The 132,218-nt window shown below is 44.8% G+C and overlaps 3 protein-coding genes and 2 pseudogenes across 13 annotated transcripts; 2 read left to right on the top strand and 3 right to left on the bottom strand.

Annotated features, from left to right (window-relative positions):
* Nucleotides 1–22,887: 22,887 nt before the first annotated feature.
* URB2 (URB2 ribosome biogenesis homolog) lies at nt 22,888–49,594 on the bottom strand. Of its 3 annotated transcripts, none has more exons than XM_055425860.2 (10): nt 49,394–49,594; nt 47,492–47,630; nt 44,979–45,155; nt 39,702–43,023; nt 36,919–37,079; nt 34,832–34,942; nt 34,114–34,356; nt 30,796–30,883; nt 27,980–28,119; nt 22,891–24,682 (listed from the first exon to the last, which is right to left on the bottom strand). In XM_055425860.2, exons 2-10 carry the CDS (start codon nt 47,615–47,617, stop codon nt 24,485–24,487), a joined length of 4,566 nt encoding a protein of 1,521 aa, XP_055281835.2. In that variant the 5' UTR covers nt 47,618–47,630; nt 49,394–49,594; the 3' UTR covers nt 22,891–24,484. The 3 variants fall into 3 exon arrangements, with proteins under 3 accessions (XP_088697940.1, XP_055281835.2, XP_055281834.2); XM_055425859.2 differs by having other exon boundaries at nt 49,114–49,594; XM_088841814.1 differs by lacking the exon at nt 27,980–28,119 and having other exon boundaries at nt 22,888–24,682; nt 49,114–49,594.
* A 144-nt stretch (nt 49,595–49,738) lies between these two features.
* TAF5L (TATA-box binding protein associated factor 5 like) lies at nt 49,739–82,564 on the top strand. Of its 9 annotated transcripts, none has more exons than XM_055425855.2 (7): nt 49,739–49,928; nt 51,114–51,305; nt 59,242–59,409; nt 61,940–62,084; nt 65,221–65,325; nt 72,455–73,179; nt 80,699–82,564. In XM_055425855.2, the coding sequence occupies exons 4-7, from the start codon at nt 61,943–61,945 to the stop codon at nt 81,494–81,496; spliced, it is 1,770 nt and encodes a 589-aa protein (XP_055281830.2). In that variant the 5' UTR covers nt 49,739–49,928; nt 51,114–51,305; nt 59,242–59,409; nt 61,940–61,942; the 3' UTR covers nt 81,497–82,564. The 9 variants fall into 9 exon arrangements, with proteins under 9 accessions (XP_055281830.2, XP_088697943.1, XP_055281828.2 ...); XM_088841817.1 differs by having other exon boundaries at nt 51,114–51,267; nt 59,242–59,413; XM_055425853.2 differs by having other exon boundaries at nt 51,114–51,267.
* A 19,181-nt stretch (nt 82,565–101,745) lies between these two features.
* LOC148775910 (uncharacterized) lies at nt 101,746–105,710 on the bottom strand. Its single transcript, XM_088841819.1, has one exon. It carries the CDS (start codon nt 104,027–104,029, stop codon nt 102,419–102,421), a length of 1,611 nt encoding a protein of 536 aa, XP_088697945.1. The 5' UTR covers nt 104,030–105,710; the 3' UTR covers nt 101,746–102,418.
* Nucleotides 105,711–118,836: 13,126 nt separating this feature from the next.
* Nucleotides 118,837–118,928, top strand: LOC129556023 (U6 spliceosomal RNA; annotated as a pseudogene).
* A 10,731-nt stretch (nt 118,929–129,659) lies between these two features.
* On the bottom strand, nt 129,660–132,125 carry LOC148775911 (protein lin-52 homolog pseudogene; annotated as a pseudogene).
* Nucleotides 132,126–132,218: the final 93 nt, after the last annotated feature.

Genomic DNA, 132,218 nt, shown 5'->3' on the forward strand with positions numbered 1-132,218 from the left:
GAGTGCATCAGCCTGGGCTAGACAGCCAGGTGGGAGCTCAGGAGCAAGTTGGGACTGTCAGCATTTGAAGCTCAGAGGAATGATGTGAAGACCCAAGTGAAGGACCTTGCAGATCCCTTTACACAAGCATCACCCACAAAGGATGAGAACAAGCTTCCCCAGGACCCTGAAACTGGGTAGGGCTTGGCACATTCAGTAAGATTCACCATCAACAGATCTGTCCCCTGTAAACCTCTTCCAAGTTTGGGGATTATAGCACTGTGAGTTAACTCAGAAACTAGCTGACACTGGACTCACTGATACAGTGAAAGTCCCAAACTAGCATGAATGTATGTTACCAGATCACAGGGGAACCCTGGGTTAGGGGTCCGACCCATGGCAAGCCCTGCCCATATGGGTGGCCTGCTTGTACCACCTCAACATTTCTATCACTGGCATGACTCATAGCAACAGAATTAGCCTAACACCAAGCATGTGACCTCATGGCTTAAACATGTGTGTTTATACCAGGATGACTGTTTACCAATTAGAACATGCAACAGAATGGGCACACCTGTCCGTACAGCCATCCATGTGGGACACAGGTGCGACTCTGGTCACCAAGAATCACAGAAACTCTCAGGGCAAATAAACACAGAAAATCCCCAAATACATTTTCCCCAGCACTAAAAAATTAGACTGTTCCAAATATTTCTGATTTAACATGGCTGATTTGAGATTCACATCTCAGGAGAGGAAAAAGTGACAGATCTCTTGCCAACAGCTACAATGGAAATAAAATAACAAAACTTTACAAAAATATCCAAATCAGAAATACACTGTAAATATAATCAAAGGTACATAGTGCCCTGCCTATCCATTTGCTTAAGTAATCTTTTCATTTTCAGTGAAAATTATAGACATAGCTATTCTCAACAAATGTGTAATTTGGATGGAGAAAAGCCCAGAGCTAGCGTAAAATTCATCTCCATCAGTTGGTGTTTAGCTATTTCTAAAATGAAATAGAGCAGAAACAATTTCAAAACTCCCAGAAAGTGACTGAATTCAAAGAAGCAGCAAATAAAAAGGAAACACGTGCAAAACCCCCAGCATCCAGCCACCTCAGAGGACGTTCTGATTCCGGTTGATTGTGTCCACTTTAGGAACCCAAATGTCTTTCTATCTACACATTAAAATATTTTGTGTTGCCTGGAGTGAAGACTATCAGTTCAAGTCTATGACCTAAGGGCAAAGACCACAAAGATAATAATGGCTACGAAGATCAAGGCTTTTCATAAATTTTGCATTTTCTTTTGCTGGTTCTGTTGAGTGAGTGAGTGAGTGAATGAAGTCGCTCAATCGTGTCCAACCCTTTGCGACCCCATAGACTGTAGCCTACCAGGCTCCTCTGTCCATGGGATTTTCCAGACAATAGTACTGGAGTGGATTGCCATTTCCTCTGGTTCTGTTACTAAATCCCAATTTCTGATACTTCCAAGAGCAACTTCAGTGTCCAAAAGGAAAACCCACCAAACCCCAACTTGATGCAAGGGGATCCCTCAACATAAACATCCTTTCCCTGTGTGTCTCTGGCCCAGGCATCTTGTCTGGTCAACTCTAGGTGACCAAACCTCAATATATTAAAATGTTAGCATCCCAGTGTCCAGTGGAAATTTTCAAAAGAGCCACAACTAATAACAAGCCCCTCTTAAACTCCCTATGTTGTCCTCACCAAATACAGAGCATGCCCTTCACTACCCAGTTCTTGTTTATCTTTATTTATTTTAGTTGGAGGCTAGTTACTTTACAATATTGTGGTGGTTTTTGCCATACATTGATATGAATCAGCCACGGGTGTTCATGTGTTTCCTATCCTGAACCCCCCTCCCACCTCCCTCCCCATCCCATCCCTCAGGGTCATCCCAGTGCGCCAGCAATTAGCACCATGTCTCATGCATTGAACCTGGACTGGTGATCCATTTCACATTTGATAATATACATGTTTCAATGCTGTTCTCTCAGATCTTCCCACCCTCGCCTTCTCGCAGAGTCCAGAAGACTGTTCTATACATCTCTGTCTCTTTTACTGTCTCGCATACGGGGTTATCGTTACCATCTTTCTAAATTCCATATATATGCGTTAGTATACTGTATTGGTGTTTTTCTTTCTGACTTACTTCACTCTGTATAATAGGCTCCAGTTTCATCCACCTCATTAGAACTGATTCAAATGTATTCCTTTTAATGGCTGAGTAGGTGGCTCAGAGGTTAAAGCGTCTGCCTCCAATGCGGGAGACCCGGGTTCAATCCCTGGGTCGGGAAGATCCCCTGGAGACGGAAATGGTAACCCACTCCAGTATTCTTGCCTGGAGAATCCCATGGACGGAGAAGCCTGGTAGGCTACAGTCCACGGGGTCGCAAAGAGTCGGACACGACTGAGCGACTAAACGAAAGAAAAGAACGAATATTCCATTGCATATATGTACCTGTTTATCTTTAATAATAACGTTTTCTAAGAATGTTTCTTGTGACTTTCTGTTTGGTTATAGGAGCACAGAGCTGTTTGGTTGCTTTTGTCGTGGGACCTAATCCAGATTCAAGGATCGCTTGTTTTATTTCAGTAATTTCTTAATCTAGACTATCCTCTCACTTTTTCTTTTTTCAGGACATTCACTTTTTGATGAGCTTCCTATAATGTCCTAAATTCTTGTTTTGCCAGACTGCTTTCTTGCAGTGTCACTTAAGTTGTTCCTCTAATTCTCAACTTTCTGAAAGTTAGATCTAAAACAGTGCTAACCAATAGAAGTGCGATGTGTATCACACATGATTCTAAAGTTGCCTGTTTCCCCACGAAAACATTTTCAAAAACAGGTGACGTTAATGCTAATAACATACTGAAGTCCCATAACTAAACTCTTTTCATAACTAAACATCATTTTAACACAGTATTTTTTAGATTAATAATGAAATATTTTACATTATTTCTTCATACTAAATCTTCAAAACATGAAACATTTTTTAATTTATTTATTTATTTTAATTGGAGGCTAATTACTTTACAATATTGTAGTGGTTTTTGCAGTACATTGAATGAATCGGCCATGGGTGTACATTACATGTGTTTTTTTTATACTTAGAGCACATCTCAAGCACATATGACTGGCTGGTGGCTACCATATTAAATAGTACAGGTCTGGAGACTTGATTGGATTCTGGCAGCGATATTTCTCAGGAGATAATGCGTCAGCAGGTCACTACTTAGTGGCTGTATGTTAACATGGCCAGATCTCTCTTTCACCAAAGACTTTTTTACCAGATCTCTTTACCAAAGATTCCTTCCTCCCTCCCTTCTGTACTCAGCAAGTAGTCCTTGGGATGATACTGCATGTAATTCTTGGGACAACAGGAAAAATTTCAATATAGACTGCCATTAAATGACTTTATAGAATTATTTTAGTTTTTCTTAGGTGTGATAAAGGGATTGTGGCTATGGAGAAGAATCTCATTATTAGACATCTTGGAATGTGGAGTCAAGTGGGCCTTAGAGAGCATCACGACAAACAAAGCTAGTGGAGGTGATGGAATTCCAATTGAGCTATTTCAAATCCTGAAAGATGATGCTGTGAAAGTGCTGCACTCAATATGCCAGCAAATTTGGAAAACTCAGCAGTGGCCACAGGACTGGAAAAGGTCAGTCTTCATTCCAATCCCAAAGAAAGGCAATGCCAAAGAATGCTCAAACTACCGCAAAATTGCACTCATCTCACACACTAGTAAAGTCATGCTCCAAATTCTCCAAGCTAAGCTTCAGCAATATGTGAATCGTGAACTTCCAGATGTTCAAGTAGGTTTTAGAAAAGGCAAAGGAACCAGAGATCAAATTGCCAACATCTACTGGATCATGGAGAAAGCAAGAGAGTTCCAGAAAAACATCTATTTCTGCTTCATTGACTATGCCAAAGCCTTTGACTGTGTGGATCACAATAAACTGTGGAAAATTCTGAAAGAGATGGGAATACCAGACAACCTGACCCGCCTCGTGAGAGACCTGTATGCAGGTCAGGAAGCAACAGTTAGAACTGTACATGGAACAACAGACTGGTTCCAAATAGGAAAAGGAGTACGTCAAGGTTGTATATTGTCACCCTGTTTATTTAACTTATATGCAGAGTACATCATGAGGAATGCTGGGCTGGAAGAAGCACAAGCTGGAATCAAGATTGCCGGGAGAAATATCAATAACCTCAGATATGCAGATAACACCACCCTTATGGCAGAAAGTGAAGAGGAACTCAAAAGCCTCTTGATGAAAGTGAAAGAGGAGAGTGAAAATGTTGGCTTGAAGCTCAACATTCAGAAAACAAAGATCATGGCATCTGGTCCCATCACTTCATGGGAAATAGATGGGGAAACAGTGGAAACAGTGTCAGACTTTATTTTTGGGGGCTCCAAAATCACTGCGGATGCTGATTGCAGCCAGGAAATTAAAAGATGCTTACTCCTTGGAAAGAAAGTTATGACCAAACTAGATAGCATATTAAAAAGCAGAGACATTACTTTGCCGACCAAGGTCCATCTAGTCAAGGCTATGGTTTTTCCCGTGGTCATGTATGGATGTGAGAGTTGGACTGTGAAGAAAGCTGATCGCCGAAGAATTGATGCTTTTGAACTGTGGTGTTGGAGAAGACTCTTGAGAATCCCTTGGACTGCAAGGAGATCCAACCAGTCTATTCTAAAGGAGATCAATCCTGGGTGTTCATTGGAAGGACTTATGCTAAAGCTGAAACTGCAATACTTTGGCCACCTCATGCGACAAGTTGACTCACTTGCAAAGAGTCTGATGCTGGGAGGGATTGGGGGTAGGAGGAGACGGGGACAACAGAGAATGAGATGGCTAGATGGCATCACCGACTCGATGGACATGAGTTTGAGTGAACTCCGGGAGTTGGTGATGGACAGGAAAGCCTGGTGTGCTGTGGTTCATGGGGTCGCAGAGTCAGACACGACTGAGCGACTGAACTGACTGACTGAACTGATAAAGTTTTTAGGAGTGAAACATGATGATGTTGGAAACTCCCTTTTACACTATATTAGCAAAAGTTTTATATATGTAGATACAGATAAATTTGACACATTTACAGAGAGATAAAGCAAATATGTCTAAATATTTACATTTTTCAATCCAGGTGCAGAGCATATGAGTGCTTATTGTACTATACTTAGATCTTTCTATAATTCTGGAAATTTTTACAAGAAAAATTTGAGGGCAAGTTTTTTGAAATAATGACAATAGCACTTATTCTCTTCCGGGGACTATGCTAAAATGTACTAAAAGTCCATTATCACATTTACTCCCTGAAACAACTAGACAAGGTAGGTGCTATTATTATTCCACTTTTCCTGACAGGAGAACCAGGGAACAGAGAAGTTAGGTGATTTGCATAAACTCACTCAGTTTAATAAATGACAAGGAAGATTCAAATTAAATATGTCTAACTTGGACTCTGTGTTCTGAACTAGAAAAATGTATTGTCTCCTCAGCATTCACAACAAAGAATCAACATTCAGAAAAGGCATTTTCCTATGTATTCTGAGGATCCAGCAGCGGTGGGATATCAAACCTTAATTCAGAATCCTGATGTTGACAGCAGCCAAGGGCAGACCTGCTCACAGCACCAGAGCTACCTTGTCCCCTGACATCAACAGGGCTTTGCATTTGCTTGGTCTTTTGTCTCCAAGAACTATGATGATCTCCATCCTAGAGCCGACACAAGTTAATTCAAGTACTACTGGTTCTAAAGCTAAATTGGATTTCAGCTCATTTCTCTCTCATTGGTAATAGAATAGTGATAATACTGAGAACAGTTGCTGTTTACTGAACACTTGCTGGGTGTCGCTCTTGTGAACACTCTCACATACCGCCTAACTCAATCCTCCAACCACACTGTGAGCTGTGTTCTGGGAGGAAAACGCGGCACCAAAGCCACAGGCAGTAAGCAAAGCCTTGGAGCATAGTTCCAGAACACGCTTTTCACCATTGCAGGGCAGGGCAGGAGGTGCTGTCCCCAGAGATCTTGTCACACGGGAACAGGGTAAAGGCAGGGCTGGCTGTGAGTATCCTGGCAGTGGCCATGGCATCATACTACTCTCTGAGGAGGAGACAGGGGATTGGAAGGGGAAAATACCAACACTTGTTGAACTCCTTCCATGGCTGATAGCGGGTGTAGTCCTTTAATACCCATTGTCCTGCTTAAGATGCAGGACCCCTCTGGGGTAAATAATTATTACCTCCATGTCACAGGGAAGAAAATGAAACGGGAAATTAAGTCACTTCCCCAGAATCTCACCACTAAAATGGTTCTTGCTACACAAAGTTAACAAGTGTTTGCTGAATGAAAGTACAAATATATAGTTTTATAATTTAAAAATAAAAACACAGAAGTTGTCCGATTCCATAAGCTAGATGTATTGACAGCCCTACCACGGGCACACTGGGAGGGTATGGTCGATGAAGTGAAAGAACCCAGGGCCAGATTCTCACATCTAAACAGTCATAGAAAACCCAAGGCAACAGCAGCAGACTCTGAGAAGCAGGCTCTGGAACCAAACTTGGAGCGGTTGGTGCACACCCATGAGCAGTGAGTGCAGGGTCCTCTCACGAGGAGGTGTCTGAGCTGAAGCACAAGGCACAGTGGTTTGGGTGGCCCCACTGGTCACTCTGGAAAAGCAGGTGAGCAGGGTCCCCTCAGAGCTGAGAGAAAAAGGCTTTTAGCTGTGGGCAGGCACAGGTCCCTGGACACAGGCTCAGCAAACAGAACTCAGGTCAGGAAATCTGGGGCAGTGTACCAACTGCACACCTGTACACGGTAGCCCTGAAGGTAGGCAGACAGTTGGAGAATCTCTTTCAGAGCCTCTGGACCCCTGACACTACCTGTCTCCTGGTCCAGCTCTGTGTGGACTGTGACCTCCTGCTGATACAAGCCAGCCTCACTGAGCATCCTCACCCTGAGCTTCTCTGGACGGAGGCCTCCTCCCCATCTCACACCTGAAGCCTAACAAAGCAGGTGCAGCCCAAGGGACAGGAGCAGAACACAACTTCCTTTCTAATATCTCTCTCTGCTTCATGGTGCTGCCCTCGCTCCTGCTCCCTGGATCATAGTCCAGAAATAAAGTAAGATCACACATGTCCTCTGTCTCACACTCTGCTTTCTAGTGAGCCCAGGCTAAGAGAGAATCAACAGAAGCCCCGTTCCCCGGAAAAATGCACATGCAAGCAAACTGAGGCAAGGTGTCTCCGTAGGTTCATGGCTCCCCTGCAGGCCAGGTTAAGACCTTCCATCTTAGGCGGGTAGGTAGTAGTTTCAGTTTTTAAGTAGACACATACTTTGCTTCTCTTATTCATGAAGACACTCCAGGACTTCTGACACCAGAAAGCTCAGGAATTGGTCATGGGGAGGGGAGCTCAACAAAGCACAGAGAAGCCTCAAAACAGCACAAGAAGCAGAAAGCAGATGGGAGTGAGGCAGCTTTCAGAGGCTCCCAAAGAGCTGGAAGGATGTCTTAAATGAATCTGAGATGGGAAAGTGTGTTCCTGTCCCACTGCTCAGCCCTTGACCAAGTGAGCCCTCAGCTCACATGGTCTTTTCCCAAAAGGCACTTTGTATCAGCAAGAAGCATCAACATTGTTCAATAGGATGAAATTTTCATTACAAAACTTTTCATGGTCCAGAAGCCCACCAACGGGAAGGGCTACTCGCCCAGATCACAGCTCCTCCAGCCATCCCACATGACCAGACACCTAAACCACTGTACCCCTCCCTCAACACCCTGTATCCATGCCCTACCACCCGGGATTTGGGTGGGTTTTGTTATCAGATGTGGCTCTTTTGGAGATTTCCACTGGAAACTGGGATGCTGACATTTTAAGATATTGAGGTTTGGTCACCTAGAGTTGACCAGAGACATTGAAAGACCTGAAGGTTCTCCCTCATCTCTTCTAAGGAGGGAAGCAGCCCCATGGCCAGGCGCCCGCCTCTATGAGGATGTACTTGGAAAGAGCTGGAGGAAATCGTCATCAATCGCTAGACACACAGCTAATGGGCTAATGGACATGCAGACTAATCATTTTGAGAGCCTGTCGACTGCCAACCAGCAGAGACATTCAAAAGCTACCCAGAGAACCTCCAAGGGGCAAGTAAGCACTCAGATCTGCCCAGTGCGCCTACTTTGTGCAAAGTTGCTACAGACAGACAGGCTGGCTGCTTTTAACCCACTTCAGGTCCTCTGGATACTTTCTCCACTTTTCACATCCCCATTGCAAAGCAAGCCACGCCCATGCATTTCCAGCCCTGCGAGGCGATGAGCCAGCAGCAGGACCTGTGGCCAGGAGCCTCACCGGAATTCAAATTCAGCACAGCTGTCTCTGCCTGGTCTCAAATCTAAATAACAGCAAAATCTAGGCACCTGGCAAACAGGTTCAGAAAACCTCAGCCTCTGCAGCTGAAAGCACCCTCCTGACATGTGCCAGATTATGGATGATGGATCTGGAAATTCCGACAATTAAGAAGCTAAAAAGTACAATGCTGGCATTACACTTCCAGATGTGACTAAATGTAAGCTGTGGTGGGCTTTAAGTGGAAGGAGGTTGAAGTAAAGCTTCTCTGTGGTAAATAGCAACCTCAGAGGTTCAGGCCATACAGCATCAGCCCACTCGCTCATTCTCTCAAATATTTATTCTACAAAGACACTTTCATTGACATTTGTGGAAGCAGGAAGGGGGAGAGCAGGACTTTAAACTGCTTTGCTAAAAGCCCAGAATATCCAAGGGGCTTTCATTAGCAAACATGAACCAAGCACCTACTATGTGCTGGCGCTGTCCTGGTGCTGAAACAGCAGCAACCCGCACAGTCCCTGTTCAAGTGGAGTTCAGCTTCTGCTGGGAGAGGGGATGCCAGGCAGAAATCGCCTGTAAAATACATGTAAATTGGGAGTAATAAATACTGAGGAAGAAGGGGTAGTGCAGTGAAGGGAACAGGACATTCAAAGTGGGAAGTCTGGAGCTCTGGTTTGGGTTTCTGGAGAAGGCTTCCCAGAGAAAGACTTTCGAGTAAGGCTCTGAAAGAAAAGGAGATCCTGGTGGTCCAACAAGGGTAGTAGGGGGAGAAGGAGGCACAGCCAGGAAGACTATGGGGTAGATGAAGGTCAGAGGAGGAAGAGGGAGGGGAGGAAAGAACTGGAAAGGAAGGGCAGAGCCTGGTAAGGGGAAGGGAGGCTGAACCAGAAGAAGCAGGGAACTAGGAAGGGAAGAGAGGGCAAAGCAATCTGTGCCAGACACACAGGCACTTCACTGTGGTAGCCCTATTTCATCTGTTAAAATTAGTGATGATTTTGCATTGGAAAATCATTCACTGTTAAAGAAAGGGAGGAACAGTTTGAAAACACCTTTCAGCCATGTGGTATGAAAGCCTTTGGAATAAGATGATGCTGGGTTCAATTCCCAGGTCTGTCATTTGTGTCCTGAGTGCCCTGGAGCTCTGACTTACATCTGACCCTCCCTTTCTGCCCACCCAGTCGAGGGGGCTTGTAGAAAGAGCACCTGGCAGAGAGTTTGCAACTTACCAGAGCTCAGAGGACTGTTTCACTGATCCTTCTCTACCATGGTCAGGCTGGGCTTGAGAGATGCACAAACTGGGACCTGCCTTCAAGGAACCACAGCCGGGAAGAGAGGTGAGGGAGCTCACATGGGACATGGTAAAAGGCAGCATCAGGCTGCTGCTGAGCTAGAGATCTAACCTACAGAAGCCTGTTTTCAGCTACAAGGACCTGAGGAGGCAATGAGTTAGGGAGGACACTGGGATGGAGGGAACAAGGAACATGTTTAATAAGTAGGGTGTGTTGGAGGACAGCAGACACCTTGCTGGAGGTCTGTCCTTGACAGCTAGAAAAGCTGTCGATGGACTGTAGTCAGATCACAGAGAACCTCTGGTGCCAGGATAAGACAGTGATTTTTAGAAGAAAAAGTGTTCTTAAAGGTTTTTAAGGTCTGAACCATTTAGACACAATGTATGGAATGGATACAAGAGGAGGCAAGAATACACAGAAGAACTGTACAAAAAAGATCTTCACGACCAAGATAATCACGGTGGTTTGATCACTCACCTAGAGCCAGATATCCTGGAATGTGGACTCAAGTGGGCCTTAGAGAGCATCACTATTAACAAAGCTAGTGGAGGTGATGGAATTCCAGTTGAGCTATTTCAAATCCTGAAAGATGATGCTGTGAAAGAGCTGCACTCAATATGCCAGCAAATTTGTAAAACTCAGCAGTGGCCACAGGACTGGAAAAGGTCAGTTTTCATTCCAATCCCAAAGAAAGGCAATGCCAAAGAATGCTCAAACTACCACACAGCACTCATCTCACATGCTAGTAAAGTCATGCTCAAAATTCTCCAAGCCAGACTTCAGCAATACATGAACCGTGAACTTCCAAATGTTCAAGCTGGTTTTAGAAAAGGCAGAGGAACCAGAGATCAAATTGCCAACATCTGCTGGATCATCAATAAAGCAAGAGAGTTCCAGAAAAATATCTATTTCTGCTTTATTGACTATGCCAAAGCCTAAGTCTGTGTGGATCACAACAAACTGTGGAAAATTTTGAAGGATATGGGAATACCAGACCACCTGACCTGCCTCTTGAGAAACCTGTATGCAGGTCAGGAAGCAACAGTTAGAACTGAACATGGAACAACAGACTGGTTCCAAATAGGAAAAGGAGTACATCAAGGCTGTATATTGTCACCTTGCTTATTTAACTTCTATGCAGAGTACATCATGAGAAACGCTGGGCTGGAGGAAGCACAAGCTGAAATCAAGATTGCTGGGAGAAATATTAATAACCTTAGACATGCAGATGACACCACCCTTATGGCAGAAAGTGAAGACGAACTAAAGAGCCTCTTGATGAAAGTGAAAGAGGAGAGTGGAAAAGTTGGCTTGAAGCTCAATATTCAGAAAACGAAGATCATGGCATCTGGTCCCATCACTTCATGGCAAATAGATGGGGAAACAGTGGCTGAATTTATTTTGGGGGGCTCCAAAATCACTGCAGATGGTGACTGCAGCCATGAAATTAAAAGACACTTACTCCTTGAAAGGAAATTTATGACCAACCTAGTTCAGTTCAGTTTAGTTGCTCCATTGTGTCTGACTCTTTGTGACCAACCTAGACAGCATATTAAAAAGCAGAGACATTACTTTGCAAACTAAGGTCCATATAGTCAAGGGTATGGTTTTTCCAGTGGTCATGTATGGATGTGAGAGTTGGACTATAAAGAATGCTGAGTGCCAAAGAATTGATGCTTTTGAACTGTGGTGTTGGAGAAGACTCTTGAGAGTCCCTTGGACTGCAAGGAGATCCAACCAGTCCATCCTAAAGGAGATCAGTCCTGGGTGTTCATTGGAAGGACCGATGAAGCTGAAACTCCAATACTTTGGCCACCTGATGCGAAGAGCTGACTCATTGGAAAAGACTCTGATGCTAGAAAGGATTGGGGCAGGAGGAGAAGGTGACGACAGAGGATGAGATGGTTGGACGGCATCTCCGACTCAGTGGACATGGGTTTGGGTGGACTCCGGGAGTTGATGATGGACAAGGAGGCCTGGCGTGCTGTAGTTCAGGGGGGTCACAAAGAGTCAGACATGACTGAGCAACTGAACTGAACTAATGGGATGGATGACCAGAGGGAGCATGAGACAGGGGGAAGACAGGGGCTGACGTGTAGTGTGGATGCTGGTAGTGGGTGCTCAGGACCCGGCAGGGTTAGCTAACAGTCCAGGCAACCGACCCAACAGCCACCTTGTCCTCTACGGTCATCAACTCCAGAGAAAAGACAACTCAAAGAGTAGAAACTGGAAAGTTTGAGAGGAACTTTGCTCAGAGAAAATTGGTGATAGACGAGGGATGGAAAGGAAGCAGCTGAGCCTGGGAGTGACCCTGGGGACATGGGGTCTGAGGGAGAGTGAACACCTGGGGCCCTGGAGCTGAAGGAGGCAGCAACGCCAAAGGTGCCTGGAGATGAGGCAGAGAGGCCAACCAGGGAGCCCCAGGACCTTCTCAAGAGCAGCTTCAGCAGGAAGGATGTCAAGGTAAACAGGAAGCACAAGCGTGGACTCCTCCTTATATCTGCCTGGTGGTCAAGAGAAGAGGCTGGGGTGATTTGGGTGATTATACGGGATCAATAATCAAGTTTATTAAATTAAGGGTATTCTGGGTTGGTAAACAGAAAGGAAAGTGGTGAGAAGAGAGACAGAGGATGTGGTAAGAAGACTGGGAGAGGATTGTCTGGCTTATGTCTGTGCATGTGTGCTCAGTCATTCAGTCCTGTACGACTTGCTGCAACACTGGACTGCAGCCCACCAGGCTCCTCTGTCTGTGGGATTTTTCAGGCAGGAATACTGGAGCAGGTTGTCATTTCCTCCCCCAGGGGACATTTCTGATTCAAGGATCAAATCCATGTTTCCTGCACTGCAGGTCAATTCTTTACCACTGAGTCATTGGAGAAGCCTGTTTGACTAATTTAACCTGTGATAAAAGCTCAGCATACAGAAGATAGAGACGATACCAGACAGAGACCCAAGACACTGCATGCTGTGGGCACCCACATCTGAACACATAGGGCGGTCACCTCAGTCCTGAAAGTGGCCTCAGTGGCCAGTACAGTGTGGCCACGTCCTACACACTGACTGCCATGGCTGCCCTCGTGCCTGCTGTAGGGTTCATCACCACTGTGGCATCCACCAGGCATGCTGTGCTGGGAACTTCATGGTTTTGTTTTCCTGAGTATATTTCTCATCCCAAAGCCCGTGGAACCTGGCCCAGCCACTTACAGCACACCCAGCGCCCATCCTGATGAGTCGCACCCTTGGCGCTCCTTTGTAACAAGAACCCTGTCCCTCTCATCTCAGCTGCATTCAGGATGAACGTTTTTCAAACCTCATTCTCTCACCCATGACATTTACGTCCTACAATCAGCCACAACCTCATACAAAATCATTACCACGGTCCAGTCACCATAAATTCAGACCACTGCAAAGCTGTGCTGCCTCAGACGCACATCTCCCTCTGAGGAAGACAACATTCTCCTCCCAACAGGTGGGCCCAGATGAGGACTGAGAATAGGATTTTGTGGAGAACCACTGTGGTTGTTACTTCCTCCTGCCATAGTTTGCTGCCCCCTGGAGTGGCAGTGGGCACAGGACAACCAGATGTCTGTGAGAGTATGGTGGGCACACGGGTGGAAGGACGCCAGGCAGGCTGAGACAGCGTCATGTGGAGGGGAGGTGACACCGAGGACAAGCATGTGGAGGCTCCTGAGGGAGGGCTAACTGTTGGCGCCTGTTGGCCAGTGGGAACAGACATGGCGACCGCAGGAAGTGGGGCCAGCGGCTGGGGAGGATCCTCAGCTACAAAGAATGGTGGCAGGAAACAGGGGGGACGGGACCCAGAGCCACATCGCCAGCGAGTGGGAGGGGCTTGGAGGGAGTGGGAGTGGATGGGGGGCAGAGTCCACAACAACAGTCAACCAGGGTGCTCCAGCCCAGGGCCCAGGGTGACACAAGTGACACCTGTCAGAGAGAGAATTTTCCACACAGGGTAAGGAGGAGAGATACAGGGAGGCTTGAAATCCTCAGAAAGGAAAGTGAAATGAGAAAGAGAAAAAAGAGTGTTAGGAACACACAGAAGCGAACAGAGTCAGAAGTGATCTAGCCCTGGCCTCTCAGTAGACATAAAACTCAAAGCATAAAGCTCATTAGACAGAAGAGGCAGGGCTGCTGCTGAATTATTTTGAAGATAACACGAGAAACCAGGCAAATGAAACTTTCAACCCAAATCCCTCCCAGGAAAGCATGAGCCTTTCTTGACCTGATGCTGGAGAGCTGTGGAGGAAGAAGACAGGTCATGAAGGCCCAGCTGCTTTGGTCCATGGGGTATGGTACAGCCAGGGTTTTGCTCCCCAGGACAGCCAGAGCAGTCCCACAAAATCACATCCCAGGCAGAGCCCCCATGTTAATCCTTCTCTCTACCCAACTTCCAACACCTCTGTCTCACCCTTCAGGCACCTGTCTTTGGCCAAACCAGTGAGACAAGTGATGTCTGTGCAATCTCCTGAAGGCCCCTATTGGCTCCTAGTCATTCAGGCAGGTCTCAACTCAGACGTCACCTGCCCAGGGCAGCCTTGCCTCACCCAATGCCTGCACTCTTGCCCCCTGTGATGACCCTGCTTACCTGGTGGTAGGCTCAGTCAGCATCCCCAGAAGGCAGCCAGCTCCACAAAGAGCAGCACCACCTGGCACAGATGGACTGATGCCCGCTTGTTGGGGACACCTCTCTCCCCATGAGGTCTAGTCTTTTGCTGTTTAGTCGCTCAGTCATGTCTGACTCTTCTGCAACCCCATGGACTGTAGCCCACCAGGTTTCTCTGTCCATGGGATTTCCCAGGCAAGAATATTGGAGTGAGTTGCTATTTCCTACTCCAGGAAAGCTTACTGACCCCAAGATCAAACCTGAGTCTCCTGCATTGGCAGGTAGATTCTTTACCACTGAGCCACCAGTGAAGCCCAGAAGTCTAGTCTAATAAAGTAAAAATGAGCACTGCTGAGCTCCCATGATTATCACTAAGAATGCGGTTTCCTCTTCCCTGTTATAACCAAAACAGAGTGGAAAATTTTTCCTCCTCCAAGGAAGATTTAGAGTTCAAGCAGAGATGACTGATGAAATGATGGGGCGGGTGGGGGTGGGGTCATTCGCTGCAGGGACGCCTGGATCCACAGCCCTCTCATCCCCTCTCCCAGGCTGCAGGAACATCTGAGCCTGGAGTGTGGCCCTGCAGTGCCACCACCAGGACGCCCATGGAACTGCTCCAGGCCTGGGCCCTCAGACATCCTGGGCCCTGGATTCCCGAACTTCTGGCAGAGAAAAAACAGGCGCAAATCGGTGAGGGTCTTGGAGATGAGTGACTCTCCTGCCGGCGTATTTGACCAGAGGGTAAGCCAAAAATATGGTTTTAATTGCAGCTCGGTTTACAATCTGTGTCCTTGAAAGTTCCCCCACCGGCTCTAGCACACCATCTCCAGGTGTGAAGAGAAGTACCATCATCAGCCCCTCAGAGGATGATGCAGAGAACCAGAGACATGGACAGAACTCCAGCAACACAGAGCATGAAGCAAAAAATGTGAGCTCCCTGGATCCACCTCCACTAAAGCACTACACAGGCTCAGTCACCCAACACAAAAAATACAATCAAATCTGAGCCCTGAAAATGCGGTATTTCCATTAGGAAGCCAAAAATCCATTTTATATTGTCTGCTACAATTTTTTTAATTTATTTATTTTAATTGGAGGCTAATTACTTACATTATTGTATTGGTTTTGCCATACATTGACATGAATCCGCCCCAGATATACATGTGTTTCCCATCTTGAACCCCCCTCCCACCTCCCTCCCCATCCCATCCCTCTGATTCATCCCAGTGCACCAGCCCCAAGCATCCTGTATCATGCATCGAACCTGGACTGGTGATTCGTTTCACATATGATAATATACATGTTTCAATGCCATTCTCCAAAATCATCCCACCCTCGCCCTCTCCAACAGAGTCCAAAACACTGTTCTATACATCTGTGTCTCTTTTGCTGTCTCGCATACTGGGTTATCGTTATCATCATTCTAAACTCCATATATATGCATTAGTATACTGTATTGGTGTTTTTCTTTCTGATTTACTTCACTCTGTATAATAGGCTCCAGTTTCATCCACATCATTAGAACTGATTCAAATGCATTCTTTATAATGACTGAGTAATACTCCATTGTGTATATGTACCAAAGCTTTCTTATCCATTTGTCTGCAGATGAACATCTAGGTTGCTTCCATGTCCTGGCTATTATAAACAGTGCTGCAATGAACATTGGGGTATATGTGTCTCTTTCAATTCTGGTTTCCTCGGTGTGTATGCCCAGCAGTGGGATTGCTGGGTCGTATGGCAGTTCTATTTCCAGTTTTTTAAGGAATCTCCACACTGTTCTCCATAGTGGCTGTACTAGTTTGCATTCCCACCAAGTGTAAGAGGGTTCCCTTCTCTCCACACCCTCTCCAGCATTTATTGCATGTAGACTTTTGGATAGCAGCCATTCTGACTGGTGTGAAATGGTATCTCATTGTGGTTTTGATGTGCATTTCTCTGATTATGAGTGATGTTGAGCATCTTTTCATGTGTTAGTTAGCCATCTGTATGTCTTCTTTGGAGAAATGTCTGTTTAGTTCTTTGGCCCATTTTTTGATTGGGTCATTTATTTTTCAATATTTTATATTGAGCTGCAGGAGTTGCTTGTATATTTTGGAGATTAATTTTTTGTCAGTTGTTTCATTTGCTATTATTTTCTCCCATTCTGAAGGCTGTCTTTTCACCTTGCTTATAGTTTCCTTTGCTGTGCAGAAGCTTTTAATTTTTTATTAGCTCCCATTTGTTTATTTTTGCTTTTATTTCCAATATTCTGGGAGGTGGGTCATGGAGGATCCTGCTGTGATTTATGTCGGAGAGTGTTTTGCCAATGTTCTCCTCTAGGAGTTTTATAGTTTCTGGTCTTACATTTAGATCTTTAATCCATTTTGAGTTTATTTTTGTGTATGGTGTTAGGAAGTGTTCTAGTTTCATTCTTTTACAAGTGGTTGACCAGTTTTCCCAGCACCACTTGTTAAAGAGATTGTCTTTTCTCCATTGAATATTCTTCCCTCCTTTGTCAAAGATAACGTGTCCATAGGTGCGTGGATTTATCTCTGGGCTTTCTATTTTGTTCCATTGATCTATATTTCTGTCTTTATGCCAGTACCATACTGTCTTGATGACTGTGGCTTTGTAGTACAGCCTGAAGTCCGGCAGGTTGATTCTCCCAGTTCCATTCTTCTTTCTCAAGATTGCTTTGGCTATTTGAGGTTTTTTGTATTTCCATACAAATTGTGAAGTTATTTGTTCTAGCTCTGTGTAAAACACCGTTGGTAGTTTGATAGGGATTGCATTGAAACTATAAATTACTTTGGGTAATATATCCATTTTCACAATATTAATTCTTCCAATCCATGAACACGGTATATTTCTCCAACTATAAGTCTCCTCTCTGATTTCTTTCACCAGTGTTTTATAGTTTTCTATATATAGGTCTTTTGTTTCTTTAGGTAGATATATTCCTAAGTATTTTATTCTTTTCATTGCAACGATGATTAGAATTGTTTCCTTACTTTCTATTTTCTCATTATTAGTGTATAGGAATGCAAGAGATTTCTGTGTGTTGATTTATATCCTGCAAGTTTACTATATTCATTGATTAGCTCTAGTAATTTTCTGGTAGTCTTTAGGGTTTTCTGTGTAGAGGATCATGTCATCAGCGAACAGTGAGAGTTTTACTTCTTTTCCAATTAGGATTCCTTTTATGTCTTTTTCTGCTCTGATTGCTGTGGCCAAAACTTCCAAAACTATGTTGAATAGTAGTGGTGAGAGTGGGCACCCTTGTCTTGTTCCTGACTTTAGGGGAAATGCTTTCAGTTGTTCACCTTTGAGGATAATGTTTGATGTGGGTTGTCATATATAGCTTTTATTACGTTGAGGAATGTTCCTCTTATTCCCACCTCTGGAGGGTGTTTATCATAAACGGATATTGAATTTTGTCAAAGGCTTTCTCTGCATCTATTGAGATAATCATATGATTTTTATTTTTCAGTTTGTTAATGTGGTGTATTACATTGACTGATTTGTGGATATTGAAGAATTCCTGCATTCCTGGGATAAAGCCCACTTGGTCATGATGTATGATCTTCTTAATGTGTTGTTGGATTCTGATTGCTAGAATTTTGTTAAGGATTTTTGCATCTATGTTCATCAGTGATATTGGCCTGAAGCTCTCTTTTATTGTAGCATCTTTGTCAGGTTTTGGTATTAGGGTGATGGTGGCCTCATAGAATGAGTTTGGAATTTTACCTTCCTCTGCAATTTTCTGGAAGAGTTTGAGTAGGATAGGTGTTAGCTCTTCTCTAAATTTTTGGGAGAATTCAGCTGTGAAGACGTCTGGGCCTGGACTTTTGTTTTCTGGAAGATTTCTGGTTACAGTTTCAATTTCCGTCCTTGTGATGGGTCTGTTAAGATTTTCTATTTCTTCCTGGTTCAGTTTTGGAAAATTGTACTTTTCTAAGAATTTGTCCATTTCTTCCAAGTTGTCCATTTTATTGGCATATCATTGCTGATAGTAGTCTCTTATGATCCGTTGTATTTCTGTGCTGTCTGTTGTGATCTCTCCATTTTCATTTCTAATTTTATTCATTTGGCTTTTTTCCCTTTGTTTTTTGATAAGTCTGGCTAGTGGTTTCTCAGTTTTATTTACCCTGTCAAAGAACCAGCTTTTGGCTTTGTTGATTTTTGCTATGGTCTCTTTTGCTTCTTTTGCATTTATTTCTGCCCTAATTTTTAACATTTCTTTCCTTCTACTAACCCTGGGGTTCTTCATTTCTTCCTTTACTAGTTGCTTTAGGTGTAGAGTTAGGTTATTTAGTTAATTTTTTTCTTGTTTCTTGAGGTATGCCTGTATTGCTATGAACCTTCCCCTTAGCACTGCTTTTACAGTGTCCCACAGGTTTTGGGTTGTTGTGTTTTCATTTTCATTCGTTTCTATGCATATTTTGGCTTCTTTTTTGATTTCTTCTATGATTTGTTGGTTATTCAGCAGCGTGTTGTTCAGCCTCCATAGGCTGGAATTTTAAATAGTTTTTCTCCTGCAGTTGAGATCTAATCTTACTGCATTGTGGTCAGAAAAGATGCTTGGAATGACTTCAGTTTTTTTTTAATTTACCAAGGCTAGATTTATGGCCCAGGATGTGATATATCCTGCAGAAGTTTCTGTGTGCACTTGAGAAGAAGGTGAAATTCACTGTTTTGGGGTGAAATGTCCTATATATATCAATTAGGTCTAAGTGGTCTATTGTCTAGTCAAGGCTATGGTTTTTCCAGTGGTCATGTATGGATGTGAGAGTTGGACTGTGAAGAAAGCTGAGTGCCGAAGAATTGATGATTTTGAACTGTGGTGTTGGAGAAGACTCTTGAGAGTCCCTTCGACTGCAAGGAGATCCAACCAGTCCATTCTAAAGGAGATCAATCCTGGGTGTTCATTGGAAGGACGGATGCTAAAGCTGAAACTCCAATACTTTGGCCACCTGATGCGAAGAGTTGACTCACTGGAAAAGACTCGGATGCTGGGAGGGATTGGAGGCAGGAGAAGGAGACGACAGAGAATGAGAAGGCTGGATGGCATCACCGACTCAATGGACATGAGTTTGAGTGAACTCCGGGAGTTGGTGATGGACAGGGAGGCCTGGAGTGCTGTGATTCATGGGGTCGCAAAGAGTCAGACATGACTGAGCGACTGAACTGAACTGAACTGGCCTATTGTATCATTTAATGTTTGTGTTTCCTTGTAAATTTTCTGTTTAGTTGATCTATCCATAGGTGTGAGCGGGGTATTAAGTCTCCCACTATTATTGTTATTGTTAATTTCCCCTTTCACACTTGTTAGCATTTGTCTTAGATATCGCGGTGCTCCTATGTTGGGTGTATATATAATTGTTGTATCTTCTTCTTGGATTGACCCTTTGATCATTATGTAGTGTCCTTCTTTGTCTCTTTTCACAGTCTTTGTCTTAAAGTCTATTTTATCTGATATGAGTTTGCTACTCCTGCTTTCTTTTGGTCTCTATTTGCGCGGAATATCTTTTTCCAGCCCTTCACTTTCAATCTGTATGTGTCCCTCATTTTGAGGTGGGTCTCTTGCAGACAACATATATAGGGGTGTTGTTTTTGTATCCATTCAGCCAGTCTTTGTCTTTTGGTTGGGGCATTCAGCCCACTTACATTTAAAGTAAATATTGATAAGTATGATCCCGTTGCCATTTACTTTATTGTTTTGGTTCGAGTTTATACACTCTGTGTTTCCTGTCTAGAGAAGGTCCTTTAGCATTTGTTGGAGAGCTGGTTTGGTGATGCTGAATTCTCTCAGCTTTTGCTTGTCTCTCAGCTTTTGATTTCTCCTTCATATTTGAATGAGATCCTTGCTGGGTACAGTAATCTGGGCTGTATTTTATTTTCTTTCATCACTTTAAGTATGCCCTGCCATTCTCTCCTGACCTGAAGAGTTTCTATTGAAAGATCAGCTGTTATCCTTATGGGGATCCCCTTGTGTGCTATTTGTTGTTTTTCCCTTGCTGCTTTTAACATTTTTTCTTTGTATTTGATGTTTGTTAATTTGATTAATATGTGTCTTAGAGTATTTCACCTTGGGTTTATCCTGTTTGGGACTCTCTGGGTTTCTTGGACTTGGGTGATTACTTCCTTCCCCATTTTAGGGGAACTATTATCTCCTCAAGTATTTTCTCATGGTCTTTCTTTTTGTCTTCTTCTTGGACTCCTATGATTTGGATGTTGCAGGCTTTTAACATTGTCCCAGAGGTCATTGTCTCAGAGGAGATTGTCCTCATTTTTTTTAATTTGTTTTTCTTTTTTCCTCTGTTTCATTTCTACCATTCTATCTTCTATCTCACTTATTCTATCTTCTGCCTCCGTTCTACTGTTGGTTCCCTCCAGAGTGTTTTTTATCTCATCTATTGCATTATTCATTGTATACTGACTCTTTTTTATTTCCTCTAGATCCTTATTAAACCTTTCTTGCATCTTCTCAATCCTTGTCTCCAGGTTGTTTATCTGTAACTTCAATTTGTTTTCAAGATTTTGGATCATTTTCACTATCATTATTCGGAATTCTTTATCAAGTAGGTTCCCTATCTGTTCCTCTTTTGTTTGGGTTGGTGGGCATTTATCCTGTTCCTTTGGTTGCTGGGTATTTCTCTGCCTCTTCATCTTGCTTATATTGCTGTGTTTTGGGTGGCCTTTCCGTCTTCTGGCAGTTTGTGGAGTTTTCTTTATTGTGGAGTTTCCTCGATGTGGGTGAGGTTGGATGGGTGGCTTGTCAAGGTTCCCTGGCTAGGGAAGCTTGTGTTGGTTTTCTGGTGGATGGAGTTGGATTTCTTCTCTGGAGTGCAATGAATTGTCCAGTAAAGAGTTATGAGATGTCAGTGGGTTTTGAGTGACTTTGGGCAGCCTGTGTATTGAAGCTCAGGGCTATTTTCCTTTGTTGCTGGAGAATTTGCATGGTATGTCTTGCTCTGGAACTTGCTGGCCCTTGGGTGGTGCTTGGTTTCAGTGTAGGTATGGAGGCGTTTGATGAGCTCCTATCGATTAATGTTCCCTGGAGTCAGGAGTTCTCTGGTGTTCTCAGGATTTGGACTTAAGCCTCCTGCCTCTGGTTTTCAGTCTTATTCTTGCAGTAGTCTCAAGACTTTTCCATCTGTCACTTCCAAGGTGGTTCCCTCTGTTTTAGCTTCTTCTGTTTGCTGGTCTTCTGTGTCTAATTTCCGCCCTGACACTAGGGATGGTGGTGTACACTTTTTAAGGCTCACTTGTTCAGTCGTGCTGTGGGGAGGGAGGAGCGCTGCAGACAAATATCACTGGCTTCTGTGGGGAGTGCTCACAGTGTCTCGGCCACACTGGGTTTGCCCCCGCTCATGGCATGTGTGCTGTCCCAGTCTACACTGCACAGGCTCTAGGTTGCTCTGCTGGGAACTGTCTGAGGCTGGCGCTGGGTTGCATGCACATCCCAGGTCTAAGCTGCTCAGGTTCAGGTACTCAGGTACTCCACAAAGGCACAGAGTTGGTTGGGCCTGCGTTTTGTGCCCTTCCCCAGTCTGAGCAGCTCAGGTGGCCAGGTGTTTGGAGAGTGCAGTCGCTGTGACTTATCGCCTCCCCAGTCCCTGCCGTTTGGTTTTCTGGGTGTACAACCGGCACACCTTCTCAGGTGGATGTCTGGATATCGACTGGCCAGAAACCCAAGAAGTCTTGGTTAGCAACGAAGCCTGCTTGCAGTTTGGTAGATGATGCCCTTTTCCAGCTCTGGCTGCCCTCCCCTGCCTGTCTCGGCGGGGTATGGGAGATGGGCCATCCTCAGCCAGCTAGCTCTGCTCAGGTCTTTGTTCTGTGAGAGGGTCTGGCAGAGTTAGGGCTTTTCGCCTTTTCACGGGGTAGCTATTCCACAGTCTGCTTTGCTATCTCCAGTTAGCTCTCTCAGATTGCCCTCGTGGCATTCAGGCCCAGTCCTCACTCTAAGCAATGTGGCTGGCGCCTCCCTGCCCAGACCCACTTGCTAGTGGGGTATGCAGGCGTCTGTGCTGCTTTTCCACTGGGGGTTACCGTTGGGCACGTAATCGTGGGTTTTAATTATTTCTTTTTCCTCCTGGTTATGTTGACTTCTGAGGTTCCAAGGCTCGCCACAGACTCTCCAGTGAGAGTGTTTCCTGGTGTTTGGAAACTTCTCTTTTTTAAGCCTCCCTTCCTGGGACGGAGCTGCATCCCTACTTCTTTTGTCTCTCTTTTTATACGTTTTTTCCTACCTCCTTTTGAAGACAATGGGCTGCTTTTCTGGGTGCCTGATGTCCTCTGCCGGCATTCAGAAATTGTTTTGTGGAATTTACTCAGCGTTCCAATGTTCTTTTGATGAATTTGTGGAGGAGAAAGTGGTCTCCCCGTCCTATTCCTCCGCCATCTTCCTCCCTCCCCTCCGTCTGCTACAATTAAAAGCCTTTGTTTAGTGATGATCCTTCAAATAAGTCAAGTTTATATTTTGGCTGACTAAAAAAGGGGTATCAAGAGAATTCCAACATAAATTTCACAAAGATAATGTGTAAGAAAAAAAGCAAGTATCCCAATTGAGAAACAGGCTAATATTACATAAGAAACATAATTGCATAATTTATTTAAGAAATAAAACGGTAGATATAAAAAATGAAAAATCTCTTAGTAATTAAGAGAAATTCAAAACAAAACAACATTTCACCATCAAAGAGGCATTAAAACAAAGAAAATCAGTAATAAAGTTGATTCACTGGAGGGAAAATAAATTTGTACAATTTCTGGAGGGCAATTTGTCAATATTTATATAGATCCTTAAAAACCAACAGGATTTTCTGATAAACAATACAAATTATGGGAATTTATCTTATAGAAATAATTTAAGACAGAAGTAAAGATTTGGCTGCATGTATCATCTGTAAAAGAAAATTTGGAAAGAATCTGACATCTATCATGGGGGATTTATTAAATAAAACAGCTGCATCTGCTCAGCAGATTACTATGCAGCCTCTACAAAGTGTGTCTAGTATCTGTATAGTCCTCAAGATGTTACTAAAATATTAGCCAGGAAAAAAAGCCAGGTAACTATAACAAAAAAAAAAAAACATTTATGACCCAATTTGGCAACTATACATTTGCTTAAACACACATCTACATATATGTATGTATGTGTATATATATATATATATATATATGCGTGGGTGGAAAGATGATTGTGGTTGTCTGGGCAGCTAAGACAGGGGATATTTCTACATTTTTTCCTTTATTTCTATTTTCTGAGGTTGCTACAATGGAATATATTGCTTAGGCAATATGAGAAAAACAGGAGTATTTAATATTAAATTAAAATTTAAAAAAGAAGAAAATACAATTCCAAAATAAACTACTGTGTGCAGAAGCAGCAAGGACAAGGAACCCTAGGACTAAAATTTCACCAAGCATCCACTTGCACTGTAGGGGCCACTATCCCTGCCCGGAGCAGCCACCTGGCTGATGCCAACCACGTCTCAGCGCTCCAATTTGCCCAGCTCCATCCAAGGGTGCAGGAGGAGGGCATCTCCTTGGAAGGAGGGCAGGAAAGCCGTGTTTCAAGAACATGCCCCATGTTTCTTGAAGAACGTAAAAGGCAAAGAGATTTAAATTGGGCTTCATTATATAACCATGTACCTGAAGTGAAAAAAACAAGTTTTACATAATTCCTAGGGACTTCCCAGGTAGTACAGTAGTTAAGTATCGCCTGCCAATGAAAGAGACACAGGAGATGTGGGTTCAATCTCTGGGCTGGGAAGAGCCCCTGGAGTAGGAAATGACAACTCACTTGAGTATTCTTGCCTGGAAAAATCCATGGACAGAGGAGCCTACAGTCCATAGGGTTACAAAGAGTCTGACATGATTAAGCAACTGAGCACACAGTTCCTAGCAGGGAGAGGGGACCTTAAACCACTGGACTGAGACAAAGAACCACATTCAGAACAGCCATAAGGGAGATTTGGCAATTTTTATTCAACTCACCAGGATCTATTTTCAGGATGCCATTGTAATGTTTAATGCATTAAAAAAAATACATTAAAAAATATTCGGTGTGAAAAAATAACTGCAAAAGGCAATACATATTATATAAACCCCAAAGGATTTTGCACATATTTCAATGCTGTGAATTCACGCATCGGAAGCCCTACATCCTCTAGCTCGCCAGGCCCAGGCCACGGTGGCATGTCCTGGCGCAGCTTAGACAGCATATCTTTTCTCTCCTTCATGCTTGGCCTTGTGGTACTTCACATAGTCACTGTGTAGCTCCTTGAAGACGTCCCTCACCCCCAGCTGCAGCGAGGCCCGCAGGAACTGGATGTCAGACTCAATGCACAGGTCCAGGATGAGGTAGATACCCTCTTGCAGGAGGACTTTCACCGCCGGATACAAAGTGACCTGGGATGAAGGGATACACTTGTCTGTGAGAGCGAACAGGCAGATGCCAGGCCCTAGAATACCTGATGAGGGAGTCCAACTTTGGCCGCCAATTTGAGAAAAGATGCTCCTTTTAAAATGTCATTTTGCACGTATTAATTGAATCTTCATATCTTAAAAGTTTATATTTGGAGGAAATAGAGGTCAACTCAAGCCAACAAAAACCTGGAGTAAAACATCATGAAATCATAGAGGTAGCTTTGCTATTCAGTAAATGATGCTTCTGTGCTTACCAAGGGTGTTTAAAAACTGGAAGCTTTAGATTTAAAAATCATATACTAAGAGTCACCTTATGGGTCACATTCTTCCATGTGGCCAATCTTACTGGAAGCTATCCTACCTGTGGGATGAGGGCAGCAAAGTCACCACTTTCCCCCAGAGAAGGGCAGGCAGGTAGCATTCTTCAAGCAGATCCCTGATAGATCTCGTCACAGGGTCCAACGTCAGTTGTAATTTCTAATTATCATTTAATAGGTAATTTTAGTTCTCTCAACCAATAACACAATGGGCCCGAAATCCCTAAATGATCAGAATAATTTAATCGGTCCCTGTGTCCAAAGAGGCAATCCTTCCAAAGAATCTGGGTTAACCAAAATCTGGGCTACAGCAGGAGAAGTGGGAAGTCCAGCTCTGGAGTGACCACATCTGCTACTGGCACAAACTTTCAGATCAGAGATTCAGACTGGTATCTGGACAAAAAGGCCAAGACAGCAGGCACTGCTCACCCTGCCAGGGCCTCGCAGGCTTCAGCTGGACCTGGGCTGCACAGAGTGTGCACACTGCAGCAGCTGCAACCAGAAGCAGCAGGAAGGTTTGGGCCGACAAGCCTGGGGGGCAGCTGGTTCTTTATTAGTGTCCTGATGACCTAGCAGCTCATGCCTCTCTGCAAACAAGCAGCTTCTAGTGAGGATACAGTTTATTAACTAGAAGAAGTGTGATTCACCAAGGTAACCTATGGGAGGCAAAGTCCTAAAGAGACGATTTGTTTCTACTGCTAATGATGCTATTCTTCACAGTTATGGTTATTTTCACAATAGCTCAAAAAGCATTTGACAGATGATCACCTTAATTAAATTTTACTATTTTATAGATGATAAGAACATTCAAGGAGAGCAAGAGGTCTGTGATTCCATACTAAGGTATTAGGGGAAGAAAGGAAAAATGAAACAGACAAACTAAAAACAGAAGTCCTTAACTTCACTAGCTGGAGTGAGAACTTGCTCACTCATTCACTGAATCATCACTCACTAAACAAATAATCCCCCTTCCAAAGGCAAGAGAGGCACAGTAATTTCCCCAGGGGCAGAACAGATATCTGAACTGAGTGCTAGAGTTCAGAGGTCGCAATCCTTTTACCTGGCGTCTCCTGGTGAAGGCAAAGCCCAGAGCACGGGGTGGGATGGGGTGGGGGAACAGGAAGGCAGTAGGATCAGGACAACACAAGCACTACACAACTTTACCTTAGACAACTTATTTAGAAAACAAGGCAGGGAAGCCAGTTTCTACAACACTGGCCAATGAATGAAAACACTTCTAGGTAACTTTTAAAAGGACCCTAGGCCAGGTGAGTAGTGCAAACTATTTACCCAAAGCTATCAATAAAGAGGGAAAACTGTAAATCTGATCTATGGGTAAAAGAGAAGATAAAAGTGACCATAATTTCTGACACATACCCAGGGTAACACAACACTGCACGGAAGGAACAGGGTCTTCAGCAGTGGCTGCCTCTCCCTGACTGCAGCTGTCTCACTGTCATCAGCCCATCACTGACACACCTTCACCCATGGCACCTGCCTCCAAACGCGAGGGGAAGGTGAGCTACCCCTGCCATCCATCCTGTAATTAAAACAACACGTCTTCCTGGTCTCGAAAGATTTATGGTCCTCTCAGTAGAAGCTGCTAATGCACACGGAATACTTTCTTCACTACCAATTTTAAAAATAAATAAAAGGTAAAACATAGACTGTCCTGCCAATGGATTCTGGGACACAACTCCCTGAGATAATTCCCAAAGCCTTTGGTCTTCAAGATTCAAATCAAAAAATAACTGATAAATTAGATATGTATAATGAGGCTGGTATGCGAAAGACTTTTCATACAGTAGATCTCAGGATGATAATCAGTGACTTCATGCTTCAAATTACAGACTCCCATCTTGTCCTTAGGTAAGTGATACTATGGTCAGTTCTTCAGCTTGTGTTCCAACAAAAGCTCCCACGGTAAATGACTGCTTGGGAAATATCAAGAGTCTATAAAAATGCTAAATAACTGCAAGGAAACCAAACTCCAAGCCCACATCCCATTCAAAGGATAACTTGAAGGGGCTCTTGTGTGCAGCTCTGGCTCCAATACACCTGCCTCCCACCCACCCAACCACCTGCCCACATGATGGGCATCTCCACTGACTGAGGGAGCAGGGTTGGGGCTGTAGAAACGCCCTGAAACAGGGTCAGGACGGAAGCCAAGCCCACGCCAGGCTTTCTGAGGAATCCCATTCAGATGACCCTCCTTTGAGGAAATGCTGACTCCTCTAATGTAACACTTTACCAGCAGCTCACCACCATTCTTACAAGATTCACAACAGGATATTCTATTGAGAGCAAGATATACTACACAAATGAGAGATATACACCTGAACATACTATACTTTAAGCCTCTGACTTTCCATTTAAACAAATAAGACATGAAGTCTTACAATGAACTTACTATACAGGTCACAGGGTGTCTTGTGGAATTACAAAAATAGCACATTGACACATCAAAGTGAGATCACTGTTGAAGAATGAATGAATTATCCAGAAGCCTAAAGTCAGATGAACTGGGACTATAACCTTTAATCTGACTGAACAAGTCTACCAGAATCTTTCCCAGGTCACCTACTTGAGAGCAGCCAAGTCACATGCACAACGAACCCTTGAGCCCCTTGCTGCGAAGGGACCCTAGGACCTCTTTCTGTCTCCTGCTCTAGGACTTGGATAATATTTCATCTCCCTCATGACCCAAGAGACCAAGCAAAACAGGCCTAGGGTTTGTGCTGGAGCAAGAAAAGGCCTAATGGTGGCTGCAGGAGCCAGTAAGCCCCGTGCCACAAGTCTCTGCATCTTTGTATAGCCCTCTCAGTGACCCTGCGGGGCTGCTGCACTTGCGGGGCAGCTGCCACCAGGGAGGACCACCAGGCCCCATGGGTCACACTGCCAGAAGGCCTGTGATCGAGGGCTGTGAACAGAAGTGCCTGGGGAGGCAGGAGGCTCAGCCTACCTTCTGTGCCTCTACCACATACTGGGCCACCATGAAGGGGGAAAACACCCGGAACTCCTCAGCCCGCGCTGCCATGTGGCTGTACATCCTTTCCACCAGGCGGGCACACTCCAGCACCGTTGGCAGGTCCTCTGCACTTCCTGCGGAAGCAAAGTGTTTCCAAACCTATTAATTCAAAAACCGTGCATTTTAACTCTTCTAATTTTACACTTTCAACATAGCCCCAATTATTCAAACCTTCTGTTTTTGTCTTTTTTCCCTAGACTCTTTAATTGACTCAATTTGAAGACTGAATTAGGGGGAGACAATGCATCCAAATATTTATCTATATTACAAAGAGAAGAACACTTACAATACTCAAGAGTCCATGGTTATTTTTTTAAGAGATGAACTAGAATAACCAAGATTTTAGGATGAATCTAGGATTGCTATTGTATTTAAAAAGGAGATGGATATCTAAAAGAAAAATTTAAACGGGGGAAAAAAAAGAAAAATCATCTTAAAAAAAGGCTTTTGATATCAAATGGTTCTAAAGATAAGATGTGTCTTTGCCTCATTAAGCTTCAAAAGTTGTCTGCTAAGTCACTTCAGTCGTGTCCGACTCTGTGCGACCCCAGAGACAGCAGCCCACCAGGCTCCCCGATCCCTGGGATTCTCCAGGCAAGAACACTGGAGTGGGTTGCCATTTCCTTCTCCATCAAAAGTTGTCTAGGATTTTTTTTTCATAGCTGGATATATATATATATATATGACTCAGCTAACATTACTAGATTTACCCAGTTTCCCAGATTTATTTCAGACTCCTAGTTCTTCTCACCCTAGAGTGCCAGGATCACCCAGGCCTTAAGAAACTCCTCCTCGGAATTCTAACAGTCTGAAATGTACCACAACCCAGGATACACATGCCCCCTCAAATCTGTCACAGCAGGGTGGGCCAGGTACCCAGGCATAGCAGAGCAACCTCCGTGGTTTTCCCTCAGCATAGTAATATACTGTTTTTATTAAATTCTAGAAAATGCAAAAGCATATAATGACAGAAAACACATTGGTTGCTGCCAGGGGTTGGGGCTGGACCCCAAGAGGCCTCTTCTGGGGATGAAACAAATGCTGTTTTAACTGTCATGGTGCTTTCCTGAATGAATTTGTCCATCAAAACTCACTGAAGTATGGACTTCAAATGAATGCAGTTTCTCACACATATGCAACAATGAGCTTAATTTTTGGAATGCACAATGCCTTTTTTAAAACATTGAATATACATACAAATATCTTACACATGAGCAATTTTTGTAGGTGAATGCTATTTTATCAAAGTACATCAACTGTTAACATCACTCCACTGAACATTTCAATAAGTAATACTTATGAGTGAGCCTCTTTAGCTTCTAATCTATACCACATCTTCTCTCTTGAAACTCTGGAGACACATCCAGTTCACACAGGAATTCCTGGCACCTGTTATTTCAGTCCAAATTTAACATGTGGTCATTAAACAGTATAACCACCCCCCAAAAAAAATAACCAACTAAGATGCTCTGTGAATAAGCCATGAACACATCAGAGAGCCCAGTCTGGCCTGACGGGAGGTGACTAGGCCACACCAGCAACAACGAGGCAGAACCCAGAGCCCAAGATCAAACTTGAGGGCATGCTGATGACCACATGCTACACATACCCAATCCACCCTGACTAACAGCCCGGGACCAGGTCTTCTGCCACAGTGGATGGCACAGCCAGAACCAGGCTCTTGCTCTTGAGTTCAGAACTGATCTCAGCGGACTGAGCAGAGCTGGGGTCACACCCACGGCCAGCACAGGGGCAGGAACCTGTTTCTAAATCCTGTTGCCAGACAGACTCACAAAGTCACATGAGAATGCAAAATACCTAATTGTGCTACTAGCTGACTCCAAAATTAGGTAGAATAATTTGGGAATTATAGTCAGTAATAAAGCCACCTTTTCTCTTTCTGCAAAATATAATTGGTTAAGTAGCTTAAATCTCCAAGTCTAAACCCATTAACGTGATTCACAAGTAGGGATTACCACCATACACTTGGGTGATTACCACCCATATATTTCTAGTCCAGAACTACTGCCTTGGGGTTTCCCCCATGATGCCCTCCAAGCTGAGCTCTCAGGCCCTCCTTTGTAGTCCCGAGCACCCAGCACACCCACCCTTGTGCCAGGCACATCACACGGTATGTTCATGCTACACAAACTTGAAACAGCACAGTTTAGAGAGCCTCACTGTATATGCAAATTTCTAAATAATGAGAATCTCCTACAAATTAGAAGTTTAGCAAGAATCAACCGATTTCAAGGCTGGAAAATCAGCTGTACACATAATTTATGCGATTGCCATATGGCAGTTTGCTTCACTGTTAAACAAACACGACCTTGCCGAGATACAGTGGGAATGGTGAGCTGAAGAGACTCCACCCTTTTATAAGATGAGTGATGAGCTGGCTCGGCCACTGCCTGCTCCCCTTTAGTCTCCCCACTGACCTACAAGTCCAGAAATAGTTCTTGAATCCACACGCTTTTTTTCCTCCAGAAAAGAACTATTTCAGTTAGGGGATGTCAAATGCATTCACTGCTGTGGATAGAGTAAAAACTGTGACAGTTTTTTTATTTTTAATATGACATTTTATAAAACTGTTCTGAGTATTCCTTTAATGATCTGAATGAGTATCTTATTTAAACTTCACTGAGTTGTTTAAGTTGGGTGGTTTTTTACCTTTGGTAACATGTGTGGCCAGAGACACCTATAAAATAAACACATTTGAAATTGTGCATAATACCGTTTCTCTGAATTACCTTTATCTTTCTGCCGTCCTTCATGTATAATTGAACACACTAATCTATGAAAACAGTTCAGGAAAGAAGGGATGGTTTTCAGCATTACCTGCAATAAGAGACAAAAGAATATAAAAATATGTAGGCCGCTGTTTATTTCAAGTTTCACTTTAAAGGAAGTTGTATTTATTTCCTTCTTAACTTTACCCATCGGGATACCCAAAATAGTTGCAGCAACTCCTTCTAGCCAGGACTTTCTAGGGAAATGCTCACTCTACTTACTTAACTGCTTTACATCCTGTTTTCATGGTTGGAGTAGGGCTCCCACACTGCATAACTTTAGGAATCTAATGAAGCCATCCAGTTTAGAATTTGCTGAATCTGTCTTTTACTCTAAGTTGTTTCTAGTGCATTCTGGATATGGGTAGAAACAAATAACAAAAAGTACAGTAGCCAATGTATTCAAGTATAATGGGCACTAGAGACAAAGATTACATAAAGCAAACTCATTTAAAATGAGAAACAAAATTTCTCATTTTTTAGCAATGAAAATGTCTGGCTGGGACTTTATCTTGAAAAATGATATCTAAGTTACAAACAGGATTCTTTTATACTCAACCGTCCTGAGATCTCAAGATTGCCGGGAGAAATATCAATAACCTCAGATACGCAGGTGACACCACCCTTATGGCAGAAAGTGAAGAAGAACTAAAAAGCCTCTTGATGAAAGTGAAAGAGGAGAGTGCAAAAGTTGGCTTAAAGCTCAATATTCAGAAAATGAAGATCATGGCATCTAGTCCCATTACTTCATGGCAAACAGATGGGGAAACAATGGAAAGAGTGACAGACATTATATTTGGGGGCTTCAAAAATCACTGCAGATGGTGATTGCAGCCATGAAATTAAAAGACGCTTGCTCCTTGGAAGAAAAGCTATGACCAACCTAGACAGCATATTAAAAAGCAGAGACATTACTTTGCCAACAAAGGTCCATCTAGTCAAAGTTACGTTTTTCCAGTAGTCATGTATGAGAGTTGGATTATAAAGAAAGCTGAGCGCCAAAGAACTGATGCTTTTGAACTGTGGTGTTCAAGAAGACTCCTGAGAGTCCCTTGGACTGCAAGATCAAACCAGTCCATCCTAAAGGAAATCAGTCCTGAATATTCATTGGAAGGACTGATCTGAAGCTGAAACTCCAATTCTTTGGCCACCTGATGCAAATAACTGACTCATTGGAAAAGACCCTGATGCTGGGAAAGATTGAAGGCAGGAGGAGAAGGGGAGGGCAGAGGATGAGATGGTTAGATGCATCACTGACTCAACGGACATGAGTTTGAGCAAGCTCTGGGAGTTGGTGATGGACAGGGAAGCCTGGCATGCTGCAGTCCATGGGGTCACAAAGAGTCAGACACGACTGAGCAACTGAACTGAATTGAACTGATTCTGAGATCATAATCAAACCAAGACACTGTCAAACAAAGCAGCCACAAGCCACACGTGGCTACTGAAATTTAAATTAAAATTCAGTTCCTAGTCATACAATTTCTAGCCCACATTTCACATGGTCAAGACATGGCCAACAGTTCACGTGGGAGATACAAGTACAAACACCCCTAGCACAGGAGAAGTTCTACTGGACAGCACTGCTCTAAGGCTCAGGGTGAACAATGAGTGAATCAAGTGCTAGGACTCTTTTGTTTGATACAGCTTATTCAAGCAAGATCTGGAGAGCATAATATACCATTCTTTATGTCAGATCATCAACTTCTGCAGCATGTTCAGAGAGAGGTCATCTTGCCAATTCTTTCAGTGTGTCACCATGTTTCCTGAGGCCCTCACTTCATCCTCTGACATCGCAGTGATGAAAAGCACACAAATCCAAGGTCAGACCATCTGAGCTCCCTCCCTGCTTAACATGCAGTCCTAGACAGAGCACTGAGTCTTTCCGTGCCTATTTCCCCTTTTGCAAACTGAGGATAATAACAGGTATCAAAATCTCAGAATGGCACCAGTTGCTGTACTGCTGGGTACCCTGGCTGGGCTCACTTTGTGCTGTTCCCTTCAGATCTACCTGAGCAGATTCTAGCCTGGGGTTTGAATCAACTCTTTTGTATCACCTACTACACATATGCATATTAAAAAGCAGAGACATTACTTTGCCAACAAAGGTCCATCTAGTCAAGGCTATGGTTTTCCAGTCATGTATGAATGTAAGAGTTGGACTGTGAAGAAAGCTGATCGCCGAAGAATGGATGCTTTTGAACTGTGGTGCTGGAGAAGACTCTTGAGAGTCCCTTGGACTTCAAGGAGGTCCAACCAGTCCATTCTAAAGGAGATCGGTCCTGGGTGTTCATTGGAAGGACTGATGCTAAAGCTGAAACGCCAATACTTTGGCCACCTCATGCGACGAGTTGACTCACTGGAAAAGACTCTGATGCTGGGAGGGATTGGGGGCAGGAGGAGAAGGCGACAACAGAGAATGAGATGGCTGGATGGCATCACCAACTCGATGGACATGAGTTTGAGTGAACTCCGGGAGTTGGTGATGGACAGGGAGGCCTGGCGTGCTGTGATTCATGGGGTCGCAAAGAGTCAGACACAACTGATTGACTGAACTGAACTAAACTACACACAGGACTCAACGCGTGGGCCCTGCTCCCCGCAATGTGCCCACAGGCTATCACAGGTCACATCCTTCTTTATTGCAATGCCATGTTGTTATCCTTGCCAGGTCTCTCCTACTATTAAATGGTCTAATTCTGCTCAATGGCTATTCATCATTGGTTTTGCAGGAGATACACACAGCTTTCCAATGTTACTTTCAAAAACTGCATGAAATCCCACAGCTTTTGCAAGATCTGCAGTTCCAGTTTATAATTGATCGGTATTGACCTCTTCCCTGGTGGCTCAGACAGTAAAGCGTCTGCCTACAATGCGGGAGACCCAGATTCAGTCCCTGGGTTGGGAAGATCTCCTGGAGAAGGAAATGGCAATCTACTCCAGTATTCTTGTCTGAGAAACCCCATGGACAGAGAAGCCTGGTGGGCCACAATCCACGGGGTCACAAAGAGTCAGACACATCTTAGTGACTAAACAACAACTGTAAAAACAGAATAATTTCTAATGGGCTTCCAGAAATACCTACTACACAGATGTGTTTCAAGTGTCAGATTCAACATAGGCTGATGTGAAGGTCACACTCTCCTGTGCATGAGAAACCACTTGGGCCCTGGAAACCACTGGAAGCAAAAAGTCTGCCTTGCAAATCCTTACGCTCCTCCTGCCGCTGTTCTTCCGAAGGTTGCATTTCCCTGCCCACACACACCCTGCCCTCCTCACCTTCGGGTGACACTGCAGGATTGAAAAGAGCACGTTGTGTGCCCTCGAGAAGATACGCCCATAATCAAGGGGCTTCAGGTGGTCCAAGGGCACGGTCAGCAGGACACTGAAGGCCAGGCTGACATGGTGCGGGTTGCTGATGGTCCCTTCCCCCTGCCGCAGCAGCGCAGCCAGGACATCCAAGACAGGCCCCACCAGAGCCAGGGCTGATGGCTGCTCCTGACAAGCCTCTCGGGTCTGCAGCTACAGGGCAAGGAACAAGGGACAGAAAATGAAGGCAAATCTCCAGGGAAATAGCCCCAAACCCGAAGTGACAGAGGTAAGAAAGTCCAGACTCCAGCACTGACCAGGTCCCACCCTAATCCCTACCCACACCCCCACCCTCTTCCTCCCAATGCTCCCCCTACCCACAACTAAGTACAAATGGGCTGTGCCCACTAATGCAGATTCCCAGTGAAACAACAAAGCCACAAAACACGTCAGAGAGAAGGCTTAGACCCTATGCCCTGAGAATGTGCTAATCCAGGGCAATGCTCATGCAGCACAAGTTAGACTCAGAGCTGATGATGACATAAGCACAAGCTGTAAGCACAGTGCTTACAGCTGACTTCAGGACGCAGCCCCAGAAACACACTCTGCATAATAAAACCAGAGCATGACAGAAGCAGAAGCAACTGAAAGGCAGAGACAGGGGTATGCACAACCCAGAGGTACTCACCGTCAGAGCCGTGACCATCTGCGGGCACGCGCGCCAGAATAAACTGGCCTTCTCTTCACTGCATGGACAGTTCAGGAGTAACTTAACCAATGTCGCAGCTGACAACACAGCCTAGGGGACAAGGGAAAACACTAGCAGTGGAAGGAGCTGGCTCCGGAAGGAGGCCCATCTCAGGAAGCAGGCCAGTCACGGCACTGTGACAAAGCAGAGCCTGTTAGAGTCCCATGCTGGGGCGGGAGTTAGACTCGGCTCCGGTCAAGTCCTAAGAGTGACGCCCTTTACACCACCTGAGGGAATACAGGAACTAGGTGGGCAGAACTGTGGCAAAGAAGAGCCTTCTCCACAGCACCTCAGTAAACCAAATACATAAACATGCCAGGACAGTGAAACAGAAGAGGCTGCAGAGATGTAGATCAGAGGCCCAGTTCATCAAGGTGGCATCAAAAGAGGAGGCCACCGTACCTTACCCATGAGATCCATCTGTGCTTAGGGATAAAAAGCAGGGCCAGAAGGAAACATGGACAAAGTGTGACAATTAGAACAGGTGCCATGACAGGTGATGGTTTTAAACCATGAGAAGGGAAGGAAAGTGACTGGGACCCACGTGGGTGTCTCACACTGTTAGCTCGAGCCTCATGGTGGCCCCTTCCTCCTCTCCTAATGTTGTAGCCGCCCCCACCACGAAATCCTAGCTTCTGCGCTTTGCCCTTCCTCCCTCTGGCCAGACACCCCTACTCTCTCTACTGAGATCCACTCCCCTCTCCACCTCCCTGAAGGTTCTGTCTCCCCATCAAGGGTCTGCTCACTGCCCACCTCCTGCCATCCATCTCCCCACTCACTCACACCCATTCCACCTCTCCCTGTCTCCACAGCAACACCCCCAGTTCCATTCAAATCCTCTTTATCTTTCTTTTTAAAAAATAAATACTGCATGCAAGATCTGTTTCTTGACCAGGGATCAAACCCGAGCTCCCTGTAGTGGAAGCACAGGCTCTTAACCACTGAACTGCCAGGGCAGTACCTGACAGGTGTAAATGGAAGTTCGTGGGTTGTATTCGCTGGTTGGCTGAAGGGAAGCCCAGAGGCATTCTCAAAGCTAGGCTTTCGGAGCTGCAGGCACACAGTGAAAATTCCCAGAGAGGCAAGCACATGCTGTTGTGGGGGTGGGGCTCACATGGAGGAGAAGCAAGCTCCCCCTGTTGCCCCCAATCTGCCCCCCACCAGCTCTCCTCCCACTCACATCAAAACCCAGCTCTGGGTGCCAATTCTAACCAGGAGTCAAGAAAGCGCTCATGAAGCAGAGAGAGCCTGGGACCCATTGAGCCCCTAACTTTCCTCATCCTGTGCAAGCGACAGCCTCCAGTCTGGTGCTCAGGCTGGTCACGGGGCCAAACTCGAGCACTTTGGCTCTGCACAGAGGCTCCCTGGATACACTGACCTAGTGTGAAGTCAGGGCTTCGTTAGCAATGACCAAGCAGGCTGGGGGCAGAGGGCCGAAGGGCAGGTTACTACCCTGAGAGATTCTCAAATGGGAGCTGGGCTATGTGACCAAACCAAGTAACATTTTCAGAAGTATGATGTGAGTGATCTCAAACAATGCAGAGTACAACTTAACTTTTTAATATTATGAGTGTGTGCATGCTATGCATGCCAAGTCTCTTCATTCGAGTCTGACTCTATGCGACCCTATGAACCGTAGCTTGCCAGGCTCCTCTGTCCATGGGATTCTTCAGGCAACCGTCTGGAGTGGGTTGCCATTTCCTTCTCCAGGGGACTTTCCGACCCAGGGATCGAACCCACATCTCTTACATCATCTCCTGCACTGGCAGGCAGGTTCTTTACCACTAGGACTATCTGGGAAGCCCAATAGTATTCCATATAAGAACACAGTTGTAATTTGAAAGAGTTCCCCTTTGGAAAATACGGCCTCTGTGCATTGAGGACCTGGGCTCCCCTGAGTCCACAGCTCCGTCCCAAACTCCCGTGGTGCCTACAGTCTCTGTTGGGTTGATATTGCACGTTTGTGTCGTTTCAGCACTGACACAGGCATTTCTAACTTTTCCATTGAAGCAAAAGGAGCAACCCACCTGCAGATCTGCTCTCCACAGGTTACTGACATCCAGTCCCTGTAGGATATACTGCAGCCACATGCGGAAGTCCTCTGTCGTCCCAGCCTCTAACATTTGGGTGAACAAAGCTCCCAAGTGAGGCTCAATCTCCTCAACTACCTGAACTGGAATTGCAGGATCTGTGAGGGAAACAAGACTGCTAAGATATGGCAGACAAGATGAAATGGTGTGCACTCAGTAAAGGCCCGCATCTCAGAGACACGGAGATAGTCATGGTGCAATTGAAAGAGCAGGGCACACTCACAGCCCGACACCACCCTCTCACTCCCAGCCCGGTGCCCTGCCCACAGCACCTGTGCACCCAGCGTGAAGAGTCCAGGATGATGATGGCGATGTTTAGAATGGCTTACCTCTGGACCGTGGGAGACTGGTGACTGGCAATCACTTCCTGCTTTTTTCTACTTTTCTTATATTCTTTTATGAACTCAGTAGGAGCTCAGGGGTGGGGTGGTACTTTTACATAGACGGGGATGTTGAAGGGATGGAAAGAAGCCCAGGCTCATGGAGCCTGCCTGCTGCAGTCACCCCAGTACCCCTACTTAATGCAGGACAGTCTTACTAAGTACACCCAGGGTCCACAGGTTCATCAGAGAGCCCACAGTCAGCGGGCTCAAGGCCCTTTACGATCCGACCCCAGCATAACTGTTCCAGCCAGCAGATGAGCCCACCCTGAGCAAGTCCCTCCTGTGCCCCAATCTGTGTTTCCTACAGGCAGCACTGGGGGCGGGTGGCCAGGCCCAGGGCTCTGACAGACAGCATCCAGGTCCAGGTGTCCCACAGCTACAGGATTCTGGAGGCATGCCCTCCCTGAGCCTCAGCTCTCTCATCTGTGAAATGGGTGGGGCATCACCCACTCTTAAGAGTTGGTCAAACACTGGACGGCTGAACACCAGCATCGTGACTTCACTGCTCTCCCCTCACCCATCTCCCCCAGGAGGCCCTGCCTGCCAGAGTCCACTGTGCTGGTTGCTTCAAAGCCTTTCCTCACCCTGTGACTCAAGTAATTTGTGTGAATGTCTGTTTACTAAATTAGGTCAAAACCAACACCTCATTCATCTCCAGAGGAAGACACAGTTCCACACATATAGAAAAAATGTTTAAAAGTAGTGGTTTTTTATAACTGAATCGAGGTAGTCAATTCTCCTGTCAGACAGCATTTCTTACAAATGCTCATTTTTTCTGAGCTGAGACCTACTTGACTTGCGCCCGAGGACCAAGGTGGTCACCTGAACCCTCCCTCTTCCAGCCCAAAGCCCCGGGCCACCCTTCTCAGCCTTTGCTCCAGACCTCTTACCACCCTGGTCCCTTCTAGAGGCGAGTATAGCCTCTCAGGTGCATGAGGCCTGCCCCCATGACAACACTGGCAACACTCAGGCCTGTGATCTGGGGGTGCAGTGGGGTATGAGGCCTCACCCCCCGGCCCAGCTCTGTCTGGGGTAAAACATACCACAAGTCCAGGGACACATAATTAGGACTCAGAGGCCACCTCCAATCACAGGCGTCTCAGGGATAAAGGAGGACACTCCATTCTATTTAACAAAGGGGAAGGGGGCCAGAGCTTTAGACCACCAGGGGCCATTTCTTAAGACACTGGTTTTAAATGCTCTAACAGAACGTGTTAAATGAGTTAACAGAAGACTGAATTTTACCCATTAAGAAGGTGACACCATTCCCTGAGAGAGTCACTGCCAAAGTGAAACAGAACACAGAACATGTGACCAAGGCCCCCCAGTCAGTCCACACCCAGAGCAGATCACAAAGGCAGACAGCAGCCCTCTGCCCTGGCTGTGGCCCAGGAGGCCTCTCTTCCTACAAAGCCCAAGAACACCTGTGTGTGTGAGCATACCACAGCCCCAGCTCGCCACCACAGCCTCCCCACCAGGGAACAGAGAGGGCGGTGTGCACTGTGAGGGCTGGGCTAGGCTGGCGGGCCCCCCGCCCCACCTCAGAGGATCCTAACTAGCCTCCACCTCAGTAACAAGCAAATAAGAAGAAAGCAGGCCCACAGCAACTGGGAACACTGCTACCCCAATGAGATCAAGTCAGGGATGGACTCTGGTCTGCTAACCTCTGACCTGGGGACAGAAGGGAGTGAATTCTGCATGAAGACACTGGCTGGGGTTTTGGTCCTGATTAGTTGGCCTGCAAGGGTGACATCCAGCTAAAACACTGCAATGACATCACGGGCCGAGCCGCTGTCCAATCAGGACCCATGGCCCCACAAGGCCAGGACCACTGAGACCTGGGGGACGACATCCGCCCTCATGGAATTTTATGAGGTTCCCTATAAATTAAGTCACCTGCGATTTTAAAAGGTTGGCAGGTTTAATCTTTCTTAAGTCCACCGGTGGTGCTGAAGATCTGACACTGGAGGGCCTACAAACAGGGATGAAGCTGTCTACGTTGACTTCTGGGGCCAGGACAGAAAGACTCAATCAGAGAAGAGTGATTCAAAACTATAAACTAGAACAACCTCCAAAACAAGTGAAGAACTGAAGCGTGAAACAATATATCTAGGAGTCTGCTGTTTGTGTAAAAAGCAGGGAAACAACTGTGAGTAACTGCTCACGTGCACGAAGAAGGGAGACGCTGGAAATGAACACCAGGGAGGGCTACTACCAGCCCCCAGTGCAGTTCCTGCTTCAAACAAGGGGGTGCGCAGAAACTCACCTGGCTACCACTCAGCGACCTATCACCAAAAGCGCTACAGTAGGCAAGTAGCTCAAGAGAAAACGTCTCACCTGCAAGAACTTTTCTCAGAGAATGAAACACGGAGGTACACACAGAATCCTTCTGAGGATGTAGTTCTGGGACCAAAAAGAACAGAGTTAAAAACTGCACAGCTGCCTGGAAAGATGGGGGATCCCCCACTAGGGCTGGCAACTCCAACAGGATCTGAGCATAGATGGTCTGGTAGAGGGTGGTGTAGGCGGACAGCGCTTTGTCTGTCCCTTTGGAAACATCTGTCCAACTGTGCCTGGAGCGCAGGGCCACATCAGCCTCCAGGAGCGAGCCCACGGACGAGATGACAGCGGGTGGGAGGCGGCCCTGGGCCCCAGGGGACATGCAGTGCTGGAGCAGGGTCCCCGCCTGCAGCACCGCCTCCTTCAACAGCTTAGGCAGTACTTCTGGGGCCTCGTCCTGCTGTTTCTGCTCCTTGACTAAAGGCCCCAGCACCTGGCACACCTTGGTTAAGGACACCAGCACAAGCTGCTGGCCCAGAGGAATCTGATTTTCTGACCGTTTGCCTGAAGTCACTTCATTGTGCAGTTGGTGCCCTGAGAGGAAGGCAAGAATTTTCCCAAAATTGAGCCCCAGGCTGAGCTTTCTCTGGATGAGCATCTGCAGGAGCTGTTCTAAGAACGTTCCTAGCACCTGGAGGAATTCCAGCCAAGAAGGGTCATCCACACTCACAAGAAACCTCCGACTGGCTCTGAACAAGGAGGTCAGTGTGATCTCAAAGATGTCGCTAACATACATGACCCTGAGCATGGCCTGGGCACTCCTGCCTCTCTGCAGGCAACCGAGCAGCTGGTAGCACATCCTCAAAAACCTGAGAGTCAGGGAGGAGGAGCAAGAGCTGCCCGGCATGGTGACGGCCACAGACAGCAACAGAAGGAAACAACGCACATGATAGGGCGCCGGGAGGCTGTCCAGCTGTAGATCAGAAAGAACCCCCAAAAGCTGCAGGATGCTCTCCAACTGCTCCCCCTCCAGCCGAATGGGGGAGCCACCCCTAACCAACGAGAGTACGTTTTGGGCAATTTCTCCTCTTGGCTCTACACCTTCAGATCCAACTTTGGCAAATCTCCTTTCCCAGTGAGCCATGATCATGTAATCCTCTTCAAAGAGCCAGGGCAGCTGCTGGCGGAGAAGAGCCGGCTCCCTCTGGGCAGCGACACACAGGATGCTGCTGCAGCGCGCGGTCAAGGCCAGGAAGAACGCGAAGTGGAGGGACTGCATTTCGGGGAAAAGAGGGCTGTGAAGGACGGCCTGGGAGATCTTTCCGAGTGTGATACCTGGTTCCTCCTCCACTGAGCCTTCCTGGGCTTTGCTCACTGGCAAAGTTCTCAGCAGGCTGCTGGCCAGGTACTGAAGGTCATCTGGACCAAGATATGATGTTAAAATCATGAGATTGGACATGACCAAGTGCCAGTGGGCAATGGGATAGGTGAGCGCACTCACTGTCCCAACCTGGCCATCCCACGAAGCCAACGTCCCCTGGGTGACACTCGCTCTCCCAGAGCCCAGGATGTAGGTGGCATCATGCCTCAGAGCACAGAGGGCTTCTTCAGACTGGAAACTGGCTTGCAGTAAGGTGTTCTTCATTCTCTGCAGGTGGAGCTGCTCCAAGCAGTACCGACCGAGGGAGTTGGACTGAACTGTGAACTCCTCTATCTCCTCCCAATGCTTGGCCTCCACGCCCGGTAGCAGTGGAAGGGGGCCTGAGGGCTCTGGGGTGGCGCCCGCCAGGGCCCCGGGCTCAGAGCGGTACGGGCTGCAGCTCAAGCGCAGCATGGTGTCCACTTGGGCCCAGGTGTGTGCGAGCAGAAGCGCTGAGTCGCCAACCTTCTGCTGCCAGAGGTCAGGCGTTGAGGGCCAGGGCTTGCGAAGGAGATCCAGCAGGGGCTTCACGAGGCCCTGCAGCATCCCGTCCATGGCCTGACGCATGCGCCTGACCACGGGCAGGGGTGACCCAGCATCCAGGCTCCGCGCGTGGACCATGACACAGTACAGCAGTGAGCTCAGCGACAGGGACTTCAGGGCCATGTCCTCGTCACCCCGCAAGCCAGGCAAGACCAGAGACTGGAACCGCTCCTGCACACAGGCCCACGTGTCCAGGACCTGGCTCAGTGGCAGCTCCAGGAGGCACTCTTGGAGCACCGCGGCAGGTCCAGCAGTCAGCAATGGCAGCCTCAGCGCCTCGGCTGCGGGGCGGCAGAGCACCCCCAGCACCTCCTCGAACAGCCGGGGTACCTGCCGGAGCTTGGCATATGTCTGGAAGAGCGTGTGGATCAGTGCCTCCTGGGCTTTCTGGGTCCGCAACTCTGTGACTTCTGCATCGATCCACGCTGAAGACAACAGGTCATCCAGGTCTGGCTCCAGGATCAAATGATTCAGGGAGAGCAAAACCTTGAGGCAGCGGAACCAGGCCGGTAGGCAAGCCTGTGGATGGTTTAGCAGCAGCTCAGCCAGACGACGGTAAAAGTGGAACTGAGCCTCACCATGCCGGATTCGGTCAGCAGCGATGTTGTAGATAGTGTTACTGGCCACTGAGTTTAGAAGCTGTTCCACAACCAGGAGTTCTGTGGTCCAATCGGACACGGACAGGGCTTGCCTCTGCTCCTCCAGGTGGGAAATTCTTAAGCAGCCAAAAAGTCGAGGGAGCACCTTGAAGCAAAGCAGCTGGTTCCCCTCCTTGAGGTAAGACTCTACAAAGAGTTTGTACAGCAAGGCCACAGAGTTGGCCACCACTGAAGCTTGAAGGGACAGGTCACAGTAGCCGGCATCCACCAGTCTGGCAATCATAGTGCCCAGGGGAGCTAGAAGATTCTTCATGGCCCCCATCTTTGAGTCGCCTTGCTGCTGATCCAAGAGCTCTTCTTTGTATGAAGGGAGCAGCTCGGGCTGAAAAGCTCCACCTCGAAGCACAGCCTCAATCTGATTCCTAATGTCCCGGCCTAGCGCTGGCCGCAGCTGGCCCTGGCCAGCCTGAGTCCACGTGCCCCCCGAGAGAAAGTGTCTCAAGACCAGGCAGGGCTGGAGAAGGTGCCCAGTCATCTCCCCAAAGGCGCGTCTCGGGTTGACCTGCTGCTGCTGAAGTGAGAGGTAGTGGCCGAGGCTCAGGTGAATGACTTCAAACAACTGGGGTATTATGGCTCCTGGCTGCCGACAGGCCAACCAGCAGAGATGGCTCAGCAGGTCAACTATCAGCTCCTGCCTGGCCGTGTAGATGACAGCAAGGGCAGGTGTTGAGAGGATACCCTGGCAGCAGCTCAGCACAACACAGATGTTCCTCTGGGATCCCGTAAGAGAGAACTCGGCTATCCTCTCATTGATGATCTGAGTATTAAGAAAGAAAGGAAACTCGTCACTGACCCTAAACCCGCAGACACTCAAAAAACACAACACAATGAGCAAACTCACTTCTTGCCCTGATCTTAATGAGAAAGAAATGCCCAGATTAGCACATCTAAATGAACTTGACTTTTCTTTAGCACATCAAAGGAAGGCAGAGGACCTGTCTTAATTCCTATACACATCCATCTCCTACCAATATAAATTAAGAAAAGGGCTCCATGCCTTTATATATCTGCTGTCCCTTTTTAAATAGCAGAGTTTTATAAGGCTTTAAGTCCAAAGATTTCATGTTTTGTTAGAACCTACACCTATAATTCAACTTAGATGCTACAGGTAGCTGGGACAGTGGCCTTTGGTTATGATCCTGTGGTCCAAAACACACTTTTATAATCAGTAATACTGTTTGTATCTTAAAAAGCCAAAACAAAAGGCATTCTTAAAAGAAGAAAACAAACATTGCCAGTTACTACTTATGATAACAGCAAACCCAGTTTACAGCTTTCAAAATTCTGAAATTCACAAAAAACAGAAATCATGAGGGCCAGGCAGATTCTAAACTTCACTTATGGGCTATGCAACTTGCGTCCAGCCTTACAGCATCTGAGAATCAAATTTATCCCAGGTGCTAAGTTATGAGTAGCCCAATGACACAGGTGTGCTTATCTCCATCCATATAACTGCCGGATCCAGAAAAGCTGAACCAAAAATATTTCGTACTTAAATGCCAGCACACTACTACGGTAATCTCCAAATATTTCTGATTATATAACTTTTTCTACTTTTATGCCTGATAAGGTTATAAATTACACACATGCACCATAGTATGAGTATTTCATACAATTATAAAGCATACATAAAAATTAAGGTGACCTTTTAAAAATTATATAAAGAGGTAATATTTCCTTCTCACATCACCTAAGGACCATTCAGAATAGTCCAGTTTGGTGACCGCTGACCTATTATTCTAAAAAGTGACGCAATTCAGAGCATAATTTCAAGAACCACTAAAGCCTGTGAACCATCAGGCATCAACCATTTAATTCCTCTGTTCCCAGCCTCTACTGCCTTTCTCCTGACCACTGAGTCAAAAACCTTTGAGGAAATTCTCATCTAGATTTTGACCTCTGTTCTCCCTCTAGTCCAACAAAAAGGTGCGGGCGGGGGGAGTCATAAAGTAGCATCATTTGCTGGATACCTTTTCTAATTAAAAAGGTAATTAACCAGCTTATGAAAAAGTTCTAATCTTTCATTCAATATTAAATAATATAAAGTGGTTAGTTCAGTCAGTAATGAGAGCCATGGCAGATGAGGCCTGCCCACCGCTCACCTCCTGCTGTGCAGCCCAGCTCCTAACTCCCAGGGGTTAGGGACACCTGGTATAGAAAATGTGATATGCATTCAATAACTATCAATCACTATTATAACTCTAAACGTACTATTTTTTCTTCTCCCCTGCTGTTGTGCTGTGTGTGTACTCAGTCATTTCCGACTCTCTGCAACCCCACCAGGCTCCTCCATCCATGAAATTTTCCAGCAAGAATACTGAAGCGTGTTGCCATTTCCTACTCCAGGAGATCTTCTAGACACGAGGATCGAACCTGCATCTCATGCATCTCCTGCACTGGCAGGTGGATTCTTCACCACTAGCACCACCTGGCGGAGAAGGCAATGGCAAGCCACTCCAGTGTTCTTGCCTGGAGAATCCCAGGGACAGGGGAGCCTGGTGGGCTTCCGTCTATGGGGTCACACAGAGTCGGACACGACTGAAGTGACTTAGCAGCAGCAGCAGCACCACCTGGGAAGCTATCTCCCCTCCTACCTTGATATTTTCTGTATCTTGATATAATTAACCATAAGACAATTAAGCCTCTGGCATTAACAGAAAATCAAGAGATACATGTAACACATACAGGATAACACAGGAAACTGTTAATTACCTTGATGAGGGAAATCTGAAGGTTAATTGTCTTTCCATTCTTGAGGAGGTTCTGCAGTTTTCTGCTATGTAGAATGTTATCTACATAGATCCAAAGCCTTTCAACAATGTCTTCCGTCAGTTCAAGTTTTTTCTTATAAAATGCAACCAACGACTGCCTTGCCCAATCAAGCAATACCTGAATTTGGAAAAAATATACTTAAAAATAAATGAATTTATCAAGAAAAACTCTAGACATTTATAGGGACATCCCATGAATAACCAAATAAAACTGCCAGGGGGAAGAACTTTCTTTAAAACTTATCTTTGGTAATATTATGTTTTGGTACCGTAAAATATATTTATTAAACAATCAATTAAAAAAAAAAAAACTAACTTTGGGGACTTCCCTGGTGGTCCAGTGGCTACGACTCCATGCTCCCAATGTAGGGGGCATGGGTTCAATCTCTGGTCAGGGAACAGGATCCCATATGCCACAACTAAAAGATCTTGAATACCACAACAAAGATCTTGTGTGCCCCAACCAAGACCCAGCACAGCCAAATAAATAAATAAAAAAGAAAAAAAACTAATTTTGCCCTCACCTGGGGCCAATAAAAAGTTTCAAGTGAAACAGTTTCTTCTAACTAATCATTTCTAAATTTTTAAAGTTAAAAGCACAACAATTGCTCAGGATGACCACAAAAAGAATGACACACAAAAGCAAAGATGCAGAGTCAGGAGACCAGAGTTTGTGTCCTGGCTTCTTGAGTTACCTTCAGCTTCATCTCTAAACCTACTTACTGCATACATAAGACAGAGTCTTCCATGAATGATTCACAAATGCTGTATTAGGAGGGCTGAACATAGATAGTTTTCATTATTGTGACATGATTCCTTATTTATAAACACAAGGAAAGGTGGTGAGGCCTCAGCTCAAGACACCAGAACTGTCCATAACAGCATAAATAGTGAAAATGCTAAAAGAAAAAAACTCTCCCGAGAAGGAAAGTGGAAACCTTGATCAAACTGCCTGCCACAGCTGTCAGGTGACACTTAGGCAGCCAAACGATTCTAACAGACAGCCAGATTTAGAACCTACTAGTTCTTCTGGTGCTGTACAAAGTGGATCTCATCATTTCAACAGCGGTAATCCATCTTTGACGCATTGTAAACTGCTTTATCATTGTTGTTTAGTCACTAAGTTGTGTCTGATTCTTTTGCAACCCCACGTACTGTAGCCCACCAGGCTCTTCTGTCCATGGGATTTCCCAGGCAAGAATACTGGAGTGGCTTGCCATTTCCTTTTTCAGGGGATCTTCCCAACCCAGGGATAGAACCTGTGTCTCCTGCATTGGCAGGTGAATTCTTTACTACTGAGGCACCAAATGACTGTATGTTAATCCAATTTAATGAGTTCATCATCCTGGTGTCTCCATTATATTACCAGTTTTTCTTAGTCAGATAAGAATAAGAAATTGAGAAATGTTAACAAAAAACGATGTCTTTCTTGGTTCCTAATCTGTTTCTAATCTACCGCTTTATTTCCCCTTGGGTTATTACAAATGCTAAAGCTTTTCTACTTACCGACCTTTGATTCATCAAGTTCCAAAGATGCTTAAAAAGTCAGACTGCAAGGAGATCCAACCAGTCCATTCTAAAGGAGATCAACCCTGGGTGTTCATTGGAAGGACTGATGCTGGGGCTGAAACTCCAATACTTTGGCCACCTCATGCAAAGAGTTGACTCACTGGAAAAGAGTCTGATGCTGGGAGGGATTGGGGGTGGGAGGAGACGGGGACGACAGAATGAGATGGCTGGATGGCATCACCAACTCGATGGACATGAGTTTGAGTGAACTCCGGGAGTTGGTGATGGACAGGGAGGCCTGGTGTGCTGTGATTCATGGGGTTGCAAAGAGTCAGACACGACTGAGCGACTGAACTGAACTGAAGAATTGCTTATAGAGCATCACTTAGGATTTACAAATAAATGAAACTGCCAACAGACTCAGATCCTAATTCCTGTAACCCAAGTCCAAATTTGTTCACTGATGCACATACTTAGGGCTTCCCAAGAGGCAACAGTGGTAAAGAACCTGCCTGCCAATGCAGGTGATATAAGAGACATGGGTTCAATCCCTGGGTTGGGAAGATACCCTGGAGAAGGGTATGGCAACCCACTCCAGTATTCTTGCCTGGAGAATCCCATGGATAGAGGAGCCTGGCAGGCTATGGTCCATAGGGTCACAAAGAGTTGAACATGGTTGAAGTAACTTAGCACACACCCAAATAATTTGGAATATAAGATATATTTCCAAACATAAAAGAAATGCTGAGGTTTTGTAACGGAAAAAGTTTGTTAGTGAAATATCTATTAACCTTTTCTCACTGAAACTACTTTTAACTGTCTAACCATGCTTCCTTCTCCAACCTTTTCTTTAATCTTTTAAAATTTTAACTAAATATCAATATGCAATTTAATAAGTGATCATTAGTTTAGACCATAAAAATGTAACTTTCACACTAAACTTACTTGTTCTTTATTTGGAAGAAGACACTGGTGGGAAATCCAAGCAAAGTGAGCTAGTTTTAATTTATCTTCCCAGGACGTTGTCTTGCTTTTAAGTTTCACAGAAATGCCAGAATAAACAGCTGCCATTTCGGCACTTTACCTACAATTTAAAGCAATGGAAAAAAATACATTATATAAAGATCAAACTTAATAGGCACCAAAAATGAACATTATGTACCTTATTGTCCACATAACTTATACTCCTTATAAAAAATTCTTCAATGAATTAAACACCATTGGGCAGAAGTCAATATATAAGATGCTTGAGTTCATGAGATTTCTAGAAGAAAACTTTCATGCTTTTCACATGAAAGCAGACAGAAGATGGATTACACACACGTGTACAAGTATTCCTGCTGTGATCAAACATCACATCGTCAGAGGTCAGTGTGCAGGAATTCACTGAAACAAAACCCAAAGTGTTCAAATTACTTGCAAACACTTAAATTACTTTATTTTCACACATGGTTTTAGATTGAAAGTGTTGTTACAGCAAAAATGTCCTAATACATACATACTGTAGACTATGTATTAGGATCCACTCCATCAAACAGTTTAAAAAGATAAGCAGTATTTGGAAATGGTAATATTTCTCCAAGTTCAAAAGAAAGTATAAACCCAGTCCCAATAGAAAGACTTATTTCAGCTCCAACAGTAACTTCATTAATTTACAAAAATAGACTGCTTCTAAAGACTCTACAGAATACAGTTATACCATTAACGCTGGAAAAATACAATACAAAAAAATTATGACTAAAGCAGCAACACAAACATAACAACCACTTATAATCCTATAAAACTGAGGTAAATGTAGCTTTGAGTTTCCTGAAAGTCACAGTAAAAACGGAAAACATATCAGGTTAAATCATTTTCATTATATAAAAGTAAACAAGTCAGTTCCTCAAAGGAGAAAGTTTTCCATGATATTTAATACTGAAATAAAGAGATCCCAGGCGGCTTTGTGGGTAAAGAATATGCCTGCAATGTAGGAGACACAGATTCAAGTCCATCCCCGGGTCCAGAAGATCCCCTGGAGAAGGGAATGGCAACACACTTCAGTGTTCTTGCCTGGAGAACCCCATGGACAGAGGAACCTGGTGGGCTACAGTCCATGGGGTCGCAAAGAGTCTGACACGACTGAAGAGCGTGACCACAGCACTGCAAACAGCAACAAAATAGGACCAATGAAATACGGAGAAAAAATCGCAGCCTCACGATTCTAACTTAAATACTCTCACACGAGAAGGGTTTGCTCTACTGAGAGCTGGATCATTGGATTTTTTAAATCTAAGGGGTCCGAAATTCGGCAGACCTACCTTCAGAACTAATTCTCAATAGGCATCTTCACAAGGAATGAAAGTACACTTCCTCTGTTACAGAGACCAGAACAGTCAAAAGATGTCAGTCTGCCCGCGTGTCAAAACATCCAATATACATCCAACAGTTACTAACTTAACTGTTAAATTCAATGTTAGACAGCCACCACGATCATCACGACAGCTGCTGCAGCTACCAAGTACTTAAAAAGCGGCTGAAGGACTGGCTACAAAGACGCCCCAGACAACCGCCCTAGACCTACCAACCTTGGGCTCCCTGTGACTGCAATGATCTCTGCGAACGGGCGTGGAGAGTCGGGTTGAGGACCACAAACCCGCGAGGACAGCAAAGCCGCGTCCGTCCGTGGGCGTTCACACGCCGAAGCCTGAGGCACTCAAGGACGCTAGCAGCCAGGAGCCAGGCGAGAGGCCGCCGAAGGAGCGACCGGCGGGGAGGGCCGTGCCCTGGTGGGGAGCTCACCCGGAGGGACGTGGTCACCTGGGAGGAGCCGCGATCCACGCGGAGGCCGGCAGGGAGGGGACTCACCTACAGGCCACCCCAGGTGAGGAACACGCAGGCCCCGCCGTGAGGGGCGGCGGGCTGGCCGGAGGGCAGTCCGCGCGTGGCAGCTCTCCCGGCGGTCAGTCCCGGATGGGGCCCTCGCGGGGACTGACGACGACCGCCGGACCGGCTGCGGAGCCACCACGTGAGGGCCTCGCTTCTGCCGCCCAAAGCGGGCCGCGCGGGGCTGGGCGGCGCGGCGCTGGGAGGGGCGGAAAGAGCGCGGGGGCGGGGCGGCGCGCGCCAGGCATCGCCAGCCGAGTGCCGAGGCGCCGCGCCCATTGGCGGAGACAGTTGCGCGTCGAGGCCCGAGCGGCCCGGCCCAGCCCGCGGCGGCTCCGCGTTAGTCAGTCATGGGGCGGCCGCCCAGAGCCGCCCCGGGGGCGGCGGGGCTCGGGGCTCGGGGGTCCGGCTGAGCCGGCCGCGGAAAGCGAGCCTGCCGCGAAGGCGACGGAGGCGGACGCGGGGCGACCCCGGCGGCGGCGGCGGCGGGGGCAGCGGGAGCCGCCTGGGATGTTCAGTGAGTGCGGGCGGCGGGCGCGGGCGGCGGCGCGGCCTAGGCAGTGGGGGCGGGGCGGGCCGGCGTGGCTGCGGGCGGCGGCCCGCCTGGGGGCCCGGAGCGCGGGCCCGCTCTCTCGGGCGTTTAAGCTCGAGCAGTCTGTCTGGGCCAGAGTCGGGATGAAACTTGGCACCTGGTGGCTGGCGGACGCCGACGAGCGCGGCGATGCCCACCTGCAAGGGCGCCCTCGAGGCGGCCGCGCCCGTGACAGCCGGCTGCGGGCTGAGCGCCGCGGAGCCGGGAGGCCGCGGAGCGCCTGGGCGAGGCTCGGGCGGGGAGCCGAAGGTGAGGGAGCCGGCGTCCTGCGCTCGGCGGAAGCGGGGCCCTGCAGACCGCGGCGGGGGCGCCCCGGGCCGGCCCCCCGCGGCGGCCCGCTGAGCTCTGACCTCTGACCTTGCAGGTGGCGGTCTCGGAGCCGAGAGCCGGCCTGCGGGACCCGGGCCGCCCGGGAGGGGCGCGCGGGGACTGTCTGCTCCTAGGTGACCCAGCGTGGCGGTGGGTGGAAGGGGACTGCGGGGGCCGACCTCGGTCTGGGTCCCAGTCCTGCTTGAGGGTGGTATTCCGAAGAGGAGTTCGGGCCATGTCATTACACCCAGGGAAGCTTCTCGTAGTGGATGGGCTTGGTGACTACATCGGCCTTCTGTGGAAACCATGTACCTACCTGTAATCTCTATGACCGTTCGTTTCTTCTTCTGGGGTATTGACTGATAACTTAAAAGTGGACTTTTTAAAGGAGACCCAAAACAGGAATAACGTCTATGAAAATGCCTGATAAATAGGATGTGTTCTGTTAATACTAGTTATTGGCTATTGCAATTACTTTTCTGGTAGAGTACTTTGTAGGTTCCTTGTGGGCGTAAATTTTTTGCATTAAATGTGTAGCGTGCTAACTTTTGATTTTTATGAATTATAAATATTTCCTGCCTTAAGAATCCGTATTAAACTGGAAAACCAAAAAGTGGGCTTACCTTGAGCATTTTTTTGTTTTTAGTCATCAACGGTGAATCAGTGTGTTTGGGAGTGATTTTGATGCTTCTGACTCTAAATGTGTGAAGTTTATACTTTGGTTCTGTCACTGGGAAATTAGGTAAAGCCCTCCCTTAACTATGCAGTCAACCAATTTTTTGGTTTTACTTTTGCAAACAGACATCCTTCATAATACCTATGAAGAACGTCTTTGGCGAAAGGATTTTGTTTGATGATTCAGCTGGAAGGAGGCCCCAAAGATGCTGTTAAACAGCATTACCCAGGACAGTGCTAGAAGCCCTTCCTAGCCTCTCTGTGACAGGCAGCTTCTCAGGTAGTAACTGTTCTGATCATGCCTTCAACAAGTGTGTGGTAAGTTCTCACTGTTCTGTTCCCCAAGAGAACCCTTGGAGCAGCAAGACATAAAGGGGAAGAGCTCAGACCCAGCAGCCAGGTAACCCAAGCGCCCCTTCTGGCACTGTGGACCCCATGGCACCTGTCTGACTTCTGTGAGCCTCAACTTTCTCATCTGAGGAATGTTCCCTACCCTATGGGTCAGTAAGTGCTAGGTATTAGTATAGTGGTGCTGTAGGAAACTAATAGTGTGGTGATTCCCAGGATAGAAGTTTGTTCCTGGGTTTGGTGGGCAGAGGGAATCAGGCTTGAGGAGGAGATGGCCAGGCTGGGCTGTGAAGCCTGAGTGAGACTTAGGTAAACCAGGTAGGAGTGCCAGTTGGGGGAGAGAGAAGGGGGAGGGGTTCCTCCAGTTAAAGAAGGAGCATTTGACCAAAGCCCCTAAGGCTAGATAGCAGGGTGGTACCCACCTGCTTTGTAAACAAAGACAGATCAGAGTAACCTTGAGATGAGGAGGTGGAGATGGGATTTTTTTTTTTTTATCTTCCCCACTGGTGGAGGAAGGAGAAAGTTTTTAAACTTAGCACAGATGGCATCAGATTAGCTTTTTGGAAAGATTATACCTACAGTAATGTGGAATTGACAATTACTAATGTGGAATTGGAAGTAGGGAAGGCCCAGCCACTTGTCCTGGTAGCTATGTGTCTGCCTTTGACTCTGAAAGGAAAAGGACTGCTTACCAGAGGCAGGCATTTTAATCCAAATAAGAAAGCTTAGAGAGCACTTTGAGAAGGCATGAAGAAACCTGGAGACCATTCCAGGCAAGTTTTTCTCTTGAAAAGATCTTTAGGGATGTATTGTATATGCCTAACTACAAGGCAGGATTTCCCCCCCACCTCCCCCCTGAAGTTCAGTTCAGTCATGTCCAACTCTTTGCTACCCCATGAACCGCAGCACGGCAGGCCTCCCTGTCCATCATCAACTCCCGGAGTTCACCCAAACCCATGTCCATTGTGTCAGTGATGCCATCCAGCCATCTCATCCTCTGTCGTCCCCTTCTTCTCCTGCCCTCAATCTTTCCCAGCATCAGGATCTTTATAAATGAGTCAGCTCTTCGCATCAGGTGGCCAAAGTATTGGAGTTTCAACTTCAACAACAGTCTCTCCAATGAACACCCAGGACTGATCTCCTTTAGGATGGACTCGTTGGATCTCCTCGCAGTCCAAGGGACTCTCAAGAGTCTTCTCCAACACCACAGTTCAAAAGCATCAGTTCTTCAGTGCTCAGCTTTCTTTATAGTCCAACTCTCACATCCATACATGACTGCTGGAAAAACCATAGCTTTGACTAGACGGACCTTTGTTGACAAAGTATCCCTGAAAGTATCCCTCTTAAAAGAAAGTGTCACCACATGCTTAAGTGTCTCCTATTACAAACACTGTAATTATGCTTTCCAACAACAAGGTGCCATTTGGGAAATGTACTGGACTGAAACAATCTCAGTCAATGCTAGTTTGGGATTATTTATACAACCAGTATAGTATTAATAGGACTTCCCTGGTGGCTCAGGCGGTAAAGCATCTGTCTACAATGCGGGAGATGCGGGTTCAAGCCCTGGGTTGGGAAGATCCCCTGGAGAAGGAAATGGCAATCCACTCCAGTACTATTACCTGGAAAATCGTATGGACAGAGTAGCCTGGTAGGCTATAGTCTATGGGGTCGCAAAGAGTTGGATACGACTGAGTGAAAGGTATGCCCACCTGAATGGGTTTGATGGCTTTGTTGAGATTTCCAGTGATGTGCGTGTTCAAGAACTGCTCTGTCATAGGTGATTTGATAGATGCGAAGGTGATGTGTTCTAGAAAATGGAATTGATGATTCAAAGTGGCTAAAGTGACCACAGAGGCATAGATGTTGAAGATGTAAGTGGATGCTTGCGTGCTTTAGTGGTGTCTGCCTCTTTGCTGGTCAGTGGTTCCTGATTCTATAGACTAGAGCACGCCAGGCTCTTCTGTCCATAGGATTCTCAGGCAAGAGTACTGGAGTGGACTGCCATGCCCTCCTCCAGGGGGATCTTCCTGATCCAGGAATGGAATCTTTTTTTAAGTTAACCAAATATTTTTCTTTATTAATTTTCTTATTGCAAGGGTAAAGTTGTCTTAGGTTTGAGCTTGCTTTTATTTGAATGTTTTACAGAAAGTAACTGCTGTTCTGTTTGCGGAAACAAATTCCTTTTTCCCTTCTCGTTTTTTTTTTAAGTTGAAGGTGGTTTAAAGAACATTGAATATTGGCAAGCTTTAGAAAATACTATAGAAAATTCCCATTCATAAATCTTTGTTTAGCAATCAGATATCTTTCTAATAAGATGTATTTAAATGTATCTGTATCTTAGTAGGAATTCCCTGGTGGCTCAGACGGTAAAGCGTCTGCCCGCAATGCCGGAGACCCTGGTTCGATCCCTGGGTCAGGAAAATCCCCTGGAGAAGGAAATGGCAACCCACTCCAGTATTCTTGCCTGGGAAATCCCATGGACAGAGGAACCTGGTGGGCTACAGTCCATGGAGTCGCAAAGAGTCGGACACGACTGAGCAACTGGTTTGATAATAAGAAAAGTGTAGTACCATTTTTACAAGCAAAATACTCAACTTTTGCAGATTTGGCAATTCAGTGATCAGAAGTATTTTGCAAAACTTTGTGAATTGACATTTTTAAGTTATAATACTGCTGCTTTACTTTCATAAAATAATACCATGCTCTGGAACTGTGTTGTTGAATACAGTAAGCGTTGGCCACGTGTGGTTGCTTTAATTAAAATGAAAACTTCAATTCTTAAGTTGCATTAGTCACATTTTAATTACTACATAGCCCTTTGTGGCTGATGGCTACCACACTGAACAGTGCAGATGTACAACATTTCCATCATTGCAGGAAGTCCTATGGGCAGTACTGTTGTTTTAGTTGTTAAGTCATGTCCCAGTCTTTTGTAACCCCATGTACTATAGCCCTCCAGGCTTCTCTGTCCATGGGATTTCCCAGGCAGGAATACTGAAGTGGTTGTCATTTCCTTCTCCAAGGGATCTTCCCGACCCAGGAATTGAACCCACATCTCCTGCACTGGCAGATGGGAAGCCCATGGGCAGTACTACTCTAGAATAAAAAAGTGATCTTTCCACTGAGACACACACGAGGGTTTAATGTCACTAAAGCATCTCCAAAACCTCATTTGAATCCTGTTTCAAAGGATTGAAACATAGGAGAATGATAATCATAGGAAACCATATCCCCCTTATTCTGAGAGCACAGTATGCTGTTTCTTCTGTCTGCAGACGTTGTAAATGGAGTACATGTGAAAAGTTTTCTTTATAAAATCAGACATGGTAGGTATAGGTAGCCATTCTATAGATTGTGCCATACCCTTCCACGTTAACAAAATTTTGTATAGAAATAAGTTTTCTGAGCCCTAAAACAGTGTTGAAGTAGGAATTAAATATTTGTGGCTTTCTTGGTTCATAAAATCCAGAGAAATCAAATGCCCAAAGTAAGCCGTTGAGAATTCCAAGCAGGAGCTATACAAAGCTCACTTTATTTCTAATGTGACTTTCCAAGATAAAACCCCTGTTCTAGGGAACTGTTCATCTGGGGCAACTAAGAAACAGTGATGGCAGGAGAGGGCAGCTGGCATGGGTTGTGGAGGATGGTTTTTAGCATAGCGTAGCATAATCAGCCGGAGAAGGCAATGGCAAGCCACTCCAGTACTCTTGCCTAGAAAATCCCATGGATGGAGGAGCCTGGTAGGCTGCAGTCCGTGGGGTCGCTAAGGGTCGGACACAACTGAGCGACTTCACTTTCACTTTTCACTTTCACACATTGGAGAAGGAAATGGCAACCCACTCCGGTGTTCTTGCCTGGAGAATCCCAGGGACGGGGGAGCCTGGTGGGCTTCCGTCTATGGGGTCACACAGAGTCAGACACAACTGAAGTGACTTAGCAGCAGCAGCAGGATAATCAGCGGAGAAGGCACTGGCAAGCCACTCCAGTACTCTTGCCTAGAAAATCCCATGGATGGAGGAGCCTGGTAGGCTGCAGTCCATGGGGTCGCTAAGGGTCAGACACCACTGAGCGACCTCACTTTCACTTTTCACTTTCACACATTGGAAAAGGAAATGGCAGCCCGCTCCAGTGTTCTTGCCTGGAGAATCCCGGGGACGGGGAGCCTGGTGGGCTTCCGTCTATGGGGTCACACAGCGTTGGACACGACTGAAGTGGCTTAGCAGCAGCAGCATAATCAGATTTGTCTTTTTCTCTGACCGCCTTCAAGAGGGTGGGTGTTTGAGGTAGGCCTAGAGGTGGGAGGGTATTGGAATAGTCCAGGTGAGCAGTGATTTATGCTGTCAAAAAGCAGCAGTGAGGATGTAGTAGCACAGTGGCTCCGAGACAGAATCCTGCCTGGAATAGAAGGAGATGATGGCCGTTTAGAAGTGAGGTTGGGGGGGACAAGAGAAGATGACCACTAGTTTTTGCTTGTTTGGTTGATTTCGTTTGTGGTTTTTATTGTTGTTGTCTCTGTTGGTGGTTGGTGGCACCATTAAGCTGGCTAGGAAAACTAGAAGGAGGAAGTATGGAAGGAAGAGAATTTGAGCACATTGCATTTCAGATGTTGGCAGCATCCAGCATCAGTCTTGAGCTCAAAAAGGTGATCTGACTACAGACAGGATAGAGTCTTGTGTCACTGGTGCTGTGATGCAGGGAATGTGAAGCATGGAAGAGGGAACCCGCTTGCAGGGGAGGTGGCATGCTCAGCAGCCTGGAAACCAGGTAAGATAGTAGGGGGGAAACGACTTAGATTTGACAAGAGTTGAGGAATCTCAAGTCTTAGTAAACAGCTCACTGATGTTGACTGGCTGGGTGAGGAGACTAGTGCAGGTTTGGAATGGCTAGGGGTAGGAAGCTCTGGGAAAAGAAAGTATTTGACAAGAAAAGACTTCTGGAACTTTATGGAGGTCACAGCTGATGTTAGAAAAGATCAATTTCTAGTGTCATCAGGCTGCCAGACTGTATGATATCTGCTCCACCCTATCCCCTCCCAGATTGTACATTGCTCCCTGAACCCCGTGAGCCTTATTCTTGTGGGATTTATTTCTTAGGACACCATGGGAAAGAACACAACTTTTAGTTCAAGTATATTCTGCAAGTTTTAAAATTATATCATGTATGACTGAAACCGAGAATAGTCTGGTTCATTTATTTTAATCTATGATTTATATTTCCACAAAGCATTTAATCATGATGATTAAGGCAAAAACTTAGGTTTTTAGATGCTACTTAGAATGATCTGTCAATGGAGTTTGCAAGCATGTAGAATGCTGCAGTGAAAGAGAAGAGAACTGATGTGCAAGTCCCTAGCAGGCACTTAACATCTCACTTTAAAAGGATACAATGATTTTCATCAGTTTTTAAGCATTACAACTGGAAAACATACACTTAAAAAAACCCCACAGAAACATCTAGCTGCTGTCCGTATACTCAGTTAGGGAATCAATTTGAAGATAGTGGTGGTGAGTTTGCCTGAATTTGTTTTTAACTCATTTATCCTCAAAGCTGTCACCTTGTATCTTAGGGGTTAGGGGAGACCCACTATTCATATGGTACTCTATCGGCATCTCATGGAATTGGGTAGTCCTTAGCCCATGAATTGCTGGGCTGGGGCTATCTCTTTAAGCACCCCTCTATCCACACACATTTGAACATAAGTGGGTGGGGTTAGGCTGCAGGGAGAGTGTTAAGAGAGCAGCTGTGGTTCTTCCTTCCTGGTGTTACTTTGAGGCAGGAAGGTGAGCCTGTCCTGATCTTCTGTAGCAACTTTGTTGAAGTATTAAATAGTAGATAACTCTTAATGCATGAGAAATAGATACATGTTAGGTTAGAATCCTCATTTTAGTTTCCAGAAATACTAATAACCTGATGTGAAAAGAAAGGTATGTATTATGTATTTTTAACTTTAAAGTTAAAATATTTTGTATCAATTGAAAATTAAGAGAAAACCTGAACATTTTTGACAAAGATGTAATTAGATTGAAAATCAATTTAAATTTAAAAGATTTTATAAATAGGGGAAAAGATAAACAGTTAAGGGAATTGCAGTGTTAGTTTCATGCCTGAGTCTCTCAGAAAGACAGGTCCATTTTAAGGAGGGTTTGTTTTGTTTTGTTTTTTTCTTTTTTTTATGTGTCCATTTATGGGTGTTCAGTTCAGTTCAGTTGCTCAGTTGTGTCCGACTCTTTGTGACCCCATGAATCACATAGTACTGTGGAAATCAGGCTTCCCAGGTGGCTCAGTGGTAAAGAATTCACCTGCCAAGCAAGAGACGTGGGTTCAATCCCTGGGTAGGGAAGATCCTTTGGAGAAGGAAATGGCAACCCTCTCCAGTATTCTTGCCTGGGAAATCCCACAGATAGAGGAGCCTGGTGGGCTACAGTCCATGCAGTCGCAAAAGAGTCAGAAAGGATTTAGCTACTGAAAAACAACATGGCATCTAGGAAAATCGGTCAAGGGAGAGGGATTGATTTCTTTGCAGAACTCTTTTCATTTATTATTTATTTCATTTAAAATATGTGTGCACTGGAATCTAGTCCAGGGAACTTGGTTTGCTCACGTTTCTGATGTTTCAGTTGAGTGCAGCTGTAAAAGAGACTTAACGCCTGCGCTTCTCCCCTTGAGATCCATGGCCTTGCAGATGATTCACTGCCTACCCTCAGGGAAGGTCCTCATAAGTGGTGGTTTGGAGCCAGAAGAATCTGCTGTTTGGGGCAGCTGCTGCTAAGCCATTTCAGTCGTGTTCGACTCTGTGCGACCCCATTGGGGCAGCTAATTTGGGCAAATTCATTAGAATCTGTATTTACAGACTAGTTTCTAGTGATCCCCAATAGGGCCAGTTGTGTGTTTTTTTTAAACTGTTGTTCTAGCTGCTTTCTCTTTGCTGTCTCTGTTCCCCCTCTCTTTAAACATACATGTACATTGTCCCACCTTGGGTTCCCTTGTCATTTCAGGGTCTGCTCTGTCAGGTTTCCCATGTCTTTCCTGTGTACATGTTTTTCCTGTCAGACAGGTAACCTCTTAACTCCCATCTTATTTGAAACACTAAGGAACATACATTGATAGTTTGCATTCCCATGGCAATAAGATATGGTTAGTAGGAAAATCTGGAAAAGTTTTAGTTTCAGCTAAAATATGAGGAATTGGGTTGCTTTGGAAGAGTTTGGAGACTAAGAATTCTTGAAGTTAGATATATGTTTCATTGTATCACTGACTCAGCCATATCAGACCCACTACCTCTCCTTTTTAACAAATATTTCATACTGTCTCTAGTAATCCAGAAATGAAATGCATAGATAATATAATCATTCTATATGCTTGGTTTAAAATAACATTTATGATGTTGTAACATTTTATATTTGTATATAAATATATGTAATTTTGTATATGCATATCTCCAGCCTTATACTGTTTGTTGTATGACTTTTATGCAATTGAAAAGTCAGTCTTCAAATTATGTTTTAAAAAATCTTCAGATTATGTTTTGAAAGAGTTAACATGAATCAGTTTGCAAGGATTATTTGTCAGTGATTTTGGAACAGCTTGTTTGGTGCAATATCTGGATAAAATAGTTATTTGGTTATTCACCAAAAGAAATTTCAATGGATAATAAATTTTTTAATATTTAAAGAATAACAGATTTTTGGAATGCGAGGGATTTTAAACCTCAAAACAAATGGTGGAAATCACAAAAGAGAAGTCCAGTGCCTATAATTGAAACTGAAAACTTAAACATATCCAAATAAATGATCAAAAACATATCTTCCACACACAGACCAAAAAATTAGAAGCCCTTGATTTAAAGAAAGTTACCCTGATGGGGACAATCACATGTGTACAGATAATGTTGTTTGCATTCCAGAATGGACACCATGTTTTGATTCTGAAGAAGAAAATATTTTTCATATCACCGGAGTGAACCTAGAAAATTCATCCAGCTGTCAGTGTTCATCTGGACTGCAGTATTCTTTTCTCCAGGCAGAGGAGTGTTTGAGGCCAATAGCAGCATCAGGGATTCCTGATATTCTGTGTGTGTGTGTATATATATATATATTTGGCTGGGCCAGGTCTTAGTTATGGCATGTGGGATCGTTCGCTGAAGTGAAAATGTTAGTCACTTGGTCATGTCCAACTCTTTGCGACCCCATGGACTGTAGTTCACCAGGCTCCTCTGTCCATGGCATTCTCCAGGCAAGAATACTGGAGTGGGTTGCCATTCCCTTCTCTGGGGGATTTTCCTGACCCAGGGATCAAACCCGAGTCTCCTGCATTGCAGGCAGATTCTTTACCATCTGAGCCACCAGGGAAGCCCCTAGTTCCTTGACCAGGGATTAAACCTGGGCCCCCGGCATTGGGAGCACATTGTCTTAACCACTGGACCACTAGGGAAGTCCAAGGAGTTTCTGTCATTCTTGATCATAAATTTAGCAATCAAGGAAAACAGTCTTTTTGAAGGGGAACTTTCAAACTAGCTTGAGTTACCACCTCAAATTAGTTTGACTATTACCCCTGCATTTCCTCCCTTATAAGAATTCATGAGAGAATTTCCCTGGTGGTCCATTGAGAGTTCACATGCCAGTGCAGGGAATGTGGGTTCAGTCCCTAGTCCAAGAAGTACCCACGTGTCGTGGGGCACCTAAGCCCAAGAGCCACAACCATGGAAGCCCGTGTGCCCTAGAGCTGGTGCTCTGCAACAAGAGAGGTCACTGCCATGAGAACCTGTGCAGTTCAAATAGCGAGTAGCCCCTTTTTGTCACAACTAGAGAAAGCTCACACAAGACAGCGGAGACCCAGCACAGCCAAGAATAAAATTAAAAGAATTCCCTGAGAAATTTTCTAATATGTATACATATCCTCTTATTATTTTGATGCTTATCTGTACATGGTGTTACAGATCAAGAGTGAAAGAGGTAAACAACATGACTGAAATGTAAACACACTGATCTAAATGGAGTTTGGGGGGGAAATCTGTGGGACTTCTATTTTTTTTTTAACTATATTGTATTGGGGTATAGCTGATTAACAATGTTGTGATAGTTTCAGGTGAGCAGCAAAGGGACTCAAGCGAACAGCCACACATGTACATGTAACAATTCTCCGTGTGGGGCTTTATTGTTAGGTTGGTACAAAAGTAATTCCAGTTTTGGACTGTGAATTTTAAATCATTATAACTAGGTTCAGACACATCTTTATTAAACAAAATAGGAGCTGTTATACAATCAACACATTTTTGCCAGCGAGAAAAATGTTTATTCCTGTAGCATAAAATGCATGCTTTGGGATTTGACGAACTTTTGGAAAGCATTTTCTGCCTTCTGCTGGTTGTGGAAACATTTTCCCTGCAAAAAGTTGTCAAGATGCTTGAAGAAGTGGTAGTCTGTTGACGAGAGGTTAGGTGAATGTAGCGGATGAGGCAAAACGTCGTAGTCAAATTCATTCAACTTTCGAAGCATTGGTTTTATGACTTGCAGTCAGGCGTTGTCATGGAGAAGAATTGGGCCCTTTCTGTTGATCAGTGTTGGCTTCAGGCATTGCTGTTTTCAGTGTATCTCATCACTTTCCTGAGCATACATCCCAGATATAACGGTTTCACTGGTATTCAGAAAGCTGTAGTGGATCAGGCAGGTAGCAGACCACTAAACAGTAACTGTGACATTTTTTTGGTGCAAGTTTGGCTTTTGGAAGTACTTTGGAGCTGCTTCTCAGTCCAGTCACTGAGCTGGTCATCACTAGTTGTTATCTTAAATCCACTTTTTGTCCCACATCACAATCTGATTGAGAGATGGTATATTGTTGTTGTGTATATTAAGAGAGGACAATATTTCAAAATGATGATTTTTTTTTTTTTGGTCAGCTCCTGAGGCACCCATTTACCAAGTTTTTTCACCTTTCCAATTTGCTTCAAATGCTGAATAACTGTAGAATGGTCGACATTGAGTTCTTCAGCAGCTTCTTGTGTAGTCGTAAGAGGATCAGCTTCAATAATTGCTCTCAGCTAGTCGTTGTCAGCTTCTGATGGCCAGCCACTACTCTCCTCATCTTCAAGGCTCTTGTCTCCTTTGCAAAACTTCTTGAACCACCACATTAGCTAATTGATCATTAGCAGTTCCTAGGTCAAATGCGTTGTTGATGGCACAAGTTGTCTCCACTGCTTTATGACCCATTTTGAACTCAAATAAGAAAATGGTTCAGATTTGCATTTTGTTGAACCTCATTACCATAGTCTAAATATAAAATAAACAGCAAGTAATAAGTCATTAGCAAAAAAAAAAAAAATAAGGTGAGAAATATCATTAAAATGTTATATAACGTAACCACATTTATTTAAAAATGTATTCCAGTATCAAACAGCAAATTTAACAATCCAAAGGCTACAATTACATTTGTACCAACCTAATATCTAGACTATTCTCATTTTCCATGATTGAAGTTGGCCAGGTGGTCATTGGGACAGTAGATAAGGTGGGAGAGAGGATAAGGTTGGTCATTAAGGCTCTCAAGTTGGCCCGGTGACCCCTACCCATGCATGACATTCAGCTGTCCGTGTGACTCCCCTATAGGTCATGAAACGGGTCCGCACGGAGCAGATCCAGATGGCCGTGTCCTGCTACCTCAAACGCCGGCAGTATGGGGATGCGGATGGCCCGCTGAAGCAAGGCCTGCGGCTGTCGCAGAGCACCGAGGAGATGGCTGCCAGTCTCACAGGTACCTTGCCCCTCTCCCAGAGGCAGCAGCTGACCCAAGTGCCCCTTTGAAAACCCTTCGTGACACGTCCTTCCTTGGAATCCCAGGGTCTTTGAGCTGTACCCAATGTTGTGTGCGACTTTCTCCTTCCCTGAACGGGGCCAGGGTCGTTTCTTCCCTCTTGCATGGACCTCTCCCTTTTCACCTGGGCCCCACTCATGGAAGGTCAGGTTCTCCAGGATGAGTCCTTTGGGAAGTGGTTGGAAGTGTTGGCATCATACGCATATTCCTGAGACTTACAATGTGTTTTTGCTTTTGTTGTTTGAAATTGTTTTGAAATTGGATTTTTTTAGAAAAAATTTTGAGAAAATTTTCCTGAAGTACTTTTAGATTGGTTATAAGCATCTTTAAATGGCCAAGGGTGAAGCTTAAGATTACAGTGCCTTCTCTAGCTCAGCCCTGGCTCCTCATAAGAAGCCCAGCAGGCATCTGCCTCTTTGTCTTCCATGTCAGACTCACTTACTCTCCCTCACCTTCGGACTCAGCTGGGTTCCCCTGACAAAGGCGGGGCCAGCTGATAGACTTGGAATAGATTCATGAATGCCTTATTGTTTCTAATAAGATGGCCAGTGTACTGGACATGAGTAAGTCCTTCTGAGCTTGGCATCACAGTCTTGGATAAGCACCTGCTACCTTGTGTTCTTTGGAACCTCTGCTGTTGCTGATAGGCAGTAGGGCAACCACTGTTAAATTTGTATTCTCAGTTGTCTTGATTTAGATATGATGGCATATCAGGAGAGGGCCTGTTACTTCTAGAAAACTGCCAGGAAAAGTGAGAAGCATGAAATGTGATTATCATAAAATTTTATCCTGAATAATTTAATTGAGTAATCTGAATAATTATGTCTGCATTCAGCAGACAATCTTGGAGGCCTGCCAGTGGCCAGATGCTGAGAAGTTTTAGAGAGAGCTGAGACTTGATCCTGGCTTCTGACGTGCTTCACATTACAGTCGGGAAATGAGGCAGGTAAATCAGCACTCGTGGGAGAGTAACATAGTGAGTCCTGTGAGGGGGATGCCCAGCCTCCATGCAAACAGAGAACATACTCTTTACAGGTAGATCAGCAGGTCAAGAGGGCTTCCCAGAAGGTCTAGTGGTTCCCAGCATATAGTCAGGGGTCAGTAAATCATAGAAAGAATGAGCTGAGTTTCCAAAGAACCATTAGGAGCTTATCAGGGAGGAGAGTTGAAGGGGAGCATCCAAGGTACCAAATGTGGATTTTTGGAAGATGACTCTGGTGTCCGTGTTAACTGAGGAAGGGCCAGATGAGAACCAGGGGAGCTACTCAGAAGGCTACGGAATGATCCAGTCTGAAGTGAGGACAGCCTGAGCTGAAAGGCAGTCATCAGAAGAGTGAGGGGAAGATGTGGTGAGGACTCGTGACTGAGGACTCGAGACTGGCTTCCTCATGGAGGGGCAGCAGGAGGAGGAGGCTGTTCCTACATGTGCAGCCTTCCATCAAGTCTCTTGAGTTTTGGAGGGGACACTGATTCTTCTCACCCATCTCCCCATCTCTGTGTGTTGTATGTCATGGCTCTACAGCCTTGCTGCATTAATTATATCCATGCTTAATTACATGTGTGTCAGTGTTTCGTCCAGATTGTTGCTAAAGATGGCTCCTCAGTCCCCAGCCACCTTTTTCCAGTCCTGAGGTTCCCACCCCCAGCAGAAAGGGTAGGAGAACTTTTCTTTTCATTTTGGAAAGTTTGAACTCATAGAATGGTGATGAAGTGTATATTTACATCCTGAGTATTGAGATTCCAGCCTTCTTCCTCCTCCCATTACTGAGAGCTTTGGCAGCCAAGCACTTGCTGACCAGGAAAGTGATTAACTATCGCTTGTCCCTGGTGAATCCGCCCTGCCCAACAGAAGAGACCTAAAGACATCACCAGGAAGATGCCATCCACGTCCTCTTGGGTGATAAACCCATGCCCAGAGTTCTTATCAGCTCTGTGATGCTGACTTTCAGAAAACTAGGGACTGTTGGTTCAGACCTTGAAAGAAACTGATCTACTTCACATGAAAAATGGAAACGAAAAGAAATGATGAGAAGCATCTTGGAGAAAGCAAACAGCAGAAAGAAAAGAAACCTCAGAAATACTATCACTGATAGTCTTAAAACAAGAGAAGGCTCTTTTGAGAGAAAAAAGAACATTCAAATGTTTATGTTGTTGTTGTTCAGTTGCTCAGTCATGTCCGACTCTTTGTGACCTCACGAACTGCAGCACACCAGGCTTCTCTGTCCATCACCAACTACCAGAGCTTGCTCAAACTCACGTCTGTCGTCCCGTTCTCCTGCCTTGAGTCATTCCCACCATCAAGGTTCTTTTTTAATAAGTCGGCTCTTCGCATCGGGTGGCCACAGTATTGGAACTTCAGTTTCAGCATCAGTCCTTCCAGTGAATATTCAGTTTGATTTCCTTTAAGATGGACTGGTTGGATCTCCTTGCAGTCCAAGGGACTCTCAAGAGTCTTCTCCAACACCACAGTTCAAAACCACATATTTATGTATGTACATGTATTTACATGACAGTACAACTGAAAAATCATTAGAAGAGTTGAAAGTTGAGAAAGCCTCCCAGAGAGTAGAGCAGAAAGATAAAAAGATCAGTTCAGAAGGCCTATCTAGAAATTGTAGGAGTCCCAGAAAGAGAACACAGGAGAGAGTCAACAAAATGATTGAAGAAAATTTCTCAGAATTGCAAGATGTGAATTTCCAGATTGAAAGGGTCCCCTGAATGCCCAGCACCAAGGTTGAAGGTAGACCCATCCCAGGGCACATGATGGTGCAGTACCAGGTCCTGGGCTCAGATGCGTCCAGAGGAGTCTCTCATGAATCTCTACACCTCTCCTCTCATCCAGCTTGTGTATCCTGTGCTTTATACCTTTTGTTCCTCTACGGTCATGTCACTGGGTGTCAGGAAGGGCAGGTAGATGCGTCAGTCATACTTAACCAGAAGCCCCAACGTCCTTTGAAAATGTACTGAGATACCCAGTGCTACTGATGCCCCTCAACACCAGCTGCCACCCATCCTGTCACATTTTAGGCTAATGATTGTCTTTCTGTCCGCATCTTGTGTGTTTCTTCCTCTGTAGTCCAATCAGAATCTGGTTGTGCCAACATAGTGTCCGCAGCCCCCTGCCAGGCAGAGCCCCAGCAGTATGAAGTACAGTTCGGACGGCTGCGGAATTTTCTCACTGGTAAGTACTCGGTACCAGCAAGCACCCTTCTTTTGTTAGAAAAGGGTAACGCACATTTCCCTCAGAACCTGCTGTGTTCCAGCTATGGTTTAGGCACCAGGGATCCAAAGGTAGTTGAACACAAATCTTGTATGCAAACTTATAGTTTGTTGGAACTCCTGAGAGTTCGATCAGGAGGTTAAAGGGCTCTGAGCATGGACTATTCAGTAGTCCGTGGCCTTCAGCACAGTGACTGTGACTTGTGCGGAATAAGTGGAAGCTCAGGCAGCCCTGTAAGGATGTCTCCTTACATGCAGCAGATGTGAAATGGACGTTGCTATCACTGCCAGTAAGATAGCACATCTCAAATGGCCTTTTTCCCTTATTTCCAAAAGTGCAAGAATCAGCAACACAAAAAATTAAAAGTTGTAATTTAGACCAGTTTGTGGGTGGTGTAATAACCGTGGAAATACAGAACCAGTAGATACGAATTATAATGAGGTTTCATAATTCACTGTTTGTCACTTTTAAAAATGAAGTCATGTAGCCTGTCTGGTGCCTTTAGTTCCTCATAGAGAACAAGGCTATTCAAAGGCAAAACCAAGTGATTTTGACTAGTCCTAAGACAACTGATTATAATTTTAATGTTGGAAAGATGATTACAATAAAAGTGACTATGTTGATTCTGATTCTTAATCAAAGTCTTTTGTTGAGTACTTTCCTTACACAAAACACCTTGAAGTGCAAGAAATATAAAACTTTCCCTATCCTCAACAGATGGAGAGTAATTAGCCACATATTGGTTAGTAGAAAATTACAGTTCGAATACTTTGAAGTTGTTTTATTTTTCTTTTTTGAACAATCCTTGAGTTAGTAAGCAATCAAGTATATAACCCAAAAATAATACACCTGATTACACACTGAGCAATCAGTATATAAACCAAAAATAATATACCTGATTACACACTGACAGTTCTCATATTATTTCACCCTCATAGTGCTAGTGTTTTAAAGCAAAGAATGCACATTTCCTGCATTCTGTAGTTGGGCAAAATGACCAGGATGTTACAGGAGATAAAGGTTACAAAATAAAACCCTAGAGAGGGTTATCTTATCAGTTTCACAGATGTTGAGTGATGGGATTCATAAGGAGAGAATAGTCTGTTAAATTGTTACAGAAATTAAAACAGGGTGAAGATTAACAGTTTAATAAAAAGAGTCTATTATGTTTAAACTGGAAAGAAACTCCAGTAAGATCATTATATCATATGAATGTTAAGTATCTCAGAATAGTGATCAGTTGCTTTCTCTGTTGGCTAAAGATAAAAAAAGAAAAATTGGATTTATAAAAATAATTTCAATCAGAGGTAAGCAAGAACTTGGAGATGAGATATTTTTAACTATTGGCATTGGTTTTTGAGGCTTTAAGCAATTTTAAAATTTTTTAATAATCTGTATTTAGAAAATTATTTCACTTGGTTTTTAAAATACAGCTATGACTTCCCTTTCGGAGAAGGCAATGGCAAGCCACTCCAGTACTCTTGCCTAGAAAATCCCATGGATGGAGGAGCCTGGTAGGCTGCAGTCCGTGGGGTCACTAAGGGTCGGACACGACTGAGCGACTTCACTTTCACTTTTCACTTTCACACATTGGAGAAGGAAATGGCAACCCACTCCAGTGTTCTTGCCTGGAGAATCCCAGGGACGGGGGACCCTGGTGGGCTTCTGTCTATGGGGTCACACAGAGTCGGACACGACTGAAGTGACGCAGCAGCAGCAGCAGCAGCATAACTTCCCTTTATAAATTTCTCTCATCAATCTAGTGATGAGGACGTTGGTTTAGAAAGAAATACCTGGCCTCCTTTAACCCTTCTCTTGTATCCATTCAGACTGTATGTACATGAGGCGCTGATTGCACTGGGGCGAGGGGTAGCAGTAGCGTGTGCTGGTGGGGGCCTGCCCTCTGATGAAGGAGCCAGACACCTTGGGAAGCTCCAGATCTGCTGCTGTGACAGTCTCTGTTAACCTTCTCCTGCCTAATTTCTCATCTTGTTTCAAAACTGAGAAAGTTGCCTGTTTGTAATTTAATTCTTCAGTCCTTGGTCACAGGTTATTTTGAGAGGAAGGCTATATATGGTTTTTCCTTACAGAATGCTTTTTCCTGGAACATTTTTCTCTACCATCAGGTCTCTGAAGAGTAGTCAGCCAAATCAAATGAATAATTATCTTCTGAGCCCCAGGATAGAAGAATAACATATAGTCATTAATCTGAATTGGAGATTATTAAACCTAAGTAAGGGGAAGGGAGGAGATGGGGATGACAGAGAATGAGATGGCTGGATGGCATCAGCGACTCAATGGACATGAGTTTGAGTGAACTCCGGGAGTTGGTGATGGACAGGGAGGCCTGGCGTGCTGTGATTCATGGGGTCGCAAAGAGTCGGACACGACTGAGCGACTGAACTGAAGAGGGCAAAAGTCACAGTTTTTGCATGAAATGTGACAGTAGGGGAAGTGTTTCCATGGACTAGTATGGAACCAGTTGCAGGACACCGAGTCCGCATTTGAAGTGAAGGGAGAGAGGTTGGGGTGTGGCAGTTAGAGGCGGCCTTCTTGAGGAGGGTAGGCTTTACATTAGCACTTGGATTTCAGACATCTGTGGAAGAGAAGTAGAAGGATTCGGGCTCTATGCAAAGGCCTGAACAGAGTGGCAGAGGTGGTGATTATGTTTTCAGGAACCTTGAAGGAGCCCTTGGTTGAAAATGGGCTTTCAGATTGGAGATAAAGACAGAATGGAGGCAGGATTTGACCACAGGCTTAGACGTGTGACCTTCATCCTGCGTGATGGAGACAGGCCCGGGTGTGACTTGGGTATGGGAGCAGTGGACAGAATGTGTGTTAAGGAGTGATGGAGGCCAGCCCAAGTGCACAGAGGCCCTGAGGAGGGAGACAGGGCTGTGGAAGTGGAAAGCAGTGTCTTGAGTCCATAGTTCCGTCGTCAAGGTGGGATATCCAGGAGTAAAGGAGGGAGAGCTGAGAATGATGGGCTTGGAGTGGGGGGCGGGGGGAGGTATACTGAACAGAAGTAAGTCAGGTTTTACTTTTTACATGGTTAGGGTGATGGCATCCTGCTGCATAGCATGTAAGGTACAGAACTCAGCATCAACTATGGGAAAGTACAAATTAAAGGCTAGGAGATGAAAAATCCTAAAGGAAATAAAGGAGAAAGTGAGTGCTAAGGCTGTAGCATGTGCAACATGTTTCTTCTCTAGAAGCTATGGGCTGAGAGGTTCTATGAGCTCGCCTGTTGAGGCCCTTATCTCCAAGACACTCAGTAGGAAGAGCATAGACTGGAGTCAGTCCCTCTGGATCTGAACCTGGGGATACCTGGGACTCTTCGATACAGTTTGGGTGTAAGTGCCTGGCTCATAGAAGGCACACACGCAGTGTTAGTTCCTTAAAGTGAGGTGAGCCTTTGAAGAGCAAGGTAGGAAGAGGAGTACACAGGCATGGATGGGAAGGGTCAGGCCAGTGGTGCTGCCTACAAACAAAGGAAGGTGTTGGGTTGTGTCTGAAGGCCCAACCCTGTGGAGAAAGGCCAGGAAATGAGGACTGGTGTTTGTTTGACTTAGTGTCCTTTCAGTAAAACATAAGGTGTATATTATGATTGCCAGGGAACAAGATTAAAATTGAACTATAACTTCAAGTTAATCTCATCTTGTTCCAGATATGTTGATGGGAATTTTTATACCTAATATACTGTTCTTTTCAGACAAGAGAGAATAATTAAGCAGCTTTTGAAACTAAACTGAAACAGCAGTGAATTTCAGTAAGTTTTAAAGTACCACATCCCTATTTCTAGATGGCTGGTGTTTTTTGTGTTTTTTTTTATTCTGAGCTTAGTAAATCAAAATACCTCTCATTTTCAAAAATAAGCCTGAACCTTAAGATTGTAAGGAGTTGAAAACAGCCCTTCACCCCAATAGAACATATTGGATGTCTTGACTGATAAAATTGAAGCTTTTTGTTAGTATTTTGAGATTGAAATTTTCCAGAGGTCTTCTAAAGAATTACCGTTTTCAAAGAAATACCAAAATCTGTTTTAGTCAGGGTTCTCCAGAGAAACAGAACTAACAGAATGGAATGTATATATAAAGAAAGAGATATATCTTAAGGAGTTGGCTCACATGATTGCAGAGACTGACAAGTCCAAAATCTTCAGGGCAGGCCTGTAGACTGGGGCCCAGGAGAGCCACAGTTCATGTCCAAACGCAGTCTGCTGGCAGAATTCCCTCTTCTCTCCTCTTTGTGCTCCTAAGACCTTCAGCCGATTGGATGAGTCCCTCTCACATATGGAGGGCAACCCACTCTGCTTAGTCTACTGATTTAAATGTTCATCTCATCTAAAAATTTCCTTCACAGAAACATCCAGAATGTTTGACCCAATGTCTAAGCACTGTTTCCTAGCCTCACTGACACATAAAATTAACCATAAGTCCACCCACTATGAACTTGGCACCCATACTCATCTTCTTAAAAGATAATTAATCTCCAAATAAAGATGATTAACAAGGTCATAATTCTGCCTAACGCTGCTGCTTAGTCACTTCAGTCGTGTCCGACTCTGTGTGACCCCACAGACGGAAGCCCACCAGGCTCCCCTGTCCCTGGGATTCTCCAGGCAAGAACACCGGAGCGGGTTGCCGTTTCCTTCTCCAATGTGTGAAAGTGAAAAGTGAAAGTGAAGTCGCTCAGTCGTGTCCGACCCTTAGCGACCCCATGGACTGCAGCCTACCAGGCTCCTCCATCCATGGGATTTTCTAGGTACAGCTATATTTGGCCACTGGATGCAAATAGCTGACTAATTGGAAAAGACCCTGATGCTGGGAAAAATTGAAGGCAAAAGAAGGGGATGGCAGAGGATGAGATGATTAGATTGCATTGTTGACTCAATGGACATCAGTTTGAGCCAACTCTGGAAGATAGTGAAGGACAGGGAAGTCTGGCAGTCCGTGGGGGTCACATAGAGTCAGACACGACTTAGCAAGAACCAAGAATTCCCTAATCACTTTCTCAGAAGAAGAAACAAAGTCCACAGGTAATGTTTACTCTTCTTGAAATTCTGTGATTTGAATACTATGATATAGGGACTTCCCTAGTGGTCCAGTGGTCAGGACTCTGTGCTTCCACTGCAGGGGGCATGGGTTCAGTCCCTGGTCAGGGAACTAAGATCCTGCATGCCATGTGGCACAGCCAAAAAAAAAGGAGTAAATACTATAATGCAAAGTCAGTGTAACTTATATTTTGTGGTAAGTGGATAAGAAAAGAAAGAAAACAAAGATATTTGCTTACGTATGGATACTCACACCAACATGTTCATGATAAAATGAGGAGGAGTACTCATGATAGTTACAGTTCTGGGGTCTGAAGCCGGTCACATGGTCATAGCTGGTCTTTAACTACCTTCTTCTACTCCCTGTTCAGTATTGCTTTTCCCTTTAGTTAGCACCTCAACTGGTCCTGGTTCTTTACATGGTGGGATGACACAAACCTTCATTCCTGAAGGGTCTGGGCCACTACTAGTGCTGCTTTGGTTGGATTGCTACATTTGTTTATTCACCTTCACCTCAGGGACGGTAGCAGCAAGATGCCGTCAGTGACCTCCTCTGTTGCAGGCACACTCTCCTTTCCCCCTGTGGAGCAGCAGTTCAGCTTCCCCTCAGCAGTCAGGCTCAGTCACCTAGCCAGCACCAGAGCACCCTGCGCCTGTTGGCTCAGAGGCAGGAGCCTACAGCAGCTGGGCAGCAGCCCTAATTCAGTGTGGGATCGCTGTAATTGAAGTTCATCCCCTAAGAATGCATTTGAGTGGGGACATGTTTATCCTTAAATGCACATACTCTGCAGTTGATTCACCTGTGGTAAGATGAAATAGAGCATTAAGCAGAGGTAGCATGCTGGAATCATTCCTGAATCTTGAGACAGGTGTGGATTCCTTTTCATGGAATAAAAAAAGAAAATGCTAGCACAACGTTATATAAGTGCTAACTTAAAGCATTTTTATATTAATTTACTTAGGTACATACAGACATTACACTAGATATAAAACTTTTATGCTTCCTTTATTTTGTTTGAACCTAAACTCATTTACAAATAAAGTACAAGCAAAATCACAAAAAGTAAAGTTCAGATTAGCTAGTGAATGTAACAGATGGATTTTGCCATGAATAGCTCACTGCTCCACATGGACCGAGGGCTGGTGTTCCCCGGCTTCCCGTGCTGGTGCACAGCACGTCCCTCCTTACTGGCCACTTGCCTCTGCCCACATGGCTGTGGAACCTTTGCTCTGTCACAGCTCTCTGCCCTCCCTCACTTAGGTGTCACACACACACACCTCTGTGCTATTCTCATTAGCCCGTGACAAAACTGGACACTTATTTGAACATTCTTTGTCATGTGTTTTCATGGTGTTTAAGTCTCACATTGGTAAATTATTTAGTTTTAATGACATGAAAATTTTCCTCTTATAAATTATCGCTGCAAAGAGAAGTTGTCCTTTTTAACCAACAAAATCAAAATGAGTACCCTGACAGGTATGAGACACTTAGGGATGAACAGTGTCGTCTTAGCACTGGGACATGCCAGCCAGGGGTCTGTACATGTGAGTGAACCCACTAAAGTAAGAACTTCGATGTTACTGCAGGAGATGAGAGCACTAAAACTGTGTGCCAGTACTTGCTAAAGGCCATCCAGATAATTCTGAATTTACCTGTGTTTACTTTTTAAATTATCAAAGTTTCTGTTAAGAACTCAGTCTCCCCAGAATCCATGTAAGGTCTCAGATCCCAATTTGAGCAACGCTAATAGGTTGGGGAAAATACTAACCCAAAGGCCTGGATACAAGCTCCTTTGAATGTTTCTAAGAAGAGGCACACTGTTTAGCCTCTGGGCATCAAACTCCAGGTTTGCTCGCTTCTGGGTCTGTGGTCTTCCTTCATTGGTCCAAAGGCTTTGGCTTCAAGTTTCCAGAATTTTGTGTTGGGCTTATTCTTCAATCCATTATCTCAGAAAGTAGGGTCCTGGCCAGAAGGGGACTGTGCGCTCCACAGGAGACCATGCTGGTTGTAAAGGCTTCACTTCTTTTTCCTTACAGATTCTGACTCCCAGCACAGCCACGAAGTGATGCCTCTCCTCTACCCTCTATTTGTCTACCTCCATCTCAACCTGGTCCAGAACAGTCCGAAGAGCACAGTGGAAAGCTTTTACAGCCGCTTCCATGGAATGTTTCTGCAGAACGCCAGCCAGAAGGATGTCATCGAGCAGCTCCAGACCACTCAGACCATCCAGGACATCCTGTCTAACTTCCGGCTGCGAGCCTTCCTGGACAACAAGTACGTGGTTCGTCTGCAGGAAGACAGCTACAACTACCTTCTCCGCTACCTCCAGAGTGACAACAACACCGCGCTGTGCAGGGTCCTCGCCTGGCACATCCATCTGGACGTGCAGCCCGCCAAGAGGACGGACTACCAGCTCTATGCCAGCGGTGGCTCGTCCCGCGGTGAGGGTGGCGGCCTGGAGCCTGCCGATGTGCCAGCGCCCATCCTGCAGAATGAGGCCGCGCTGGAACTCCTGCAGGAGAGCATCAAGCGCGTGAAGGACGGCCCCCCCTCCCTCACCACCATCTGCTTCTATGCCTTCTACAACACAGAGCAGCTGCTGAACACTGCAGAGGTCTCCCCGGACAGCAAGCTGCTCGCAGCAGGCTTTGACAACTCCTGTATAAAACTGTGGAGTCTGCGTTCCAAGAAGTTAAAGTCCGAACCTCATCAAGTAGATGTGTCCCGCATCCACTTGGCTTGTGATTTCCTAGAGGAGGAGGTAGGCATATCGGTTTTTCTTCCCTGCACATGCCTTACTAATGTGCTTTGGGTATTCTTACCAAACATGACAGATCTTGTAGCAAATGGACTTCATTATATTCCTAATCATATAACTAATGCCAGACTAATGCCTGGTAACCTGTAACCAGTGAATTCCTGCTAATGGCCAACCTTGGCCAAGAGGAAAATGTTAATGTGAGCTGAACGTCATTAATGAATGGTCAGTATGTATGACTGCCTGAAATGTGGATGTCATTGCTGAGCCTAAAGACCTTTAGCTATGTGTGTGAGTGTGCATGTGTGCATATATAAGCAAACAGAAGTAGTATTACTGGGTCAAAAGGTATATTGCTGTTTCCCAAGAGTAAACTAGGACACTGTTTCTCTACCCTTCCCCCAACCCTGGGTGCCCTTGGCCTTTCACAGCAGTGCAGTCCTCTGACTTCATCCAGGGTGCCCTGTTTTCATCCAGCAGTCAGCGTAATGATCTTATTTGCTTTGATTGGGGGTGGTCATTAGAAAGGGCAGGCCTAGTGACCTGAGTTTCAGGTCACTGAGAAGCACTGGCTCAGAAAAAGCGAGGGCAAAGGGAAATAGACATGGAACTTCCCAGAGTTCACCTTGCCTGAGAGTGGTGCCTCGGAATTTGCAGGGAGAATTCCTTTGTCATATTGGAATTCACATTGGAATTCAGGTAGCTCAGACTCAGCTTACTTTGGATGGAAAATTCTTTGCACTAGGTTGAAAGGTTAAGGGTTTTTTTAAAAAGTCACTCAAGTTAATTTCCAGTTGCTGATAAGGATGTCAAGAATATTGGATTTACAAAGTCAGCCTTTTTTACCTGTTCCTGTTTTCTGAGTCATTTTCCAGTTAGCATGGCCTTTGAGTCTTTGCTGCTTGAAGTTGAGAGAGGAAAATTAAAGGAGTTTGTTATGATGAATAAAGAATCTAAATTCTGATGCACAAACTTTGATTTCTAGACTCTGTAGTGCCCTCCAGAATATTTTTCATTGCACACGTATTTGAATTATCAAGTTTCTTTTCGCTGGGGACAGTTCTAGCTTCTTGGGGGCTCTTCACATGCAGTGAGGGATACTGCCCTCATCTGCTCTCCATTTTCAAGATAGAAAAGTTATTCCTGCTGACTGTACTACTTTTGATGATAGATACTGGTTTGGGGATTAGTCTAGGCATTAAAAAACAATATAAAGAAAGATAGCAAAGGTAGAAAGATAGGTGCAAAGATGGAAAGAACATTAGATTAAACCAAAAATGTTTTAAGATTCCCCCCTGGCTCCCACTGAATTTTACAATATGTGAATTTATCTCATTTTTTAAAAAATCAAGAGCAATAACCAAAACCTGTGTAAGCAAAAAATTACCTCCAATTCAACTGGATTTACAGCACTGCCCTCAGCTTCTGCCATTTGCACTGAAAGGTAATCTTAATTAGCCTCGGGAATCTGTTTGCTGGCCCAGCACTGCTGCTCCTGTTTCCCCAGTGCCAGCAGCTGCCTCCTAGTGGAGACACATGGAGTAGAGAGCAGGCCTGCCCTCCCACTTTTTTTTTTTTTCATGTTATCAGTACTATTTTTTTCTTCCCCCCTTGATTTATTTTTTTTCACTTTATTTTTTTAGAGGCTGATTACTAAACAATATTGTATTATTGATTTTGGCACATTGACATGAATCCCCTACGGGTGTACATGTGTTCCCCATCTTGAACCCCCCTCCCACCTCCCTCCCCTTCCAGTCCCTCTGGTTCATCCCAGTACACCAGCCCCAGGAATCCTGTATCATGCATCGAATCTGGACTGGCGATTTGTCTCCCATATGATAATATACATGTTTCAATGCCATTCTCCCAAACCATCCCACCCTCGCCCTCTCCCACAGAGTCCAAAAGACTGTTCTATACATCTTTTGCTGTCTCGTATACAGGGTTATCTTTACCTTCTTCCTAAATTCCATATATATGCGTTAGCTAGCAGCAGCATACTGTATTGGTGTTTTTCTTTCTGGCTTACTTCACTCTGTATAATAGGTTCCAGTTTCATCCACCTCATTAGAACTTATTCAGATGTATTCTTTTAATGGCTGAGTAATATTCCATTGTGTATATGTACCACAGCTTTCTTATCCATTCGTCTGCCAATGGACATCTAGGTTGCTTCCATGTTCTAGCTATTATAAACAGTGCTGCAATGAACATTGGAGTACATGTGTCTCTTTCAATTCTGGTTTCCTCAGTGTGTATGCCCATCAGTGGGATTGCTGGGTCATATGGCAGTTCTATTTCCAGTTTTATAAGGAATCTCCACAATGTTCTCCACAGTGGCTGTACTGGTTTACATTCCCACCAGCAGTGTAAGAGGGTTCCCTTTTCTCTGAACTCTCTCCAGCATTTATTGCTTGTTAACTTTTGGATAGCAGCCATTCTGACTGATGTGAAATGGTACCTCATTGTGGTTTTGATTTGCATTTCTCTCATCATGAGTGATATTGAGCATTTTTTCATGTGTTTGTTAGCCATCTGTATGTCTTCTTTGGAGAAATGTCTGTTTAGTTCTTTGGCCCATTTTTTGATTGGGTCATTTATTTTTCAATATTTTATATTGAGCTACAGGAGTTGCTTGTATATTTTTTATATTAATTCTTTGTCAGTTGCTTCATTTGCTGTTATTTTCTCCCATTCTGAAGGTGTCTTTTCACCTTGCTTGTACTTTCCTTTGTTGTGCAAAAGCTTTTAAGTTTAATTAGGTCCCATTTGTTTATTTTTGCTTTTATTTCCAATATTCTGGGAGGTGTGGCATAGAGGATCCTGCCGTGGTTTATGTTGGAGAGTGTTTTGCCTATGTTCTCCTCTAGGAGTTTTATAGTTTCTGGTCTTACATTTAGATCTGTAATCCATTTTGAGTTTATTTTTGTGTATGGTGGTAGAAAGTGTTCTAGTTTCATTTATTTACAAGTTGCTGACCAGTTTTCCCAGCACCACTTGTTAAAAAGATTGTCTTTTCTCCGTTGTATATTTTTGTCTCCTTTGTCAAAGATAAGGTGTCCATAGGTGCATGGATTTTTCTCTGGGCTTTCTGTTTTGTTCCATTGATCTATATTTCTGTCTTTGTGCCAGTACCATACATACTGTCTTGATGACTATGGCTTTGTAGTAGAGCCTGAAGTCAGTCAGGTTGATTCCTCCAGTTCCATTTTTCTTTCTCAAGATTGCTTTGGCTATTCAAGGTTTTTTGTATTTCCATACAGTTTGTGAAATTATTTGTTCTAGTTCTGTGAAAAATACCGTTATTAGCTTTATCGGGATTGCATTAAATCTATAGATTGCTCTGGGTAGTATACTCATTTTCACTATATTGATTCTTCTGATCCATGAACACGGTATAGGTATCAATCTATTTGTGTTCTCTTTGATTTCTTTCACCAGTGTTTTATAGTTTTCTATATATAGGTCTTTTGTTTCTTTAGGTAGATATATTCCTAAGTAGTTTATTCCTTTCGTTGCAATGGTGAATGGAATTGTTTCCTTAATTTCTCTTTCTGTTTTCTCATTGTTAGTGTATAGGAATGCAAGGGATTTCTGTGTGTTTTTATATCCTGCAACTTTACTATATTCATTTTTAGCTCTAGTAATTTTCTGGTGGAGTCTTTAGTGTTTTCTATGTAGAGGATCATGTCATCTGCAAACAGTGAGAGTTTTACTTCTTCTTCTCCTTTTATTTCTTTTTCTGTTCTGATTGCTGTGGCCAAAACTTCCAAAACTATGTTGAATAGTAGTGGTGAGAGTGGGCACCCTTGTCTTGTTCTTGACTTTAGGGGAAATGCTTTCAGTTTTTCACCATTGAGGATAATGTTTGCTGTGGGTTTGTCATATATAGCTTTTATTATGTTGAGGTATGTTCCTTCTAGTCCTGCTTTCTGGAGGGTTTTTATCGTAAATGGATGTTGAATTTTGTCAAAGGCTTTCTCTGCATCTATTGAGATAATCATATGGTTTTTTTAATTTTCAATTTGTTAATGTGGTGTATCACATTGATTGATTTGTGGATATTGAAGAATCCTTGCATCCCTGGGATAAAGCCCACTTGGTCATGATGTATGATCTTTTTAAAGTGTTGTTGGATTCTGTTTGCTAGAATTTTGTTAAGGATTTTTACATCTATGTTCATCAGTGATATTGGCCTGTAGTTTTCTTTTTTTGTGGCATCTTGGTCAGGTTTTGGTATTAGGGTGATGGTGGCCTCATAGAGTGAGTTTGGAAGTTTACCTTCCTCTGCAATTTTCTGGAAGAGTTTGAGCAGGATAGGTGTTAGCTCGTCTCTATATTTTTGGTAGAATTCAGCTGTGAAGCCGTCTGGTCCTGGGCTTTTGTTTTCTGGAAGATTTCTGATTACAGTTTCCATTCCCTCCCACTTTGCGCCATACCGGACGATGGAGAGAGCTTGTCGATTGGCAGCTTCACGTTTTTAATATTTGTGTAGCATGATAAAACCACAGGTACCAGAAAGGAGGACTTGCCCTCCTTTCCAGTTATGTGGATAGGACACCAGCCTCCTTGCAACCTCATCCCAGCAGTGCAGCTCCTGTGTTCAGTTCATTTAACATCTGGTCATTCTGCCTCAACCTGGTCATCTTTAAGTTTGAAAAATAAAGTCATTTTTGTCAATAATACTCAGTTCTGTAGTTTGTGTACCAGACTGTCATAGATCTTTGCTAGCAGTAGGAAATGGCAACCCACTCCAGTGTTCTTGCCTGGAGAATCCCAGGGACGGGGGAGCCTGGTGGGCTTCCGTCTATGGGGTCACACAGAGTCGGACACGACTGAAGTGATTTAGCAGCAGCAGCAGCAGCCAATAGGAATATAGTGTGAGCCATATGTGTAATTTAAGTTTTTCTAGTCATCATATTAAAAAGGTAAGAAGAAATAGTTGGTATTAATTTTAATAATGTATCTTCAATTCATTGTAGCCAAAATATTATCATTTTGCATGTAAGCAATATTTTCAAAATTTTAATGAAATCTTTTACATTCTGCCTTTTTGTCCTAAGCCTTAGAAACCGTTGTGCATTGACACAAATAGCACATGTCCGTCTACCCTGGCTAGCAGCCACCTTTTTGCTGCTCAGTCAGGCTGCTGTCTGCTCACACAGTAGCAGTGTCTCACCTGCTTCCAGGTCTTACCAGCTTCCAAGCCCAGCCATATTTAACTTCTTTCGGCTCCATTGGTAGCTGATTGGAGAACAACCCAAGGCTCATTCAGATCCCAAAGCACCCTAGGACCTAGGGCTCCCTGCGGTGTAACTAGGGCACTGGGGACACACTAATCCAGAAGCAGACTCAGGGCTCCTTGGTCTAAGGCAGGGTCAGCAGACTAGTATTCAAAGAGCTGTTTATACTTATTTTTCTTATTCTTTTAAAATTTCTATTTTAAGCATATCTTAAAATGTATATAATATAGTACATTATTACGTGAATGTACTTTACAAATTAAAAATTCCTATTTGGGATGCATCTGGGGTAGAATTTACCGTGGTGGGGGGCAGGGTTAGACAGTTGTAGAACATTTGGGGTGTTGTCCTGTTAGCATGGGAGGGATGGGAGGGGTCTGTGTGGTCAGGCCTGGGTGACCCATTGCTTGTTCAGGGTTTTACCTCAACTGCACTGAGGCCATTGTGGGGCTGGCTGAGCCACAGAAGAAAATGTGGCCAAACTATTTTAAGCTGTGGTGCTGGCCAGGGAGTTGATAGGGCTAGCCTGCAGGACTGTTCTAGTTTCCGTATTTCTTGGTTTATACAGTCAACAGGAACTTTCCACAGGCTCAGGACTGTCATGGGGCCCTGAGAAGTCCACCTGCCTCCCAGTGCGTCCTCCTCTCTCTGCCCCTAAACACTCAGAAGCAGGACCCGCTGCCAGGACTTCCTGCTCCAAACGGAGACATCTTAAGCCTCAGAGATAAACTCTCTGGTGTAGAGCAGTGAGTCATTCCTGAAATTTTAAAGTGTCATTGTAACCTCTTTGGAAGGGAAAATTTACTAATATTCTTGGTAATGGTCAGTAGAATGTTAAGCTCCCAAATGCTTATGTATTTTCAATGTTGATTATCTGTAATAGCCATTTTGAATATCCATGAACATCAATGTTTATTTTCTCTTAACTTTTCTCAAAAATGTATACGTTGGAGGCATTCACTCTATTTTTAATAGTTTTCAAATAGAAATTAAAAGGTTGGCTTTTTTCTGTACAGAGGCTCACAAAGGTATTTATTTCTAAATAAACCAAGGCCCATTTGGTTCAGGAAGCTTCATCTTAACTCCTTACTCTTGCAGTGTATAACTGAAACTCATTTCACTTTATCAGTTCCAGGATTGAGATAGTTGCAGTTGTAAGGAGCTTGTCTGCGAGAGAATGAAAGGAAAATAGATTTGAACCTAGAGAATATGCTTGGGCGTGCGGCAGGGGGCCTCCCCCCCAACCCCCTGCCCCTTTTACCAGGAGTTGTCTTTCTTATCCCCACACATAGGGGTTTATTTCCAGGAATCACAAGAGTCGCTTGACTCTGAGAGGAATTCTGAATCCTTGCCTCCTTTTTTACTTTGGGAAAATATTTGAGCCGATCCAGAAAGTCATGGTTTCAAAACTGTTCTATTTGGGTACCAGCCATTCATGTCTGGTTACAGGGCATGGGTGTAAGTTACCGATGACTGTACTTCCTGGCCCACGGTTATTTCTGTGATATGTCCAGGTTTTATTTTTGGCTAAACTCCCACAGTGGTTCTTTATACATCTTGAAGTGAAACCACATCTGCCTCCATCATTGACCCCAGCTGTGGGGGTGATTTTTCTTAATGGACTAGAAACAGGGACCACTGTGGCCTACAAAGCAGCGAAGACTGACAGGTGAAGACATGCCCATAGAATAAAAGAATCTAAGAACATAAAATCAAAAATAAATTTTTTCAAGTGATTGACTTTTGAAGTCTGTCCTCAGCATAAGAGTAAGGTCCATGGTCATTACTCTGCAGTAGTAGCCTCACTATAGTGTTAGCTGCAAGGTGAATTTAAAGAAAGCAAATTTGTAAGTTGTAGGAGACTTTTTATTCAGTTATGCAATTACAAGGTGCTATCCTGGGAAAATCCCATGGATGGAGGAGCCTGGTAGGCTGTAGTCCATGGGGTCACTCAGTCGGACACGACTGAGCGACCTCACTTTCACTTTTCACTTTCACGCATTGGAGAAGGAAATGGCAACCCACTCCAGTGTTCTTGCCTGGAGAATCCCAGGGACAGGACAGCCTGATGGGCTGCCGTCTATGGGGTCGCACAGAGTCGGACACGACTGAAGCGACTTAGCAGCAGCAGCAGCATCCTGGGGTCACCCTGAAGGACAGAGTCATTTACTGGGTAGATGCTGTTTCCCAAGCAGGTCTCTTTGTTTCTGGACATTTTGTTTTCCATGGCAGACCGCTAAACACTCTTCTCTTGTGTGTGTCCCCACTACCCCCAGGATGACGAGGATGACAACGCAGGCACAGAGATGAAGGTCCTGCGGGGACACTGTGGGCCAGTGTACAGCACCAGGTTCCTCGCGGACAGCTCGGGGCTGCTATCCTGCTCTGAAGACATGTCCATCAGGTACTGGGACCTGGGCAGCTTCACCAACACCGTGCTGTACCAGGGCCACGCCTACCCCGTGTGGGACCTGGATATCAGCCCGCACAGCCTGTACTTTGCCAGCGGGTCCCACGACCGCACGGCTCGGCTGTGGTCGTTTGATCGGACGTACCCGCTACGAATCTACGCCGGGCACCTGGCAGACGTGGACTGTGTCAAGTTCCACCCCAATTCAAACTACTTAGCCACGGGCTCGACCGACAAGACGGTGCGGCTGTGGAGCACTCAGCAGGGCAACTCAGTGAGGCTCTTCACGGGCCACCGCGGCCCTGTGCTCTCCCTGGCTTTTTCCCCAAACGGTAAGTATCTGGCATCAGCAGGCGAGGACCAGCGGCTGAAGCTTTGGGACTTGGCATCCGGGACCCTCTACAAAGAGTTGCGGGGCCACACAGACAACATCACCAGCCTCACCTTCAGCCCGGACAGCAGCCTGGTCGCGTCAGCATCCATGGACAACTCCGTGCGTGTCTGGGACATCAGAAGCGTGCACTGCAGCACACCCGCTGACGGCTCGTCCAGCGAGCTCGTGGGTGTCTACACCGGCCAAATGAGCAATGTGCTGAGCGTGCAGTTCATGGCCTGCAACCTCCTGCTGGTGACCGGAATCACACAAGAAAATCAGGAACATTGATTTGGATCTTTGATATGATAGACTGGGGCGTGTGAAGGTCTCCAGCCGGCAAGTCTTAGGACAGACAGATGGAATCACTGCTGACTGACTGTGAAAGACTCCCCGTGTCCCCCCCTTGCCCTGAAGATGTCCTGAACCCACCACTCTCCACTCAGCCCCAAAGTGTGGAAGGATAGGAGCAGGAAGGGTGGTGAGGGGAGCAAGTGTGAGATAGGAATCACGGAGATCCCGCTGTGTCCTAGTGTGGCCCCTCCCTGTCTCTGGTGCCAAGGTGCCCTTGCCTCGCTGGGGCTGCACTTGACCTGAGGATGTTTGCCAGGCATCCTCCCCGAGAGCAGTGCCGCAGGGTCACTGGGTGGAAGGGACTCTATCCAGGTAGGAAAGCGGGAGTGAGAATTAGGAAAGGGGGCAGGGTCATCCTGACAAATGTCTTTCCTTTTCTATGATTACAGAGAACCAGGATTTTTTTATTATTGTTATTATAATTATTATTGAGAAGAGGAAACCTAGCACTGGCAGAGGGGGCCTTCTCTGCTCTCATCTTTCAGGTTTTACTCCTGGCACTGGCTGTGATACTTGGAATTTTGAGGTTCAGGGAATTCAAAGAACTTGGTCGCACAGTGTATTGGGAGAAAGGGAAAATTCCTGGCTGACAGTTGGATCACTCCAGCTGACATGTTTCTAGAAGTGGGTGGGCGGATTTGACTGAGAAATTCTTGGGCTCTTGCAGCAATGGTGGGAAAGATAGATTCTTTTTGTGGCTGCACTTCTGTTAACAGTTCTCTCCCCCAAAAGGACGGATTGTGGTAAAGAAATGAAAATAATTAGAAGTGAAAAGTCAAAAGAAAGAATTTAAAAATGTTGAATTTCCAAATGATTCCAAGGTGTGGCTTTTCCAGCATCTTTTCCTCCTGAGGTCATCCCTCCCACCTGCTTTGCAATAGCAGTTTAATGAACAGTCTGTGAAACAAATGTTAAGTACAAACACACACATCGAAAACTATGCTCTGAGGATGAAGCGACTTCTAATTTGTGGGAAAAGGATTAAATATTTCTGTTTTCTGAAAAGAGTTATTTTGTATTTTGTTTTCTATTAAAATGTGTTTAGTTTCCAAAAAACAGTGTTGGCATCTCTTTTAAACTGAGGTCAGGCGGGTGTGTGGCTGTTTTGGAAGGCACAGCTCACCTCTCTTTGGAGTGACAGCCAGTTGTGCAGACTGGACTCCCCAGCTGCCCTCCTGTCTCCCCTTGTATTCTGCTCAGCTGGCTTCAAATTGTGTTTCTTCTTGTCATTCACAGGGATTATTGAAAGCATTTAACACTTTTTTACACATCCAAGCTTGCCAATTGCTGACCAGAGATGACATATATTTTTCTATCTATAGTTATTTGGTGAGATCCTACTTCAGTTTTCTTTAAAGACCCCATGATAAAATCCCTAAGGGGCATTACAAATGATGTCATTTAACTAACTCAAACCATTTATTGAACCATTTCAGGTAAAGGACTTATTTAAAGATGTAAATGATGTGTGAATTTTTTTAATGTACTTTTAAAACATAATTTTCTGACAAGGATACTAGAATTCTATGCCCAGAAAGTTTTTTTTTTAACTTGAGCCTAAAATACTAACTAACAGGAAATGTTTCTTATTCATAAAAACTCATGTATTTGAGACACTGTAAGAAATCTTTGGCAACTTAGCCAGACAGCATCACCTTCCACATGGTCTACTGGTAAAGCCTAGGATTCAAATGTGTTCTTATCTGTAATAAATGAGCTCTTAGATTGTGTGGTATATTGCTAGAAACCATGAATTCCTGAATTGAGCTGAATCATTCTCAGAAGTGAAAATATCATGATTTTAGGTTTCATGTTTGTTTTTTAATGCAGAATTTCTTTGATTAAACACAAAAATGCCTTAGTTTGGTCAGCCTTCATTCTATGGATCACATACACACTGTGATTTCATTTCAGGCTCTTAATGATATGCATCTTTGGCCCTTTTCTTTTCTGGATTAATTTTAATGCGGAGTAATTTAACTTTATAGCATGTCCCTCACTACTTTCTCAGAATCTTAGAAATATTGTAAGGGTCTGTATGTGTCCTTACGTCCACAAGGTGCCTAAGAACATGGTTACACTCAACTCTTCAGGTTCCTTTCTTGTATTATTTTATCTTCAGAGCAATCCTGTGAGGCAGACAGGACTAGAGATATTACCATTTTGTAAATGAAATACTAAGATACCTGGAAGAACTGTTTTATCTATCTATACCAACATGGAATAGTCACGTCTCAGGTGTGTTATAGAGAGGGTCTATATTCCAAATCTTCAAATTCTAGATAAAGGATATAACCCTGAAGATAGAAAAACTTAAAAAAACTCTGAAAAGGAAATATAAATAATTTAAAAGGCATGGATATAGTGCCTTCTGCCAGAAACTCCAATTACTTTATGAAAATTAATTTATCTCCATAACATCCCTGTGAGTTAAGTGCCATTTTTATCCTCATTTTACAGATGAAGACTCTGAAGCACTGAAGGTTTAAGTCACATGCCAAGGGTCATCGGTTACAGCTGATAACTGATGAGGTCAGAATCTGAACCAGGCAGTCTGGCTCAGGGTCGATGCTTCATGCAGTTTCCCTTCATCCCCACAGAACCAGGTAAAGGGTGGCCTGAAGTCTGTAGTAACAGTGTTCCTGGCAACAGTTAAAAGACTCATGCTTCTCTCTGCCAAGTCAGCAATAAGCAGGATCAAGAACTGGCAGTAAGAAAAAACTTAATATATAGGTGAAAGACACCTGAGAATATTAAGTTATTTTAAAACACAATGATAAATCTCTGCAAAGTGTGTAAGGTGGGGGAAAAAAACAACTGAAATTTCTTAGAAAAATCTCTAATTTAGCAATAGACTGGCCAAAAGAGCAAAAATTAGGATAAAGAAAGTAACGAAAGACATAAAACAATTAATTTAAAATTATGTTCAAGATCCAGCTTCTAAGGATCTCCATGATTCCTAGTTATTCATTTGTTTTATGCCTGTATTTAAAATGTCTTGGTTGTATTTAAAAAAAAAAAAAAACTTGCATATGTAGGCTTCTGATTTTGCTATTGCATAGATTGGTATTAAGTATATGAATTAAAAGATTAGTCTGTACTTCAACTTGTCTTTCAGTTGCATGTTTTAGAAAAGTGTTCACTGTATCTATGCCCAACTGACACCAAGACTCCATATTATTGTCACCTGCATAGCAGCCAGATGACTCAAACTGCTTTGTGGGGAACAGAAAATCTTCACTGTGGAGCTTAAAGAATGCAGACATTCCTTGTCAGTTTCACCCACTGAAGGAGACTTTGGATCAGTCAGTTCAGTCGCTCAGTCGTGTCTGACTCTTTGCGACCCCATGAACTGCAGCACGGCGGGCCTCCCTGTCCATCACCAACTCCCAGACTACCCAAACTCATGTCCATTGAGTCGGTGATGCCATCCAACCATCTCTTCCTCTGTCATCCCCTTCTCCTGCCCTCAATCTTTCCCAGCAGGGTCTTTTCAAATGAGTCAGCTCTCCGCATCAGGCGGCCAAAGTATTGGAGTTTCAGCTTCAGCATCAGTCCTTCCAATGAACACCCAGGACTCATCTTTAGGATGGACTGGTTGGATCTCCTGGCAGTCCAAGGAACTCTGAAGAGTCTTCTGCAACACCACAGTTCAAAAGCATCAATTCTTCAGCACTCAGCTTTCTCTACAGTCCAACTCTGACATCCATACATGACCACTGAAAAAACCATAGCCTTGACTACATGGACCTTTGTTGACAAAGTAATGTCTCTGCTTTTTAATATGCTGTCTAGTTTGGTCATAACTTTCCTTCCAAGGAGTAAGCGTCTTTTAATTTCATGGCTGCAATCACCATCTGCAGTGATTTTGGAGACGTAAAAAATAAAGTCTGACACTGTCTCCACTGTGTCCCCATCTATTTGCCATGAAGTGATGGGACCAGATGCCATGATCTTAGTTTCCTGAATGTTGAGCTTTAAGCCAACCTTTTCACTCTCCTCTTTCACTTTCATCAAGAGGCTTTTGAGTTCCTCTTCACTTTCTGCCATAAGGGTGGTGTCATCTGCATATCTGAGGTTATTGATATTTCTCCCGGCAATCTTGATTCCAGCCTGTGCTTCTTCCAGCCCAGCGTTCCTCATGATGTACTCTGCATATAAGTTAAATAAGCAGGGTGACAATATACAGCCTTGAGGTACTCCTTTTCCTATTTGGAACCAGTCTGTTGTTCCATGTCCAGTTCTAACTCTTGCTTCCTGACCTGCATACAGGTTTCTCAAGAGGCAGGTCAGGTGGTCTGGTATTCCCATCTCTTTCAGAATTTTCCACAGTTTATTGTGATCCACACAGTCAAAGGCTTTGGCATAGTCATTAAAGCAGAAATAGATGTTTTTCTGGAACTCTTACTTTTTCATTACTTTGGATACTCCCCTATGAGTGACTGAAATTCAAAAAAATTATATTAATGCATCTGTTATGATCAAATGTTGTGTCAGTGGGTGGAAATAAAACATACAATCCGTGGCTTGAGTTTAGAGAAGGGGGCAGGTATTAATCAAATGATAACCAGAAACAATTTCAATCTGTAGTGCATGCTATACTACACTATGGATGCTATGGAAGAGTATACCCAGGGATCTGAAGAAGTAGTTCAGCTCAGACCTGGAGGGTGGGTGGGAGTTAGCCAGGTGAAGTTCAGGAGGGAACCCGGTACACCAAGGAGTCCAGCAGGGCTGAGGCAGTGTAACAAGCCCACACATAACTGGCACAGCTTTGGGCACCATCAGGAGTTTGGCTTTCATCCCTGGTGTGGTAGGAGCCACTGCAGGATACAGAAGAGTTTCCCTCTTAATATCACTGGCGACAGTAGGCATACAGGCATCATGTTTACAATTGGAATTCAATGTCAGGATAACTAGACATCGTTCACTGAACCTAAAATGCCAGGCACCGCAGGGCACCACTGAAGAGCGGGAAGCCACCTGCCCTACCAAGTGGCCCCTGGGGCTCTGAACTGAAAGCGGCCTCCCGCCAAGAGCCAGTGAGGACCGAACTCTGCCAACAGCCACATGGACGAGCTTGGGTGCAGACCCTGCCAGGCCAAACCTTCAAATAAGAATGCTGACCTGGAGGCAGAGGCATTGCCTAAGTGTACAGATTCCCAGCCCACACGAGTTTGGGCTGATTTCTTTTGTAGCAGTAGATAATCAGCCCATCTGTCCCACTCCACAGTCCACTGTCTCAACTAGTACAGTGCAGATAATGACAATTACTGGTTTAAAAAATGATTCACTGGCAGGCATAAGGAACACAGAGCAGAGGGCCCAACGAAGTTCATTGCAGCCGTGCAGGGGAGAGAGGCAGACTGCTGGGGCCAGAGTGGCCACGGAAGACACGGAGAGGAGCGGATAAATGCACCGAGTGCTTCAGACTAGGATTTGGCTGGACTCTGTCCTGGACGGGATGGGAGGAAAGAAGAAAGGATACGTGGCTGACCCCTGTGTTTCTGGTGGCTAGTGTTGCCATCCACTGTGATGAAACTGCTAGAGGAAGAAGAGTTTCAAGGAAGAGATAGTCTGCAGCTCAGGTTTGAGGTGCTTATGAGAGAACCAAGTGAAGATGTCAGACGCCTTTGGAGAGGGACAGATGACTGGTGCTCAGGAGAGGTCGAGCCTGACAGGCTAGTTCAGGGGTTGTCTTCATTACAGTGTTGTCTGCCACTCGGAACAGAAACAGGACTCCAAGTGGTGTTTAAGGAATCTTATTAGTTCATATAACAAAGTGGAGAGGTCAGGTATCTCGTGCATCTCACTAAGGATTCTGCTCTGTCTGTAATTCCACTGCTCTTCTTGGCTGCCTTCATCACAGGCCGGCTTTCCTCAAGGTTGTAAGAGGGCTACTGACAGCCAGCCTCATCCATGTCCCATGGGCATGTGACCTTACATTGTAGAACTGACATCAAACCTCCAATTTGAATTAGGCCTGCTAATCACTGAGCCAGGCCCTGATACAGGCAAGAATCCTTGACATGTAGTTAGAATTGGAAAGTTCGGAAACCGATGTGGTGGCCAAGGATAATCAGGAGGCAATCAGGGCTTAAAACTATGCCTTGAAGTTCTCTGATATTTATAGGTCAGAAAGGAGTTACAGCCAACAAAGGAAGAAAAACAGGTGTGGGCTTCTCCCCCAGAAACCTGGAGGAGAAAATGCTCCAAAACCAGAGTGGTCAGCTGACTACCAAGAATTCAAATGAGAGAAGGAATCAAGAATATCCATTAGATTTGAGGGGTGGGGGCAAAGCACTAAAAGTTACGATTTGAATAATGAATTAGAGCATTGAAACTGCTCGAAAAGTAAAAAGCTAAAAGGAAGCAAATATGAACACTGTGGAGGTGACACAAACGAAAGGGAAGAAGAACAGAATTGGACCACAGTGCTGAGACAACTGGCTATCCACAGGGGAAAAATTAAAATTAGACCCCTACCTCACTGCATGTGAAAATCAATTTGAGGGAAATGAAAACCTAAATGTGAAAGGCAGGAATACAAAGCACTTAAAAGAATATCCTCATGACTCTGAGACAGGAAAAATGAAAAGGATTGATTAAATTCAAAAATACCCATTCATCAAAAGAACCACAAAAAGAAATAATGGACAGGGTATGATGGGAGCAGGTACCTGTAACATGGGACAGAGACAAAAAGTCTGGAGCCATACTCTGCAGGGAACCAGCTGTGGGGCTCGGAATGTGCTCTGGTTCTGTCCTGTGGAACGTTCTGTGAGGCTTGGAATGTTCTCGTGTGCTCTACTGTCCAGTAAGGTAGCTAGTAGCGCATTTCAGCATTTGAAATAGTGATAGTATAACTGAGGATGTGATTTTTGTTTAATAAATTTAACTAACCTCTTGAGACTACTGGCTAACATATTAGTCTGCAGAATTCTGAATTATGAAGAAATCGTATAAACCAATGAGAAAAAAAAGCCTACAGTCAATGGGGAAGAAAAGCAAAAGTCTTAAAGGGAAACACTTCAGAAAAGAAACTCAATTGGCTGGTAAACAAATCTAAAATTATTCATCCTTGTATTACTCAGGAAAATGCAAATTTAAAACAGTGAGATTCTATTATAGACACATCAGACTAACAACACCACAAAAGCTCAACAGTGCCAAGTGTTGATGTTCTGGGCCCCTCCTAACACAGGTTGGGAATGGATATTTCTGATTCTTTCAGGCATGGTCTGGAATTACACAGCAAAGCTGGAGAAAGGCAGACTGCCATCACCTATCATCCCACCGCAGTCTGGGCTGCAGACTCACACTGCCCAGGAGTGGACCCTGAAACATCCACACAACAGTGTTCTCCATTCCCCAGAACTGAAAACAAACTAAGCTGAAAACAAACTGACAAACAAACTTTCTCCTGAGGAGAAAGGAAGCGCTCATTACTGAGTAGTCACACGGTGATAAACTGCAATGAGAAAAACTGACAGAGCTACAAGCAATGAAGTGGACGTCCCTCACAGTGCTGAGTGAGGGGAAAGGAGCGTCCACAGAGTGCACCCGTTTACACAGAGTTCAAATCTCACGGAATGAAGCATACTATTTTTTAATATGTGTTCAAAGACAAACGAAGAGGGCTGGAGTCCAGATCAGAAGGGGCCACCAGTGTGCCAGGGGCGACTGAGGCAGTGGTGACCCCCATGGACACTTGGCAACTGTCCCCTTATGTGTTATGTGGTGCAGGAAAGCTTTATTTCCATTATGTTTAAAACATTTCCAAAAGAGTAAAAAGTTGAGGTGAGAGTGGAGGGTCGAGCTAGTGCAGGAGACATCTTAAAAGGGGCAGAAACAGACGTCTGGAAGCAGACAGAATTCGTTTGCCTGCTTTCTTGTCTTTGTTGATTTTAATAAAAGTTCCCAAAGCAAGGCTTTTAAACTTTTAGAATTCAACCTACAGGAAAAAAATACATTTTATACTGTGACAGAGAACACACAGATATAGGGTTTCATTGAACCTAAGACTCCACTGATTATAAGAGGCATTTTCAAACTCTCATCAAACGATGAACAATGCTTTATTATTGTTTGTAAGTTTTATTTTACGTTTATTTGATGCTTTTGAACTGTGGTATTGGAGAAGACTCTTGAGAGTCCCTTGGACTGCAAGGAGATCCAACCAGTCAATCCTAAAGGAAATCAGTCCTGAATATTCACTGGATGGACTGATGCTGGAACCGAAACTCCAATACTTTGGCCACTTGATGTGAAGAACTGACTCATTGGTGGGACCCTGATGGTGGGAAGGATTGAAGGCAGGAGGAGAAGCATGAAATGGTTGGATGATATCACTGACTCGAAGGACATGAGTTTGAGCAGGCTCTGGGAGTTGGTGATGGACAGGGAGGCCTGGTGGGTTGCAGTCCATGGGGTCGCAAAGAGTCAGACACAACTGAGCAACTGAACTGAACTGAACTGATGTTTATTTGAAGCACTTTCAGACTTACACAGTCTTGTAAGTGAAATACACTGGTATCGGTTTTCCTAAAGCTTCCTCACCCTAAGTCCCAACTTTCCAAGTCAATCATCAGTGTCTAAGTTTGCCCGTCTTTGACTTCAAATACACCTTGGATGGAACATCTTAGAAGAGGGCAGACTCTTGTACCCAGGATTTCATTCCAGGCCATCAATACCCATCTGGCAAGGCTTGATGTTGGCACCTTCTTTATCTTGCTGTCAATAGAAGCTTTCTGAAAGCAAACAGGCTTCTTATTCCTTCCTAAATCGTCCTTAAATATTTTGCTGACAGAACTGAGTGACTGCAGCGTTGAGGGCCTGGCACCTGGACTAACAAACCATTTCACATATCACAACTGCTACCTGGCCAAGGGCAGGAAAGGTGCCATCCAGTTGTGAGGCCCATCCTCTCCTGATTCCAGAAATGTTCAAAAGTGTGTTTTGTAAATTCCATTGTAGACTCAAAAGAGTAGAGCACATAGAAAACCATTTCCATGTGTGATGTGCTGTGAGATACTACCTTTAATACTGGTCACAACACATGCATTAAGTTCATGGCCCACAAGGGACTTCCCTGGTGGCCCACTGGTTGCCAGTTTGATCCCTAGCTGGGGAACTAAGATCTCACAAGCCTGCAGCAACCCCACCAAAGAAGTTCACAACCCCCGAGTGAGGCCATCACAGGCAAATGGGTCAGTGCTGTCTAGGCCTCCTGAATGCTGGCAAGAGAAGCCCAGAGTGGAGAGAGGTGAGCAAGAGGCATGTTGCGGGCAGAGAGAAGCTTGGTGGCAGGAGTCAAGGAAAAGAAAGGGCAAGGGAGGCGGGTTGTAGATTAAAGAATGAGCTTCAGGACCCACATATGTTTAATAACTGGGATTATCTCTGTATTAGGTTTCATTCACATCATTCAGCTTTGATGACCGAAATGTTTCCCGGAGCAAGTGACTTTTAGCCTCTCTGAACTTGAGACTATTTTTTCAAAATATGAAGGAAAAAACAAGAGAATTAGAGAGTTGCCCTGATGCTGGTATCTTGTCTGGGACAGCCCCAGTGACCCTGCTGCCCTCAGACTGGACTTGAGCCCCCTGTAACCCCTTCACACTGCTTCCCTCTGGCTTCCATGAGAAGCAGCACCCTTCTGAGACCCCTGAGTTGCCTTGGCAGCCACAGGGCATCCCTTCCTGGCCTCACCCCACTCTGCTCTGCTCTGAGCTATACTGGGATGACTGGGAGGCAAGCCAGGCACTACCTGCCTCTCCTCTCCCCTGTTTTTGAACTTATTCTCACATGGTCTTTATGTTCTGATGATTTAGTTCTTAACAGTCAGTGGTTGCAGGCGTGCTTATTCATGTTCGATTCTTTGCAACCCCATGGACTGTAGCCTACCAGGCTCCTCTGCCCATGGGGATTCTCCAGGAAAGAATACTGGAGTGGGTTGCTGTGCCCTTCTCCAGGGGATCTTCTCAACCCAGGGATTGAACCTGAGTCTCCTGCGTCTCCTGCATTGGCAGGTGAATTCTTTACCACTGCACAATTAGCTCGCTCCTTTTTGAAGGACCTGGAGAGCTTCCCTCACTCCCCCCATCCTTTCATCTTCTTGGTGAAATGCAAAGAGTGAACCCTTTGAGGAGGTGAAAGGTGGTTCTTCTCTGTGGAGCCCCACAGTGAAGCAGCAGGACTGGGCCTTAGGTTGTAATCAATGTTAAGCCAAAGCAAAGCTATGGTAAATAAGAAGAGACTCTTTGGGGCAATGTTCTGGTAACTGAGACATTTGGAGGTGGGAGGGGAGAGGGGAGTAGATAAAAAAGAAGGGAGCAGGGTCATAATAAAAAGGTACCACTTATAGACTATACTCTGTGTGCCAAGCGTCAGGCTGGATACCAGAGACTCTGTGATAAATCAGATGATCTGGCACAGGACTGGCACCTCCATCTTCCAGACCAGAGAGGCCATGGTCTCAGCAAGCACTCAGACAGCACTGAGCTTAAATGTTTGCTAACAGGTGGAATATCAGCACTGTAAAATCTATCTGCTTCTCAGACATGTGCACAACAGACCACAAAATTCCTGTGAGCCGTGATACTGCAGATCTGACCTCTTATCAGAAACAAATACCTAAAATACTTCTAGCAGGTCAGCAGGGGTGATGCAGCACAAGGCACTGTCTACTGATGTGGTATCCTGCAAGTTCAAAGAGAAGAATGTTAAGTGTGTCCAGGAATTTTAAGATAATGTAAAAAAAAAAAATGCATTACACTTAGAACTACATCAACTAAGCCCTTTCAATATTTGTGGGTGGTGCCCACTTCTAGAAGAGGTTATTAAGACTGTGTCATGTAGGGTAACTATTTCACACTTCCAGATTTGCTTAACTGATACCTCCATCTTTCCATTAACAAAAAGGTCAGATGTGTGACTAGGTACTCAGATACCTGAAATGTGGGCATGTAGGTCAAGCATTAACATTTGCTAAGCCTTCCCAGTAACTTGTTTTGTGGGGTTTTTTTGTACCCAGGCATTTAAGCAGTTCCAAAGAACTTGAATGCCCTAGATCTAGCCTATTAAGTAAAAACAAATTTCTTCTGAAGGTCAGTTGATTTAAAACAATGCTCAAAATCGAGTTTGATGACAAATTTCAACACTTTGTCTAAAACTTAACTCATTTTTTCTCATGTTATACGTTCTCTGACCTAATGATCTGGTCCCATACAAAGCAGAAAATTGGCAAACTATTTTTCTTAATCATTCATTTACTGCTTTAAGACCACAGAGATGTAGGTCATGTGTTTCTACCATTTTATGTTCCTGACCCAACCTGTGAGAAGGCAGTCAACCCTTCTAGGCATATACAACATGCAGTGCTGGTGTCAAGCTGGTCCAACTGGACAAGTAAGCAGTGGCCAGCGTGCTGGAGCTGTGATAAGACACAAAGATAATCCCCACAAAGATTCAGGAGCTTACCCATCAGGTCAGGGGCCTGCTGGGACACACGTGCTAAGTGAAAGGCCAGTTGCAGCTCCTGGCATGCCTCCCCACAGAGGGAGAAGCCTCTCTGAATTCTGGTGAGACATTCCACCCTCAGGACAACCCCTCCACTCCATACACCCCGTCACACAAAGGTGCCCCTGTGCATGGGGTATGGAACAGGAAAAACTCTTCACCAGGCCCAGGCTGCAGGCAAAACAGTTCTGCTTGGGCCACATGATCCAACAGTCCTGAAGCTAGTGGAGATGAGGCTGTGAGGGGCCGATGGCCAGCTCAAGGAAGAGGCATGATGCAAGCCCAGCTCTGGAGCAAGGTTGTCCTATCTGCTACTTGAAAAATAGCTTCTGATTACATGACTCGGATGGTAAAGAATCTGCCTGCAATGCAGGAAACTTGGTTTAAACCTTGGGTCAGGAAGATCCCCTGGAGAAGAGAATGGCTCCCACTCCAGTATTCTTGCCTGGAGAATCCCATGGACAGAGAAGCCTGGAGGGTCTACAGTCCATGGGGTCACAAAGAGTGGGACACAACTGAGCGACTAACATGCTCCACTTTTCATGCTACAGGCTCTGGGAGGGCCCAAGGGCCCTGCATCAGCACCGCCCAACACATGCTAGGTTGTGTCAGACGCATCAGTTCACAGGATTGGGGAGCCCAGAGACAGTCCGTCACAAGATGTTGCATCCAGTTTGAGCCCGAGCAAGACAAGAGGGTACATGTGAGCCATGTGAGCAGTAGCCGAACCCCTGCCCAGCACGGCTGCAGTGGCACCCCTCCCTCAGTCGACAGGGACCACTACCTGAGGGGGCTCCCCTACAAACAGTTGAGGTGGGAAGAAAGTTCCCAGACTCAATTTATGAGGGGGTGGCTCGATGAGAAAATTCAAGTCAGAAAATGGATCGCGCTTCATTGTAGCCACACTCAGGAGTGACCCTGAAAGACAGCAGAAAGGGGAAATCTCCTAAAGGGCAGTGTACTTGGTTATGTGCGCTGAGCAAAAGAAAGGTGGCCCAGAATGAGAATATATATGGGCTCACGGGCAGTGGTGAATGACCTGGCTGACTATTTCAGTGCCATGGAAGACCAAGGACGAGGTTGGAGATGGAGGACCCCTACGTGGATGGCCATCAGGGCCTGGGCTCAGGGTGGGAAGAACTGGGAAGAGCATGCCACGCTTAGCAGAAAGCATCCACTGCAGAAGAGGCAGCAATCAGGTACATCAATGACCAACTCAGCCTATGGATGTCAGCTGATCTTCGTCATCAGTCACCCCGGCACTGGAGAGACGGACACAAATATGGAATGACCATAGTGCCAGAGATGGACAGCTGACATGCAGCCCGTCATGTGGACTCTCACTAGCCAAGCCTGATCTAGCTACCACTGTCTGTGAATGTCCAGCCTACCACCTCCCTGAGCCGCCATGGTGGCACTATTTTTTGATAGAAGCAACCACCTACTTAGTGGCAAGTTTACATCACCCTGGAAAGGTTCACAGTTTGTCCTACAGGAATAAATAAATAAATCCTATTCCAAACAGGATTGCCCTTCACAGCCAGCCCCAAACTTGGGGGCTGTGAAGTGCCTGACCCACCTGGTGCTCACCCTAGAGACCCACTTCAGCGCCCCATGTGTCCCAGCACAGGCAGGACCCAGGCACAGAGGGGAGGCCCTGCCCCAGCACAACAGAGGAGCCCGGCTGGAAACAACATTCTGCCAGAATGAGACGCCATCTTCCAGGTCTCGTGTTCTGGGTCTGAGGCCTCTGTGCAGCTGTGTCTCCACCAGACAGGATCCAAGGATCCAAGAACCAAGGGGCTGACATGGGAGTGGCCTACTCACCATTCTTCTCCAGAGCCCACTGCCATCCCTACCCTTCTACACTCTGCAGAGTCAGGGGTCCCAAAGGGAGCCCACCCTTGCCACAAAACAAAAAAGTGTGTACAGAACCAAGTGGATGTGAATGCTATCTGGGTGCTTGGAACCGTGTGTCCAGAGACCCAGAGGTAAGAGGACAAGCTCCCATCTTGGCAAGAGTACTTGGCCGTGAGCGTCAGGAAGAAGCAGAGCTGCTGGCTGACCACAGGGCAGTGGTCACTCAAGTGGTCAGCCTGTGTTGGCCTGTGGACTCCCCCTTCCCCATCGTGCCCATAAATGCTCGACTGAAACAACCCCAAGCTGGGAAGAAGACTGTACCCTCGGAAATGAGGGCTGGTGTCACACTAGCAAGCCAGCTACCAGGACTAGCAGAAATGACAGGTGAGGGCAGGGGGAATTAGAACAGCCAGTGGAGGAGGAGCCAGTGTGTGCTGGCTGTGGCCCCAAATCCACAAGCAGTGACATGCTACCCTCCATGGGTCAGGAGCCCCTTGGGGATGAACACACCCCAAGTGCCCTGGAGCAGCTGCTCCCCAAACCACAGGTAGTGTGAAGCCCTGTGGCATGGGAGCTGCCAGGGCTGCCAGGAGCTGTGTTCTTGAACCTCTCTCCAAGACAGAACTCACTGGCAGTGACACTGTAGTCACAGTGTCTGGGGGCTCCATTCAGCCTTCAATCTGCCGCCATGCTTTTCCAGGAGCTCCCAGTCCAGGACTGGGCATGACCTTGTTTGCCCAAAGTTGGACTCCTTGAAGGGACAGCATCAACCCCAGCACTCCCACTGAGCTGAGCGAGCCTTTGTCAGATGGGCATCCTATGCGAAGGCCCACCCTGCCTGTTCTGCTTCCTTCCTCCATTCCTTCCACTTATGGTAGGCCCCCATTATGGCCCATGAGCTTTCCCTGCTCAGTTTTGCTTCTGCTTCTTCTCCTCTGTCTTTCCTAAGCTCCACCTCACTCCCCGCCTTCCGTGAACATATGGCCATAAATTGGGTGTCTCCCCACAACAGTCTGTAGTGCCTCAGTTCTGGAGCTGGAAGTCCAAACTCGAGGTGTTGGAGGCACCGGTAGGCTGACGGAGGAATGGGCCCACGCCTCTCTCCTATTTCCTGGGGCTTGGGCTCCAGCAACCCTTGGTGTTCCTGGCTTGGGTCACCCGTCTCTGCCCCCAGCCTGAACACAGTGCTCTGTTCTGTGTGGTAGCTTCTTTTCTCTTGAGGGCACCAGTCTTATCGGACTAAGGGCCACCCTGCCTCAGAGTGACCACCTCCCAATTTACATCTTAATTATATCTGCAAATATCCACTTTCAAAATAGTCACGTTCACAGGTGCTGGGGGTTAGGGTTTCAACATATCTTTTTTTGTTGGCAGCCAGAACATGATTCAACTTATGAAAGAACTCCGTGGAGTATCTTTCCCACAAGGGAGACCCTTCCCAGGGAACAGCGAGACCATTCACGTTCGGATGCAAACAGCAAGAGGTTTATTCAGATACACAGGTACCTGGGGCGACAAGGTCTCTCGGTGGACTTGCGCGCCCAACGGCTGGAGCAGGGGGTTTTTATGGTGTCGGGATGCAGAAAGCGCGGGTACAGAAGCGAGAAGCTTGGTTACAGGGTTTTCATTGGTTGGTTTAAAAGAAAACCAAATATGGCGGGGACAGGTTCCAGGATACATAAGCACCTATTTCTGTTCAAAAGATCAAGCTGGCAGAAGCTCATTGGCCAGTTTATACATGCACGGAAGCTCATTGGCCAGCTTATACGCGCGCGGTTTTTAGGGGGGGGTTTCCCTCTTTTCCTGATTGGCTCGACTTTTGGCGCCGGCGGGACTTTTCTTGGGAGGAGTTTCTTAATTCTTGGCACCGGCGGGATCTTCTTAGGGAGGAGTCTGTGACTCAAGTTTGTGTGTCGCAATCCCCTCCTCCCTCTAGGGGTTTTTTTTTTGAGACCTGGCCCAAGATAGTCAAATTATGGATCTCTCATTCCCCCATTTCTCTTGTAAATAAGAATGGAATCTTCCATTCGAGGGTTTTAAGCCATCTCTATTCATAATCACCTTGTCTTATTTGGTGATATTGCTGAGTTAGGACCAAGGCTTGCACGACTGACAGTCTGTCTTTAATGAACTGCATTAGCCGGTTGAAAATGCATGGGCCAAATAATAGTATGAGCAGGATAATGATTAGAGGGCCCATGATGGAGGAGAGTAGGGTCGTGAGCCAGGGAGAGCGATTGAACCAGCTTTCAAACCATCCCTGTTCAGTCTCGAATAATTTTTGTCTCTGTTTGAGCCTTTCTCTTAGCTTAGCCATATTGTCTCTCACTAGCCCGGTATGGTCCGCATAGAAGCAGCATTCTTCCTTTAGGGCTGCACAAAGCCCTCCTTCCTGCAAAAATAGGATATCTAACCCTCTCCTGTTTTGCAAAACTACTTCGGAGAGGGAGGTAAGTGACTTTTCTAGAGCGCTTACAGATTCTTCTAATGCTCTGATGTCCGTGTGCATGGCGGCCTGGAGCCGTCCGAACTGACTAGTTTCTATGAGTGCTGCCGTCCCCGTGCCTAATCCTGCCGCTATTCCTCCCACTCCGAGCAGCACGGCCAGGGTGATGGAAACAGGCTCTCTCTTATACCGAAACCTTTTTTCAAAATAGTTATAGACATACTCAGAACTATGGTAAGTTATTTTAGGCCATAACTCAACCAAGACACAGTAATCAGTGGTTCTGTTAAGCACTGCGGCAGAGACACATGGGGTTAGCCCGGTGCTGCAAGCCCAATAGGTCCCATTAGGGGCTTCTAGGTAGTAGGTGCCTCTGGTTACCTTTTTGGTGATGTTACATAGGGCCTGGTGGGTTTTAGGAACAGTCCCGAGGCAAAGTCCTTTCCCAGATACTTGGGACAAGGTTAGTTTGTGTTGAGTGCCAGAAGCACATCGGCCGGAGACCTGGGTATGATTGGAGTAGTTGGAGTAGTTGCCCCCGACTGCTATACCCTCGTAATAAGGGGGGCTAGACACTAAGCATAGCCAGCACTCTTGGGTCCTGTCAGGGTCAGAGGCGTTAAGGGCGAGGTAGGCTCCCTGTACCAGGTTGAATAATCGAACCCTAGCTTCTGGTGTAGGGGTCTCTGATGGTCCTGACAGAGGTGTCAACTGACTAGGTGAGGGGGTGTTACTTTTAATTTCTGAGCTATTTTTAGGGACTTGGGGGTTAGGAGCTGTCAGGACGGTGTTGGGTCCGACAGCAGCAGTGGGGCCTTGTGTTTTTATGGTTTGGAGGATGGTTATGATACCCCCGTAGAAGGGGCCCCACCAGGTGGGGCCTGCATTGGTCTGAATTCCCCAGCTGAGCCCCGAAGCCCAATGGAGTTTTTTTGCTGTTTCTTGGTTGAACGTTATCTTAACTTGGGCATATTTATCTTTTCCGTCTGGGCCTGGGGAATATGCACCCTCGTCGGGGGCCTTTAGTGCAAACGAAAAGGTAATTCCATCCCTGCTTCCAACGTCCCACTTACGGTTGCCATCATTAGAGGTCACGCAGGACCAAGAACTACACCAATAATGTTGTATGCCCCCGCAAGTTTTCCAGTTTTTCAGGTACCCTGGGCATGCCCAAAACCCGTCGGCCTGCAGAAGTCCCCCAGTCCCATCTATCTGTACAATGTCTTTGAAGTTGAAATACAGATCTGGCCACCAAGTGTTGGGGGGGTGAATCTCGGTGGTTGAGTTGAGTACCTCGCCAGTTAGCCCATCTAGAAGTTTCCAGGTTATTTGTTTTGGGGTATGGGGGTTAGCAGGGGATACAGGTGACAGGGAACTCAAGATTATAAGGATTATAGTTATATAATTTTTGAAAGTCTTATCTTGAGTGGATTTTGAGAGCGTTGAAGCTTCCATCGGGGCGGTCCGTCCGGGCTGTCTTGGCTGGTGTCGGCGGAGCCTGATGACGGGGCACGCTTAACGTGCGAGGAGTGGATCCAAGCAGCGATGCCGTCTACCTTCAGGGCAGTTGGCGTGGTTAAAAGGACTGTATACGGTCCTTTCCACCGGGGTTCTAGGTTTGTGGTCTGATGTCTGCGGACCCAGACGGAATCTCCGATCTGGAATGGGTGTGGAACCACTGGCTTTTTCAGCTGTTCCTGGTAAGCTGCGGCCAACGGTTTCCAAACCTCTCTCTGCACGATCTGGAGTGCCTGTAAATGAGCTTTTAAGGAAGGGTTGTTAGCGTGGTTTGCAATGTGGGGGTCAAGGAGGGTGGCGACTGGTGGTGGAGCCCCGTATAATATTTCGAACGGTGTCAGACCATGGGACCCTGGGGTGTTTCTGGCCCGATATAGGGCCAGAGGCAGTAGGAACACCCAGTCTCTAGAGCCAGTTGCAAGCGTTAATTTGGACAAAGTCTCCTTGATGGTTCTGTTCATCCGTTCTACCTGTCCTGAACTCTGGGGTCTATAAGCACAATGTAATTTCCAATTGATCCCCAGTAGCTTAGCCACCAGCTGACTTACCTGGGAGACGAAGGCCGGCCCATTGTCTGTCCCCAGCGTTTGGGGCATCCCGTACCTGGGGAAGATCTCTTCCAGCAATTTTTTGGTGACTGTCTTGGCTGTTTCTTGCTTCGTAGGGAAGGCCTCTACCCAACCGGAGAAAGTGTCCACGAATACTAAGAGATATTTGTAACCATATAGTCCTGGTTTTATCTCTGTGAAATCAATTTCCCAATGAGTACCCGGTCGGTGTCCTCGCGCCCGGGCCCCGGCTCCATATTGGACTCTCCCAGCATTAACCTGAGCACAAGCCCTGCAGTTGTCTGCTATTTGTTGTAGGAGATTGTCTCTTCCTAACAAATAGTGGGTGTTTTCTTCTCTATTCAAGAGGGTCTTTGTTTTTCGGGGGCTGAGGTGGGTCAGTCCATGTAAACGATTTAATAATTCTAAAGTCTGTTTTTTTGGCATTACAGGTTTTTCTTTATAAATCCAGTACCCTTGTGTTGGTTCATAGGAAGCCCCCATTTTTCTCAGTAAGTCCGTATCCTCCTTAGTATACTGGAAGGGGCAACGCACGGGAGCAGTACCAGCAGTTTTTGAGGTCAGGGGAAGGGTTTGCGAGGCTTTCGGCGATTTACATGAGGCTGCCTCTCGGGCGGCCTGGTCAGCCATTCTGTTACCGCGTGCCTCAGGATTGTCTCCCTTCTGGTGTCCCGGGCAATGGATGATACTGAGTTTTTGGGGAAGGAACAGGGCTTTTAGCAGAGCCAGGATTTCAGCCTTATTTTTAATCTCTTTTCCCTCAGAGGTCAGGAGCCCTCTTCGCCGATAGATTTCTCCGTGGATATGGGCTGTGGCGAACGCATACCGGCTATCCGTATATACGTTAAGCCTCTTACCTGCTGCCATCTGGAGAGCCTTGGTCAGGGCGATAAGCTCGGCCCTTTGGGCGGAGGTTCCTGGCGGTAGAGCCTCTGCCCAGATTACCTCTGTTTCTGTAGTCACGGCCGCTCCTGCTCTTCTTTCCCCATTGTCCATGAAGCTACTGCCATCAGTGTACCAGGTGATATCTGCGTCTGGGAGTGGTCGATCTGACAGGTCTGGCCTGGTTCCGTGGGTTTCCGCGAGGATCTGGTGACAGTCGTGCAGCTCTGGTTCTTCCGGGAGTGGGAGCAGGGTGGCAGGGTTGAGTGCCACGACGGGACCAAAGTGAACTCGGTCCGTGTCCAGAAGCATAGCCTGATAGTGGGTCATTCGGGAGTTGGACAGCCAACGGTCTGGTGGCTGTCTGATAAGGGCTTCAACCGCGTGTGGGGCAAAGATGGTTAAGGGCTGCCCCATGGTCAACTTGTGGGCGTCCTTGATGAGGACCGCAATAGCTGCCACCATGCGCAAACAGGGTGGCCAGCCTGAAGCCACGGGGTCTAGCTTCTTCGAGAGGTAGGCTACAGGGCGTTTCCAGGGTCCTATATCCTGGACTAGGACCCCTTTTGCGTAGCCTTGTCTCTCATCTACAAACAGTCCAAAGGGCTTGGTCAGGTCTGGGAGCCCGAGAGCCGGGGAAGTCAATAGGGCTCTCTTGACATTTTTGAAGGCCACGGAATGTTCCTCCCGCCAGTCAAAGAAGGCTCCTTGTTTTGTAAGGGGGTACAGAGGTGCGACCATCTCGGCAAAGCCTGGTATCCAGAGGCGACAGAACCCTGCAGCCCCCAGGAATTCCCGCAATTGGCGGGGGCTTTTGGGGGCAGGGATGTTCATAATGGTTTGTTTACGAGCTTCTGTCAGCCACCTCTGTCCCTCTTTGATCTGGTACCCCAGATATGTGACCTGTTGTTGACAGATTTGGGCCTTTTTCGCCGAAGCCCGATATCCTAGAGTCCCCAGGGTTTCAAGGAGGGCAGACGTACCTTCTTTGCAGCTTTTCTCCGTCTTTGCCGCTAACAGAAGATCATCTACGTACTGTAGTAGGATGAGAGCTGGATGTTGGACTCTGAAGTCAGCCAGGTCCCGATGCAGGGCCTCGTCAAAGAGAGTTGGGCTGTTTTTGAACCCTTGTGGGAGTCGGGTCCATGTCAACTGGCCGGATATCCCCTGCTCGGGGTCTCTCCATTCGAAGGCAAAGAGGAGTTGGCTATTTGGGTGCAGTCTTAGGCAAAAGAAGGCATCTTTGAGATCTAGCACCGTATACCAGGTATGTGACGGTGGCAACCCACTTAGTAGATTGTATGGGTTAGGGACTGTGGGGTGAATGTTTTCCACCCTCTTGTTGACTTCCCTCAAGTCCTGGACTGGCCTGTAGTCTCCTGACCCCAGCTTTTTTACAGGGAGGAGAGGGGTGTTCCATGGCGACTGGCAGGAGATCAGAATCCCCTGATCCAAAAGTCTCTTAATGTGCGGCCTAATTCCTTGGTACGCTTCTTGGGACATGGGGTATTGTCTAATCGACACAGGGGAGGCTGTGGCCTTTAGGGGTATTATCAGTGGTGACTGTCGGACGGCTAGCCCCATTCCCCCGGTCTCGGCCCAAGCTAGTGGAAATTTTTGCAGCCAGGGGGTGATGGCAGCAAGGTCTTTGGTCTTGTCGGGTCCTGCTTCCTCGTAAAGTTTGTATTCATCTTCTAACTTTAGGGTCAGGACATGAAGGGGTTGTCCTTGGGGCCCGGTAACATGGGCCCCTGTCTCTTTAAAATGTACTTGTGCCCTTAGTTTTGTAAGGAGGTCTCGGCCCAACAGGGGGTAAGGACAGTCAGGTACGTGCAAAAAGGAATGAGTTACCTCTCCGGTAGCCAGATGTACCTTCCGGTCCGTGGTCCACCGATACCGCTTGCCCCCTGTGGCTCCTTGGACCCAGGCCGACTTGTTGCTCAGAGGTCCCGTCGGATGAGTCAACACGGAGTGTTGTGCGCCGGTGTCCACCAGGAAGGTGACAGGTTGCCCCCCAACGTCAAGGGTTATCCTAGGCTCAGGGGAGGGCTCCTGGCCCTGACTTTCCTAATCTTCTAGGGTCAAGAGGGACGTCTGGGGCTTTGGTCGGCGGGCCCCCTTTGGTCGCCTTGGGCAGTCCTTGACCCAGTGACCCTTTTCTTTACAGTAGGCACATTGGTCTTTTTCCACTCGGGGCCCCTTCTTGTCTCCCCCTAACTTATCCTGTCGCTGCTCTGATACTACGGTGGCTAGCAATTTGCTGAATTCTTTATTTCTCTTGCGATCTCTCGCATTTTCTCTCTTTTCTGCTTCTTTTCTAAGCCTCTCGTCTCTCTCTTCTGCCTCTCTTTTTAGTCTTTCATCTCTCTCTTCTCGAGTCTCCCTCTTATTGAAAATGCGTTCTGCCTCTTTTACTAAGTCTTGTAAGGAACTTTCTTTGAGGTTGTCTAGCCTCTCAAGTTTCTTTCTAATGTCTGGTGCAGATTGCCAAATAAAGGACATAGAGAGGTTACACCCTGGGTCTTCAGGATCGTAAGGAGTATATATACGATAGGCTTCTTTAAGCCGCTCCAGGAATGCGGAAGGGGACTCCTCAGGACCCTGAATAACCTGTTTTACCTGGGCCAAATTGGTGGGGCGCCTTGCTGCCCCATGGAGACCCGCTATGAGCAACTGGCGATAGAGACGTAGGTGGTTCCTACCTTCAGCTGTGGAGAAATCCCAGTCGGGACGTTCCAGAGGGAAGGCGGAATTAATCTCGTTAGGCAGTTGCGTGGGACGGCCATTTTCGCCTAGGACGTTTTTTCGAGCTTCCAGGAAGACCTTTTGCCTCTCTTCAGTGGTCAGCAGCGCTTGTAGCAGTTGCTGGCAGTCGTCCCAAGTGGGTTGGTGAGTAACTAGGATGGACTCAATCAAAGAGGTTAACATGGAGGGATCTTTGGAGAAAGGGGGGTTGTTATTCTTCCAGTTGTAAAGGTCGGAAGCAGAAAAGGGCCAGTATTGGGCCTGGCCGTTGGACCCCGTTCGCAGGGGAAGGGCCTGGGAGGTGGAATCCGGAGGTGGCTCTCTGCGGACTCTTAGTCGTCCGGCCACCGGGGACGGTGCTGGCGCGACTGGGGCAGGAGCCGCCGCTGCGGCTTCCCTTGTTGGGGCTGGGTCTCGGTAGGGTGGGGGGTCCTCGGCCAACAGATCTATGAGTAGGTCATCTCCCGGCGGCAACACAGTGGCTGCTGTAGGTTTTTCTTTTTTAACCTTTTCCCGTGGAGACTTAGTTAGGGCGGGATATAGGGACGAGTGGGTAGGCGGTTGGGCCGAAGCAGGGAGGGGGAGAGGTGGAAGGGCAGGGGCCGATGGGGGAAGGGGGCGCTTGGGATTGACGAAGGGCTTGACCCATGGCGGAGGGTCGTAGGCCAGGGCTTCCCAAGTCACGATGTATGCCACTTGGTCGGGATGACCAGGGGGCCCGGGATCCATCACTCTTGCCTTTACCTGGAAAATAGTATCAAGGTCAAAGGTCCCATCCTGTGGCCAGCCCACATTGAAGGAGGGCCACTCGGACGAGCAAAAGGTTGTCCATTTCTTTTTTCGGACTTCTACTGACTGGTTATGGGCGATGTCTTGGACATCTTTCCAATGCTGTAAAGTAAGACTCAGGGGGGTGGTTAGAGATTGACCCATTTTTTCTAGTACGAGTACTCCTGTTATAAGACAAACAAACACGACACAGAGACTAATACACCAAAATCGCACGGCACGGTTTTTGCGCAAAACTGAAAACAAAAGCTCGGATGGAGGCGTAGATGAGGGTCCGGATCCCTCGCCTCCCTGAAGTTTCACGTACCCCTCGGACAAGGGCGGAGCCCCGAAAAGTCCGACTCTGGTCGTGAACTGAGACGGATGAGCACCGAAAAATCGGGCTCCAGTTAGCCTTGGAACGTCTTCCAGGCTTGCGGAGGGAAGTTCGAGCTCGTCAGCTCCTTCCTGACTCCGCCAGATACAGATTGTTTCAGCTGAAACTCAAGTCGCACCACAACAGACACACAGAAAGTACGAAAACATAAAACAGTAAAACATAAAACGCTGGCCAGCTTACCTCCCGACGAGGGGTCGGTGGTCCCTGGGCGAGGGGGGGGTCTCCGGATCCCGGACGAGCCCCCAAATGAAAGAACTCCGTGGAGTATCTTTCCCACAAGGGAGACCCTTCCCAGGGAACAGCGAGACCATTCACGTTCGGATGCAAACAGCAAGAGGTTTATTCAGATACACAGGTACCTGGGGCGACAAGGTCTCTCGGTGGACTTGCGCGCCCAACGGCTGGAGCAGGGGGTTTTTATGGGGTCGGGATGCAGAAAGCGCGGGTACAGAAGCGAGAAGCTTGGTTACAGGGTTTTCATTGGTTGGTTTAAAAGAAAACCAAATATGGCGGGGACAGGTTCCAGGATACATAAGCACCTGTTTCTGTTCAAAAGATCAAGCTGGCAGAAGCTCATTGGCCAGTTTATACATGCACGGAAGCTCATTGGCCAGCTTATACGCGCGCGGTTTTTAGGGGGGGGTTTCCCTCTTTTCCTGATTGGCTCGACTTTTGGCGCCGGCGGGACTTTTCTTGGGAGGAGTTTCTTAATTCTTGGCGCCGGCGGGATCTTCTTAGGGAGGAGTCTGTGACTCAAGTTTGTGTGTCGCAATCCCCTCCTCCCTCTAGGGGTTTTTTTTTTGAGACCTGGCCCAAGATAGTCAAATTATGGATCTCTCACTTACACACCCCTAGTAACCCACTTGTGTTCAGTGTCTGCTTCCAGAGGCCCCAGCTGACACAAAAGGTAAAAGGGTAGGTGGTATGTCAATTCAGTTTACACAAAGAATTACTCAGTCATCTAGCAGGATGTACCATGTTTGACTTTGTTATTTATTATTTCATTGAAGCCCTGATACTGTGAAGCAGCAATATATAGATTTCTATCAGAAAAAGTCGGCCCAGAGGTCACTGTACTGTAGGACATTAACCCATTAGCCAGTTCATTTCAATATTCTCTGGACTGACTATGCAAATCTCTACTTCTCAAATCCCCTTCTGAACCAAGCGTGTCATCTTACTGCTGCTGCTGCTGCTAAGTCACTTCAGTCATGTCCAACTCTGTGCGACCCCATAGACGGCAGCCCACCAGGCTCCGCCGTCCCTGGGATTCTCCAGGCAAGAACACTGGAGTGGGTTGCCATTTCCTTCTCCAATGTGTGAAAGTGAAAAGTGAAAGTGAAGTCGTTCAGTCGTGTCAGACTAGTAGCGACCCCATGGACTACAGCCCACCAGGCTCCTCTGTCCATGCGATTTTCTAGGCAAGAGTATTGGACTGGCTCGCCATTGCCTTCTCCGGTCATCTTACTGGTTCCCCACTAATCTCAAGTTGAATACAATCTCTGACAGGTGTTCCTTTTGTATTCATCTAAGAGCCACATTGTAAACCTGTTAACACAGTAATTCACCACCACCTTGGACCTCCCTGTGACTAAGAATTCACCTCCTGGCACCTGCATCCCTCCTCCCAGGAGCCCTGGGCATCCCACACTGAAAGAACACATTTTTGTGGGTCAGCCTTGCAGAAAAACCACGAACCCATAAAGTTGACACTAGAAATGCTTCAAGGTCAAAGGCGACAAATTTCCATTGTGTTTTCTCAACTGATAAATCTAGGAAGTTGGTGAATAATAGGAAATTGAAGAAGGCCACTAACAGAGTTGTTCAAATTCAGATTTTGCATGCTAGAATAATGCATTGTCTGCAGTTTGAAAGGGCTCTAGTACCTAACTCAAACCTCACTATGAGCGATAATACACACATTTTTACGGGTGAGAAAATTGAGTTTAAAGGAATGTAAGCAATCTCAAGCTATCACCTGGCATGGCTGGGAGTCAAGTCTACACTTTAAGTCTCGACACCGGCCTGCTTCACAGTTCCACCACATGTGTTTTACCCATGTTGCCAAAACATGTGAGTCTAATAATTATGCATACAAAAAAAGTAATGGGACATCTACCAGGAATTTCTAAAGTAAATATCACCATTATCTCTATATCTTGGCATAATATAAATTACTGAATCTGAAAGAAAGAGTCGCTCACTTGTGTCCGACTCTTTGTGACCCCATGCACTATACAGTCTGTGGGACTCTCCAGGCCAGAATACTGGAGTGGGTAGCCTTTCCCTTCTCCAGGAGATCTTCCCATCCCAGGGATTCTAAAGTGAATCCAACTCTAAAGTAAATCATATTTCTTCTTCTTTTTTATTGAAATATACTTGATTTACAATGCCTTGTTAGTGTCAGGATACAGTACAGTGACTCAGTAATATATGTGTGTATATATATATATATGTTCTTTTTGAGATTCTTTTCCCTTATGTTAATAGAATATTATAAAATATTGAGTATAGTTTCTTGTGCTATACAGTAGGGCCTTGTTGATTATTTTATATATATATTAATGTGTATGTTAATCCCATTTCTTCTAAGGGATTCCTGCCCACAGTAGTAGATATAATGGTCATCTGAGTTAAATTCACCCATTCCAGTCCATTTTAATTCACTGATTCCTAGAATGTCTACGTTCACTCTTGCCATCTCCTGTTTGACCACTTCCAATTTGCCTTGATTCATGGACCTAACATTCCAGGTTCCTATGCAATATTGCTCTTTACAGCACCGGACCTTGCTTCTATCATCTGTCACATCCACAAATGGGTATTGGTTTTGCTTTTGCTCCATCCCTTCATTCCTTCTAGAGTTACTTCTCCACTGAGCTCCAGTAGCATACTGGGCACCTACCGACCTGGGGAATTCCTCATTCAGTATCCTATCATTTTGCCCTTTGTTACTGTTCATGGGTTTCTCAAGGCAAGTATACTGAAGTGGTTTGCCATTCCCTTCTCCAGTGGACCACATTTGGCTGTGGTCCATGTGATCAGATCAACTAGTTTCCTGGGATTATGATTTCAGTGTATCTGCCCTCTGATGCCCCCTCGCAATACTTACCATCTTATTTGGGCTTCTCTTACCTTGGTCGTGGAAAATCTCTTCACAGCCGCTCCAGCAAAGTGCAGCCGCTGTACCTTACCTTGGACGAGGGGTATATCCTCAAGGCCGCCCCTCCTGACCTTGAACGTGGAGTAGCTCCTCTCGGCCCTCCTGCGCCCATGCAGCCACCGCCTGTTGGATGTGGGGCAGCTCCTAGACACAAAAAACGCCAGCCCCGGCGGCGCAGACGCGAGAGACACCAGAGTTGCCATCATGGTCAACAAAAGAGTCCGAAATGCAGTACTTGGATGCAATCTTAAAAATGACAGAATGATTTCTGTTCGTTTCCAAGGCAAACCATTCAATATTGAAGTAATCCAGGCCTATGCCCCAACCAGTAACGCTGAGGAAGCCGAACATGAACGGTTCTATGAAGACCTACAAGACCTTTTAGAACTAACACCCAAAAAAGATGTCCTTTTCATTAGAGGGGACTGGAATGCAAAAGTAGGAAGTCAAGAAACACCTGGAGTAACAGGCAAATTTGGCCTTGGAGTACAGAATGAAGCAGGGCAAAGGCTAATAGAGTTTTGCCAAGAGAACGCACTGGTCATAGCAAACACCCTCTTCCAACAACACAAGTGAAGACTCTACACATGGACATCACCAGATGGTCAACACCGAAATCAGATTGATTATATTCTTTGCAGCCAAAGATGGAGAAGCTGTATACAGTTAGAAAAAAAAAGACCAGGAGCTGACTGTGGCTCAGATCGTGAACTCCTTATTGCCAAATTCAGACTGAAATTGAAGAAAGTAGGGAAAACCACTAGACCATTCAGATATGACCTAAATCAAATCCCTTATGATTATACAGTGGAAGTGAGGAATAGATTTAAGGGACTAGATCTGATAGATAGAGTGCCTGGTGAACTCTGGACGGAGGTTCGTGACATTGTACAGGAGACAGGGACCAAGACCATCCCCATGGAAAAGAAATGCAGAAGAGCGAAATGGCTGTCTGAGGAGCCCTTACAAATAGCTGTGAAAAGAAGAGAAGCCAAAAGCAAAGGAGAAAAGGAAAGATATAAGCATCTGAATGCAGAGTTCCAAAGAATAGCAAGGAGAGATAAGAAAGCCTTCCTCAGCAATCAATGCAAAGAAATAGAGGAAAACAACAGAATAGGAAAAACAAGAGATCTCTTCAAGAAAATTAGAGATTCCAAGGGAACATTTCATGCAAAGATGGGCTCGATAAAGGACAGAAATGGCATGGACCTAACAGAAGCAGAAGATATTAAGCAGAGGTGGCAAGAATACACAGAAGAACTGTACAAAAAAGATCTTCATGATGAAGATAATCACAATGGCGTGATCACTCACCTGGAACCAGACATCTTGGAATGTGAAGTCAAGTGGGCCTTAGAGAGCATCACTACGAGCAAAGCTAGTGGAGGTGATGGAATTCCAGTTGAACTATTTCAAATCCTGAAAGATGATGCTGTGAAACTGCTGCACTCAATATGCCTGCAAATTTGGAAAACTCATCAGTGGCCACAGGACTGGAAAAGGTCAGTCTTCATTCCAATCCCAAAGAAAGGCAATGCGAAAGAATGCTCAAACTACCTCACAATTGCACTCATCTCACACGCTAGTAAATTCATGCTCAAAATTCTCCAACCCAGGCTTCAGCAATATGTGAACCGTGAACTCCCAGATGTTCAAGCAGGTTTTAGAAAAGGCAGAGGCACCAGAGATCAAATTGCCAACATCCGCTGGATCATGAAGAAAGCAAGAGAGTTCCAGGAAAACATCTATTTCTGCTTCATTGACTATGCCAAAGCCTTTGACTGTGTGGATCACAATAAACTGTGGAACATTCTGAAAGAGATGGGAATCCCAGACCACCTGACCTGCCTCTTGAGAAACCTGTATGCAGGTCAGGAAGCAACAGTGAGAACTGGACATGGAACAACAGACTGGTTCCAAATAGGAAAAGGAGTACGTCAAGGCTGTATATTGTCACCTTGCTTATTTAACTTATATACAGAGTATATCATGAGGAATGCTGGGCTGGAAGAAGCACAAGCTGGAATCAAGATTGCTAGGAGAAATATCAATAACCTCAGATATGCAGATGACACCACCCTTATGGCAGAAAGTGAAGAGGAACTCAAAAGCCTCTTGATGAAAGTGAAAGAGGAGAGTGAAAAGGTTGGCTTGAAGCTCAACATTCAGAAAACAAAGATCATAGCATCTAGTCCCATCACTTCATGGGAAATAGATGGAAAAACAGTGGAAACAGTGTCAGACTTTGTTTTTTTGGGCTCCAAAATCAGTGCAGATGCTGATTGCAGCCATGAAATTAAAAGACGCTTACTCCTTGGAAGGAAAGTTATGACCAAACTAGACAGCATATTAAAAAGCAGAGACATTACTTTGCCAACAAAGGTCTGTCTAGTCAAGGCTATGGTTTTTCCCGTGGTCATGTATGGATGTGAGAGTTGGACTGTGAAGAAGGATGATCACCGAAGAATTGATGCTTTTGAACTGTGGTGTTGGAGAAGACTCTTGAGAGTTCCTTGGACTGCAAGGAGATCCAACCAGTCCATTCTAAAGGAGATCAATCCTGGGTGTTCATTGGAAGGACTGATGCTAAAGCTGAAACTCCAATACTTTGGCCACCTCATGAGACAAGTTGACTCACTGGAAAAGACTGTGATGCTGGGAAAGGTTGGGGGTGGGAGGAGAAGGGGACGACAGAGAATGAGATGGCTGGATGGCATCACCGACTCTGTGGACATGAGTTTGAGTGAACTCCGGGAGTTGGTGATGGACAGGGAGGCCTGGCGTGCTGTGATTCATGGGGTCACGGAGAGTCGGACACGACTGAGCGACTGGACTGAACTGAACTGAACTTGCTTCATTTAGTATGATAACCTCTAGGTCTATTCATGTTGCTGCAAATGGTATTATTTAATTCTCTTTTATGGCTGAGTAATAGTCCATTGTATATTTATACCATATCTTTTTTGTCTATTTATCTGTCGGCAGACTTTTATTTTGCTTCCATGTCTTGGCTATTGTAAATAGTGTGGCTCTGAATGTTTGGATTTGTGTTTCCTTTTGAATTATCGTTTTCTCTAGATATATGCCCAGGAGTGGGGTTGCAGGATCATATAGTAACTCTAGCTTAAAAATAAATAAAAAGGAACTCTCCTACACTGTTCCTTTTTATTTACGCCCTCTCCAGCATTTATTATTTTTAGACTTCTTGATTATAGCCATTCTGAAGGGAGTGGAGTGATACCTCATTATAGTTTTGATCTGCATTTCTCTAATAATTAGCAGTGTTGAACATTTTTTCATATGCCTATTGATCAACGATATGTCTTCTTTGAAGTAATGCCTATTTAAATCTCTCCATTTTTTGATTGGGTTAGGTATTTTTAATATAAAAAAGTTGCATGAGCCTGTTGGTATATTTTAGAAACTAATCCCTTGTTAGCTGCATCATTTGCAAATATTTTCTCCCATTTTTGTTTTTATTTTCATTACTTTAGGAGATGAATCATAAAAGATACTGTTGCAATTTATGTGCACAAGCGTTCTGCCTATGTTTTCCTCTAGGAGCCTCACAGTACACAGTCTTACATTGGACCCGTGCTTCTTTAATACGAGGGTAACTTTTTCCCTACCACCTTGCATTCTGTGAGTGTGCGGTGCGGCAGTTACTGAGCCTGGAAAGCACAGCCTGAATGGAGATGTGGGAGACCAGCGCTTGATTCAACCTCAATGCTCACATGGGGTGCATGCACAAGATGAGCAAAATTGTGCTGGGATGAGCCTCCACCCAGCGTTTGTCAGGATGGGATCACAACACATCCTGTGGACCAGACATGGGGCATGCCAGAGAGTGCCTTCATGTGGTCATCGTGTGCCCTACAGGCACTCTGCAAGGCCAGAGGGGACCCCATGGCTCAATTCCTAACGGCTGAGGAAGGAGGGCCAAGTGAGTATTTGCAACAGTGATGCATCAACCTAGATCACGGGAACGAGGATCCCGACAGACTCTCCTGGGATCCCGTGCTACCACCTGTAACAGGCAACTGACTCATTAGTCACTGAAACATCTACCCTACCCAGAGAGCAGAAGGCAGCCTGAAGACTGTGTCAGTTCAAAGAGGGGCTTTCCTGCTCCATATGCCTCTCCACCCCCCACATCCGTTTCCAGCGCTGGAGGGGGAGCCAAGAAACTGGACAGGATGTGGGTGCAGGAAGACTGGAGAGAAGAGGCTGACTGCAAGATAGGGAAAAAGTGACAAAGCCTTGTCCTGACCTACAGGGACCTGCCCTGATCCACAGTGCGGAAGGTAAGGAGATTTGGTGCTTAGTTAAAACGTACTGTTACCTCTGAATAGCAGGAAATCCTTGTGCCTGCCTGTCTTTTCTTCTAACAACAAGGGAAGTTTACCTCTGCTCAATAAACTTTATAAGGGCTGTGGGAGATGAAAATAAAATTGAATTTCAAGTATGTTACAAACACTGCTTGTTTCACATACCAGTTATATGCATATCAACACCCAGTAAGAAGGAAACCGGTTTAGCTTTGGCTTAAGGTGCTTACTAAGAAAAGTAATCTATTGTTGTACACAAGCTTTTAATTTTAATTACGTCCCATTTGTTTATTTTTGCTGTTATTTCCAATATTCTGCGAGGTGGGTCATGGAGGATCCTGCTGTGGTTTATGTCGGAGAGTGTTTTGCCTTTGTTTTCCTCCAGGAGTTTTATAGTTTCTGGTCTTACGTTTAGATCTTTAATCCACGTTGAGTTTATTTTTGTGTACGGTGTTAGAAAGTGTTCTAGCTTCATTCTTTTACAGGTGGTTGACCAGTTTTCCCAGCACCACTTGTTAAAGAGATTGTCTTTTCTCCATTGTATATTCTTGCCTCCTTTGTTAAAAGCTTCTGCACAACAAAGGAAACTATAAGCAAGGTGAAAAGACAGCCTTCAGAATGGGAGAAAATAATAGCAAAGGAAGCAACGGACAAAGAATTAATCTCAGAAATATACAAGCAACTCCTGCAGATCAATTCCAGAAAAATAAATGACCCAATCAAAAAATGGTCCAAAGATCTAAACAGACATTTCTCCAAAGAAGACATACAGATGGCTAACAAACACATGAAAAGATATCTTGCTCAACATCACTCATTATCAGAGAAATGCAAATCGAAACCACAATGAGGTACCATTTCAGGCTGCTATCCAAAAGTCTACAAGCAATAAATGCTGGAGAGGGTGTGGAGAAAAGGGAACCGTCTTCCGCTGTTGGTGGGAATGCAAACTAGTACAGCCACTATGGAGAACAGTGTGGAGATTCCTCAAAAAACTGGAAATAGAACTGCCATAAGACCCAGCAATCCCACTGCTGGGCATACACACCGAGGAAACCAGAATTGAAAGAGACACATATACCCCAATGTTCATTGCAGCACTGTTTATAATAGCCAGGACATGGAAGCAACCTAGATGTCCATCTGCAGACGAATGGATAAGAAAGCTGTGGTACATATACACAATGGAATATTCAGTTCAGTTCAGTTCAGTCACTCAGTCATGTCCAACTCTTTGCGACCCCATGAATCACAGCACGCCAGGCCTCCCTGTCCATCACCAACTCCCGGAGTTCACTCAAACTCATGTCCATCGAGTTGGTGATGCCATCCAGCCATCTCATTCTCTGTCGTCCCCTTCTCCTCCTGCCCCCAATCCCTCCCAGCATCAGAGTCTTTTCCAGTGAGTCAACTCGTCGCATGAGGTGGCCAAAGTATTGGAGTTTCAGCTTTAGCATCAGTCCTTCCAATGAACACCCAGGATCAATCGCCTTTAGAATGGACTGGTTGGATCTCCTTGCAGTCCAAGGGACTCTCAAGAGTCTTCTCCAGCACCACAGTTCAAAAGCATCCATTCTTCGGCGATCAGCTTTCTTCACAGTCCAACTCTCACATTCATACATGACCACGGGAAAAACCATAGCCTTGACTAGACGGACCTTGGTTGGCAAAGTAACATCTCTGCTTTTTAATATGCTGTCTAGGTTGGTCATAACTTTCCTTCCAAGGAGTAAGCATCTTTTAATTTCATGGCTGCAATCAGCATCCGCAGTGATTTTGGAGCCCCCAAAAATAAAGTCGGACACTGTTTCCACTGTTTCTCCATCTCTTTACTCAGTCATCAAAAAGAATGCATCTGAATCAGTTCTAATGATGTGGATGAAACTGGAGCCTATTATACAGAGTGAAGTAAGCCAGAAAGAAAAACACCAATACAGTATAGTAACACATATATATGGAGTTTAGAAAGATGATAACGATAATCCTGTATATGAGACAGCAAAAAAGACAGATGTATAGAACAGTATTTTGGACTCTGTGGGAGAGGGTGAGGGTGGGATGATCTGGGAGAATGGCACTGAAACATGTATATTATCATGTGTGAAACGAATCACCAGTCCAGGTTCGATGCATGATACAGGATGCTTGGGGCTGGTGCACTGGGATGAACCAGAGGGATGGTATGGGGAGGGAGGTGGGAGGGGGGTTCAAGACAGGGAACACATGTACACCCGGGGCGGATTCATGTCAATGTATGGCAAAAACCACTACAATACTGTAAAGTAAATAAATAAATAAAACTAAAAAAAAAAGAAAAGTAATGCAAAATTTGGAAAGAGGCAAAGGGGATTACTAGGTGCTGTTTCTATGTCCAGCTCAAAGTTTCTAACAAGCTCACTAGAAAAATCTTCTTAGTATTGATCAGGCTGTTTTACAATTCTAAAGGAGATTAATGTGAAGAAAACTGATAACACAGCAAATGATATTTGTCTTAAGAGTAGAGACAACATCCAAAGGCATCATTTATTGCTCTGTGGGAAATTAGCCATGCTTGTAATAATGGAGCAAACTCATTCTACAAAAAAAAAAAAACGTCTTTCCTGATTAACATATGGACTCTTCTTCCTCAAATGCTCCTTGAAGCTTTACCACCCTGCTGGTCCCCTCATTAATGACTTAATCAATCCCTGACACATTGTGATTTTATATTTGTATGAAATAGTCATACTTTGTGACTTTTAGAAAATTAAACTTTAGAACTCTTTCCAAAACTTACTTAGCTGTCAAAACCCTATAACCTTTTTTCCTAATCTCATTAAGCCCACTGACATCCCTGGGAACTATATTTCAAGGAATTTACTTTGGAAACAGCTGCCAAGGCAGTCTATTAGGAGAACAAAGGCAGTGCATGGCTTGTAAATAGGCATGATGATCCTTGAGAGTCCCTTGGACAGCAAGGAGATCAAACCAGTCCATCCTAAAGGAAATTAGTCCTGAATATTCATTGGAAGGACTGATGCTGAAGCTCCAGAACTTTGGCCACCTGATGCAAAGAGCTGACTCATTGGAAAAGACCCTGATGCTGGGAAAGATTAAGGGCAGGAGGAGAAAGAGGTGGCAGAGGATGAGATGGTTAGATAGCATCACTGATAACGTACATGAATTTGAGCAAACTCTGGGAGACATTGGTGGACAGAGAAGCCATGGGGTCACAAAGAGTCAGACACGACTTAGCAACTCAACAACAAGGAACTATGATGATCCTCACTGATTAAGCAAAAGGAAGATTTTAGGCAATCTAAAAAGACTAAAAATCAAGACAGCACCCCAATTCACACACTCCTTTCATCCCCCAATCAACCCTGAGAGTAAGGTGAGGTACTTCTGTTTGGGAAGATGGAACTAAAACATCCTCATGTCAAACATTTTGTTAGGTATTTGAATTCTGGCATAGATACATAGATACAAGTAGGAACATATGAGATTGCTTTTTAATTAAAAGAAGGTTCTTATTTTATTGATGGCTACTTGGAGAAGACCAATAACCACAAAACTATATATTGGAATTACAGGTAACTGCACCACTCAGAGAGAACTGAGCAATGTCCATCTGTTTAACCAGCTGATTCCATTTGCAGACTCAGGATCAAATCTAAGATGCTATTAATGTCATCTCCTTACTTCATTTAACAATTGTCATAAATATTTTCCCTTGTCATCAAATATTGTTCTGCATGATTTTTAATGGCCTCAAAGTTGTCCATTCTAGGGAGGTACCAAAATTTATTTGACGAACTATGGACCATTGAATTATGGACTATTCAGGTTGCTACAAATCCCTAACAATTTCTTTAGGCTGCATTCCTAGAAGTAGAATGTTAAAATGAAGTGTATTTGTCAAATTTTTTTTAACATGTTGCCAAATACTCTTCCAAAAATATTGTACAATTAAGAATTCCACCAATAGATTTATGAATGTGCTGGTATTTTTATTCTCCACAAAATGGGGTATTGTACTTTTAAATATTTTGGTTTATTATACTTGTTAATATAACTGGTTATTTAACAAACTGATATTTCATGGCCTTAATTAGCATTTGATTACTAGAAAACTGAAACTCCAATACTTTGGCCACCTCATGCAACGAGTTGACTCACTGGAAAAGAGTCTGATGCTGGGAGGGATGGGGGGCGGGAGGAGACGGGTACGACAGAGAATGAGATGACTGGATGGCATCACTGACTCGATGGACATGAGTCTGAGTGAACTCCAGGAGTTGGTGATGGACAGGGAGGCCTGGCGTGCTGTGATTCATGGGGTCGCAAAGAGTCGGACACGACTGAGAGACTGAACTGAAGGTCAATAATTTTCCATATATTTTGGCCAAGTTTTCCTACTTGTGTGTAAATTTTTCCACATGAACTTTAGTATCAAATTGATTAGAGGACTAGAAAGACTATTGATATTTTTATTGAGGTTGTGTTAAATTCATAAATTAACTTACAAAGAACTAATGTGTTTATGATACTGGAAAGTTCTAACTAGGAACACTGGACGTATTTCCATTTGTTTAAAATTCATTTTTGTATCTTTTAGAAGTGTTTCAAAGTATCCTCAAATTTATATTTATTTTTAATCTTCATCCTTAAATACATTTGCTATAGTAAGTTGTCTAATTGTGTATCTGAAGGCTCTTTTTTGTATGCTGTTACTGTATTTTGTTATCTTAACAAAATCTTTTGTTGACTCAGTTTTATCATTGATTCTGAGGGTTTTTAGGGATACTATTGTATTATCTGCAATAGAGATAGTTTTACTTCTTTTTTTAACCAATTCTCCTGCTTCTAGTTGATTTCCTTTTCTAATTAGCATTAATGGCAACCCACTCCAGTATTCTTGCCTGGAGAATCCCATGGACAGAGGAACCTTGTGGGCTACAGTCCATGGGGTCGCAAGAGTCGGACACGACTGAGTGACTTTCACTTTCACTTAACTACAATATTTCTAGTACAATGTTAAATAGTCATGTAGATAATGGACATCATTTCCTTTACTTGACCTAATAGAAATTCCTCTAGTATTTTCCCTTTAAGTGAGATGGCAGTTTAGAGCAAAGATATATGATATTATATATAAATATATATATATGGAAAGTATCCATCAATTTCTATTTTTAGGATTTTTTAAAAATCAGGAATAAGAGTTGAAATTTATCAATGATTTTTCACAATCTAGAGATATAATATTATTTTTCTCCTTGAATCTGTTAATATGATAAACAGTTGACCCTTTAACAACATGGTTTGAACTCCAGGGGTCCACTTACACTCAAATTTTTTTCAGTAGTAAATACTATGAAAGTGTTAGTCGATCAGTCGTGTCCAACTCTTTGCAACCTCATAGACTACAGCCCTCCAGACTCCTCTATCCATGGAAGTCTACAAGCAAGAATACTGGAAAGGGTAGTCAATCCCTTCTAAAGGGGATCTTCCTGACTCAGGATCGAACCCAGGTCTCCAACACTGCAGGCAGATTCTTTACCATCTGAGCCATCAGTATAGTACTACACAATCCATGATTGGATTCCTCCATATCCTCAAATGGGAACTGGGGATACGAAGGAACCTCAGACACAGAGAAACTATCTGCACTAAAGGTCAGCTATACATTATTGTTGGATTTGCAACTGACAGAGGATCAGTGCCCCAAACTCACGTGTTATTTGAGGGTCAACTATATTCTATTAATAATATAGTATTAATTTCCTAATACTGTACCAACCTTGCCTTTCAGGATTAAATTGTATTTGGACATGATGTGTTTATTCTTGGCCACACTGTGTGGCATGTGACCAACCAGGGATCAAACCTGTGCCTCCATGCAGTGGGAGGATGGAGTTTTAACCACTAGACCACCAGAGAAGTCCTGATGCATTGTTTTCTTAATGTGGTGTTTGATTCTATCCACAAAGACATTGTTTAGTATTTGTCAAGGACTGAATTGTGTCCACCTAAAATGTCAGTCCATTCTAAAGGAGATCAACCCTGGATGTTCATTGGAGGGACTGATGCTAAAGTTGAAACTGCAATACTTTGGCCACCTCATGCAACGAGTTGACTCACTGGAAAAGACTGTGATGCTGGGAAAGGTTGGGGGCGGGAGGAGAAGGGGACGACAGAGAATGAGATGGCTGGATGGCATCACCGACTCTGTGGACATGAGTTTGAGTGTACTGCGGGGGTTGGTGATGGACAGGGAGGCCTGGCGTGCTGTGATTCATGGGGTCGCGGAGAGTCGGACACGACTGAGCGACTGAACTGAACTGAACTGACTGAAAATGTGAGTCATAGCAAACACTCTCTTTCAACAACACAAGAAAAGACTCTATACATGGACATCACCAGATGGTCAACACCGAAATCAGATTGATTATATTCTTTGTAGCCAAAGATGGAGAAGCTCTATACAGTCAGCAAAAGCAAGACCAGGAGATGACTGTGGCTCAGACCATGAACTCCTTATTGCCAAATTCAGACTTAAATTGAAGAAAGTAGGGAAAACCACTAGACCATTCAGATATGACCTAAATCAAATCCCTTATGATTATACAGTGGAAGTGAGAAACAGATTTCAGGGACTAGATCTAATAGAGTGCCTGATGAACTCTGGGCAGAGGTTCGTGACACTGTACAGGAGACAGGGACCAAGACCATCCCCATGGAAAAGAAATGCAAAAAAGCAAAATGGCTGTCTGAGGAGGCCTTACAAATAGCTGTGAAAAGAAGAGAAGCCAAAAGCAAAGGAGAAAAGGAAAGATATAAGCATCTGAATGCAAGAGTTCCAAAGAATAGCAAGGAGAGATAAGAAAGCCTTCCTCAGCGATCAATGCAAAGAAATAGAGGAAAACAATAGAATGGGAAAGACTGAGATCTCTTCAAGAAAATTAGAGATTCCAAGGGAACATTTCATGCAAAGATGGGCTCCGTAAAGGACAGAAATGGTATGGACCTATCAGAAGAAGAAGATATTAGGAAGAGGTGGCAGGAATATACAGAAGAACTGTACAAAAAAGATCTTCACGTGCTCGCTTCGGCAGCACATATACTAAAACTGGAACGATACAGTTCCTGCGCAAGGATGACACGCAAACTGGTGAGGCGTTCCATATTTTTAGCAAATGAAGCAACTGACAAAGGATTAATCTCCAAAATATACAAGCAACTCCTGCAGCTCAATTCCAGAAAAATAAACGACCCAATCAAAAAAGACGCCAAAGAACTAAACAGACATTTCTCCAAAGAAGACATACAGATGGCTAACAAACACATGAAAAGATGCTCAACATCCCTCATAATCAGAGAAATGCAAATCAAAACCACAATGAGATACCATTTCACACCAGTCAGAATGCCTGCTATCCAAAAGTCTACAAGCAATAAATGCTGGAGAGGGTTTGGAGAAAAGGGAACCCTCTTACACTGTTGGTGGGAATGCAAACTAGTACAGCCACTATGGAGAACAGTGTGGAGATTCCTCAAAAAACTGGAAATAGAACTACCATATGATCCAGCAATCACACTCCTGGGCATACACACCAAGGAAACCAGAATTGAAAGAGACACATGTACTCCAATGTTCACTGCAGCACTGTTTATAATAGCCAGGACATGGAAGCAACCTAGATGTCCATCTGCAGACGAATGGATAAGAAAGCTTTGGTACATATACACAATGGAGTATTACTCAGCCAATAAAAGGAATACATTTGAATCAGTTCTAATGAGGTGGATGAAACTCGAGCCTATTATACAGAGTGAAGTCAGCCAGAAAGAAAAACACCAATACAGTATACTAACGCATATATATGGAATTTAGAAAGATGGTAATGATAACCCTGTATACAAGAGAGCAAAACAGACAGAGATGTATAGAACAGCCTTTTGGACTCTGTGGGAGAGGGCGAGGGTGGGATGATCTGGGAGAATGGCATTGAAACATATATATTATCATATGGGAGACAAATCGCCAGTCCAGATTCAATGCATGATACAGGATTCCCAGAGGGATGAACCAGAGGGATTGGATGGGGAGGGAGGTGGGAGGGGGGTTCAAGATGGGGAACACATGTATACCCGGGGCAGATTCATGTCAATGTATGGCAAAACCAGTACAATAATGTAAAGTAATTAACCTCCAATGAAAATTAAAAAAAAAAGATCTTCACGACCCAGATAATCACGATGGTGTGATCACTCACCTAAAGCCAGACATCCAGGAATGTGAAGTCAAGTGGGCCTTAGAAAGCATCACTACAAACAAAGCTAGTGGAGGTGATGTAATTCCAGTTGAGCTATTTCAAATCCTGAAAGATGATGCTGTGAAAGTTCTGAACTCAATATGTCAACAAATTTGGAAAACTCAGCAGTGGCCACTGGACTGGAAAAGGTCAATTTTCATTCCAATCCCAAAGAAAGGCAATGCCAAGAAATGCTCAAACTAGTGCACAATTGCACTCATCTCACACACTAGTAAAGTACTGCTCAAAATTCTCACAGCCAGGCTTCAACAATACATGAACCGTGAACTTCCAGATGTTCAAGCTGGTTTTAGGAAAGGCAGAGGAAACAGAGATCAAATTGCCAACATCCGCTGGATCATGGAAAAAGCGAGAGAGTTCCAGAAAAACATCTATTTCTGCTTTATTGACTATGTTAAAGCCTTTGACTGTGTGAATCACAATAAACTGTGGAAAATTCTGAAAGAGATGGACATACCAGACCACCTGACCTGCCTCTTGAGAAACATGTATGCAGGTCAGGAAGCAACAGTTAGAACTGAACATGGAACAACAGACTGGTTCCAAATAGGAAAAGGAGTATGTCAAGGCTGCCTATTGTCACCCTGTTTATTTAACTTATATGCAGAGTACATCATGAGAAACACTGGGCTGGAAAAAGCACAAGCTGGAATCAAGATTGCCGGAAGAAATAACAATAACCAGGATAGGGGAGCCTGGTGGGCTTCCGTCTATGGGGTCACACAGAGTCGGACACGACTAAAGTGACTTGGCAGCAGCAGCAGCAGCAAATATGCAGATGACACCACCCTTATGGCAGAAAGTGAAGAGTCTCTTGATGAAAGTGAAAGAGGAGAGTGAAAAAGTTGGCTTAAAGCTCAACATTCAGAAAACTAAGATCATGACATCCGGTCCCATCACTTCACGGCAAATAGACGGGGGAAACAGTGGCTGACTTTATTTGCGGGGAGGGGGCTCCAAAATCACTGCAGATGCTGATTGCAGCCATGAAACTAAAAGACGCTTACTGCTTGGAAGGAAAGTTATGACCAACTTAGACAGTATATTAAAAAGCAGAGGCATTACTTTGCCAACCAAGGTCCGCTAGTCAGGGCTATGGTTTTTCCAGTCGTCATGTATGGATGTGAGAGTCGGACTATAAAGAAAGCTAAGTGCCAAAGAATTGACGCTTTTGAACTGTGGTATTGGAGAAGACTCTTGAGAGTCCCTTGGACTGCAAGGAGATCCAATCAGTCCATCCAAAAGGAGATCAGTCCTGAGTGTTCATTGGAAGGACTGATGCTAAAGCTGAAACTCCAATACTCTGGCCACCTCATGTGAAGAACTGACTGGGAAAGATTGAGGGCAGGAGGAGAAGGGGATAACAGAGGATGAGATTGTTGGATGGCATCACTGACTCAATGTACATGGGTTTGGGTGGACTCTGGGAGTTTGTGATGGACAGGGAAGCCTGGCATGCTGTGATTCATGGGGTCGCAAAGAGTCGGACCTGACTGAGCGACTGAACTGAACTGAAAATGTTGAGTCCTAAGCCACAGCACCTCAGAATATTTGGAGACAGAGTTTTTAAAGAGGTGACAAATTAAAAGGAGGTCTTTAGGGTGGGTCCTAATCCAATGTGACTGGTTTCCATACAAGAAGAGGAGATTTGGACTGAGACAGGCATACATATGGAAGAAAGGCCAGGTCATATTTTGACTAAAGGAGAAGGTGGTTGTCTGCAAGGCAAGGAAGAGGCCTCAGAAGAAATCACACATGCTGTCCTCCAGGACTGTGAGAAAATAAATTTCTGTTGTTTAAACCACTAAGTCTGTAGTATTTTGTTCAGGCAGCCCTAGCAAATAATAAAGTATCTTATCCTTGATAATCATAAGTTACATCAATCTGTAATTATTTTTGCTATTATTTTAAGCAGAAACCAGTATAAATGCTATACTGGCTTTATAAGAGATTTCCCCAACATCTCTTTCTTGAAGTTAATCCTCTAATAGACTCTTCAAAAGGAGCTCATAAATGCCATATTTCCCAAGCTTTTGCATACTCAAAACAATTTTTCTATAGTTTTAAGACTTGTCAAGTCTATGGTTTTCCTAGTGGTCATGTATGGATGTGAGAGTTGGACTGTGAAGAAAGCTGATCTCCAAAGAATTTATGATTTTGAACTGTGGTGCTGGAGAAGACTCTTGAGAATCCCTTGGACTGCAAGGAGATCCAACCAGTCCATTCTAAAGGAGATCAGCCCTGGGTGTTCATTGAAAAGACTGATGCTAAAGCTGAAACTCCAATACTTTGGCCACCTCATGCGACGAGTTGACTCACTGGAAAAGACTCTGATGCTGGGAGGGATTGGGGGCAGGAGGAGAAGGGAACGACAGAGAATGAGATGGCTGGATGGCATCACTGACTCGATGGACATGAGTTTGAGTGAACTCCGGGAGTTGGTGATGGGCAGGGAGGCCTGGCGTGCTGTGATTCATGGGATCGCAAAGAGTCGGACATGACTGAGCGACTGAACTGAACTGAAGACTTGAAGGACAACACAGTGGGTTGAATGGTGTCCCACAAAAAAGATGTTCAAGTACTAACCTCTGTTACCCATACATCACCTTATTTGGAAAATGGATTTCTGCAAATATGCATGTGTGCGTACTAAGTCGCTTCAGTTGTGTCTGACTCTTTGTGACCCTATGGCCTGTAGCCCTCCAGGCTCCTCTGTCCATGGGATTCTCCACACAATAATACTGGAATGGGTTGCCATGCCCTCCTTCAGGGGATCTTCCAAACTCAGGGATCAAACCCATGATCTTATGTCTCCTGTATTGGCAGGTGGGTTCTTTACCACTAGCACCACCTGGGAAGCCCTTTTGAAATAAATTAATAAATATCTGCAGTCTTGGGATCAGAGTATCCTGGGCTTAGTATGAAACTGAAATGCAATGACTGATGTCCTTCTAGAAAAAAAAAGAGTGAGATTTTAAACACAGAGACACAAAGGGAAAGAGTATGTGAAGCCAGAGACAGAGAGTGGAGTCATGCAGCTACAGCCAAGAATGCGGAGAGCTGCTCGCACCTGCTGGAAACCAGGAAGGAGGCTGGACCAGACTGTCCCTCAGGGCCACCGGAAGAAGCCAATGCTGTCATTACCCTGATTTCATATTTCTGGCCTCCAGCACTCTGAGAGAATACATGTCCAGTGTTTTAAGCCATCAGGTTTGGTAATTGACTATGATAGCCGTAGGCAAGTAACGCAGACTGAAATCTTCAGTTCACACTTTTTTTTCAGTGCTGTTCCATGATTGCCTCCCTTGTACGTCACTTGGGAGAAGTCTGAAGTCCGATGGCTGTCTAATTCTCCTGTCCTTGCAAGTTATTTAACGTTTTTGCCTCGAAGCTCTGAGAATTTTTTCTTTAAGATATAATTTACTATACTAGGTCTCAGAATTGATCATCCTGTGTCAATTTTCTCAAGAGGTTATGGGTTCTTTCTTTCTTTTAAAGAATGATGGAGATTAGTATTTTATTTGTTTCTTTTTTTGGCTGCATCATGGCTTGCAGGATCTCAGCTACCCAACTAGGGATTGAACATGAGCCACGATAGTGAAGGCCTGGAAACCTAACCATGAGGTCACCAGGGAACTTCCATGTAGGTTCTTCATAAAGTAGATTCAAGTTATTTTTATTTTGGGATTTTTCTTGGACTATAGGTTGAAATATTAGTTCTGGTCTATTGTTTTGATTTCCTTCTCCAATTATAGAAATTTTGGACCTTTACTACCTACCTTCCATTTCAGCCATTTATTCTCTGGCCCTTTATACTTCTTTTTCTCATTTTTATTCTTTGAGGTTTTTCTGACTTTTAATACTTCTCATCAGATTTTTTAAACTTTAAACTATTCTTCCTTGGACTTGGGCACTTTGGCAATTTTTCTTTAATTTAAGATGACCTTTTCTTCCTTTTCTTTCTTGCCTTCAATCAACTCATTTCCTACTTTTTGTGTATTTTGTTCTCAGTTCATTAATTCCTTATTCAAGATGTTCTTCATATCCCAAATGCTTATTTGGAGATAACTCATTTGCTTTTCTTTGTTGTGTTATAATTTTCTTATGCTTTGTGCTCATATACAGGGAAGGAGGGCTTCCCTGGTGATTCAGACAGTAAAGAATCTGCCTGCAATGCAGGAGACCTGGGTTTGATCCCTGGGTACAGAAGATCCCCTGGATAAGGGAATGGCAATCCACTCCAGTATTCTTGCCTAGAGAATTCCATGGACAGAAGACACTGGCGGGCTATAGTTCATGGTGTCGCAGAATCAGACATGACTGAGCAACTAACAGTTTCACTTTCAATTGTAATCAGTTGATATGCTTTTATTTTCCTTATCTGTTTCCTACTTACAATAATTTTGTGTTGATGAAAATTCTCCATTCCATGAATGGTGGTTTAGGGTTAGATCGCAAGATCATAGCTCAGGACTGCCCTCTCTTGTCAGTGTTCAGTTCAGTTCAGTTAAGTCGCACAGTCATGTCTGACTCTTTGCGACCCCATAAATCACAGCACGCCAGGCCTCCCTGTCCGTCACCAACTCTCGGAGCTCACTCAAACTCACGTCCATCGAGTCGGTGATGCCATCCAGCCATCTCATTCTCTGTCATCCCCTTCTCCTCCTGCCCCCAATCCCTCCCAGCATCAGAGTCTTTTCCAGTGAGTCAACTCGTTGCATGAGGTGGCCAAAGTATTGCAGTTTCAGCTTTAGCATCAGTCCTTCCAATGAACACCCAGGACTGATCTCCTCTAGAATGGACTGGTTGGATCTCCTTGCAGTTCAAGGGACTCTCAAGTCTTCTCCAGCACCACAGTTCAAAAGCATCAATTCTTTGGCGCTCAGCTTTCTTCACAGTCCAACTCTCACATCCATACATGACCATGGGAAAAACCATAGCCTTGACTAGACGGACCTTTGTTGGCAAAGTAATGTCTCTGCTCTTTAATATGCTGTCTAGGTTGGTCATAACTTTCCTTCCAAGGAGTAAGCGTCTTTTAATTTCATGGCTGCAATCAGCATCCGCAGTGATTTTGGAGCCCCCAAAAATAAAGACTGACACTGTTTCCACTGTTTCCCCCATCTAATCCCATGAAGTGATGGGACCAGATGCCATGATCTTAGTTTTCTGAATGTTGAACTTTAAGCCAACGTTTTCACTCTCCTCTTTCACTTTCTTTTTTTTTTTTTCTTTGATTTTTTATTTTTTTATTTTATTTTTTTTATTTTTTTAATTATAAAAAATAAAGAAAAAAATCAAAGAAATGAACAGAGGAAAATTTATGCGTCGAACCTGGACTGGTCACTTATGATAATATACATGCTACAATTCCATTCTCCCCAATCATTCCACCTTCACCCTCTCCCACAGAGTCCCAAAGACTGTTCTAAATGCCTATGTCTCTTTTGCAGTCTCTTATACAGGGTTCAGGTTACCATTTTTCTAAATTCCATATATATGCGTTAATATACGGTATTGATGTTCTTCTTTCTGGCTTACTTCACTCTGTATAATTGGCTCCAATTTCATCCACCTCATTAAAACTGATTCAAATGCATTCTTTTTGATGGCTGAGAAATACTCCATTGTGTATATGTACCAAAGCTTTCTTATCCATTCATCTGCAGATGGACATCTAGGTTGCTTCCATGTCCTGGCTATTATAAACAGTGCTGCAATGAACATTGGAGTACATGTGTCTCTTTCAATTCTGGTTTCCTCGGTGTGTATGCCCAGGAGTGCGATCGCTGGATCATATGGCAGTTCTATTTCCAGTTTTCTGAGGAATCTCCACACTGTTCTCCATAGTGGCTGTACTAGTTTGCATTCCCACCAAGTGTAAGAGGGTTCCCTTCTCTCCACACCCTCTCCAGCACTTATTGCATGTAGACTTTTGGATAGCAGCCATTCTGACTGGTGTGAAATGGTATCTCATTGTGGTTTTGATTTGCATTTCTCTGATGATGAGGGATGTTGAGCATTTTTTCATGTGTTTGTTAGCCATCTTTATGTCTTCTTTGGAGAAATGTCTGTTTAGTTCTTTGGCCCATTTTTTGATTGGGTCACTTAGTTTTCTGGAATTAAGCTGCAGGAGCTGCTTGTATAATTTGGAGATTAATCCTTTATCAGTTGCTTCATTTGCTATTATTTTCTCCCATTCTGAAGGCTGTCTTCTCACCTTGCTTAGAGTTTCCTTTGCTGTGCAGAAGCTTTTGATTTTAATTAGGTCCCATTTGTTTATTTTTGCTTTTATTTCCAATATTCTGGGAGGTGGGTCTTGGAGGATCCTGCTGTGATTTATGTCGGAGAGTGTTTTGCCTACGTTCTCCTCTAGGAGTTTTATAGTTTCTGGTCTTACATTTAGATCTTTAATCCATTTTGAGTTTATTTTGGTGTATGGTGTTAGGAAGTGTTCTAGTTTCATTCTTTTACAAGTGGCTGACCAGTTTTCCCAGCACCACTTGTTAAAGAGACTGTCTTTTCTCCATTTTATATTCTTGCCTCCTTTGTCGAAGATAAGGTGTCCATAGGAGCGTGGGTTTATCTCTGGGCTTTCTATTTTGTTCCATTGATCTATATTTCTGTCTTTATGCCAGTACCATACTGTCTTGATGACTGTGGCTTTGTAATAGAGCCTGAAGTCCGGCAGGTTAATTCCCCCAGTTCCATTCTTCTTCCTCAAGATTGCTTTGGCTATTCGAGGTTTTTTGTATTTCCATACAAATTGTGAGATTATTTGTTCTAGTTCTGTGAAAAATATTGTTGGTAGCTTGATAGGGATTGCATTGAATGTATAAATTACTTTGGGTAGTATACTCATTTTTACAATATTTATTCTTCCAATCCACGAACACGGTATATTTCTCCATCTATTCGTGTCCTCTTTGATTACTTTCACTAGTGTTTTATAGTTTTCTATGTACAAGTCTTTTGTTTCCTTAGGTAGATATATTCCTAAGTATTTAATTGTTTTCATTGCAACAGTGAATGGAATAGTTTCCTTAATTTCTCTTTCTATTTTCTCATTATTAGTGTATAGGAATGCAAGGGATTTCTGTGTGTTGATTTTATATCCTGCAACTTTGCTGTAATCATTGATTAGCTCTAGTAGTTTTGTGGTAGAGTCTTTAGGGTTTTCTGTGTAGAGGATCATGTCATCAGCGAACAGTGAAAGCTTTACTTCTTCTTTTCCAATTTGTATTCCTTTTATGTCTTTTTCTGCTCTGATTGCTGTGGCCAAAACTTCCAGAACTATGTTGAATAGTAGTGGTGAGAGTGGGCACCCTTGTCTTGTTCCTGACTTTAGGGGAAATGCTTTCAGTTTTTCACCATTGAGGATAATGTTTGCTGTGGGTTTGTCATATATAGCTTTTATTATGTTGAGGTATGTCCCTTCAATTCCCACTTTCTGGAGAGTTTTTATCAAAAATGGATGTTGAATTTTGTCGAAGGCTTTCTCTGCATCTATTGAGATAATCATATGATTTTTATTTTTCAGTTTGTTAATGTGGTGTATTACGTTGATTGATTTGCGGATATTGAAGAATCCTTGCATTCCTGGGATAAAGCCCACTTGGTCATGATGTATGATCTTCTTAATGTGTTGTTGGATTCTGATTGCTAGAATTTTGTTAAGGATTTTTGCATCTATGTTCATCAGTGATATTGGCCTATAGTTTTCTTTTTTTGTGGGGTCTTTACCAGGTTTTGGGATTAGGGTGATGGTGGCCTCATAGAATGAGTTTGGAAGTTTCCCTTCCTCAGCTATTTTCTGGAAGAGTTTGAGTAGAATAGGTGTTAGCTCTTCTCTAAATTTTTGGTAGAATTCAGCTGTGAAGCCGTCTGGACCTGGGCTTTTGTTTGCTGGGAGATTTTTGATTACAGTTTCAATTTCCGTGCTTGTGATGGGTTTGTTCAGATTTTCTATTTCTTCCTGGTTCAGTTTTGGAAAGTTGTACTTTTCTAGGAATTTGTCCATTTCTTCCAGGTTATTCATTTTATTGCCATATAATTGCTGATAGTATTCTCTAATAATCCTTTGTATTTCTGTGTTGTCAGTTGTGATCTCTCCATTTTCATTTCTAATTTTATTGATTTGGTTCTTCTCCCTTTGTTTCTTGATGAGTCTGGCTAGTGGTTTGTCAATTTTATTCACCTTCTCAAAGAACCAGCTTTTGGCTTTGTTGATTTTTGCTATGGTCTCTTTTGTTTCTTTTGCATTTATCTCTGCCCTAATTTTTATGATTTCTTTCCTTCTACTGACCCTGGGGTTCTTCATTTCTTCCTTTTCTAGTTGCTTTAGATGTAGAGTTAGGTTATTTAGTTGACTTTTTTCTTGTTTCTTGAGGTATGCCTGTATTGTTATGAACTTCCCCCTTAGCACTGCTTTTACAGTGTCCCAGAGGTTTTGGGTTGTTGTGTTTTCATTTTCATTCATTTCTATGCATATTTTGATGTCTCTTTTGATTTCTTCTATGATTAGTTCATTATTCAGCAGCGTGTTGTTCAGTCTCCATATGTTGGCACTTTTAACAGTTATTCTCCTGTAATTGAGATCTAATCTTACTGCATTGTGGTCAGAAAAGATGCTTGGAATAATTTCAATTTTTTTGAATTTACCAAGGCTAGATTTATGTCCCAGGATGTGATCTATCCTGGAAAAGGTTCCGTGTGCGCTTGAGAAAAAGGTGAAATTCATTGTTTTGGGGTGAAATGTCCTATAGATATCTATTAGGTCTAACTCTTCTATTATATCATTTAAAGATTGTGTTTCCTTGTTAATTTTCTGTTTAGTTGATCTATCCATAGATGTAAGTGGGGTGTTAAAATCTCCCACTATTATTGTGTTATTGTTAATTTCCCCTTTCATACTTGTTAGTAATTGTCTTACATATTGCGGTGCTCCTATGTTAGGTGCATAAATATTTATAATTGTTATATCTTCTTCTTGGATTGATCCTTTGATCATTATGTAGTTTCCTTCTTTGTCTCGTTTCACAGCCTTTGTTTTAAAGTCTATTTTATCTGATATGAGTATTACTACTCCTGCTTTCTTTTGGTCTCTATTTGCATGGACTATCTTTTTCCAGCCCTTCACTTTCAGTCTGTATGCGTCCCTCGTTTTGAGGTGGGTCTCTTGTAGACAACATATATGGGGGTTTTGTTTTTGTATCCATTCAGCCAGCCTTTGTCTTTTGGTTGGGGCATTCAACCCATTTACGTTTAAGGTAATTATTGAAAAGTAGGATCCCGTAGCCATTTTCTTTATTGCTTTGGGTTCAAGTTTATACACTCTTTCTGTGATTCCTGTCTATAGAAGATCCTTTAGCATTTGTTGGAGAGCTGGTTTGGTGATGCTGAATTCCCTCAGCTTTTGCTTGTCTCTAAAGCTTTTGATTTCTCCTTCATATTTGAATGAGATCCTTGCTGGGTATAGTAATCTGGGCTGTAGGGTATTTTCTTTCATCACTTTAAGTATATCTTGCCACTCCCTTCTGGCCTGAAGAGTCTCTGTTGAAAGATCAGCTGTTATCCTTATGGGAATCCCCTTGAGTGTTATTTGCTGCTTTTCCCTTGCTGCTTTTAATATTTGTTCTTTGTGTTTGATCTTTGTTAATTTGATTAATATGTGTCTTGGAGTATTTCGCCTTGGGTTTATCCTGTTGGGGACTCTCTGGATTTCTTGGACTTGGGTGATTATTTCTTTCCCTATTTTAGGGAAGTTTTCAACTATTATCTCCTCAAGTATTCTCTCATGGTCTTTCTGTCTTCTTCTTCTGGGACTCCTATGATTCGAATGTTGGAGCGTTTAACATTGTCCCAGAGGTCTCTAATATTGTCCTCATTTCTTTTAATTCGTTTTTCTTTTTTCCTCTCTGTTTCATTTATTTCTACAATTCTATCTTCTAGTTCGCTTATCCTGTCTTCTGCCTCTGTTATTCTACTGTTTGTTCCCTCCAGAGTGTTTCTGATCTCATCTATTGCATTATTCATTGTATATTGACTCTTTTTTATTTCCTCTAAGTCCTTATTAAATCTTTCTTCCATCTTCTCAATCCTTTTCTCCAGGTTATTTATCTGTAACTCCATTTTACTTTCAAGATTTTGAATCATTTTCACCATCAAAATTTGAAATTCTTTATCAGGTAGATTCCCTATATCTTCTTCTTTTGTTTGTGTTGGTGGGCAATTATCTTGTTCCTTTACTTGCTGGGTATTTCTCTGCCTCTTCATCTTGCTTATATTGCTTTGCTTGGGGTGTCCTTTCCCTCTTCTTGCAGTTTGTGGAGTTCTCTTTATTATGTAGTTTCTTCGCTGTGTGTGGGGTTGGACAGGTGACTTGTCCGGGTTCCCTGGTTAGGGAAGCATGTGTCAGTGTTCTGGTGGGTGGAGCTGGATTTCTTCTCTTTCCTTTAGAAGACAATGGGCTACTTTTCTAGGAGCCTGATGTCCTCTGCCAGTATTCAGAAGTTGTTTTGTGGACTTTACTCCACGTTCAAATGTTCTTCTGATGAATTTGTGGGGAAGAAAGTGGTCTCGCCGTCTTGTTCCTTCCTCCCCAGAACACTGGATTCTTATATTCCACTTGGTCGTGGAGTATCTCTTCCCAGCTGCTCCAGCAAGGCGCAGGCGCTGCACCTTACCTTGGACGAGGGGTATCTCCTCAAGGCCGCCCCTCCTGCTTTGAATGTGGATCAGCTCCTCCCGGCCCTCCGGTGCCCAAGCAGCCACCGCCTCCTGGACGTGGTACAGCTCCTCTCGGCCACCGCCCTAACCCTGGGCGCGGGGCAGCTCCTCTCAGCCACGATTCTGCACGTGGTCGGTTGCGCCGGGAGCCGGGCGTCTCTCGCGTCTGCGCCGCCGGGAGCCGGGCGTCTCTCGCGCCTGCGCCGCCGGGAGCCGGGCGTCTCTCGCGTCTGCGCCGCCGGGAGCCGGGCGTCTCTCGCGTCTGCGCCGCCGGGAGCCGGGCGTCTCTCCCAAAAATCACTGGGCCGGCGGCGCGCGCTCTCCCGGCGCCCTGATTTTTTAGTTTAACCAAATCTTTCTTCTCTTTCTGACTTCCCTGACCTTAAGCAGGCTCAAAACATCATGGTAAACTCTAATTACAGTTTACTCCCCAAGATTCATCGAGACAGTTTACCCATCTAGTACTGAAAATGATATACCTGAAACATCTATTGTTATACGCTTCTTTCCATTAACACTGCCACTATTCATTCAAGCCCTCAATCCTTCTTGCTGGACTCACAGTCCTTGCTAGCTTCCAGCCTCCTGTCTCTACCATTACATTCTATCCTATGCATGATGCTTCTTAAAGGTGCATGACTTTCCTACTCAGAAATCTTCAGTGGTAGAACTTACTCATCCAGCCCCAACTGATAGGCCAGGTTCTGAAGGCCTCGTACCTTCTCCATCAAGTTAGCTGTGGTGAGGCTTCCCAGTTCTTTCAACATGTCGATGTCATCACGTTCTATTTCAGCCATCCATTTGGGTGGAGAGCTAGTAATAGGACTTTTGAAGGAAGCTGCAAATTCAGCAACACCTGGTAACTGTTCTGGCCAAAGGTCTGGTGAAGCCCGGTCAAGTTTTTCAAAACTTAGCAAAGATGCTTCTAGATCTGCCCCGTCCGTGGGAGACGCCATCTTCCAACCCATGTCACGTGACCTCCTCTTTCACTTTCATCAAGAGGCCTTTGAGTTCCTCTTCACTTTCTGCAATAAGGGTGGTGTCATCTGCATATCTGAGGTTATTGATATTTCTCCCAGCAATCTTGATTCCAGCTTGTGCTTCCTCCAGCCCAACGTTTCTCATGATGTACTCTGCATATAAGTTAAATAAGCAGGGTGAAAATAGACAGCCTTGACGTACTCCTTTTCCTATTTGGAACCATTCTGTTGTTCCATGTACAGTTCTCACTGTTGCTTCCTGACCTGCATACAGGTTTCTCAAGAGGCAGGTCAGGTGGTCAGGGATTCCCATCTTTTTCAGAATGTTCCACAGTTTATTGTGATCCACACAGTCAAAGGCTTTGGCATAGTCAATGAAGCAGAAATAGATGTTTTTCTGGAACTCTCTTGCTTTCTCCATGATCCAGCAGATGTTG

Source organism: Moschus berezovskii, chromosome 12 (genome assembly GCF_049115385.1).
Source record: "Moschus berezovskii isolate FMDL1 chromosome 12, NW_MosBer_1.0, whole genome shotgun sequence".
Taxonomy (NCBI): Eukaryota; Metazoa; Chordata; class Mammalia; order Artiodactyla; family Moschidae; genus Moschus; species Moschus berezovskii.

What these genes read in the sequence shown, in the direction of transcription:
- URB2 (XM_055425860.2), bottom strand. Translation starts at nt 47,617, where the DNA reads ATGGCAGCTGTTTATTCTGGCATTTCTGTGAAACTTAAAAGCAAGACA. An exon ending in TTCAGATTTCCCTCATCAAG is followed by an intron (nt 43,024 to 44,978) that starts GTAATTAACAGT and finishes CTTAATACTCAG; the next exon opens with ATCATCAATGAGAGGATAGC. An exon ending in TCCTGCAGTGTCACCCGAAG is followed by an intron (nt 30,884 to 34,113) that starts GTGAGGAGGGCA and finishes CTCTTATTGCAG; the next exon opens with GTAATGCTGAAAACCATCCC.
- TAF5L (XM_055425848.2), top strand. An exon ending in GGATTCCTGATATTCTGTGT is followed by an intron (nt 59,412 to 61,939) that starts GTGTGTGTATAT and finishes ACTCCCCTATAG; the next exon opens with GTCATGAAACGGGTCCGCAC. An exon ending in GTGATTTCCTAGAGGAGGAG is followed by an intron (nt 73,180 to 80,698) that starts GTAGGCATATCG and finishes CACTACCCCCAG; the next exon opens with GATGACGAGGATGACAACGC.
- LOC148775910 (XM_088841819.1), bottom strand. Translation starts at nt 104,029, where the DNA reads ATGGGTCAATCTCTAACCACCCCCCTGAGTCTTACTTTACAGCATTGG.